At 48.2% G+C, this 125,067-nt stretch overlaps 1 protein-coding gene across 2 annotated transcripts; it reads left to right on the top strand.

Moving 5' to 3' along the window:
- The first annotated feature begins 3,738 nt into the window (after positions 1 to 3,738).
- SUGP1 (SURP and G-patch domain containing 1) lies at positions 3,739 to 103,329 on the top strand. 2 transcript variants are annotated; one of them, XM_075315392.1, is made up of 14 exons: positions 3,739 to 3,814; positions 19,924 to 20,089; positions 33,823 to 33,920; positions 35,884 to 36,105; positions 40,016 to 40,139; positions 51,467 to 51,561; positions 56,905 to 57,022; positions 57,170 to 57,492; positions 57,575 to 57,681; positions 60,080 to 60,257; positions 60,369 to 60,475; positions 77,690 to 77,835; positions 89,120 to 89,249; positions 103,075 to 103,329. In XM_075315392.1, the coding sequence occupies exons 1-14, from the start codon at positions 3,793 to 3,795 to the stop codon at positions 103,099 to 103,101; spliced, it is 1,863 nt and encodes a 620-aa protein (XP_075171507.1). In that variant the 5' UTR covers positions 3,739 to 3,792; the 3' UTR covers positions 103,102 to 103,329. The 2 variants fall into 2 exon arrangements, with proteins under 2 accessions (XP_075171507.1, XP_075171500.1); XM_075315385.1 differs by having other exon boundaries at positions 51,467 to 51,567.
- Positions 103,330 to 125,067: the final 21,738 nt, after the last annotated feature.

The raw sequence follows: 125,067 nt of genomic DNA, 5'->3' as shown, positions 1-125,067 counted from the left end.
GCATGCCCCAGTATCAGCCTCTGTTCCCCCAAGTCTCCCCCAGTATCAGCCTCTCTTCCACCAAGTCTCCCCCAGTATCAGCCTCTCTTTCCCCAAGTCTCCCCCAATATCAGCCTCTCTTCCCCTCAGCCTCCCCCAGCATCAGCCTCTCTCCTCCCAGCCTCCCCCAGCATCAGCCTCCCCCAGCATCTTGCCTCCCCCCTCCCAGCCTCCCCCAGCAGCAGCCTCTCTCCCCCAGCATCAGCCTCTCTCCCCCCAGTCTACCCCAGCAGCAGCCTCTCTTTCCCCAGCATCAGCCTCTCTCCGCCAGCTTCCCCCAGCATCAGCCTCTCTCCCCCAGCTTCCCCTAGTGTCAGCCTCTCAGCCCCCAGCATCAGCCTCCCCCTTCCAGCCTCCCCCAGCATCAGCCTCCCCCAGCATCAGCCTCTCTCCTCGCAACCTCTTCCAGCATCAGCCTCTCTCCTCCCAGCCTCCCCCAGCATCAGCCTCTCTCCTCCCAGCCTCTCCCAGCATCAGCCTCCCCCCTCCCAGCCTCCTTCAGCATCAACCTTTCTCTCCTCCCAGCATCAGCCTCCCCCAGCATCAGCCTCTCTCCTCGCAACCTCATCCAGCATCAGCCTCCCCCAGCATCAGCCTCTCTCCTCCCAGCCTCCCCCAGCATCAGCCTCTCTCCGCCAGCTTCCCCCAGCATCAGCCTCTCTCCCCCAGCTTCCCCTAGTGTCAGCCTCTCAGCCCCCAGCATCAGCCTCCCCCTTCCAGCCTCCCCCAGCATCAGCCTCCCCCAGCATCTTGCCTCCCCCCTCCCAGCCTCCCCCAGCATCAGCCTCCCCCCTCCCAGCCTCAGCCTCCCCCCCCAGCATCAGCCCCCCCAGCATCAGCCTCCCCCTTCCAGCCTCCCCCAGCATCAGCCTCCCCCAGCATCAGCCTCTCTCCTCGCAACCTCTTCCAGCATCAGCCTCTCTCCTCCCAGCCTCCCCCAGCATCAGCCTCTCTCCTCCCAGCCTCTCCCAGCATCAGCCTCCCCCCTCCCAGCCTCCTTCAGCATCAACCTTTCTCTCCTCCCAGCATCAGCCTCCCCCAGCATCAGCCTCTCTCCTCGCAACCTCTTCCAGCATCAGCCTCCCCCAGCATCAGCCTCTCTCCTCCCAGCCTCCCCCAGCATCAGCCTCTCTCCTCCCAGCCTCTCCCAGCATCAGCCTCCCCCCTCCCAGCCTCCTTCAGCATCAACCTTTCTCTCCTCCCAGCATCAGCCTCCCCCAGCATCAGCCTCTCTCCTCCCAGCCTCCCCCAGCATCATCAGCCTTCCCCAGCATCAGCCTCCCTCCTTCCAGCCTCCCCCAGTATCAGCCTCTCTCCCCCAGTATCAGCCTCCCTCCTTCCAGCCTCCCCCAGCATCAGCCTCCCTCCTCCCAGCCTCCCCCAGCATCAACCTCCCTCCTTCCAGCCTCCCCCAGCATCAGCCTCCCTCCTCCCAGCCTCCCCCAGCATCAGCCTCCCTTCTCCCAGCCTCCCCCAGCATCAGCCTCCCTCCTCCCAGCCTCCCCCAGCATCAGCCTCCCTCCTCCCAGCCTCCCCCAGAATCAGCCTCCCTCCTCCCAGCCTCCCCCAGCATCAGCCTCCCTCCTCCCAGCCTCCCCCAGCATCAGCCTTTCTCCTCCCAGCCTCCCCCAGCATCAGCCTCTCTCCTCCCAGCCTCCCCCAGCATCAGCCTCTCTCCTCCCAGCCTCCCCCGGCATCACCCTCTCTCCTCCCAGCCTCCCCCAGCATCAGCCTCTCTCCCCCAGCATCAGCCTCTCTCCTTCCAGCCTCCCCCAGCATCAGCCTCCCCCCTCCCAGCCTCAGCCTCCCCCCTCCCAGCCTCCCCCAGCATCGGCCTCCCCCAGCATCGGCCTCCCCCAGCATCAGCCTCCCTCAGCATCAGCCTCCTCCAGCATCAGCGTCTCTCCTCCCAGCATGCCCCAGTATCAGCCTCTGTTCCCCCAAGTCTCCCCCAGTATCAGCCTCTCTTCCACCAAGTCTCCCCCAGTATCAGCCTCTCTTCCCCCAAGTCTCCCCCAGTATCAGCCTCTCTTCCCCTCAGCCTCCCCCAGCATCAGCCTCTCTCCTCCCAGCCTCCCCCAGCATCAGCCTCCCCCAGCATCTTGCCTCCCCCCTCCCAGCCTCCCCCAGCATCAGCCTCCCCCCTCCCAGCCTCAGCCTCCCCCCCCAGCATCAGCCCCCCCAGCATCAGCCTCCCCCAGCATCAGCCTCTCTCCTCCCAGCCTCCCCCAGTATCAGCCTCTCTTCCCCAAGTCTCCCTCAGTATCAGCCTCTCTTCCCCCAAGTCTCCCCCAGTATCAGCCTCACTTCCCCCAAGTCTCCCCCAGTATCAGCCTCTTTTCCCCCAAGTCTCCCCCACTAGCAGCCTCTCTTCCCCCAAGTCCCCCTCCCCCCCATCAGCCTCTCTCCCCCCACCGCATGCGCAGATCTCTAGTCTGCATTAGAGACACCCAAACACTCCTATGAATATTCAGCTCTGCGAGCACTTACCTGCTCCAGTGCCCACCGCCACCTTCCTGGCTCACGTGAGTATCCTCTTCTGACACCGGCTTCCATCGCGGCGTCCTCCGTGGCATCCTGCTGTGAGCTCTGCATGTGATGTCCACACAGCATTAGACGCAGCACAGAGGAAGGAGCTGATTGGCACACGCCTGTGATCCTGGAAGTGCAGGCGCCAGCAGTTCCGGGGTCAATCAGCTCCCTGTGCCCGGCCACTGCTGTTTGTCTGCATTCGCGTCCTAATTGATGCGGATACAAATAAATGGAGGTGTGCCTCTCCCCCCCTCCCCCCTCCAAAAACACAGCGGATTTAATCGACTGTCTAACGGAGAGGATGTGTAAAAAAAATAATTTTTTTTTGCTGCCAGAAGGTGCCGCCCCCCGCAATTTGCCGCCCCAGGCACAGGACCACGGGTGCATAGTGGTAAATATGGCCCTGCATGCAATAAAGCTTGTTGATGGCTGCGCTGTAGTCTTTCAACACATTGTGTTAACATGTGAACAGTACCTGAACTTTGAGACAGACTTTTTTTAAAACTCCGTGTTTGGATCCACGCCCCTGACACCTGGTGTCCAGTAAGAACCCCGAACTTTCTAGCTCGGGTTCACTCATGCCTATTGAGAGTATAATAACTGATGCCATATAGATAAAAGTTTTCTTTTATTTTTCCAGATGAAAATCGTTCGACATCTTATTCACTAGTTTGAAGCCAGTGATAAGTCAGATTCTTATTGGTCAGAAAGTTATCTCCTATGCTCCATATAGCTATTTCACTGGACAACCCCTTTAAGCCACATTCACACATGCATGTGTGGTAGAGAATATGCATAAGCCATGGGGCTTCCATCCTAATAGGCACATAATGAGGCTGTGGATGTGTGAATATGGCTTTAGATGAGGTAGAAACGTTGGCAAGTGAGATACAGGGATGCGAATAAATGTGTTGTGGAGGCAGTGTGGCCTAAACGTCTCTGGTCTGCTCTATTGATTGCACTTTTGCCATTAGTTTTGTCACCCTCACTTCTGTAAGATTGTAGAAAGAAAGGCTGCTTTTTCATAGATTGCTACTGGCAACCACATTATTTTTGTGATACTGCAGTCCTGATGGTAGTCACGGACTGAGCTCAGCATAGCATGAATTACACCCACAGAGACTACAATTCCCGGCGTGCCATGCTCCGGAAAGGGCTTTTCTTGATGAAAGACTATGTGCTGCGGTAGGAGGAGCCGCCATTGGAGAGTGAGCGAGCAAGATGGAGAGTAGGAAGTCTGCAGGTATGCTGGGCTAGGAAGGGCAGCCGGAGCTAGCCGAGCACAGCCTGTGCCCTGTAATGGGGCAGTGCCGCCAGTGCCCGCCCTCACAGTGCCGTTACTGTACGGCTGCTGAGGTGGCTGGAAGCGGCTAGTCAGTACGGTTAGTGGCCAGTACATATAATATGGATTATTTGTACTCCGCACCCCCGGGTATTCCCTGATGTATCTGCTGCTTACTGGCGCCTCAGCGAAGGTCATGCAGCTATTATCGGGGACATTATCCTGCAGAGGAGACGATGATGGAGGCTTTGGCCACGGCATGATCTGTTATAGCAGTTTATTAGGTGTAATATTTACACATGTGGGGGAAGCAAACGATTAATATAGAGGGATATACACTAATATCCTTATATACCAAAATATTCCAATAATATTCCAATATATACTAATATATAGGGATCTACACTAACATATTCCAATATATACTAATATATAGGGACATATACTAATATATACTAATATACAGGGATATACACTAACATTCCAATATATACTAATATATAGGGACATATACTAATATATACTAATATATAGGGACATACACTAATATATACTAATATACAGGGATGTACACTAATATATTCCAATATATACTAATATATAGGGACATATACTAATATATACTAATATATAGGGATATACACTAACATATTCCAATATATACTAATATATAGGGACATATACTAATATACAGGGATATACACTAATATATTCCAATATATACTAATATATAGGAATATACACTAATATATTCAAATATATACTAATATACAGGGATATACATTAATATATTCCAATATACAGGGATATATACTAACATATTCCAATATATACTAATATACAGGGATATACACAAATATATTCCAATATATTCTACTATATAGGGATATATACTAATATGTCAATATATACTAATATATTCCAATATATATTAATATACAGGGATATATACTAATATACAGGTATATTTGATATGTACCAATATATACTAATATGCAGGCATATACACTAATATATTCCAATATATCCTTATGTACAGGGATATACACTAATATATTCCACTATGTCCTTATGTACAGGGATATATACTAATATATCCTAATATACAGGGATATACACTAATATTACAACATATCCTTATATACAGGGATATATACTAAAATATTCCAATATATGGGTATATTCTCTAATATATTCCAATACATCCTAATATAAAGGGATATACACTAATATATTGCACTGTATCCTAATATACAGGGATATACACCAATATTACAATATATACTTATATGCAGGGATATATACTAAAATATTCCAATATATACTAATCTATAGGTATATACACTAATATATACCAATAATTCTTAAACTTAAGTGAGAAGTGACTGCATCAGCCATGTATGTTCCCCCTTAAGATGGTGTTTTCGCAGTCCTGCATCCAAGCTTTCTCTGGTGTGAGGGGCAGGTACATCTAAAACACACATCACACAGGTATGGCATGGTTTAGCACTGCGCTCCCGACACGACCTAACCATTTCTGCTTCAGGAGGACCAGGATGACTGTCAGGCAAGCAACCTGAACAAGAAAATACAAATGTTTAGACATATTTCAGCTTGATGCTGTTAAAGGGCAGGAGATATACTGTGGACCAAAAAGCACAATCTTACCTGCAGGAGGAGCTGATCAGATTGATAGACATTTTTGTTGGAAAGATGTCTTGAATTGTATTCATTGAAAATCTTGGCGACTGTATGATTGAGTCCAGTAGGCGGTCCTATTCAGTGATCGATGGTCTTCCCTGTATGACTGACAGCTCTGTCTGCATGCACAGTCATACAGGGAAGACCGTCAATCACTGAATAGGACCGCCCACTGGACGGAAGTTATACTGAGTCTTTTCCAGTAAACCTTTATGTAATTCTGGGTTCAGTCACAGCTCTGTATGGAAAGAGGCCGCTGTAACAGTGCCCTCTCACTGACTGACAGCCGCTGAGCATTAGAACCTGCTGTCAGTCATACACAAAGGGGTGGCTGAACCTGTGCAGGCACCGCCTTTCAACATGACATTTTATCAATCAAACCCCATTACAGATGAAATATCTGGTATACCTTTCAGCAGTTGTGCCTGTTATTTCATGCCTTTGTGCATCAGTTCAGTGTTTAATTCCATAGACAAGAAGGTTGCTGCTAAATTGACACAAAACCAATCCTTTGGGTAAGAAGGATGAAAAGACTGTAGTGGGAAATGTATTGGAACTGGCCCTGTAATCTGGTAGGTTGGCCGGTGCTGCACTTCATTGTTACTAACTTATACTGTCATTTATGGGACACATAGCCAAGGTGTGCTGTCTGTTTGTAGCTGACTTCTAAAAAAAAAAAAAAAAAAAATCCTAAAGAAAAGATAGCATCAGGAAAATGTAACCCTTTCATGACTGGCCAATTTTTCGCTTTCCGTTTTTTTTTTTCTTTTTGCCATTCTTTTTCCGAGACACGTAACTTAAGCAGGCTTTACACACTGCGATATCGGTCCCGATATCGCTAGTGTGGGTACCCGCCCCCATCTGTTGCGTGACACGGGCAAATCGCTGCCCATGCCGCACAACATCGCCCAGACCCGTCACACATACTTACCTGCCCGGCGACGTCGCTGTGACCGGCGAACCGCCTCCTTTCTAAGGGTGCGGCGTCACAGCGACGTCACTGAGCGGCCGCCCAGTAGCAGCGGAGGGGCGGAGCTGAGCGGGACGTAACATCCCGCCCACCTCCTTCTTTCCGCATAGTGGCCGGGAGGCAGGTAAGGAGAGCTTCTTCGTTCCTGCGGTATCACACTGAGCGATGTGTACTGCTGCAGTAACGATTTTTGAGAATGGACCCCCATGTCACCGATGAGTGAGTTTGCACGTTTTTGCAACGATGCAAAATCGCTCATCGGTGTCACACGCAAAGACATCGCTAATGCGGCCGGATGTGCGTCACCAATTTTGTGACCCCAACGAGTTCGCATTAGCGATGTCGTAGCGTGTATAGCCCCCTTTATTTATTTTCCTGTCAATCTGGTCATGTGAGAGCTCGTTTTTTTGCGTAACAAGTTGTACTTTTAAATGGTCCCATTGGTTTTACCATATAGTTTACTGGAAAATAGGAAAAAAATTCCAAATGCGGAAAAAATGCAAAAAAGTGTGATTGCGCTATTTTTTTTAAGATTTTATTTACTGTGTTCATTATATGATAAAACTGATGTCAGTGTAATGCCTGAGGTGGATGCGAATTCCTAGACACCAAACATGAATAGGTTAACTTTTATCTAAGGGGTTAAAAAAAATCAGTTTCTCCGAAAAAAAAAGTGGTGTATTTTTTGTGCCATATTTCGCGACCCGTAGCGTTCTAATTTTTCGTGATCTGGGGCTCGGTGTCTGCTTATTTTTTGTATCTTGAGCTGATGTTTTTAATGGTCCCATTTTGCGCAAATGCTACATTTTTATCGCCTGTCATTGCATCTTGCGCAAAATTTGTGGCGACCAAAAAATGTAATTTTGGCATTTAGTATTTTTTTTTACCAATCAGGATAAGGCCAAATACATTAGTCATAATAGCGTAAAAAAAAACCTAGGCACACAACATGCTCTATATGAGGCAGATGTCACTTTGTACATTGGATTGCAAAAGACAAAAAGTAATGGAAATGCTGTTTTTTTTAGTTTAATTTTTTTTTTTATCTGTCTTTCTAATTTTAACTCCTATTGTGTCTGAGCAAGTGTAAAGGTGGTGTCACACATAGCGACGCAGCAGCGATCATGACCTTATCAGGATCGCTGCTGCGTCGTTACATGGTCGCTGGTGAGCTGTCAAACAGGCAGATCTCACCAGCGACCAGTGACCAGCCCCCAGCCAGCAGCGACGCGTGGAAGCGTAACTAAGGTAAATATCGGGTAACCGAGGAAAGCACTTCTCTTGGTTACCCGATATTTACCTTAGTTACTAGCACCGCTGCTCTCACGCTGCCAGTGCCGGCTCCCTGCACTCCTAGCATGAGTACACATCGGGTTAATTACCCGATGTGTACTCCAGCTACGTGTGCAGGGAGCCGGCACTGGCAGCGTGAGAGCGGCGGATGCTAGTAACTAAGGTAAATATCGGGTAACCAAGGAAAGGGCTTCTTGGTTACCCGATGTTTACCGTGTTTACAGCTTACCGCAGCTGCCAGACGCCGGCTCCCTGCTCGCTTCAGTTCGTCGCTCTCTCGCTGTCACACACAGCGATGTGTGCTTCACAGCGGGAGAGCAACAACTAAAAAATGAAGCAGAACATTCAGCAACGAGCGGCGACCTCACAGCAGGGGCCAGGTCGTTGCTGGATGTCACACACAGCGACAGCGATGGGACGTCGCTGCTACGTCACAGAAAATGGTGACTTAGCATTGACGTCGTTGTCGTTGTCGCTGTGTGTGACACCACCTTAAGATCTACAGAGAGGAATTGTAATTCTGCAGCCTATGACAGCTATAAAGATGAGATTACATGTCGTCGTCAGATTGCAGCAAAAGGGCCCAGTTTTGTATTGTAATGTGAATAACACATATACAGAGTGTACTACAGGGACTAATCCTACCTGGCTCTGGGTTGAAAGCCCCAAACTGATATGATTGGGATTTATGAAGCTGGAATTAAGGGTTATTAGACCAGTGGGCAGGCTGGTAATTGCATGTGTAATACAGGCACCAAAATGTGCCCATTAAAAATGAGTAAATCAGATCCCCCCCCTCCCCCCAGTTAGCGGCAATCTGAATATATATACAGTGGGGAAACTAAGTATTTGATACATTACCAATTTTGTAACTTTTCCTACCTACAAAGAATGGAGAAGTCTGTAATATTTATCATAAGTACACTTCAACTGTGAGAGACAAAGTAAAAAATCCAGAAAATCACATTGCATGATTTCTAACTAATTAATTTGCATTTTATTACATGAAATAAATATTTTATACAATAGAGAAACAGAACTTAATATTTGGTACAGAAATCTTTGTTTGCAATTACAGAGGTCAGACGCTTCCTGTAGTTCTTGACCAGGTTTGCACACACTGCAGCAGGGATTTTGGCCCACCCTTCCATTCAGATCTCCAGATCTTTCAGGTCACTCCTCCATACAGATCTCCAGATCTTTCAGGTCACTCCTCCGTACAGATCTCCAGATCTTTCAGGTCACTCCTCCGTACAGATCTCCAGATCTTTCAGTTCACTCCTCCATACGGATCTGCAGATCTTTCAGGTCACTCCTCCATACGGATCTCCAGATCTTTCAGGTCACTCCTCCATACGGATCTCCAGATCTTTCAGGTCTCTCCTCCATACGGATCTCCAGATCTTTCAGGTCTCTCCTCCATACGGATCTCCAGATCTTTCAGGTCACTCCTCCATACGGATCTCCAGATCTTTCAGGTCACTCCTCCATACGGATCTCCAAATCTTTCAGGTCACTCCTCCATACGGATCTGCAGATCTTTCAGGTCACTCCTCCATACGGATCTCCAGATCTTTCAGGTCACTCCTCCATACGGATCTCCAGATCTTTCAGGTCACTCCTCCATACAGATCTCCAGATCTTTCAGGTCACTCCTCCATACGGATCTCCAGATCTTTCAGGTCACTCCTCCGTACAGATCTCCAGATCTTTCAGGTCACTCCTCCCATACGGATCTCCAGATCTTTCAGGTCACTCCTCCCATACGGATCTCCAGATCTTTCAGGTCACTCCTCCATACGGATCTCCAGATCTTTCAGGTCACTCCTCCATACGGATCTCCAGATCTTTCAGGTCACTCCTCCATACGGATCTCCAGATCTTTCAGGTCACTCCTCCATACGGATCTCCAGATCTTTCAGGTCACTCCTCCATACGGATCTCCAGATCTTTCAGGTCACTCCTCCATACGGATCTCCAAATCTTTCAGGTCACTCCTCCATACGGATCTGCAGATCTTTCAGGTCACTCCTCCATACGGATCTCCAGATCTTTCAGGTCACTCCTCCATACGGATCTCCAGATCTTTCAGGTCACTCCTCCATACGGATCTGCAGATCTTTCAGGTCACTCCTCCATACGGATCTCCAGATCTTTCAGGTCACTCCTCCATACGGATCTCCAGATCTTTCAGGTCACTCCTCCATACGGATCTCCAGATCTTTCAGGTCACTCCTCCATACGGATCTCCAGATCTTTCAGGTCACTCCTCCATACGGATCTCCAGATCTTTCAGGTCACTCCTCCATACGGATCTCCAGATCTTTCAGGTCACTCCTCCATACGGATCTCCAGATCTTTCAGGTCACTCCTCCATACGGATCTCCAGATCTTTCAGGTCACTCCTCCATACCGATCACCAGATCTTTCAGGTCACTCCTCCATACCGATCTCCAGATCTTTCAGGTCACTCCTCCATACCGATCTCCAGATCTTTCAGGTCACTCCTCCATACCGATCTCCAGATCTTTCAGGTCACTCCTCCATACCGATCTCCAGATCTTTCACGTCACTTCTCCATACCGATCTCCAGATCTTTCAGATTTCGGGGCTGTCACTGGACAACATTGAGTTTCAACTCGCTCCAAAGATTTTCTATTGTGTTCAGGTCTGGAGACTAGTTAAGCCACTGCGGGACCTTGAAATGCTTCTTACGAAGCCACTCCTTAGTTTCCCTAGCTGTGTGTTTCTGGTCATTGTCATGCTGGAAGACCCAGCCACTACCCATCTTCAATGCTCTTACTAAGGGAAGGAGCTTGTTGGCCAAAATCTTGCGATACATAACCCCATCTATCATCCCTTCAGTACAGTGCAGTCGTCTTGACTTATTTGCAGAAAAGCTTCCCCCAAAGTATGATGTTTCCACCTCCATGCTTCATAGTTGGGACGGTGTTCTCGGAGTTGTACTCATCCTTCGTTCTCCAAACACGGCGAGTGGAGTTGATACCAAAAAGTTCTCTTTTGGTCTCCTCTGATCATGTGACCTTCTCCCATGCCTCTTCTGGATCATCAAGATGGTCATTGGTGAACTTCAAACTGGCCTGGACATGTGCTGGCATGAGCAGGGGGGGACTTTGTGTGCCCTGCAGGATTTTAGTGTGTTACTAACGGTAATCTGAGCCTGTGGTCCCAGCTTCATTCAGGTCATTGATCAAGGCCTTCTGTGCAGTTCTAGACTGATTCCGGATTCTAGACTAATTCCCGACCTTCTTCACAATCATCCTTACCTCATGAGGTGAGATATTGCATGGAGCCTCAGACCGAATAAGATTGACAGTCCTCTTGTGTTTCTTCCATCTTCTAATAAATGCACTAACCGTTACTGCCTTCTCTCCAAGCTGCTTGCCTATTGTCTTGTAGCAGATCCTAGCCTTGTACAGGTCTAGAATTCTGTTCCTGGTGTCCTTAGACAGCTCTTTGAGTCTTGTCCATCATGTACAGGTTGGGGTGTGATTGAGGCCTCTTTCTCACGTCCTTGCAAAACTCACATGTTTTGCAAGGTCCGTGGTGTAGGTGCATATGTGTGTGCTTGTGTCCGTGTGTGTGTGTTCAGCGTGTGCTGTCTGTTTGCTAGCCGTGTGACATCTGCGTAGCACACGGACAGCATGAATTTTCATACTTACCTGTCCATGGTGCTGATGTCTCCAGCGCTGCTGCTGCTTCCGGTCCTCAGTGCAGTGAATATGCAATGAGCATAATGAGCGAGGGTCAGAAGCAAGTGACAGCAGTGCTGGAGAAGGTGAGTGTAGAAATTCATTGTATTTCACAGAAACCTGTTTTTTTCCCGGTACATTTCATACTGATTTCACACTGATCACATCCATGCGGTCTGTGTGACACCCGTGCTGCCGGAGAAAAACGACCACACGTATGCTCCACACGGAGACACGGTCCATGGGAAAACGCACGTGTGCGCAAACCCATTAAGTTTAATGAGTCTACGTGTGCCCGTGTCTTCAGTACGTGTGAAAATTGACGTCACACGTACCGGACACACGGATGTGTGAGGGGGGCCTGATTGTGTGGACAGGTGTCTTTTATACAGGTAACGAGTTCACACAGGTGCAATTGATGCAGGTGATGAGTGCAGAATAGGAGGACTTCTTCAACAAAAAAATAACAGGTCTGCGAGAGCCAGAATTCCTGCTGGTTGGTAGGTGATCAGACACTTATTTCATGCCATGAAATGCAAATGAATTATTAAAAAATCATACAATGTGATTTTTTTTTTTTTTTAAATTTTTTTATGTAGTCTGTCACAGTTGAAGTCTACCTACAAAAAAATTACAGATTTCTCCATCCTTTGTAGGAGGGAACACTTTCAAAATCTGCAATGTATTAAATAAATAAATACATTTTCCCCACTGTAGATGCAATTTGAAAAATAAAGTTGGTGATGAATATAAGGCATGTTATCCAATAAGCAAATAGATGACATTTTGTGGAATGTGATGCCTAGTATTGTCAATGCCTCCTGATAGTATAAAATTGAACACATTTGATATTAATTTCCAATCCATATGATCATTGGTACCTAAAAATTAAGCTTTCTATATTGTCAGTCAGCATTCATTGTAGGGAATTTACCTAGACAAGTAATAAGACCCTTAATGCAAATTTCTACGAAGGAGAAATGTTACTATAAGGCAGGAGTGGGAAACCTTTTTTCTGTCGGGGGCCATTTGGAAATTTCTAACAACCTTCGGGGGCCGCAAAAAATATCAGCGTAAAAATTACCCTAATATATTTGGTCAAACTATTCACCCTTAATGTGGTGGCTGGAGCTTCTCTGTGGTGCAGCTGTGATGTTTGGGGATATTGATCATGTTGCTTCTCATAACTGCTTTACCATTTTGTCTTGGTCTGGGGCACAGTCAACTGATTGGTGAATCACATACATCACACAGGAGACGCTGGAGGCACTTACATCACAGGAGGGATTGGGGACATATGTATGTATGTGTGTGTGTGTATACATAAAGATAGATAGAGATATATATATATATATATATATATAGATATATATATAGATATATATATAGATATATATATATAGATATATATATATATATATATATATATATATATAACTAGAAGGTGGCCCGATTCTACGCATCGGGTATTCTAGAATTTACGTATTGTGTAGTTCATGTATGATTTTTGTTATATATATAGATGTTGTTGTGTGTAGTTACGAAGTGTTTGTGTAGGGGCTGTACATGTTCTGGGTGTTGTCTGGGTGTGGCGGGGGGTGAGAGCGGTGTTGTTTGTGTGTTGCGTTGTTTGTGGAGCGCTGTGTGTCTGTAGCATTGTGTGTGTGTGTTGCGTGGTTTGTGTGTGTTTTGGGGGGAGGTATGTTTTGTGCAGTGTGTGTGTGTTGCGCGGTATGTGTGTATATTTATGTATGCCGCGGTGTTTGTGTGTTGGGTGTTGTGTGTGTGCAGCGTTGTCTGTGTGTGTGGGTGTCTGTGTACGGCGGTGTTTGTGTTTCCCAGTGTGTGTGTTGTGCAGTGCGCGTGTGTGTGTGTTGGGGGGAGGTGTGCACCTCCCATCGTGCTCCATCCCCCATGCTGCGCACCCCCCATCGTGCTCAATCCCCCAAGCTGCGCACCTCCCATCGTGCTCAATCCCCCAAGCTGCGCACCCCCCATCGTGCTCCATCCCCTAAGCTGCGCACCCCCCATCGTGCTCCATCCCCTAAGCTGCGCACCCCCCATCGTGCTCCATCCCCCTAAGCTGCGCACTCCCCATCGTGCTCCATCCGCCATGCTGCGCACTCCCAAACGTGCTCCATCCGCCATGCTGCGCACTCCCAAACGTGCTCCATCCGCCATGCTGCGCACTCCCAAACGTGCTCCATCCGCCATGCTGCGCACTCCCAAACGTGCTCCATCCGCCATGCTGCGCACTCCCAAACGTGCTCCATCCGCCATGCTGCGCACTCCCAAACGTGCTCCATCCGCCATGCTGCGCACTCCCAAACGTGCTCCATCCGCCATGCTGCGCACTCCCAAACGTGCTCCATCCGCCATGCTGCGCACTCCCAAACGTGCTCCATCCGCCATGCTGCGCACTCCCAAACGTGCTCCATCCGCCATGCTGCGCACTCCCAAACGTGCTCCATCCGCCATGCTGCGCACTCCCAAACGTGCTCCATCCGCCATGCTGCGCACTCCCATACGTGCTCCATCCGCCATGCTGCGCACTCCCATACGTGCTCCATCCGCCATGCTGCGCACTCCCATACGTGCTCCATCCGCCATGCTGCGCACTCCCAAACGTGCTCCATCCGCCATGCTGCGCACTCCCAAACGTGCTCCATCCGCCATGCTGCGCACTCCCAAACGTGCTCCATCCGCCATGCTGCGCACTCCCAAACGTGCTCCATCCGCCATGCTGCGCACTCCCAAACGTGCTCCATCCGCCATGCTGCGCACTCCCAAACGTGCTCCATCCGCCATGCTGCGCACTCCCAAACGTGCTCCATCCGCCATGCTGCGCACTCCCAAACGTGCTCCATCCGCCATGCTGCGCACTCCCAAACGTGCTCCATCCGCCATGCTGCGCACTCCCAAACGTGCTCCATCCGCCATGCTGCGCACTCCCAAACGTGCTCCATCCGCCATGCTGCGCACTCCCAAACGTGCTCCATCCGCCATGCTGCGCACTCCCAAACGTGCTCCATCCGCCATGCTGCGCACTCCCAAACGTGCTCCATCCGCCATGCTGCGCACTCCCAAACGTGCTCCATCCGCCATGCTGCGCACTCCCAAACGTGCTCCATCCGCCATGCTGCGCACTCCCAAACGTGCTCCATCCGCCATGCTGCGCACTCCCAAACGTGCTCCATCCGCCATGCTGCGCACTCCCAAACGTGCTCCATCCGCCATGCTGCGCACTCCCAAACGTGCTCCATCCGCCATGCTGCGCACTCCCAAACGTGCTCCATCCGCCATGCTGCGCACTCCCAAACGTGCTCCATCCGCCATGCTGCGCACTCCCAAACGTGCTCCATCCGCCATGCTGCGCACTCCCAAACGTGCTCCATCCGCCATGCTGCGCACTCCCAAACGTACTCCATCAGCTTCTCTCCTCCCAGCATCAGCCACTCTCTCCCCAGCATCAGCCACTCTGTCCCCAGCATCAGCCTCTCTGTCTCCAGCATCAGCCTCTCTGTCTCCAGCATCAGCCTCTCTGTCTCCAGCATCAGCCTCTCTGTCTCCAGCATCAGCCTCTCTGTCTCCAGCATCAGCCTCTCTGTCTCCAGCATCAGCCTCTCTGTCTCCAGCATCAGCCTCTCTGTCTCCAGCATCAGCCTCTCTGTCTCCAGCATCAGCCTCTCTGTCTCCAGCATCAGCCTCTCTGTCTCCAGCATCAGCCTCTCTGTCCCCAGCATCAGCCTCTCTGTCCCCAGCATCAGCCTCTCTGTCCCCAGCATCAGCCTCTCTGTCCCCAGCATCAGCCTCTCTGTCCCCAGCATCAGCCTCTCTGTCCCCAGCATCAGCCTCTCTGTCCCCAGCATCAGCCTCTCTGTCCCCAGCATCAGCCTCTCTGTCCCCAGCATCAGCCTCTCTGTCCCCAGCATCAGCCTCTCTGTCCCCAGCATCAGCCTCTCTGTCCCCAGCATCAGCCTCTCTGTCCCCAGCATCAGCCTCTCTGTCCCCAGCATCAGCCTCTCTGTCCCCAGCATCAGCCTCTCTGTCCCCAGCATCAGCCTCTCTGTCCCCAGCATCAGCCTCTCTGTCCCCAGCATCAGCCTCTCTGTCCCCAGCATCAGCCTCTCTGTCCCCAGCATCAGCCTCTCTGTCCCCAGCATCAGCCTCTCTGTCCCCAGCATCAGCCTCTCTGTCCCCAGCATCAGCCTCTCTGTCCCCAGCATCAGCCTCTCTGTCCCCAGCATCAGCCTCTCTGTCCCCAGCATCAGCCTCTCTGTCCCCAGCATCAGCCTCTCTGTCCCCAGCATCAGCCTCTCTGTCCCCAGCATCAGCCTCTCTGTCCCCAGCATCAGCCTCTCTGTCCCCAGCATCAGCCTCTCTGTCCCCAGCATCAGCCTCTCTGTCCCCAGCATCAGCCTCTCTGTCCCCAGCATCAGCCTCTCTGTCCCCAGCATCAGCCTCTCTGTCCCCAGCATCAGCCTCTCTGTCCCCAGCATCAGCCTCTCTGTCCCCAGCATCAGCCTCTCTGTCCCCAGCATCAGCCTCTCTGTCCCCAGCATCAGCCTCTCTGTCCCCAGCATCAGCCTCTCTGTCCCCAGCATCAGCCTCTCTGTCCCCAGCATCAGCCTCTCTGTCCCCAGCATCAGCCTCTCTGTCCCCAGCATCAGCCTCTCTGTCCCCAGCATCAGCCTCTCTGTCCCCAGCATCAGCCTCTCTGTCCCCAGCATCAGCCTCTCTGTCCCCAGCATCAGCCTCTCTGTCCCCAGCATCAGCCTCTCTGTCCCCAGCATCAGCCTCTCTGTCCCCAGCATCAGCCTCTCTGTCCCCAGCATCAGCCTCTCTGTCCCCAGCATCAGCCTCTCTGTCCCCAGCATCAGCCTCTCTGTCCCCAGCATCAGCCTCTCTGTCCCCAGCATCAGCCTCTCTGTCCCCAGCATCAGCCTCTCTGTCCCCAGCATCAGCCTCTCCGTCCCAGCCTTCCCCTGGATCAGCCTCTCTCATCCCAGCATCAGCCTCTCTGTCCCCAGCATCAGCCTCTCTGTCCCCATCATCAGCCTCTCTGTCTCCAGCATCAGCCTCTCTGTCTCCAGCATCAGCCTCTCTGTCTCCAGCATCAGCCTCTCTGTCTCCAGCATCAGCCTCTCTGTCTCCAGCATCAGCCTCTCTGTCCCCAGCATCAGCCTCTCTGTCTCCAGCATCAGCCTCTCTGTCCCCAGCATCAGTCTCTCCATCCCAGCCTTCCCCAGGATCAGCCTCTCTCATCCCAGCATCAGCCTCTCTGTTCCCAGCATCAGCCTCCCCATCCCAGCCTTCCCCAGGATCAGCCTCTCTCCTCCCAGCCTCCTCCAGCACGCCATGATCCTCTGCCGACACTCACAGATCCGAACGCATACACTCACACACACCCGATCGCATACACTCACACACACACACAATGACGATATCGCACATACGCGCTTATACTCACAACATCCGGAGATACCACATGCTTCTGGCCATGTGATCCTCCGGCAGGTCCTGGAAGCTCACAGCACAGTATCGCCGCCGAGAAGCAAGCGATATCCCAGGATGTTGTGAGTATGTGGATGCGATGTGATGTGTGTGTGTGTGATGTGTGTGTGATGTGTGTGTGTGTGTGATGTGTGTGTGTGTGTGATGTGTGTGTGTGTGATGTGTGTGTGAGTGAGTGTGATCTGATGTGTGTGTATGTGTGTGTGTGTGTGTATGTTCCGCCGCTGCAGGACCTTGATGTGTGGATGCGATGTGAGGTGTGTGTGAGGTGTGTGTGAGGTGTGTGTGAGGTGTGTGTGAGGTGTGTGTGAGGTGTGTGTGAGGTGTGTGTGAGGTGTGTGTGAGGTGTGTGTGAGGTGTGTGTGAGGTGTGTGTGAGGTGTGTGTGAGGTGTGTGTGAGGTGTGTGTGAGGTGTGTGTGAGGTGTGTGTGAGGTGTGTGTGAGGTGTGTGTGAGGTGTGTGTGAGGTGTGTGTGAGGTGTGTGTGAGGTGTGTGTGAGGTGTGTGTGTGAGGTGTGTGTGTGAGGTGTGTGTGTGTGAGGTGTGTGTGTGAGGTGTGTGTGTGTGAGGTGTGTGTGTGTGAGGTGTGTGTGTGTGAGGTGTGTGTGTGTGAGGTGTGTGTGTGTGAGGTGTGTGTGTGTGAGGTGTGTGTGTGTGAGGTGTGTGTGTGAGGTGTGTGTGTGAGGTGTGTGTGTGAGGTGTGTGTGTGAGGTGTGTGTGTGAGGTGTGTGTGTGAGGTGTGTGTGTGAGGTGTGTGTGTGAGGTGTGTGTGTGAGGTGTGTGTGTGAGGTGTGTGTGTGAGGTGTGTGTGTGAGGTGTGTGTGTGAGGTGTGTGTGTGAGGTGTGTGTGTGAGGTGTGTGTGTGAGGTGTGTGTGTGAGGTGTGTGTGTGAGGTGTGTGTGTGAGGTGTGTGTGTGAGGTGTGTGTGTGAGGTGTGTGTGTGAGGTGTGTGTGTGAGGTGTGTGTGTGAGAGTGAGTGTGTGAGAGTGAGTGTGTGAGAGTGAGTGTGTGAGAGTGAGTGTGTGAGAGTGAGTGTGTGAGAGTGAGTGTGTGAGAGTGAGTGTGTGAGAGTGAGTGTGTGAGAGTGAGTGTGTGAGAGTGTGTGAGAGTGTGTGTGAGAGTGTGTGTGTGTGTGTGTGCGTGTGGATCTTCCGCCGCTGCAGGACCTTGATGTGCTGGTAACTATGCTACCATGGTTACCAGCGCATCACGTCCCCCACTCGCACGGGAGCCCACACCAGCATACGGCGGGGGTGGGGGTGGGGGCAGAGCTAACGTCCATTGCGTGAGGGGACGGGGCGTGGCGTGGCCGAGTTGCCAATGCCTGCAGGGTGCCGGGGCGAGAGGCCAATCTGTGGGGGGGCGGAGCATGGGCGAGTGTGGCTGGCCAATCCGTGTGGGGGCGCAGCCTGGGCGAGCGGCCAATCGGTGTGGGGGGGCGGGGCCATGGCGAGCCCAGCGGCCAATCAGCTTTGTGTCACCGTAAGGACACAATGTCACCGGAAGGACACAATTTTGAAGCATGACAGACAGACAGACACACAGACAGACACACAGACAGACACACAGACAGACACACAGACAGACACACAGACAGACACACAGACAGACACACAGACAGACACACAGACAGACACACAGACAGACACACAGACAGACACACAGACAGACACACAGACAGACACACAGACAGACACACAGACAGACACACAGACAGACACACAGACAGACACACAGACAGACACACAGACAGACACACAGACAGACACACAGACAGACACACAGACAGACACACAGACAGACACACAGACAGACACACAGAATAAGGCAATTATATATATAGATAATATATGTATGTACACATACATCACAGGAGGGGCTAGGGACATATACACATCACAGGAGGGACTGGGGCTCGGACATCACTGGGGGGCATGAACAGTACTGCTGGGCATGGACAGCACTGGCGGTGGCATAGACAACACTAGAAGGGCACGAACAGGACTGGGTGGCACACAGCACTGGGAGGCTGACACACAGCACTGGGAGGCATACAGAGCAACAGGAGGCTCATAGCAGTAGGAGTCTCACAGCAGTGGGAGGCAGGGAGACATGCACAGCAGGGAGGCCCGCGGCATGCACAGCAGGGAGGCCAGTAAACCTGCTGCTCCTCTTCTTCTGTGGGACGGGAACGCAGCACATCTCATGCGTACCCTGCCCACAAGGTAGGTCCTTAGCACGCTGGCACAGGCCACACATTGTGATTTAAAGGGCCGGCAGCCGACAATCGCAGCTCCCGACCCAGTACTGTGGTCTCTAGTAATGTGCCCAGGGGTCGCATAAAACGTCTTCGAGGGCCGCAGGTTCCCCACCCCTGCTATAAGGGAATATTCATAGATTGGCTCCAGAAATTTCTGAGCCAGTAATTCATACATTCATGTCCATAAGGTATGCAGAAAATATATACAGATTTTGCAGAAATAACCACTTTCACATGGATGGATCAGATTTATCATTCTTGGGGCAGGCAGCATTAGAACTCACTAACCAGTGTCAAGGAGCATACATATGCTTACACAATGGGCATAATTACTGATAAAAGAAAGCTTTGTTTCCTGCCTGGAACTGTAACCCTGGGTACGAGCCCTAAGTGGTGAATGTCACGAGGCCTGGAGTGGGCGGCAGAGAGAACAGATTATTCCATGTTCATCCATGGTTTGTTATGGATGTTCACTTGGATTACATATAATCCCAATCACTGAGAAAAAATTTGAATGGATTTTTTGTATAAATGTTTATGACTATCCAAGACCACATCTGGCATCCACAATGTCCCATTAATGCCAGTAAGACGTATTTTTACATTTCTTTTGACTTTAGGTATAGGAGGCAGGAGGTTTGCATCTGTTCCTCCAAAACCTGCAAAAACAAGTACATATATTCAGTACCAAGAGGAACTTATTGAAAAGAAGAAAAGAGAAATTGAGGCCAAAGCTCAGCAACAAGCCAAGCGTTCCCAGCAGAGCATCCCGGCTCAAGGCACAGAGTAAGTTGAATGCCACGCTATAAAGGTCTTTATTTGCAAGGACTTTTAATACTTACTCAATGTTCACACCTTCAACTTTATGTTCAATCTATTTTTATTGTAAACATGTCATATTATACATATAAAGCATATAAAACAGGATATCCAACATGTCAGTCATTATAAGTTGCATAGTAAAGAAGTAAAAATGTCTCAATTTAACCAAATAATGTGCACTGTTCAGCAATAATCATATCAGATTAGATTCCAACAGGAATCCAGGAAAAAGAAAAGAAAACAGAAAAAATCTAAAACACCCCTTTATTAAATCTGTAATACAATTGCAGTTATTTTATGGCACTGTCGGGTTATTAAATAACAAGAAAGGGATTCCAAAGACTACCAGTATATAGACATAAGTCAAATCCTACACATCATCTACCTCTATAGACTTCATGTACGAATTTGATCTAACGGACCATGCTATTTTTTGGAATCCAGAAATTTGAGACGTTGGCAAGCAATATGTACAGGATAATAAAAACAAAAAAATCATAGATAAGAGATCTAGAGAGAAAAAAGAAAAACAAAGAGGAAAAAAAGGGAGAGAGCAGAGAAGGAAAAAAAAAAAAAAAAGAGGGGGGAAGTAGGTAGCAGTGTGAGTTAGCTAGGGAGACGAAGGGAAAGGGGGGGAAGGTTTGGTTAGGTTGGGGGGGGCTCCCTCTGACGTCTGAGAATCAGGTAATGCTACATTCTGTCCAGTTCATCCCAGTCTATGCTTTACTCCACCAACCTAATAAGAAGTCATGGCTCCATCAAAACAGTTTATGAAAGTCTGAAGAATCTTTAAATAGGATCCACTCCTCCCAGGTCCTGCAAAATTTGTCGCTAGTACCAGCAATGTCGGCAGAGAGCTCCTCCATTCTGCATATGTTTGCCTTTTCAGAATACCACTCCCAGATAGGAGGTATCGTAGAGAACTTCCAGTACCTAGGTATGATGGAGCGCGCCACCGCCAGGCAGAAGCGGAGTATGTCTCTTTTATGATAAGCGATTGAGTGTGGTAACATGGAGAGGAGAACTATCTTGGGGCAGTTCTCCACTGTCTTTCCAGTTATAATCTGATAATTGGCAAGGACCTTTCCCCAAAACTGTTTTGTTCCAGCACACTCCCACCAGATATGCGTCATTGTTCCGACGTCTCGCCCGCATCTCCAACACAACACAGACACTGAATGGAATATGATATTTAATTTAGACGGAAACTGGTACCAACGTGACAAAATTTTAAAATTCTTCTCCCCTGCAGAGCACGCGACTGACAGTTTGAGTAAATAAGAAATATTTCTTCCACTCGTCGGGTGAGATATGCTGCTTCAGCTCCCTTTCCCAAGCCAATCGGTAGCCTCATTTGCCCGAGACCCCAACTCTGATAAGAATACCGTACAGAAGGGTGACTGTGTGTTCAGGCGGGACATTTTTAGTGAACAGTTCTTCAAAGGCACTACAGGTTCCCAGAATTCGGCCAGTGGGTTCCCCCGAAGAGACAAATGCCTGTAGTTGGAAGAACCCCAACCATTGTGAACCTCTAGACGGAAGTTGTGTCCGAAAAGTTTGGAATGAGGGTACTTACCATCAATCAGTATGTGCCCCAAGCGGATATCTTTCTCCAGCCGAAGTAGCATCTCTGCTTGTATCCAGGACGAAATGATGGAGTGTAGAATAAAGGAGCAAGGGGGCCAACGGGCTACGAAGGGGATATTTTTTTTGGATATTGTGTGACAATCTCTAAGCGTTTCTTTGGTAAATTCTGAAAGTAGCCCCACACTAGAAAGGTCTGAGGGAGATATCCAAGGAAGGTGTCTGAGAGGAATCTCCAATCCTTCTTGCTCTACCCGAATTCATTGCTTGGAGTCACTATTGAAATGCCAGTCTAATATGCGGGTCAAAGCCGCGGCCTGCATATAGACTCTGAAGTTAGGGAGGCCCGCTCCTCCACATTCCTTTGGGAGGGTAAGAGTGCGTAGGTTGATTCTAGGTTATACCTTACCCCATATGAATCGGACAATGGCAGATTAAAGGTTACGAAAAAAATTACTGGGAGGAGAAATGTGAATGGTTTGAAAGTAGTACAGAAAGCTTGGTAGGATATCCATTTTAAGGACTTTCATCCTGCCCATACAAGACAATTTCAGTCCCCCATAAGACTTGAGGTTTTTAATTGTACCTTCTAGTAGTGGTAAGTGGTTAAGTGCATATTGTTTAGAGAGATTCGCTGGAATTGAAATGCCCAAATATTTAATGGCCGAAGGTCTCCATTTGAATGGGAAGTTAGACATTGCCCGGGAAACTTCGGTTTGGGTCAAAGAAATGTTTAATGCTTCTGATTTTGATAGATTAACTTTAAAGTTACTAAGGAGGCCGAATCGTTCGAATTCCAACATTATAAATGGAATCGATATATGTGGTTGAGAGATCTGTATAACAGGAGATCATCTGCATACAATGCGATTTTGTGGTGAGCATCCCCGATCTTGAGTCCCTTGATGTTACTATTTCCCCTGAGAGCGTTAGTTAAGTGTTTCATGATTACTACATAGAAAAGAGGAGATAAGGGGCAGCCTTGTCTGGTCCCGTTTCTTCTAGCGAAGGAGGAGGATAAACCCCATTAACCCTAACCTTAGCAGTTGGGTTATCATATAAGGTGCCAATCTTCTGTATGAATCAGGGTCCCAGTCCCAATTGACCCAATGCTGCTCTCAAAAAGCCTCAATGGACTCTGTCAAAGGCCTTCTCAGCATCGATGGCTAGGAGGCCCAGCGGAATTGAATTCTTTTAGCTTTAGCAATATGAGACAGAGTTTTAATTGTATTGTCTCTTGCTTCACAGCCTTTGACAAAACCCACCTGGTCTGTGATAATGACGGAGGGCAGAAAAGGGGACAATCTATCGGTCAACATCTTAGGATAAAGTTTTAGATCAACATTTAATAATGAGATAGGGCGATAGCTTGCAGCTAATAATGGGTCTTTCCCCGGCACACCTTCAACTTTAGATAGTGTTGTTTTTATTTTCTCTTTTTAGGCTGAGGCCACACGGGGATTACTGCGAGTCCTCGCATGACACTCGGCTCACACTCGCAGCACAGTGGGAGTGGAGTGCCATGCGAGGGTCATGCGACACTGGTCCGATCGTGTGTTAAGACCACAGCTGCCGAAAAAGGGGTGGCGCTGCGGAGGGGAGGGAGGGATTTATCTCCCGGTTTCTTCCGTTGCCGACTGATGCGAGAATCACATTGCACTCATGGTACACCGGTGTAATGCGAGTGCAGTGCGATGTTTCTCTCGCCCCATAGACTGGAATGGGCGCGAGTGGAACAAGATCGCATTACACTCGCAGCATGTTGACTGTTTTCGGGCCCATAGGAGTAATATTGGGCCAAGTGGAATGCAAATTTTTTTTTTTTCTCATTCCACTGGCTCCGTATTACTCACCGTGTGTGCTAGGCCTTAAATTATTGATGGCTGCCATGTATCACCATGTACATATGTCATGGTTGCTGGAAGCAGAAGTGGTGTCTCCACCCTTGTGAATTCAGTAGACTAAAGGGGGTGTGAGGCAAATCCCGGGATATGAAGATGAATTATGACTCCAGTCATAGTCCCTCATCACTCCCTGGCAGTGCCCCCTCCCTTCTTGTTCTCAGTGTTCCACTTACACCTCCATGGCCATGTCCTGTGATATGGAGATGAGGTGGTGTGGGAACAATGGACACAGGATGACTCCCTGCCGTCACCCTGTAGTAGGGCTGCTAGCTAGTTAGCAAGGCTATGGAAATAGCCAGACAGAACGACTCCAGTAAAAAATGGTTCATATCTCGCAAGCCATATTTCCGATAAATATGGCAACCATAAAAATGGTGTCTCCGCATGCAGACGATGCCGGCACACCCTTTTTATGGGAGCAGGACATTGGGAAATGCCCCAGGCGTGATATCAGCCAATGGGGAACTGGCAGACAGGTCATGAGTCCCCTCGTTCTGTAGCTAAATTCATAACTGTCACAATGAGAGCATTGGCGTCCGCCTACGACGCTCCCAGGCAAAGTTATGGCCCATATTCCATGTTGGGATATTGTCCATAACTCAAGCCAGGGGTGGAGCAGTGTTCCCTGTGAGGTCACGAAGGTAGGAGGGGACCTGGATCTGCCCAGGTTGATAACCCTACTTCGGCCATTTTCCAGTGTTCTTCTGCTCGGGGGCCTGGTTGGGAAAGACCTGTGAGGGAGTTCCTGGAAACCTGGTCTACAGCGCCCCCCTGTGGCCAGACGCAACAAGGTAACTGCTGGAACTGTGTATGCCTGTTTGTAACCCATGCTTTGATTGTAACTGTACTCTGACATATGTATATTCTGTAGATTCCCTATTGTATATATTGTAGTTCTAGTGTGCTTTAGGCTGATTAAATTATATAATTAATCTTGGGCTGTTCTGTTATCTCGATCTTGAATCCCACGTCTGTGTGTTCGGCTAATAGTTACCGTGAAGCGGTTGGTGGCAGCGAGTTGTGCCAAGGATTATTGTGGGGAGGCCAGTGAGATTCGGGGAGATTTTATATATTCCGCCCGCGGAGGTCGGGGGAATATATACCCTACTCTCACCGGGGACCCTTCAATAATCGGCATAAGTAGTATAGCGGCCTCCTTGCTTATTGTCGGGCAATTCCATAATTGGCCTGACTATAAGAGGGGCGCTAGAGAGCGCATCACGTGCTCTGTCTGTCGGTCGGGAGGTATAAAGGAGGGGTGACCCCCACTTGTTACCCCCCGATTGTGACGTACTGATAGCCAGCGCGGGGGGATTTCCGAGTGACCCCCCCGGTGGTTTGTGACATATTGGTGGCATAGCGGTGGGATCGAGATAATAGTGTGTGTGAGTGTGAGACCCATACTCCCAGACACTAAAGACTGCCTGCAGCAGCTGTGGCTGCTGGGGTCTTCAGACTAGCTCAACACTAGAGTGTCAGAGTGCAGATACTGTAAGGTGTGTGGAGGCATCAGGTGTCAGTTCTGTGTCAGTGACCAAAAGTCTGCAAGAATGGCTGATGGCACCAGGAGCAGAGCTATGCAACTGGCCAATGCTAAGGCAGGAGCCGAAGAGAGGGAGGACGGTGCTGTGGACAGCAATGAGGAGGTTGCCCACGAGTCCTCCAGGAGCTCGACGCCAGAAAACCGTTCTGCCGAGGACATTGCGCAACCTGGCACTGCTGGACAAGATGAGGAGGAGCTCACCCAAGGTTCCTCAACGAGCCAGATGCCAGCCCTCCGCTCTGAAAGGGACAGTGAATCGCCTAGCTCTGCAGCGTGCCGCAGATCACCACGTGCCATTCCACCGAGCCTGGGAGGCTCGGATAGCCTTCTTCAAATGGCTATGGCCCTTCTCCAGGCTGGAGACCAGAAGGGCTACAAGGAACTCCTGGCAGAGCGCAGGGCAGAGCGGCAGGCAGCGCGTGACGCTGAGGCTGCGGAGCGGCACGCAGAGCGTGAGGCTGCGGAGCGAGAGCGGCAGGCAGCGCGTGAAGAGCGAGAGCGACAGGCAGACCGTGACTACCAGCTGCAGCTAGCTCAGCTCCGGCCCTCATCAGCCACATGTGACCTTCGAGACACCAAACTTCCAAAGGTCCGTGTTGAGGACTTCCCAGTGCTGGAGAAGGATGGAGACTTGGACTCTTTCTTGACTGCTTTTGAACGGACTTGCTTGCAGCACCATCTGGACAAGGACCAGTGGGCCAAATACCTGACCCCCCGTTTAAGGGGTAAGGCCCTGGATATCCTTGGGGACTTGCCTGCTGAGGCAGATCAGGGCTACGACACCATCAAGCGGGCCCTGATCCAACAGTACAACCTCACTCCGGAGTCCTACCGCAAGAAGTTCCGGAGCCTACAGAAGGGACCAAAGGACTCCTGGGCTGACCACCGGCGGGCACTTGCCCGAGCTGCCGACCACTGGACCCAAGGCCTGCAGCTTTCCACCGGACCGGAGATCCTGGACTTGTTCATCACGGAGCAACTCTTGTGGAACTGCCCTGAGGATCTCCGCCAGTTCATCCGAGACCAGAAGCCAAAGGGGTCCACGGCTACAGCTGCCCTTGCCGATGACTACACCAACAACCGGGCCCCTGAGGCCAGGAGAGCGGCCACCAGCAGCACCTGGAGAGGGGGTAAGATGAATTCTGCGACTGCCCCACCTGCCCCTAGACTGCAGGGGGTGTCCCCCTCAACTCCCCTCTCCAGGCCCGTGGCGGAACCAAGACGGTGCCACCAGTGCAACCTACCTGGACACTTCAAGGCCATGTGCCCTCAGCGTCCCAAGGCCCCGGCTCCGTCCCCGTCCCAAGGGCCGCCCAAGGTGTATTGTGTGGGTGGGGGTGGTGGTAGGTCCCTGGACAGCTTCCAACCTGTCACCGTCGGCCGGTCTGTGACCATAGGACTGCGAGACAGCGCCTCGGAGGTGACTCTGGTGCGGCCTGAGATGGTGTCCCCCCAAGACTTGATCCCTGGAAAAACCCTCGCTGTCTCCGGGATTGGAGGCACTGACCCGGCGCTGCCTGTTGCTGACATTTATGTGGACTGGGGCGCAGGGCGGGGGGTGAGGGAGGTGGGGGTAACTGATCGGATCCCTGCAAACGTGCTACTTGGGACAGATTTGGGGCAGATAACCTCCCAGTTTGGGCCCCCCCCAAGGGCTGAACCTTCAGCCAGTACTGACATGACTCCTGACAATGTTAATGTGTTATCTATGAATGATGTAAGGGAGGAGGGAGTGAACTCTGATATTTCTGCTTGCACAGACACCATAGACACACACGCAGCTGCAGCTGTGACAGGAGGGGAGGGGGTCAGAGAAAGGTGTGACAATGCCTCTACAAGTAACCAGCCTGTGAGCTGGGATCTGTTGCCCTCTGCAGGGATAAGCAGAGAGCAGGGTGCTGCAGGGGGAGGACCAGTGTGTGGGGTGGGGGCTACCACAGCAAATGTGGGGTCCCCAGAGATTTCACAGCGGGGTTCTGTTGCTGCAGGAGGGGAACAGGCAGGTGAGATTGGGGCCGGTCCAGGAGCGGAAGTGCTCCCAGGTAAGATCTCGGTGCATGGTTCCCCCACAACCGGGGTGTCAGGAAGCCAGGTAGGTCTGCCTGAACCGGCGACTTGGTCAGGAACGGAGGAGGAGCAGGCACGACCCACGGTCGCAGCGGCTGTGGCCGCTGTCACCCGCAGTGGGAGTGCTGGAAGCCAAGGGGCCTCCCGGAGGTCCGATAGCTCTTCCCCTTCTGACCAAGTGGCAGCCGAGTCAGGTGGAGGCCAGGACACAGGTCCCGGGGTACTGACTGAAGATGTGACAGTCTCGTCGATTCTGGCCACATCTAGTCAGGGGTTTCAGGCAGCGTTAGAAGCTGACGACAGCCTGAAAGCTCTTAAGGAGCAGGCGGCACAGCCTCCCTCGGACTCGGACCCGGAGCGAGTGGTCTGGGACCAAGGACGGCTGTACCGGGCCACGGTCCAGCAGGGTTCACCGGAGGCGTGGCCCAGGGACCGACAGTTGGTGGTACCCTATCCGTTCCGGACGGAGTTGTTGCGGATCGCACATGAGATTCCGATGGCCGGACACCTAGGGATCGCTAAGACCAAGGCCAGGTTAAACCAGCATTTCTACTGGCCAAAAATGGGGGCCGATGTGGCTGCCTACTGCCGTTCGTGTGAAACCTGTCAGAGAGTGGGGAAGGCGGGGCCACGCCCCAAAGCCCCACTGGTATCTCTGCCAATCATCGATGAGCCTTTCAGGAGGGTGGCTGTGGATCTGGTCGGCCCGCTGGCCATCCCCAGCAGCTCCGGGAAACGCTTCATACTGACGGTAGTGGACTATGCCACCCGGTACCCAGAAGCAGTGGCCTTGTCGTCCATTCGGGCTGACAAGGTGGCCACCGCATTGCTGGAGATTTTCTCCCGAGTGGGTTTTCCCCAGGAAATGCTCACTGACCGGGGGACCCAATTCATGTCCCAGCTGATGGAGGCCCTCTGTAAGCAAGTCCAGGTGCGACATCTGGTGGCCAGCCCGTACCATCCACAGACTAATGGCCTGTGCGAGCGGTTCAATGGCACCTTAAAGCAGATGCTTAAGATGTTGGTCGACTCCCATGGGCGTGACTGGGAGCGGTATCTCCCACACCTGTTATTTGCTTACCGGGAGGTTCCACAGGCCTCAACAGGATTCTCACCGTTTGAGCTCCTGTACGGGCGACGTGTGCGGGGCCCCCTGGCTCTGGTGAAAGAGGCTTGGGAAGGGGATTTGGCCACCCCTGGAGTGTCGGTTATCGAGTATGTCATGCGCTTCCGGGACAAAATGCAGGCCTTGACGCAACTGGTACACGACAATATGGCTCAAGCCCAGGCCGATCAGAAGCGTTGGTACGACCAGAACGCTTGTGAGAGGACCTACCAAGTGGGTCAAAAGGTGTGGGTACTGGTCCCCGTACCACAGGACAAGCTTCAGGCAGCCTGGGAAGGCCCATACCTCGTGTACCAGCAGCTCAACCCTGTGACGTACCTGGTCACCCTGGACCCTGCCCGTGGAAGGCGGAAGCCCTTCCATGTGAACATGATGAAGGCACATCATGAGCGGGAGGCATGTGCGCTCCCCGTGTGCAACCTGCCCGAGGAGGGAGAAGCGGAAACCCTCTTGGATATGCTAGCCCAGGTTAGGGCAGGCGGATCCATTGAGGATGTGGAGGTTGGCCACCAGCTCTTGGAGGACCAACGGTCCCAGCTGTGGGCCACCCTACACCCCTTCCGGGGGTTGTTTACCAACCAGCCCGGAAGGACTGACTTGGCTGTCCATCACGTGGACACTGGGGATCATCCCCCGATCCGGCGTTCAGCATATCGGGTCTCCCTGGAGGTGCAGCAACACATGCGCCAGGAGATTGACGAGATGCTGAAGCTGGGGGTGATCCAGGCATCCAACAGCGCTTGGGCCTCGCCTGTAGTCCTCGTCCCTAAGAAGGACCGAACCACGCGGTTCTGCGTGGACTACAGGGGGCTCAATGCGGTCACGGTCGCCGATGCGTACCCAATGCCACGCATCGATGACCTGCTCGATCAGTTGGCCGGGGCTCAGTACCTGACCATCATGGATCTGAGCCGGGGATATTGGCAGATCCCCCTGACTCGCAAGGCCAGGGAACGCTCTGCCTTTATTACCCCATTTGGACTGTACGAGTCCACGGTGATGCCATTCGGGATGAGGAATGCCCCTGCCACTTTCCAGCGGATGGTCAACACCCTGCTCAAGGGACTTGAAGGGTACGCGGCCGCGTACCTGGATGACATTGCCGTCTTCAGTCCCACCTGGGAGGACCACCTAGAGCATCTAGCACAGGTGCTCAGGCGGATCCACCGGGCAGGTTTGACCATCAAGCCGGGAAAGTGTCAGCTGGCCATGAGCGAGGTCCAGTACCTCGGTCACCGGGTAGGTGGGAGAACACTGAAGCCCGAGCCTGAGAAAGTGGAAGCCATCGCATCCTGGCCCACCCCCAGGACCAAGAAGCAGGTGATGTCCTTCTTGGGGACCGCTGGGTACTATAGGAGGTTTGTTCCATGCTATAGTAGCCTGGCAAAGCCCTTGACGGACCTCACCAAGAAGAAGCTGCCCTCTGCAGTCGATTGGACAATGGACTGCGAGACAGCCTTCCGGGCCCTAAAGGACGCCCTGTCCAGCCCGCCCGTGCTACAGGCAGCCGACTTCACGCGGCCGTTTGTAGTACAGACCGACGCCAGTGACTTCGGCCTCGGTGCGGTGCTCAGCCAGGTGGACTCTGCGAGCCAAGAGCACCCAGTCTTGTACCTGAGCAGGAAGCTGTTACCAAGGGAAGTTGCCTATTCCACGATGGAGAAGGAGTGCCTGGCCATAGTGTGGGCCCTGCAGCGTCTGCAACCCTATCTATACGGGCGCCACTTCATCGTGGAGACGGACCACAATCCCCTCAGCTGGTTGCACACCGTCTCTGGGACGAATGGGCGATTGTTGCGATGGAGCCTTGCGCTCCAGCAATACAACTTCACCATTCGCCACAAAAGGGGCCGTGACCACGGTAACGCAGACGGGCTGTCCCGACAAGGAGAGGTCGCGGACGGGCGCACGGGGGAACACCGGAGTGTGCTGCCCCCTAGCGCCCTCAAAAGGGGGGAGGTGTGAGGCAAATCCCGGGATATGAAGATGAATTATGACTCCAGTCATAGTCCCTCATCACTCCCTGGCAGTGCCCCCTCCCTTCTTGTTCTCAGTGTTCCACTTACACCTCCATGGCCATGTCCTGTGATATGGAGATGAGGTGGTGTGGGAACAATGGACACAGGATGACTCCCTGCCGTCACCCTGTAGTAGGGCTGCTAGCTAGTTAGCAAGGCTATGGAAATAGCCAGACAGAACGACTCCAGTAAAAAATGGTTCATATCTCGCAAGCCATATTTCCGATAAATATGGCAACCATAAAAATGGTGTCTCCGCATGCAGACGATGCCGGCACACCCTTTTTATGGGAGCAGGACATTGGGAAATGCCCCAGGCGTGATATCAGCCAATGGGGAACTGGCAGACAGGTCATGAGTCCCCTCGTTCTGTAGCTAAATTCATAACTGTCACAATGAGAGCATTGGCGTCCGCCTACGACGCTCCCAGGCAAAGTTATGGCCCATATTCCATGTTGGGATATTGTCCATAACTCAAGCCAGGGGTGGAGCAGTGTTCCCTGTGAGGTCACGAAGGTAGGAGGGGACCTGGATCTGCCCAGGTTGATAACCCTACTTCGGCCATTTTCCAGTGTTCTTCTGCTCGGGGGCCTGGTTGGGAAAGACCTGTGAGGGAGTTCCTGGAAACCTGGTCTACAGCGCCCCCCTGTGGCCAGACGCAACAAGGTAACTGCTGGAACTGTGTATGCCTGTTTGTAACCCATGCTTTGATTGTAACTGTACTCTGACATATGTATATTCTGTAGATTCCCTATTGTATATATTGTAGTTCTAGTGTGCTTTAGGCTGATTAAATTATATAATTAATCTTGGGCTGTTCTGTTATCTCGATCTTGAATCCCACGTCTGTGTGTTCGGCTAATAGTTACCGTGAAGCGGTTGGTGGCAGCGAGTTGTGCCAAGGATTATTGTGGGGAGGCCAGTGAGATTCGGGGAGATTTTATATATTCCGCCCGCGGAGGTCGGGGGAATATATACCCTACTCTCACCGGGGACCCTTCAATAATCGGCATAAGTAGTATAGCGGCCTCCTTGCTTATTGTCGGGCAATTCCATAATTGGCCTGACTATAAGAGGGGCGCTAGAGAGCGCATCACGTGCTCTGTCTGTCGGACGGGAGGTATAAAGGAGGGGTGACCCCCACTTGTTACCCCCCGATTGTGACGTACTGATAGCCAGCGCGGGGGGATTTCCGAGTGACCCCCCCGGTGGTTTGTGACAGGGGGCTTTACACGGTACGACCGATTGTGCAATTTCACAATCGATCGTACCCGCCCCTGTCCTTTTTGCGTCATGGGCAAATCGCTGCCCGTGTCGCACAAAGTCAGTAACCCCCGTCACACATACTTACCTCTCGTGCGACCACGCTGTGGGCGGCGAACGTCCACTTCCTGGAGTGGGAGGGACGTTCGGCGTCACTGCGACGTCACACGGCCGCCGGCCAATGGAAGCGGAGGGGCGGAGATGAGCGGGACGTAAACATCCCGCCCACCTCCTTCCTTCATATAGCCGGCAGCGGCCGCATGACGCAGGTGAGCTGCTGTTCATCGTTCCCGGGGTGTCACACGGAGTGACGTGTGCTACCCCGGAAACGATGAACAACTAAATTAAACGATATTATGGAACCTAACGAGCAGTACATGACTCACGATTTGTGAGCGATACTGCGTCGCTAGGAGGTGTCACACAGGCCGGCATCGCCAGCGATGCCGGATGTGCGTCACAAAAACCGTGACCCCTACGATCTATCGCACGATAGATTGTCTGGTGTAAAGCAGCCTTTAAGGCTATGTGCACACACTGCTTTTTTCGCTGCGTTTTTTGCTCGTTTTTCATGTGCATTTTTGGTCTTAAAATTGCATGACTTTGTTTCCCCAGCGAAGTCTGAGTTTTCATTTTTGCTGTCTGCACAGTGCAGTTTTGTTTTAGGTGTGTTTTTGTTGTGACCGACCACAAAGTTGCAACATGTCCATTATTTCTGCGCTTTTCTCTGTTTTTCACCCATGCAATGCATTGGAAAAAACACAGAAAGAAAAACACAACAAAAAACGCGCAAAAATGCATCAGTTTTTTTGCCACGGGTGCTTTTTTGTGTGCGTATTTTGCAGCCAAAAACTCAAACGCTGCATCTTTGTGGTCACAAAAAAGGCTATGTGCGCACGCTGTTGTTTTTGATGTGTTTTTTGATATATATTTTTTTTTATTTTTTTTTTTTTAAATCTGCATGCCTCTTCTGAAGCCAGCAAAGTCTATGGCATTTTAGGTTTGCTGTGCACACGGTGCGTTTTTGTTCTGTGCAGAAAAAAAATCTGCAGCATGTCAATTATTGGTCCGGTTTAGCAGTTTTTCACCCATTGACTTCAATTCATTGACATTCTTGATGGCCCAAAAAACTGCATCAAAAACTGCATAAAAAATAGCGTCAAAACCGCATCTGGTATTAACGTGTATTTTGCCACAGCGTGCAGAAAATTTTTGCACCAAATCTGCAGCATGTGCATAGAGTCTTATGGTTATAAGTCTTCTTTAATTTAATGGCTTTTACTAGGCAGTCGACACAATAATTTTTGTGCTCTTAAACGGCTGCATAGCATAAGGACAAATCTGTTGTAGCAAACTGAAGTATGCTGAATTCCAATGCCCAAGTCCTGTTCTAGCAGTAAGCATACTATATGTGCATATGTGGGAACAGCTTCAGATTTGTGTACATGAAACCTGCTGTGGATAAGTGAATAAGATTTCACAAATCTCATGTGCTGCAGCTTTTTTTCCATGTAAAAATGGACAATTAGTGCAAATTTCCAAATCTGCAGCATCTTAATTTCTGTTGCAGATTAATTATCATGGTGGTTTTCACCCCTTTCAATGTTGCAGTGGTAAAGAACAAACTGAACACACAGAATATCCACAGCATGTTTTTTTATATTCCAGACCATGTTGACTTTGCCTTAGGCCATGTGCCCACGGGACTATGTACTCGCGGACATATCCGCAAGTACGTCCGCAGGTTTCCCGCAGCTGCTCCCTGGAATCCGCAGATCTCCATAGCTGCGGGATTCCTGCAAAATATCTGCGGAAAACCTGTGGACATTCATACGACTTACCTGGGGAAGTCCCGGCCTCTATCTCCATAGTGGAGGGCCGGGAATACCGCAGATAATTCTGCAGGAATAATTGACATGCAGTTATGTGCGGCTGCGAGACATCCTCAGCATATTCCGCCGCCGCATATACTGCAGCATGGACAGAGCACTCCCCATGTCCCATAGGATAACATGGGGAGTGTCTGTACTTGCTAAAACCTGTGGATTTATCTAGAAAATCCAGATAAATCCGCAGGTTTTTCGCGACAAAATCCTTGGGTACAGAGACCCGTGGGCACATAGCTTAAATGTGATCAAATACCTGTAAATATTATCGTTCATCCTAATTCTGTGCTTTGTCTTGAATTGCAGCTCCGCAGTTGCGTCCTCCTCCACATCAAATAAATTTGCAAATGATGGCAGCTTCTTGCAACAGTTTCTAAAGTTACAGACAGAAAAGACAGGCCCAGGTACGTATCTGCTCAGTTATGAAACCGTGAATATATACAGTACAGACCAAAAGTTTAAACACATCTCATCTCTAGAACAGCTGTTAAGAGGAGACTTTGTGCGTCAGGCCTTTATGTTAAAATAGCTGCTAGGAAACCACTGCTAAGGACAGGCAACAAGCAGAAGAGACTTGTTTGGGCTAAAGAACACCAGGAATGGACATTAGACCAGTGGAAATCTGTGCTTTGGTCTGATGAGTCCAAATTTGAGATCTTTGGATCCAACCACCGTGTCTTTGTAGAAAAGGTGAACGGATGGACTCTGCATGGCTGGTTCCCACCGTGAAGCATGGAGGAGAACGTGTGATGGTGTGGGGGTGCTTTGCTGGTGACACTGTTGGGGATTTATTCAAAATTGAAGGCATACTGAACCAGCATGGCTACCGCAGCATCTTGCAGTGGCGTGCTATTCCATCCGGTTTGTGTTTAGTTGGACCATCATTTATTTTTCAACAGGACAATGACCCCAAACACACCTCCAGGCTGCTGTGTAAGGGCTATTTGACTATGAAGGAGAGTGATGGGGTGCTACGCCAGATGACCTGGCTTCCACAGTCACCAGACCTGAACCAAATCGAGATGGTTTGGGGTGAGCTGGAGCGCAGAGTGATGGCAAAAGAGCCAACAAGTGCTAAGCATCTCTGGGAACTCCTTCAAGACTGTTGGAAAACCATTTCCGGTGACTACCTCTTGAAGCTCATCAAGAGAATGCCAAGAGTGTGCAAAGTAGTAATGAAAGCAAAAGGTGGCTACTTTGAAGAACCTGGAATATAAGACATATTTTTAGTTGTTTCACACTTTTTTAAGTATTTCACTCCACATGTTTTAATTCATAGTTTTGATGCCTTCAATGTGAATCTACAATTTTCAGAGTCATGAAAATAAAGAAAACGCTTTGAATGAGAAGGTGTGTCCAAACTTTTGGTCTGTACTGTGTGTGTGTGTGTGTGTGTGTGTGTGTGTGTGTGTGTGTGTGTGTGTGTGTGTGTGTATGTATGTATATATATATATATATATATATATATATATATATATATATATATATATATATATATATATATATATATATATATATATATATATATATATATATATATATCTCTTCCATTCTCTGTCTCCCCCTCTGTATATATATCTCTATCTCTCTCTCTCTATCTCTTTTGTCTGTCTGCCTCTTTCCCTGTCTGTCCCTTTCCCTCTCGTTCCCTCTCTGTCCCTATCTGTCTTTTTCCCTCTCTGTCTCTTTTCCTCTTTCCCTCTGTCTCTTTCCCTGTGTCTGTCTTTGTCTCTCTTTACCTGTCTGTCTGTCTCTTACCCTGTCTGTCTCTTTCCCTCTCTTTCCCTGTCTGTTTCCCTGTCGCTGTCTTTGTCTGTGTCTGTCTCTTTACCTGTCTGTGTCTGTCTCTTAACCTGTCTCTCTTTCCCTGTCAGTCTGTCTCTTTGTCTGTGTCTGTCTCTTTGTGTCTGTCTCTTACCCTGTCTATGTCTGTTTCTTACTCTTTCCCTGTCTGTGTCTGTCTCTTTCCCTGGCTGCATTGTGACACGCCAACATTCCATATAAGGGCGTGACTGCGCATTCCTTTGAAATTCTGGCTGCACTGTGGCTCCCAGCGCCATTCGCTTTAATGGAGGCAGGTTTTTTGGCGAATAACTGTAAAGCGCGGGGTTAAAATTTCCCCTCAAAACATAGCCTATGACGCTCTCGGGGTCCAGAAGTGTGAGCGCGCAAAATTTTGTGGCTGTAGCTACGACGGTGCAGATGCCAATCCCGGACATACATACATACATATACACATTCAGCTTTATATATTGCATATAGTGTGTGTACTGCAGGGGATCTATTAGCATGTAGAATTTCTCTGCATCCCTTATAAAGCAGTTTACTACAGTGTTTTTGTATTGTTTTTTTTTCCCTTCATCATAGTAAATTCCAAAGCACTTTCTAGTGGCAGCTCATCGGCTACTCAGAAGAAGCCTGTTCTAATAGTAAAGCGTCATGGGCCCTCTGTTGAGAGCATGCTCAATCAAATGAAGTCGTGTACTCGTCCTAAGCAAACACCCAAGATGAATCGTAATACTGTCTTTAAGTCTCCTGAGGATGATGACGATGACGAAGACGACTACGAGCAGTGGTTAGAAATAAAAAGTAAGTGGCAAGTGATAGGAGAGTTTTTCCAGGAAGGGACACGTAACTTAGTGTGATGCAGTGTTAAAGGATTTTCTAATAATCATGAATGGGAAAAATTGTGCTTGTAAAAATATGCAGCTTTGCAATAATTCACCTCCTATTAAAGTGGCTGTGCAAGACTATTTTATTTTTCTACTAAGGACCTAATAACAAATATGCAGATGGTTGTGTGTGGTCCAGATTTGTGAGTGGAAAATTCACATCTTTTTGCAATTGCAGTAACGTGGATGACAAAATGTTACATTTTCATGCACATACTGTGGAGAAATTGACTTGTGGTGCAGATTCTCATCTGTAGTATGTCCATTTCTGTTGCAGATGAATTGTGGTTATAACGTCACCATTGAATTTAATTAGGAAGTCAAAATCCATAATAAAGCCCTTTTTTTCCAAATTCACTGCGGGTGCACAGCAGTCTAAAGGGTGCTTCACACGCTGCAACATCGCTAGCGATCTCGTTAGTGATGTGACACGCCAGATCGCAGGTAAGATTCGCTGAGATCGCACATAGGTCAATTTTTATAGCGCCGGTCACATGTGCGATCTCGACAAATCGTATGTGCGATCTGCCGTGTCACATAGCTAACGAGATTGCTAGCGGTGTCGCACCGTGTAGAGCACCCTTTAATTTATAAAAAATAAATGATTGCTGCTGATTTTATTAATTTTTTATTATTTTTTTTTTTTTTTTTTAAGGTTTCTTGGTGCATCTGTAGTGTTGTTTCGTCCCACAAGATCAATACAGCCATTTGGAGACTTAAGAGGTCTCATAATAAATCTTTATTTCTATAGTGCCAACATATTCCGCAGCACTTTCCAATTCGGGAGGTTCATATACAAACAAGTAACAGATATAGAGAATACAACAATTAGAGCAAGAAAGGCAACCCTGCTCGTGAGAGCTTACATCTACAATGAGGTGGGGTAGGGGGACAAGGTACAAGTGCTCATTTACAGTGACAATCCAGCCATCTCAAGGAAATGGGGGATAGATAATGGCTTCCTGGACCAGTCAGCCAATCATTGAGATGCTTTTGGGTGCAGTTGTTTAGGGAGCTGAGTAAGTTGTCGTTGCGTCCTGGTTTCTTGGGGTAGAGCATTCCAGAGGATTGGGGCAGCTCAGGAGAAGTCTTAAATCCGGGCGTGGATGGATTGCATTAGTGTGCATGTTAGTCCAACGTTGTTTGCAGAGCGTAGAGATCGGGTAGGGTGATAGACAGGGAAGAGGGTGGCGATGTAGGAGGTGCCGCACTGTGGAGAGCTTTGTGGGTGAGAAGCAATTTCTCGTGAAATTGTCTCAAGACAAACCACCACTATACTAGTAGGCTGGGATGCACCAAGACCAGCATGCAAATTCTGTGAGGAGCCAAAAAATCTGCAGCACATGTCAATATTCTGGCTTTTTATCCCTTTAAAGATGCTGGAGAATTATTTTTTGTTAATTTGTAGCTTTTGATTTATTGTTCTTTCTCTATAAAATAACTTTAAATTATTTTAGGGGGCAATGCTAGATTGCATAATGCGTATACACAAATTAGGGCAGATTGTGAAAATCGTTAAACAAAGAACGGTTTTTGCGTTTAATAACCAATTAGAGCCTAGCTTTCTTTTCTTACATTCTCTAGTAAAATGAAAGTCATGCGGTGATTGGTAGGTGTGTGATCGGTCAGTCTTTTAGTCAGTTTTGATCTCCTTAATGTGAGACGTTGTAGCAATAGTATAGAGAGATGTTGACCACAAGGGCTGAAAATTAGGAATGTGTTGCCCTCTTATTCTTGCTGTTTCTTTCCTTTCCTTTGGTACTCTTCCTAGCTGTTAGGCTATGTCCGCACGTTGCTTTTTACCTGCTTTTTTGCTGCTTTTTCAACTGCAGCGTTTAATGCCAAAATGGTTGTGTTCTGCTTTTCAAGCAAAGTCTATGGGAATTTGGGTTTCTTGTCCGCACTATGCAGTTCAAACTGCAGCCTTTTTGTTGCAGAACTTTGGTCAAAAACTCAGCTTTGCAGTGCAAAACCCAAATGGCAAAAACAATTGACATGTCAATTGTTTTTGCCATTTGGGTTTTGCACTGAAAAAGCTGAGTTTTTGACCAAAGTTCTGCAACAAAAAGGCTGCAGTTTGAACTGCATAGTGCGGACAAGAAACCCAAATTCCCATAGACTTTGCTTGAAAAGCAGAACACAACCATTTTGGCATTAAACGCTGCAGTTGAAAAAGCAGCAAAAAAGCAGGTAAAAAGCAGGTAAAAAGCAACGTGCGGACATAGCCTTACAGTGGATATAAAAAGTTTACACACCCCTGTTAAAATGCCCGGTTTTTGTCGTATTAAAGAAGTCCTATTAAGTGAATAATTTCAGAACTTTTCCACCTTAATCTGTACACATCCATTGAAAAATGAACTAAAATCTTTTTGGATGGACAAAGAAAATTAACAAAGTAAAATAAATTGGTTGCATAAATATGCACATCCTTTTTGGGTAGTAGTCTATCAGCACGTCTAGAACTGCCAGTCTTTGCCCCCTGTTGCTTGCAGTAGTGCTCTAAAATCTGTCACATTACAAGGGCATCTCCTGTGTTCAGCCCTCTGGAGGTCAACCCACAGATTTTCAATTGGATTCAGGTCTGGGCTCTGGCCGGGCCATTCCAAAACTTTGATCCTCTTCTGGCAAATCCATTCCTTTGATTATCTGGAGGTATGTTTGGGGCTGTGGTCATGTTAAAAGGTGACATTTTTCTTCAGCTGTGAACAGTAATATGAAGGTTTTGTTGATTGATTTAACTGATATTTTGAATCATTGATAAGTCTCTCCACCTTGAATGAAGCTGGGGTTCAGCTGCCAAAAATCAGCCCCAAAGTATAATGCTTTCTCTGCCATGCTTCACAGTGGGTATGGTGTTCTTTTGGTGATGTATAGTGTTTGCTTTGCGTCAAACATAGCTTTTGAATCGTGGCCAAAAAGTACAACCTTGGTCTTATCGGACCATAACACTTCTTCCCACATCCTTTTGGCAGACTTGATATAGGTTTTGACAAAACAGATATGCATGGGTATGTTTCTTTGTAAGAAAAGGCTTCCCTCTTACCGACGTACCGCACAGGACACACATATGAAGAATACGGAAGACTGTTATCACATGCAGTACACAACCAATAGTTGATAGAAAATCCTGCTCTCTTTTAATGTTGTTGTAGACCTGTGGGCAGCCTCCAGGAACAATTTTTCTGCTTGTCTTTTCATTAATTCTTGAGGGACGTCCAGTTATAACTAATGTCAGTGTTCTGCCAAACATAAGCAACTTCTTGATTTCCGTCTTTACGGTATTTTTCCACAGTATATGTAATGCCTTGGAAATGTTTTTGTTTCCTTTTCCTGATTGATAACTTTTCTGCAATGAGATCCCTTTGCTGTGTTGTAAGCTGTTTATGGACCATGGCTTTTGCTGTAAAATTCAACTAGGGAAGTGTCAGGAAAATCCTACTACAACAGCTAAACTTTTACATGAGGTTTATCAGAATCACTGTGAATGATGGAATTTGTGTACTGACTATTTAATTTGAGTTTAAATGCGATTGGCTGATTCAGAACACAACCACATGCCCAATTATAAGAGGGTGTTCACACTTATGCAACAACATTACATTAGTTTTGTTATTTTGGCTTCTCATTGGAATCCTTCAGATTATGGATGACCTTAAAGGTGGAAAAAATTCTGAACTTATTCTTCTTGGTATGATTTTTTTTTTACATAACAAAAACCTGACATTTTACCAGGGGTGTGTGGATTTTTTTTTTTTTATAACCACTGTAAATACCTGTTGACTGTTTGCTGTGTGAATTGAATCCCAGTACTGACAGCCTGCTTAAAGTTTCCCCCCCAGAGGACTCAGAAATACGCAAAGTGGTAGAACAGTTGGCTCGATTTGTAGCTGAAGGGGGCAGAGAACTGGAAAAAATGGCAATGGAAGATTACAAGGATAATCCATCTTTTGGGTGAGTGGTAAAACAGTGTTTGCACATTGTAATGTCACTAGTATTGGGCTTATAATTCTAGAAGCATTGTCAGATGTACTTCAACCCATAGCATCCGTCTATAAACATACAGTGGCATGTAAAAGTTTGTGCACCCCTGGTCAAAATTAGTGTTATTGTGAACAGTTAAGCAAGTTGAAGATGACATGATCTCTAAATGGCATAAAGTTAAAGATCACACATTTCCTTTGCATTTTAAGCAAAAAAAAAAAAGTATTTTCATCTTTTACATCTTAAAAATTACAAAAAGGAAAATGGGCCGATGCAAAAGTTTGGGCACCCTTGGAGATTTGTGTGCTCAGATAACTTTGACCAAGATTTCAGACCTTATTTAGCCTGTTAGGGTTATAGCTTGTTCACTATCATCATTAGGAAATGCCAGGTGATGCAAATTTCATAGCTTTATAAAAACCAAGCCTCCTTTTAACCTTGAGCCAAAAAAACATCAGCCATGGCTTCTTCTAAGCAGCTGCCTAGCACTCTGAAAATGAAAATGGTGGAGGCCCACAAAGCAGGAGAAAGCTATAAGAAGATAGCAAAGTGTTTTCAAGTTGCCCTTTCCTCAGTTTGAAATGTAATTAAGAAATGTCAGTTACGAAGAAGAGTAGAGGTCAAGATAAGGTCTGGAAAACCAAGCAAAATTTCTTTGAGAGCTGCTCGTAGGATTGCTAGAGAGGCAAATCAGAACCCCCTGATTGACTGCAAAAGACCTTCAGGAAGATTTAGCAGACTCTGGAGTTGTGGTACATTGTTCTACTATTCAGAGACATCTGCACAAATATGGCCTTCATGGAAGAGTCATCAGAAGAAAACCTCTCCTGCATTTTTACCATAAAATTCAGCTTCAGAAGTATGCAAAAGAACATCTAAAGAAGATGATGTATTTTGGAAACACGTCCTGTGAAGCGATGAGGTTAACAAAGAACTCTTTGGCCACAATGATTGATGTGGAGAAAAAAGGACACAGAATTTCAAGAAAAGGGTATCTTATCAACCATTAACCATGGGGGTGGATCAATCATGTGGTGGGGTTCTGCTGCAGCCAATGGCATGGAGAACATTTTGCGAGTAGAAGAAAGAATGGATTCAATTTCAACTAATTCTTGATGCAAACATAACACTATATATAAAAAAGCTGAAGTTGAAAAGAGGATGGCTTCCATAAATGGATATTATCCTAAACACATGTGAAAATCCATAATAGACCTCAAAAGGTGCAAGCTGAAGGTTTTACAATGGCCCCTGATCTGAACATCATTGAAAATCTGTGGCTAAACCTCAAAAGAGCAGTGCATGCAAGACGACTCCGGAATCTCACAGAACTGGAAGACTTTTCCAAGTAAGAATGGATGAAAATCTCTCAAATAAGAATTCAAACACTCTTGGTTGGCTACAAAAAGTGTTTATAAGCTATGATACTTGCCAAAGGGGGTGCTACTAGGTACTAACTGTGTTGAGTGCCCAAACTTTTGAATCGACCCATTTTCCATTTGTGTTCATTTAAAAATCCAAAACATGAATATATATATAATGATATATATATATATATATATATATATATATATATATATATATATATATATATATATATATATATATATATATATATATATATATATTCTGTATTCCCCTAAAATACAAAGGAAAGGTGTCATCATTAACGTCATGCCTTTCAGAGATCATTTCATCTTCAACTTGCTTAGCTGTTCACAATAGCAGTAATTTTGACTAGGGGTGCCTAAACCTTTTCATGCCACTGTAGGTTATGCTATAATTTGAGATTATTCTTTGCAGTACATTGTGTGAAACGGAGCAACTGTGGCTCTGGGTAGTGCTCATGTTTTCTCACTGATGTTAGTTTAATAAACGTGGGATAAATCAATAATACAAGCAATATTAGAAATTCTGTAACCTATCAGAGAAATCTGCTTCTTTGACCACCTGTGAGCCACTTCTTCTCTTGCCCCCCTCGCCATCTCTTGAACTGACTGATTGCTCATTGAATGCTATTACACCTGGGCAATTTTCTGTTTTCATTTTTTCCTTCCCAGAGCCATAATGTTTTTTTTCTTTTTCGCTCCTAATTGGGAGACCCAGACAATTGGGTGTATAGCTACTGCCTCCGGAGGCCGCACAAAGTACTACACTTAAAAGTGTAAGGCCCCTCCCCTTCTGGCTATACACCCTCCCGTAGGAGTACGGATTCCTCAGTTTTAGCTTTGTGCGAAGGAGGTCACACACGCACGCATAGCTCCATTGTTTTTAGTCAGCAGCAGCTGCTGACTATGTCGGATGGAAGAAAAGAGGGCCCATACAGGGCCCCCAGCATGCTCCCTTCTCACCCCACTGTATGTCGGAGGTGTTTGTAAGGTTGAGGTACCCATTGCGGGTACGGAGGCTGGAGCCCACATGCTGATTCCTTCCCCATCCCTTTTTACAGGGCTCTGGGTGAAGTGGGATTTACTGGTCTCCAGGCACTGAGACCGTGCTCCATCTACAGCCCCTGGAGAAGATGCTGGATTGGAGCGGAGTACATCAGGGACATGGCCCTGCTTCCTCAAGGTACTCTGTGTCCCCGTGCATTTCGCGCTCACACCGCAGCATGCTGGGTGTTGTAGTGCGCCGGGGACATCAGCGCTGCGGCGCTTGTGCCATGGCCTCATTTCAGCTTCGCTGAAGCGGGCACACTTTTGGGGAACGGTCGCGCCGGCCGCTGGGACTGCGGCGCGGCTGGCACTTGTGGTGCGCCGGGGACTTCAGCGCGGGCCGCGCTTTTACGGCGGCCGCGCTGATAACTCGAGTCCCCGGCTTTTGCGGCCTGGTTCCGTTCGTTCCCGCCCCCAGACCTGCCAGTCAGGAGAGGGGCGGGACGCTGGTCAGTGCATCAGCGCTGAGGGCTGGAGTCGTTTTTACATACTCCAGCCCTCACAATAGGCACAGAGGGGACACTGTTTCCCGCACTTTTGTTTGGGAACTCCCACGGGCCGCCCCTCTCCACAGACGCCGGCAGCCATTCCTGCTGACACGCTGAGCTGCAGAGGGGAGCCGGGGAGACCCAGACAAGGAATTCTGCGCCTCTTACCCGCTATTCAGCGGGCGGTAAGCAGCCCTCAGGGCTCACCCCCTCTTGTGCCAGTAGTAATCTTAGTATTTTGTTCCTGCAAATACTTTGTACTGCATAGCGCTGGTCGCCTTTTGGCTATAGACTCTCTCACATTGCAGAGAGCCAACAGCATGTCGTCCACAAAACGCAAGGGTGCCAAGGCACAGACATTATATGCTTCCTGTACCGCATGTGGGACTTTTCTACCGGCAGGCTCCAATGACCCCCATTGTGTGCAGTGCTCGGCCCCTGTGGCACTTGCACAGCCGGGACCTCTGCTGGACGTGTCCCAGGGTGTACCACCTGTGAATGCTGTCCAAGTGACAGGAACTGAGTTTACAGCTTTTGCTGACAGAATGTCTCTCACTATGTCACAAATTCTTGACACATTGCGGGCTAGGCCTGTACTTCAGGCCACGGACACTGTGCAATCATTGCCCCCTGGTCCCCCTCAGCTGAATTACTTCCAAGCTCCGGGACGGGCACATACACCTCAGGGTGAAGACTCTGACTCGGACGATGGTCCCAGGCAACCTAAGCGGGCTCGCTATGAGAGGCCTTCACATTCATCTCAATGGTCAGGATCCCAGCGAGATGAATCTATGGGTGATGAGGCGGACGTAACTGATCAGGATTCTGATCCTGGGACCGCTCTCAATCTAGATACACCAGATGGTGACGCCATAGTTAATGATCTTATAGCATCCATCAATAAGATGTTAAATATTTCTCCACCAGCTCCTCTTGTAGAGGAGTCAGCTTCGCAGCACGAGAGAATCCATTTCAGATATCCCAAGCGTACATTAAGCACTTTTCTGGACCACGCTGACTTTAGAGACGCAATCCAGAAACCCCACGCTTATCCGGAAAGGCGTTTTTCTAAACGGCTTAAAGATGCACGCTATCCTTTTCCCCCTGAGGTGGTCAAGGGTTGGACCCAGTGTCCAAAAGTGGATCCTCCAATTTCCAGGCTTGCAGCTAGATCCTTGGTTGCAGTTGAAGATGGAGCGGCACTTAAAGATGCCACTGACAGGCAGATGGAGCTCTGGCTGAAATCCATCTATGAAGCGATTGGAGCGTCGTTAGCGCCATCTTTTGCTGCCGTATGGGCACTCCAAGCTATCTCAGCCGGGCTTGTGCAAGTCGACTCAGTCACACGTGCATTTGCCCCGCAGGTAGCACCATTGACCTCGCAAATGGCGGCATTCGCGTCGTACGCGATTAATGCTGTTCTTGACGCTACAAGCCGTACGGCAGTGGCGTCAGCCAACTCCGTTGTTTTGCGTAGGGCCCTGTGGTTGAGACATTGGAAGGCAGATTCTCATTCCAAGAAGTGCTTAACCAATTTGCCTTTTTCTCGTGACCGATTGTTTGGAGAGCGTTTGGATGAAATCATCAAACACTCCAAGGGTAAGGACTCATCCTTACCGCAACACAGACAAAACAAACCCCAACAGAGGAGGGGTCAGTCTGGTTATCGGTCCTTTCGAGGACCGGGCAGGTCCCAATTTTCCTCGTCAAAAAAGACTCAAAAAGATCAGAGACGCTCAGATTCTTGGAGGTCTCAGTCACGCCCAAAAAAGACAGCCGGAGGAACCGTTGCCAAGACGGCGTCCTCATGACTTGCAGTCTCCGATTCCCACACCCTCGGTCGGTGGGAGGCTTTCCCACTTTGGCGACATTTGGCTGTCACGCGTCAAAGACCGTTGGGTGAGGGATATTCTGTCTCACGGGTACAGGATAGAGTTCAGTTCTCGTCCGCCAACTCGTTTCTTCAGAACTTCTCCACCACCAGACCGAGCCGATGCTCTGTTGCAGGCGGTGGCCGCTCTAAAGGCGGAAGGAGTGGTGACCTCCGTCCCTCTTCAGGAACAAGGTCACGGTTTTTACTCCAATCTGTTTGTGGTCCCAAAAAAGGACGGATCGTATCGACCCGTCCTGGATCTAAAGTTGCTCAACAGACACGTAAAAGTCAGTAGGTTCCGGATGGAATCCCTACGCTCCGTCATAGCCTCAATGTCTCAAGGAGATTTTCTAGCATCAATAGACATCAAAGATGCGTATCTCCACGTGCCGATTGCGCCAGAGCATCAGCGTTTCCTACGCTTCGTCATACACGACGAACACCTGCAGTTCGTAGCGTTACCTTTCGGTCTGGCAACAGCCCCCCGGGTCTTCACCAAGGTCATGGCAGCAGTAGTAGCTGTCCTGCACTCGCAAGGTCACTCGGTCATCCCGTATCTAGACGACCTGCTTATAAAGGCACCCTCTCAAGAGGCATGCCAACACAGTCTGAAAGTGGCACTAGACACTCTCCAGAGTTTCGGGTGGATTATCAACTTTCCAAAGTCTCATCTAACCCCGACCCAATCACTGACTTATCTTGGCATGGAGTTTCATACTCTCTCAGCGATAGTGAAGCTTCCACTGGACAAGCAGTGTTCGCTGCGGACAGGAGTGCAATCTCTCCTTCAGAGCCAGTCACACTCACTGAGGCGCCTCATGCATTTCCTAGGAAAGATGGTAGCAGCAATGGAGGCGGTCCCGTTCGCGCAGTTTCATCTGCGCCCTCTACAATGGGACATTCTACGCCAATGGGATGGGAAGTCGACGTCCCTCGACAGGACTGTCTCCCTCTCTCAGACTGCCAAGGACTCTCTGCGTTGGTGGCTTCTCCCCACCTCATTGTCACAGGGAAAGTCGTTCCTACCCCCATCCTGGGCAGTGGTCACGACGGATGCGAGCCTATCAGGGTGGGGAGCGGTGTTTCTCCACCACAGGGCTCAGGGGACGTGGACTCAGGAAGAGTCCATCCTGCAGATCAATGTTCTGGAAATCAGAGCAGTCTATCTTGCTCTGCGAGCCTTCCAACAATGGCTGGAACTAGGCAAGCAGATTCGGATTCAGTCGGACAATTCCACGGCGGTGGCGTACATCAACCACCAAGGGGGAACACGCAGTCGCCAAGCCTTTCAAGAAGTCCGGCGGATTTTGACGTGGGTGGAAAGCAAAGCGTCCACCATATCCGCAGTTCACATCCCAGGCGTGGAAAACTGGGAAGCAGACTTTCTCAGTCGCCAGGGCATGGACGCAGGGGAATGGTCCCTTCACCCGGACGTGTTTCAGCAGATCTGTTGCCGCTGGGGGACGCCGGACGTCGATCTGATGGCGTCACGGCACAACAACAAGGTCCCAGTTTTCATGGCACGGTCTCACGATCACCGAGCGCTGGCGGCAGACGCCTTGGTTCAGGATTGGTCGCAATTCCGACTACCCTATGTGTTCCCACCTCTAGCATTGTTGCCCAGAGTTCTCCGGAAAATCAGGTCCGACTGCCATCGAGCCATTCTCGTCGCTCCAGACTGGCCAAGAAGGGCGTGGTACCCGGATCTGTGGCATCTCACGGTAGGCCAACCATGGGCACTACCAGACCGTCCAGATTTGCTGTCTCAAGGGCCGTTTTTCCATCTGAATTCTGCGGCCCTGAACCTGACTGTGTGGCCATTGAGTCCTGGATCCTAGCGGCCTCAGGTTTATCTCATGAAGTAGTTGCCACAATGAGACAGGCTAGAAAACCATCCTCAGCTAAGATCTATCACAGGACGTGGAAGATATTCTTAGCTTGGTGCTCGGCTCAGAGTGTTTCTCCCTGGCCATTTGCATTGCCAATTTTTCTTTCCTTCCTGCAGTCTGGGTTGGAAAAAGGTTTGTCGCTTAGCTCTCTTAAGGGTCAAGTCTCCGCGCTATCCGTATTCTTTCAGAAGCGCTTGGCACGGCTTTCTAAAGTACGCACGTTTCTCCAAGGAGTTTGTCATATCGTTCCTCCTTACAGACGGCCATTGGAACCCTGGGATCTAAACAAGGTTCTCATTGCTCTCCAGACGCCGCCTTTCGAGCCTTTGAAAGAGGTTTCCCTTTCTCGGCTTTCACAAAAAGTGGTTTTTCTTGTGGCGGTCACGTCTCTTCGTAGAGTGTCCGAGCTAGCGGCGTTATCTTGCAAATCTCCCTTCCTGGTGTTTCACCAAGACAAGGTAGTACTGCGTCCAATTCCAGAGTTTTCTCCCAAGGTGGTTTCTTCCTTTCATCTCAATCAGGATATCACTTTGCCATCTTTGTGTCCGCATCCAGTTCACCAATTTGAAAAAGGTTTACATCTGTTGGACCTGGTGAGAGCACTCAGGATTTACATTTCTCGCACGGCGCCTATGCGCCGTTCTGATGCGCTCTTTGTCCTAGTCGCTGGTCAGCATAAGGGATCGCAAGCTTCCAAATCCACCCTGGCGCGGTGGATCAAGGAACCAATTCTTCACACATACCGTTCTGCTGGGCTTCCGATTCCATCTGGACTGAAGGCCCATTCTACCAGAGCCGTGGGTGCGTCCTGGGCATTGCGGCATCAGGCTACGGCTCAGCAAGTGTGCCAGGCGGCTACCTGGTCGAGTCTGCACACGTTTACCAAACACTATCAAGTGCATACCTACGCTTCGGCAGATGCCAGCCTAGGTAGACAGGTCCTTCAGGCGGCGGTGGCCCACCTGTAGGAAAGGGCTGCCTGACAGCCCGATCACGAGGTATTTTTTTACCCACCCAGGGACTGCTTTTGGACGTCCCAATTGTCTGGGTCTCCCAATTAGGAGCGAAAAAGAAGGGAATTTTGTTTACTTACCGTAAATTCCTTTTCTTCTAGCTCCAATTGGGAGACCCAGCACCCGCCCTATTGTTCTTAGGGTTTCGTTTTTCGGGTGCACATGTTGTTCATGTTGTTTCTTAAGTTCTCCGATCTTGTTATCGGATTGAATTTGTTTTTTGAAACTGTTATTGGCTTTCCTCCTTCTTGCTTTGGTACTAAAACTGAGGAATCCGTACTCCTACGGGAGGGTGTATAGCCAGAAGGGGAGGGGCCTTACACTTTTAAGTGTAGTACTTTGTGCGGCCTCCGGAGGCAGTAGCTATACACCCAATTGTCTGGGTCTCCCAATTGGAGCTAGAAGAAAAGGAATTTACGGTAAGTAAACAAAATTCCCTTCTTTTTCTGTTCCAATAGTCATATGAGAGCATTTTTGTACTTTTGAATGACCCCATTCATTCTGCTACCACATAGTGTACTTACTGGGTAAAAAAAAAATCCAAGTATAGTGAAATTGCAAAAAAAAGAAAAAAAATTGCAATTCCACCAATCTGTTGTTTTTTTTTTTTTTCTTGGTGACACAAGCACATTTTTTTTCCCCGCACAGATTTTGTTATACCACTTCAAAATTTGTATATTTATATCATTATATTACCTGATCATTCAGCAGTAAATGCTGAAAAATAAAACTCACAAAACCAACTGCAGAATTGTTTTTTGAGCAGTTTTGTCACACTTGAATTTTTTTCTGTTTTACATTGTGGCAAAATGTATGGACTTTTTTCAAAACTGCCACTTGTGTTAGGCTGCTTTCACACTTGCGTTGTTTTCCATCAGTCACAATCCGTCGCCTTGAGGAATTTACAGTATCCTGAAAAATATTTTGCAGGAATCCATTTTTTCCCCATAGACTACTATTAGTGATGGATTGTGACTGATGGCCCTGCGTTGCATCCACCGCGTGACGGATCAGTCGTTTACTGACTGATCGTCAGGCGGTAGGAACACTCTGTATTGTTTTTTGTGTGCAGTAGATCGTTTTTTTACTGTGAGCATGCGCACAGTAAAAAAACATGATGGACTGTAAATTCAGTTCCTTCAGCAGGAGCGATCAACTGATCGCCTGGCGGCCGGCTTTTCTGGGCCATCAGCTGATCGGCCGGGGGGGGGTGCCTTTTCTGCGTGATCAGCTGATCGGCCGGGGGGTGCCTTTTCCGCGTGATCAGCTGATCGGCCGGGGGGGTGCCTTTTCCGCGTGATCAGCTGATCGGCCGGGGGCCGCCTTTTGTGAACAATCAGCTGATCGGCCGGTGGCCGCCTTTTGTGAACGACGCCGGCCGATTAGCTGATCATTCACAAAAGGCAGCCCCCGGTAAAAAAGTAAAAAAAAATAAATTGTTTTTTTGCAGCATCAGTTACATCAGCTGTGCCACTACCATCCGTTGCAATCAGTCACACAACTGATTATGACGGATGCAAAACAACGCAAGTGTGAAAGCGGCCTTAACGCAAAAAAACAAACAAACAATCAAACCAATGTACACTGGAGATCAAAATTAAAGAACACACTATTTCCTAAATGTTGAGGTCATTGTGTAGTCCTATGTGATTATATCCTAACATGAGTAAACTAGCAGTATATTAAGCTTATTTGATGAATTGAATTTATTGTAAAGCACATAATAAAAAATGTAAATGAGATAAATGAAAAAGCACACGGATCAAAATTAGAGAACACTTTCAGATACCTGCAAGTTATTGGTGTTAATCTGTCATCTGGTGCTAATTTCCTTAATTATCTGGCAAACCCTATTTAACTGCAGCCTAACTTTCCAGTTTGCACTGACTATGCAAAAATGGTGTGCCGCTCCAAAGTGACTGAAACCCTCCAGCAGCAGGTTGTCCAGATTAAGGCGAAAGGGGTGACCCTATCAGCCATAGCAAGAGAAATTGGTCATTCCAAGTTTATTTCGAGAATATTTTATCTTTACAACATGAATGATACGGAAATGGATGCAGCTCCCAAACCAGGGTGTTAATAAATCTTTCTTTGAGCTTTATTTAGAAAAAAATCGTTTTCAAATAACTTAACAATAATTCTGATGTCTCAGATAACATTGCAAATATAAAGTAGGGGATGCTGTAAAGAGAGAACGATATGCGTTGTGAACGAAAAAGTTCTTTAACACTGGTCACTGATTTTTCATTTCTTGATCTTTACAACATCACAAACTCTTTCAAGTCCCTCAAGAAGGCAGGTTGCCCATGAAAAAGAAGACAGGATAATGCATAAAATCTTCATGGGTAATCATTTCAACACTGCAGCTGGAATTTCTTGCCAGTTCAGCACTGAACAGGTTAAGGATCTGTCTCGTCATAGAGTGTCACAATGTTTAAGAGCATTTGGACTGAAAACCCACTCAAGTGACCAAACCTCTCATTAGCAGAAAGAATCAAATGGCTAGACTCCCCTTTGGTGAGGAGCATATTGTGTGGACAGAGAAGTGGTCCACAGTTCATTTTAGTATTTTAGTGATGAAAGCAAGTTTAATTTATTTGGGTCTTATGGGGAAACATTATGTTCATTGATAAACTGGGGAAAGACTGAACCCAAAGTGTGTTAAGAAGTCAGTGATAGGTGGTGGAGGAAGTGTCATGGTTTGGGGAATGTTTTTTGCAGCAGGAGTTGGACCTCTCATACAGCTACATGGCATACAAGTGTATGTAGTGAATACAAGTGTGTATGACAACCTTCTACAACACGTGGTTTCTTACTTGCGTTTATCACTCTATCACCAGCAATTTTCATGCAGGACAAAGCCCCCTGTCACACAGCAAAACGGGTAAAGCAGTTCCTTGAAACAGAAAACATTAAAACAATGAAATGGCCAGCCCAGAATCCTGATCTAAACCCAATAGAAAACCTCTGGAAAATCCCTAGTGACAAAGTTATGGCCAAGAAACCCACAATAGTCAAAGAACTGTGGAAGAGACTGGAAGAAGAGTGGACCAAAATCACACCAGAGCAGTGTCAGAGACTAGTGCTGTCCTGTGGCTGAAGATGTGCTGAAGTATTTCTAAGCAAAGCCCTGCACACTTACTACTGATTGGTGACTGTTACCTTCAGAAAATGTACTTATCTTTCTCTGTGCTACAGTCATTGCTGTTCCTGAATTATGATCATCACTTTTTGGGGAAAAAAAAAAAAGGTTTTATGCAGATAAACTTTTAAATCTTTTATAAAACCCTGTTCTAGTGGCATGGTGCACCACTTAAAAAAAACCCTTCAAATGTTCATCAATGTAGATTACATTATTTCTGAAAAAAAGCAAGAGATCATACATTGTCATCTAATTTTGTTCTCCAGTGTATGTGTGGATGAAAAAATAAAAAAGTAATGGCTCTTAGAAGAAGGGGAGGGAAAAAATAGAAAACAGTCATGTTAGCAATGGTTTAATCATATATACTGTACATAAGAGGATGTCCAATAAAGGTGAATAAATAAATTTTATGTTGCAAAAGTAATTATAGCATTATTGTCCGGTTCTTTTCCCACAGATTTCTGCATGATCCCAACAGCCGGGAATTCTTGTATTACCGAAAGAAGATAGCCGAATATAAACAAGAAAGTCAGAGACAGAAAACTGCGCCAAGTAAAGGTTTTTCTGGATTTTACATTTAAAGGGGCTGATTCATTAAGACCGGCATTGTACATGCCAGTCTTCATGACTTGGCATGTTGTAGTAAGATGCGTAGAGTTCATTAACCCTTTCACCCTCAAGCCTGTTTTCACCTTTCTGACCAGCCAAATTTCCAGTTCTGACTAAAGATGAGTGAACTTTAAAAGCAACGTTTGATGTTTTGTAACAAAATACAAAAAACAGTGTCCGAGTTCGGGTGCCTTACGTATGGAAACCACTCAAACCAGCATCGTTCTGCTTTGGTACGCTCGGTGCTCAGCCACGTGCGAGCCACTTTCTGTATTGGATTGGGTCGCACTGGGGATAACGAGCATTATCAGATGTAGTGTGCAGCAAAATAAATCATGGAAAAAGCCCACCTAGACTCCCCCGGAAGTGTTCTGATAGTGGCTGCCTGTATGTGGGTGTAGACCCAAACTGCCCAATTAGTGACTTCCAATAAAGTTCAGGTCAAGTCCAGGTCCAGAACTAAACGTTATCTAAAGTCCGACTGAACCCACCAAACCGAATTTCAATAGGTCCGCTCATCTCTAAGGCTATGTGTCCACGGTAGAATGTATCTGCGGATTTTTCTGCATGAAAATCCGCGACTTTCGCGGCAAATCCGCACCTTATTTTTGCCGCGGATTTGCTGCGGATTACCGCGGATTTTGATGCGGATTTTTTTTTTTTTCCTTATTCTATACCCAAAATCCGCACCAAAATCCGCAACAATAATTGACATGCTGCAGATTTTTCCGGATCAAAATCCGCGGCAAATCCGCCGCGGAAAAATCCGCAGCATGGACACAGCATTTCCAAAATGCCATTGAAATGGCTTGGAAGTGCCGCTGCTGCAGATTTTCGGAAAATCCGCGGCAAAATCCGCGGTAAATCCGCAGCGTGGGCACATAGCCTAATTCTGACCAGTGTCACTTTGTGGTAATGACTCTGGAACGCTTCAATGCTTCAGAGTTATTTTGGGACTACTTTTTCGTAAAAGTACTTTGTTAGTGGTAAATTTAGGTTGATATTTTTACAAATAAACACACAAAATTTTGGAGTTTTGCTGAAAATATTAAAAATGTAGCAATTTTGAAACTTTGGATTTTTATGCCTTTAAAGCGCACCAATCACCAGAATTGTCCTATATAACCTAATGCCAGTGCTATACTGGCACTATCAGGCTAATTCTATATATATATATCTTTAGTGGTCAGCTCGGATGTTTAGGTTTTGAAACACAAGCAAGTAACGTTTGTAAACTGGGCAGCTTTTTGAATGACAGCAGCTGCCGATCAGCTAATAGAGGGGGGTGGGTTTTGCTGTAATAACTTACAGGTGCAATGTCCCATTGGCAGAATCCCTGAGGTGCCAGATGTGCATAACACTCTACAAGTGACCCGATTTATACAACTGCACCCCTCAATCAATACAGTTGAAAGCAGAAGTTTACATCCACTATCTAAAAAGACACACATGCATGTTTTTCTCAATGTCTGACATAAAATCAGAATTAACCTTTCCCATTTTAGGTCAATTAGGGACAAAAATTATTTATACTTGCTAAATGCCAGAATAATGAAAGAGAGAGAATGTTTTATGGCATTTTTATTACTTTCTGCAAAGTCAAAAATTTACATACACTTAGAGTACTATGCCGTTAAACAATGAGACAGCCCATATGATGATGATGTCATGTCTTTGGAGGCTTCTGATAGGATAATTGCCAACATCTGAGTTAATTAGAGACACCCCTGCGGATGTATTTGAACGCACACCTGAAACACACTGCTTCTTTGTGTAGCATCATGGGAAAATCAAAAGAAACCAGCCAAGATCTCAGGAAGAGAATTGTGGACTTGCACAAGTCTGGTTCTTCCTTGGGTGCAGTTTCCAGATTCCTGATGATGCCTTGTTCATCTGTACAAACAATTACCGTTTTTTTCGCTTTATAAGACGCACCTGATTATAAGACGCACCCCCAAATTTGGTGAAGGAAAAGAGATTTTTTTTTATTTTAATAAATAGGGTCCATCTTATAATGCCACTGTCCGTCTAACAAATCATATAGGGTATATGTCCCTCATAGCCCCCCCATCCTAAAATTAGCCCCCTCAATCTGGATATGGCTCCCTTATATTGAAAATAGCCCCCTGTGCCTGGCACACGGCCCCCTGTGGCTGGCACACTGCCCCTATTGCTGCCCATGGCCCCCTGTGGCTGGCACACTGCCCCTATTGCTGCCCATGGCCCCCTGTGGCTGGCACACGGCCCCTATTGCTGCCTATGGCCGCCTGTGGCTGGCACACAGCCCCTATTGCTGCCCATGGCCGCCTGTGGCTGGCACACGGCCCCTATTGCTGCCCATGGCCGCCTGTGGCTGGCACACGGCCCCTATTGCTGCCCATGGCCGCCTGTGGCTGGCACACGGCCCCTATTGCTGCCCATGGCCGCCTGTGGCTGGCACACGGCCCCTATTGCTGCCCATGGCCGCCTGTGGCTGGCACACGGCCCCTATTGCTGCCCATGGCCGCCTGTGGCTGGCACACGGCCCCTATTGCTGCCCATGGCCGCCTGTGGCTGGCACACGGCCCCTATTGCTGCCCATGGCCGCCTGTGGCTGGCACACGGCCCCTATTGCTGCCCATGGCCGCCTGTGGCTGGCACACGGCCCCTATTGCTGCCCATGGCCGCCTGTGGCTGGCACACGGCCCCTATTGCTGCCCATGGCCGCCTGTGGCTGGCACACGGCCCCTATTTGCTGCCCATGGCCGCCTGTGGCTGGCACACGGCCCCTATTTGCTGCCCATGGCCGCCTGTGGCTGGCACACGGCCCCTATTGCTGCCCATGGCCGCCTGTGGCTGGCACACGGCCCCTATTGCTGCCCATGGCCGCCTGTGGCTGGCACACGGCCCCTATTGCTGCCCATGGCCGCCTGTGGCTGGCACACGGCCCCTATTGCTGCCCATGGCCGCCTGTGGCTGGCACACGGCCCCTATTGCTGCCCATGGCCGCCTGTGGCTGGCACACGGCCCCTATTGCTGCCCATGGCCGCCTGTGGCTGGCACACATCACCCTGTGTTTGAAATGGCCCCCATGCTGCTGCTTATAGTAAAATAAACTATTTACTTATCGTCGCCAGCGCTGTCCTCTCTCGTGTGTCCCTTCGTGCTGCTGAGCTCCTGCACTTCCTGGTTCTCGATGCCAGTCATGTGATCGGCACAGCAGAGTGACATCTCTGCGTGCATGATCACAGCGGCAGGAGGGAGACACCGGGGAGACATGCTGGAGGAGGTAAGTAAAGAGTTTTTTATTTTACTATGGGCAGCAGCATGGGGGCCATATCTAACACGAGGGCATGTGCCATCAAAGGGGAGCACAGGCACATATAATATGCGCCGCTCCCCCAGCCCGTCACCACGGTGTGGTTTCAGCACCACGGTGATGGACAGCGGCAGTGCATGTTATATGAGCGGGAGCAGGAGATCTCCCACTGCAGCCTTCACCAGCCTCTACCACCCCGCGTCAGCCTCCAGCACCGCTCCAGAGCTGCCCCCACCTCCCCTGGACCCTGCAGTATATAATCCGTATATTTGGGTTATAAGACACACCCCCTACTTTCTCCCAAAATTTGGGGGAACAAAAGTGCGTCTTATAAAGCGAAAAATACGGTATACACAAGTACAAACAAGATGGGAATGTCCAGCCATCATACTGCTCAGGAAGGAGACAGGTTCTGTGTACCAGAGATTAACGTTCTTGTGGAAGGAGATTCAAAACACTTGACCCAAGTCATACAGTTTAAGGACAATGGTACCAAATACTAATGAAATGTATGGAAACTTTTGACTTTGCAGAAAGTAATAAAAATGCCTTAAAACATTCCCTCTCATGATTCTGGAATTTGGCAAACATAAATAATTTTGGTCCTAAAATGGGAAAGGTTTTTTCTGATTTCATGTCAGATAGTGAGAAAAACATGCAGATGTGTGTTTTTGGATAGTGTATGTAAACTTCTGGTTTCAACTGTATATGATGGGATGTGGACAAATGGTTGTTTGCTAAAAATGAGATCTCTTGTGTGAAAAATTCTACTCCTAATTTTAATTGTACGGTCAGTTAAATGTTATTAGTGGGAAAAGTGCTTTACCAGTCTTGTGGATAGAAAAACATTAAAGAGAATAAAGTAATTAGTAAATTGCACTTACTATTAGATAACCAATCTCATGGAAGGATTTTTTAGACCCGTGCTAGAGACATTAAATTTTATACTGGGATCACATTGGTTATACAGTATTTCTGCCAAGACTCGATCTTGAAATATCAGCGTGGTCCGCTTATCATAGGTACTGGACTGTTAGAGACGATAAACTGGAATAGTATTTGTTGGATCCCATTATTCTCCATGATGAGATCCAGATTTGACATATTGTTTGGGAAATTAGGGATTGATATCTGCTGGTGAATTAATTGTGGGTGAGACTGAATGGATGGCTGTGGTTGGTCTTTTTAAGTTTTTTGTTTAAGTGTTTACCGGCAGATAGTTGCTAACTACCTGCTTGTTTTGCCCTGCAATTTTGCGTTCTGGCTCAGGTGGCAATTCTCCAGTCTCACTTGACCTCACATCAAGAGTGAAGCCCTTTCTCTTTCGTCCGGCTCTATTGGGGTGTCATGGTTGACGTAATGCTGATTGACAGCTGGCACTGCATTTGGGCAGCAAGGTGTCAATCAGCTTGTCGTCAGCAGTGACACTTGGTTGACAGAGCAGAGCAACTAGTTGGCAGCTATCTGCCGGTAAGTTCTTCACCCCGTAGCCAAAACCCACCAAAGTCCAGAATAACCACTTTAAGCATCCCATACAACATAAATATTTGTCAGCTGATTTTTGGTTTTCCCAAAGGCTATCTCTCCCAAATCTCCCATACGCAAAAATGAGAGAGCCGCTGTCTTTCATATGTGTTGTCGACTTGTCTCCCAGAGAACAAATGGATCTCCAGCCAAAAGTTGGACATGCCAGATCATTATTTCGCCCAACTTCATCTTTTGAGTTTGGAGACCACCACAAATATTTTAAGACCAATTGATATTGAAGAGCCCAGATGACTTTTGGCACATTAAAGTCTCCCATACACATTACACTAGCATCGGCCGCCTAATATGAAAGGTTTTTTTTTCTGGTGCCAGTCGCATTAGAAACCATTAATCAGAGCAGCCCTTTAGAGAGGTTCTGCCCCAAATATTTTAAATACTTTGTGATAAAATAATTTTGGCTACCTGTTATAATTATACACTTGCCTTTTCTTACCGTTTAGTCCCCGAGGATGAAGAAACTAGGATGTTTGCAGAGAAGTTAGCTAGCTTTGTGGCAGATGGTGGTCCTGAGGTTGAAGCCATTGCTTTACAAAATAACAGAGAAAATCCTGCCTTCAGGTAATAACTGTATAATAAACATATAAAGCCTATCTAGATACCTTGTGCCAATGGACTAAAACTACAGAGTTGATAAATAGGATATTGCCTAGTGTTGTCTAGATTTGTGTTTTGTCAAACATAACACACAATCTTTTTCACTTGAAGATTTTTATATGACACAAATGGCAAAGGCTACCAGTATTATAAAATGAAGGTGGAGGAGTTCAGACGAGCCAAGCAGTCTTCAATGGACAGTCCTACCTTTTCAGATCTTAAGCGTAAGTTAACCCCAGCTCCCACACCTATGAAGTCTACTACTACTCCGCACCCTGCTTCCTCATCTACTAGCCCACCAACACAACCACAGTCCACAGAGCAAGCATCTGCAAAAAAGAAGAGGAAGAGTCGATGGGGCCCTGAAGAAGAGAAAGTTGAGTTGCCTCCGGTTACGGTGGTTGATGAGCCCCCCAATACCAGTCTCCTAACAGGTGAGATGGGAAACTTAAATGATTGCTACCCAGGTACTGGATTCAAAGCCTGGATTTCCAATTCCCGTTGTTTTATTTCTAGCCCACGATTTGAAAGGCTTAGGATATGAGAATAGAAAACCGGTGGGATTGGTTGGGGTCACGGAATTATCTGATGCCCAAAAGAAACAGATAAAAGAGCAGCAAGAGGTAGGAAAGTTTACTGTTCTGTATAGTGAACTATGAAGAAGAGAATCTCTGCTGACAAATAATGTTACTCACCTTTATCTGTACAACAGTACAGATATCCCTCCCATGGTGTGATTCTTCTGTAATGCAACCAGGTCCAGACAGTCACAGAAATTCACTGTCTTCAGTTGTGTCAAGTCATAAACGGTGGAAGTGTGAAAATAATAGACGAGATGCGTGTATTGTGCCATTGTATTTTATAATGGAAATGTCAGTTCACAGATCTTTGTATGCGGTTAAACTATAATACTCAATATGTCTCATTACTTTTTATCCTACATATAGTCTACTACTGATACTCTGCTACTGCATTCCTAATGCTCTCTATAGAGATAATATTAAGCTGAAACAAGTCTTTTTGTAATAATCTTATTAAAGGGGTTGTCCAGGTTTGGGATAAAAGTGTACAGTCAGTCTACACTCATCTGGAGTCTATCTATAGAAGTTAACTGAGAAGACATCGGGTCAGCACATGACCACAAGTATACAAATCATATGCATGCGGTCATATGACTGCACGCTTGCATCATTAGTACCACACATTGTCACAATTCGGCTGTCTGCAGTCCCAAACCTGGACAAACCCTTTAATGGATAGCTTTTCTTTCTGTATGTGTGTCAATAAAACAAATTTAAAAAATGATATCCTTCCCTTAAAGGGGTACTCCCATCTCCGAGATCCTATCCTAATATGTAGTAGGTGTAGTAATATATGCAAATACCTCCAATTACAAATGTAGTATATTTCTCATTTATATAATATATAAAGCTGAGTGTGTGTGTGTATATGTGTGTGTGTATGTATGTCCGCTAAAGGAATTCGCACCGTCGCATTTACAATCACGAAATTTTGTACAGACACCTCATGTGACCCAGGGAACGTCATAGACTATGTTTTGACAGAAAAATTTAACCCCATGCTTTTACAGTTAGTCTCCAAAATCCTGCCGCCATTAAACTGAATGGAGGTGGGAGCTATAGGTTATTAATAGCAACTGACAGTGGTTGCTATAGGAACAAAATAAACTGTTATTTGAAGCTTATGTGTGAGGTTATATGATGTCGATGGAGAGATGGATAGAGAGAGACAGAAAAAGACAGACAGACAGAGACACAGACAGACAAGGAAAGAGACTGACCGGGCAAAGAGACGGAATCACAGGGATAGTTACTATCCCAGGCAACACCCGGGTACTGCAACTAGTATGTGTGTGTATGTATATAGATAGATATAGAGATAGATATATAGCCTTGTATAGATATAGCCATGCCTCACCTCATGTTCAGACATTTTAGCTTAGGTATCCACCAATAACTGTCACTATTTGAGTGGATATTACCATGGATACCTGCGGCAATGCCCTGCACATGAGGTAAGAGACATAGCTAATCAGGAGAACTATACTACATTTCTAAGTGGAGGTATTTGCTAATATTATTATTACATTTGCTACACATTAGGATATGATCTTGGAGATGAAAATAACACTTTTAAAGCAGGGTTCCCTAATTCCATGCTTTAGCCTCCTTTAGTCTTTTCAGGATTTCCTTAGTATTGAGGTGTTGGAGTGATTACATTACCACCTGTGCAATAATTTGGAAATCCTTTAAACATGACCTGTTGGTGGTCCTTGAAGACGGGAGTTGGGGAACTCTGCTTTAAAGTATCACTCCAGCTTTTTTTTTTTCTTGTACATTTCATCGCTGGAGTGGCGCTTTAAATGTAAGTCTCCTGCCATTTGTGACCTACCAGCAGCTTCAGTGTTTCATGGAGTGTGTCTGAGATCACAACGCAATACATCTTTGAGAGCCTCGTTTTGGCTCTCATAGAAATGCATTGAAATCTTGTGCTGTAAGTTTTGACTTCCAAACAGTCCGATGTTACGGGCACAAGATGACACCGCGGGACTACTGGAATACCAAAAAATAATGAAGGCCTAGATTTAAATCTGGAGTGGTGCTTTTAAAGGCCTCTGTCATCGGGTTTTTGCCATCTAATCTGAGAGCATCATGATGAAGGAAAAGAGACCCTGATTCCAGTGGTGTGTCACTTACTGGACTGCTTAGTGTAGTTTTGATAATTTACTGCTGATTAATCAGTGATTTTATCATTAGAGGACTACTTGTCAAGCTGCCACGTAGTCCAACATATTCATGACCTCTGTATAACTGCTAGATCTACAGCAGAGAAAACCTTGATTGTATCAAAATGACAGCAAACAGCTCAGTAAGTGACACATCACTGGAATCAGGGTCTCTGTCTTTACATTATGCTGCTCTCAGATTGGGGAGCAAAAACCTGGTGACAGATTCCCTTTAAAGGTAGATATACTTACATATCTCCTCATTTTCTATTCAGATGCAGCAGATGTATGACCTGATCATGAAACACAAGCAGGCCATGCAGGATGTGCAGCTCTTGTGGGAGAATGCTATGAAACAACATCAGCATGACTATGATAGCGATGAAGAAGTGGATAATGAACTAGGGACCTGGGAACACCAGTTAAGAAGAATGGAAATGGGCAAGACAAGGGGTAAAGTACATTGCTAGGCGTCATCTGTACATATACACAGCAATACAAAAGGCTATGTAGTCACACTCATTGAAACACATTTGTGATAAAAAAAATGTTGTTTTCTGACAGAATGGGCAGAGCAGCTGACCGAAATGGGTCGTGGTAAGCACTTCATTGGGGATTTCTTACCTCCAGATGAACTAGAGAAATTTATGGAGACATTCAAGGCTCTTAAGGTAACATTGTAAAATAACTTTGTAGGACATTACTACAGCTTGCTGTTCAAACAGTATCATTTATTAATCATGCAAACCTTTAATGCAGGGGTCGGGAACCTATGGCTCGCAAACCAGATGTGGCTCTTTTGTTGGCTGCATCTGGCTCACAGACAAATTTTTAATAAAAAAATACCGTATTTTCTGGTTGGTAAGATGCATTTTTTTCCTCCAAAACTGGGGGAAAAATGGGGGTGCATCTTACAAATGGCATATGCCTTACCGGGGCGGCAGTGGTGGCGCAGGGTCAGTGACTCTGCGGGCCCGTGGGGTGTTGTGGCAGTGAGCCTGCAGTTGACGAGAACTACTTCAAGAAAATGGTCGCTAAGGCGGCACGTGTGCAGACAGGCCTCCACGGCCATTTTATTGAAGTTCATCGCATCGATCTGCGCATGCGCCATAGCCATTTTCTTTAAGTTGATCTCGTCAACTGTGGGCGATTCAAAGCAGCCCACTGTCAGATCAATGGCGCCCGCCACTGTGACACCCCACGAGCTCACAGCAGTATCCCCTCTGCACATTGACCCTCTTGAGCCACGACACCTTCTCCTCCGTGCCCACAGTATTGCCTGCCCTGCCTCCTGGGACCTTCTGAGACGCTTCCACCACTGCTGCTCCCCCTGGTGAGTATGGGTCTCACGGAATTACATTTTAAAATATGTGGCGTTCATGGCTCTCTCAGCCAAAAAGGTTCCCGACCCCTGCTTGAATATGTCCTTGAAAAGCCATGAAATGCGGAGTTATTTTTAGCAGTGTTTGCACAAAGCGAGTCAATTGTTTATAGTGCTGAGGATTAAAGATTGGTACAACGACATACAGTTATGGTCTTAGGAACGGAGCAAGCAGATCAGCAGCAGGTGACTGCTGGAATATACTATGGACATTTCTCTGCAATGGTTGAAGTGCACTTTCCACCACTTTTTGCATGCTATACTGGCTACATCATGAGAAAGGGGCTAAAGAGCTGAATAAAATGTTTCTAATTTTTTTTTTTTCTCCCCTTTGTTGCAGAGATATTGACTTGTAACATTTAGATGATTATTTCTTCTTAATTACATTGCCCAATCATAAGCAGGAAGGCTTAGGGTACCGTCACACTTAAGCGACGCTCCAACGATCCCACCAGCGATCTGACCTGGTCAGAATCGCTGGTGCGTCGCTACATGGTCGCTGGTGAGCTGTCAATCAGACAGATCTCACCAGCGACCAGTGACTAGCCCCTAGCCAGCAGCGACGCGTGGAAGCAATGCTGTGTTTGGTAACTAAGGTAAATATCGGGTAACCAAGCAAAGCACTTCCCTTGGTTACCCAATATTTACCTTGGTTACCAGCGCACACCACTTAGCGCTGGCTCCCTGCACTCCTACCCAGAGTACACATCGGGTTAATAAGCAAACCGCTTTGCTTATTTACCCGATGTGTACTCTGGCTACGTGTGCAGGGAGCAGGGAGCCGGCACTGGCAGCCTGAGAGCGGTGGACGCTAGTAACCAAGGTAAATATCAGGTAACCAAGCAAAGGGCTTCGCTTGGTTACCCGATATTTACCTTTGTTACAGCTTACCGCAGACTGCCAGACGCCGGCTCCCTGCACATTCAGATCGTTGCTCTCTCGCTGTCAAATACAGCAACGTGTGCTTCACAGCGGGAGAGCAACGTCCAAAAAATGAACCAGCACTGTGTGTAACGAGCAGCGATCTCACAGCAGGGGCCAGATCGCTGCTTAGTGTCACACACCGCGAGATCGCTAATGAGGTCACTGCTGCGTCACAAAAACCGTGACTCAGCAGCGATTTCGCTATGTGAGAAGTACCCCTTAGTAGCGGCTTTTTCAGTGTGATGTGGAAGCTTCTTATGTCTAACCTTATCACACTGAGAGCTCACTGCTGACAATCATTACAAGCGCAGGGGGAAGGAGGAGATCTCCACTGTATTATCATCAATTACAATACTCTACATCTATTCCAGGCATTGGGGAATAATACCAGAGCGGTTTATGTGACATGCTGATCACAAGCCTCGCTCTCCTCTCCCTGCCTTGTCATTACATTATCAATATTACAAAGGAGAGCTACAGTGTGTAACATACACCACTCCAAATCTATGCAAGCTATTCAGACATTATTCCGCAATGCGTGGGATAGATGCACAGCATTGTATGTAGTCACCATACAGCCCAGCTCCCTTTCTCTCCTGGTGCTTGTAATGACAGGAAGCACTGTGAGTGGAGATCTCCCTGTGACATGGTTAGACACGAGTCCTACCATATTACACTGAAAAAGCCGATCTGATCCTTTCTAGGGGAATTAGATTTTTTCTTTGTCGCTCCTAATTGGGAGACCCAGACAATTGGGTGTATAGCTACTGCCTCCGGAGGCCACACAAAGCATTACACGTAAAAGTGTAAGGCCCCTCCCCTTCTGCCTATACACCCCCCGTGGGATCACGGGTTCCTCAGTTTTCAAGCTTTGTGCGAAGGAGGCTGACATCCACGCATAGCTCCACTGTTTAGTCAGCAGCAGCTGCTGACTATGTCGGATGGAAGAAAAGAGGGCCCATACTAGGGCCCCCAGCATGCTCCCTTCTCACCCCACTCTTTGTCGGCGGTGTTTGTTAAGGTTGAGGTACCCATTGCGGGTACGGAGGCTGGAGCCCACATGCTGCATCCTTCCCCATCCCCCTTAGGGCTCTGGGTGAAGTGGGATTTTACCGGTCTCCAGGCACTGAGGCCGAGCTCCATCCACAGCCCCTGGGATCTGCTGGACATGGAGCTGAGTATCGTCAGGGACATGGCCCTGCTACATTAAGGTACTCTGTGTCCCCGTGCAAATCGCGCACACACACACCAGCATTGCTGGGTGTGTTAGTGCGCCCGGGACAATAGCGCTGCGCGCGTGTGCCACACTATCTTCAGCTAGCTGAAGGAGTTAATCGTTTGGAAACGGTCGCGCCGGCCGCTGCTGTCAGTTTTAACTGCGGCGCGGCTGGGACTTGTGGTTCGCCGGGGACTTCCGCGCTCGCCGTGCATATTTGACGGCCGCGCTTACTACTACAGTCCCCGGCTTTTTCCGGCCTAGTTCGTTTCGTTCCCGCCCCCAGGCCTGCCAGTCAGAGTGGGGGCGGGACGCTGTGCAGAACGTCAGCGCCGAGGGCTGGAGTTTACTATACATACTCCAGCCCTCACACTGAACACAGTGAGACGCTGGTTTCCCGCTCTTCGTCTGAGGCACGCCCACGGTCCGCCCCTCTTCACTGAACGCCGGCAGCCATTCCTGACGTGCTGTTTGAGCTGGAGAAGGGGAGACAAGTTATGGGAGACCCAGGCACGGGATTCTAGCGACCACACACCCGCTTTCAGCGGGCGGTAAGCGACACCTCTGGTGCCTACCCCACTTGTGCTGCTGTGTTCATTTGTATTTTTATGCTATACATTGCACTGTACTGGCGCTGGTAATTCTTCACTATATACCCTCTTGGATTGCTCTGAGACAACAGCATGTCGTCCGCAAAACCAAGGGTGCCAAGGCACAGGCTTTCTATGCTGCCTGTACCGCATGTGGGGCTACTCTACCGGCAGGTTCCACTGACCCCCATTGTGTGCAGTGCTCAGACCCTGTGGCACTTGTTCGGCCGGGGCCTCTGCTAGAGGTGACCCAGGGAGAACCACCTGTGAATACTGTCCAGGTGACGGGGACAGAGTTTGCAGCTTTGCTGATAGATTATCTGTGACTATGACTAAAATCCTAGTCTAGACCAGTAACGCAGACCATGGGCACGGTTGAATCACTGTCCCCTGGTCCCCCTCAGTTGGAACAGCTCCGGGCTCCGGAGGTGTCCCATGCATTCCAGGGTGACTGCTCTGACACGGACGACAGTCCCAGACAGCCTAAGAGAGCTCGCTATGAGCGGCCCCCTACATCATATCACTGGTCAGGCTCTCAGCAGGAGGATTCTCTGTGTGATGAGCGGGAAATAGCTGATCAGGATTCTGATCCCGAGATACTCCTGATGGTGACGCCATAGTGAACAATCTTATCGCGTCCATCAATAAAATGTTGGATATTTCTCCCCCAGCTCCTCAAGCGGAGGAGTCAGCTTCACAGGAGAAATTCCATTTCAGATTTCCCAAGCGGAAATTAAGTATTTTTCTGGACCATTCTGTCTTTAGAGAGTCAGTCCAGAAACACCACGCTTATCCAGATAAGCGTTTCTCCAAACGGCTTAAGGATACACGTTATCCCTTTCCTCCTGATGTGGTCAAGAGCTGGACCCAGTGTCCCAAGGTGGATCCCCCTATCTCCAGGCTTGCGGCTAGATCCATAGTTGCAGTGGAGGATGGGGCTGCACTTAAAGATGCCACTGACAGACAGATGGAGCTCTGGTTGAAATCCATCTATGAGGCTATCGGCGCGTCGTTTGCTCCTGCATTCGCAGCCGTATGGGCACTCCAAGCTATTTCAGCTGGTCTTGCACAGATTGACACGGTCACACGTACATCTGTTCCGCAGGTGGCATCCTTAACCTCTCAAATGTCTGCATTTGCGTCTTACGCGATTTATGCTGTCCTGGACTCTACGAGCCGTACGGCAGTGGCATCTGCTAACTCCGTGGTTTTACGCATAGCCTTGCGGTTAAGGGAATGGAAAGCAGATTCTGCTTCCAAAAAATGTTTAACCAGTTTGCCATTTTCTGGTGACCGGCTGTTTGGTGAGCGCTTGGATGAAATCATTAAACAGTCCAAGGGTAAGGATTCATCCTTACCTCAGCCCAGACAAGACAAACCCCAACAGAGGATGGGACAGTCGGGGTTTCGGTCCTTTCGAGGTTCGGGCAGGTCCCAATTATCCTCGTCCAAAAGGACTCAAAAGGATCAGAGGAGTTCAGATTCTTGGCGGGCTCAGTCACGCCCAAAAAAGACAGCCGGAAGACCCGCTACCAAGGCGGCTTCCTCATGACTTCCGGTCTCCTCCCTCCGCATCCTCGGTCGGTGGCAGGCTCTCCCGCTTTGGCGACATTTGGCTGCCACAGGTCCAAGACCGTTGGGTGCGAGACATTCTGTCTCACGGGTACAGGATAGAGTTCAGTTCTCGTCCTCCACCTCGATTCTTCAGAACGTCTCCGCCTCCCGACCGAGCCGATGCTCTCCTGCAGGCGGTGTGCACTCTAAAGGCGGAAGGAGTGGTGATCCCTGTTCCTCTTCAAGAGCAAGGTCACGGTTTTTACTCCAATTTGTTTGTGGTACCAAAAAAGGACGGGTCTTTCCGTCCCGTTCGGGACCTAATGCTTCTCAACAACCACGTGAGAACCAGACGGTTCCGGATGGAATCCCTCCGATCCGTCATCGCCGCAATGTCTCAAGGAGATTTCCTAGCATCGATAGACAGCAAGGATGCTTATCTCCACGTACCGATTGCTCCAGAGCATCAGCGTTTTCTACGCTTCGTTATAGGAGACTAACACCTTCAGTTCGTAGCCCTGCCTTTTGGTCTGGCGACAGCCCCACGGGTCTTCACCAAAGTCATGGCAGCTGTAGTTGCAGTCCTACACTCTCAGGGACACTCCGTGATCCCTTACTTAGACGATCTGCTGGTCGAGACGCCTTCTCAAGAGGCATGCCAACACAGCCTGAACGTGGCTCTGGAGACCCTCCAGGGTTTCGGGGGAATCATCAACTTTTCCAAGTCGAATCTAACCCCGACCCAGTCGATAACATATCTTGGCATGGAGTTTCATACTCTCTCAGCGGTAGTGAAGCTTCCGCTTGTCAAATAGCGTTCATTGCAGACAGGGGTGCAATCTCTCCTTTAAGGTCAGTCACACCCCTTGAGACGCCTCATGCACTTCCTAGGGAAGATGGTGGCAGCAATAGAGGCACTCCCTTTCGCGCAGTTTCATCTGCGTCCACTACAATGGGACATTCTCCGCCAATGGGACGGGAGGTCGAGGTCCCTCGACAGCAACGTCTCTCTCTCTCAGGCGGCCAAGGATTCTCTTCGATGGTGGCTGCTTCCCACCTCATTGTCGAAAGGGAAATCCTTCCTACCCCCCTCCTGGGCGGTAGTGACGACAGATGCGAATCTGTCAGGGTGGGGAGCAGTCTTTCTCCACCACAGGGCTCAAGGTATGTGGACTCAGCAAGAGTCCACTCTTCAGATCAACGTTCTGGAGATCAGAGCAGTGTATCTTGCTCTACAAGCCTTCCAGCAGTGGCTGGAAGGCAAGCAGATCCGTATTCAGTCGAACAACTCCACAGCGGTGGCATACATCAACCACCAAGGAGGAATTCGCAGTCGGCAAGCCTTCCAGGAAGTCCGGCGGATTCTGACGTGGGTGGAAGACACGGCTTCCACCATATCCGCAGTTCACATCCCAGGCGTGGATAACTGGGAAGCAGACTTCCTCAGTCGCCAGGGTATGGACGCAGGGGAATGGTCTCTTCACCCGGACGTGTTTCAAGAGATCTGTCGCCGCTGGGGGATGCCGGACGTCCACCTAATGGCGTCTCGGCACAACAACAAGGTCCCAGTTTTCATGGCACGGTCTCACGATCACCGAGCTCTGGCGGCAGACGCCTTAGTTCAAGATTGGTCGCAGTTCCGGCTTCCTTATGTGTTTCCACCTCTGGCTCTGTTGCCCAGAGTGCTGCGCAAGATCAGGTCCGACTGCCGCCGCGCCATCCTCGTCGCACCAGACTGGCCAAGGAGGTCGTGGTACCCGGATCTGTGGCACCTCGCGGTAGGCCAACCGTGGGCACTACCAGACCGACCAGACTTGCTGTCTCAAGGGCCATTTTTCCATCAGAATTCTGCGGCCCTGAACCTGACTGTGTGGCCATTGAGTCCTGGATCCTAGCGGGTTCAGGATTGTCTCAAGAGGTCATTGCCACCATGAGACAGGCCAGAAAACCTACCTCCACCAAGATATACCACAGGACGTGGAAAATATTCTTGTCTTGGTGCTCTGCTCAGGGAGTCTCTCCCTGGCCATTTAGTTTGCCTACTTTTCTTTCCTTCCTGCAATCCGGGTTGGAAAAAGGTTTGTCGCTCAGCTCCCTCAAGGGGCAAGTCTCAGCGCTATCTGTATTTTTTCAGAAGCGCCTAGCACGACTTCCTCAGGGACGCACGTTCCTGCAAGGGGTCTGTCATATCGTCCCTCCTTACAAGCGGCCGTTAGAGCCCTGGGATCGGAACAGGGTTCTAATTGTTCTCCAGAAGCCGCCTTTCGAGCCTATGAGGGATGTTTCCCTTTCTCGCCTTTCACAGAAAGTGGCCTTTCTAGTAGCGGTCACGTCTCTCCGGAGAGTGTCCGAGCTAGCAGCGCTGTCATGCAAATCTCCCTTCCTGGTGATTCACCAGGAGAAGGTGGTCTTGCGACCTATTCCGGAGTTTCTCCCTAAGGTGGTATCCCCGTTTCATCTTAATCAGGATATCTCCTTGCCTTCCTTGTGCCCTCATCCAGTTCATCAATGTGAAAAGGATTTGCATTGTTGGATCTCGTGAGAGCGCTCAGGATCTACATTTCCCGCACGGCGCCCCTGCGCCGCTCGGATGCACTCTTTGTCCTTGTCGCTGGTCAGCGCAAAGGGTCGCAAGCTTCCAAATCCACCCTAGCTCGGTGGATCACGGAACCAATTCTTGAAGCCTACCGTTCTGCTCGGCTTCCGGTTCCCTCAGGGCTGAAGGCCCATTCTACCAGAGCCGTGGGTGCGTCCTGGGCATTACGACACCAGGCTACGGCTCAGCAGGTGTGCCAGGCGACTACCTGGTCGAGTCTGCACACTTTTACCAAACACTATCAAGTGCATACCTACGCTTCGGCGGACGCCAGCCTAGGTAGACAAGTCCTTCAGGCGGCGACGGCCCACCTGTAGGGTAGGGCTGTTTTTACGGTCCTATCACGAGGGGTTATTATACCCACCCAGGGACTGCTTTTGGACGTCCCAATTGTCTGGGTCTCCCAATTAGGAGCGACAAAGAAGAAGGGAATTTTGTTTACTTACCGTAAATTCCTTTTCTTCTAGCTCCAATTGGGAGACCCAGCACCCGCCCTGTTTGCTTAGGGATTTTTGTTGGTTCGGGTACACATGTTGTTCATGTTGACTGGTTTCGGTTCTCCGATGTTCCTTCGGATTGAATTTGTTCTTAAACCGGTTATTGGCTTTCCTCCTTCTTGCTTTGGCACTAAAACTGAGGAACCCGTGATCCCACGGGGGGTGTATAGGCAGAAGGGGAGGGGCCTTACACTTTTAAGTGTAATGCTTTGTGTGGCCTCCGGAGGCAGTAGCTATACACCCAATTGTCTGGGTCTCCCAATTGGAGCTAGAAGAAAAGGAATTTACGGTAAGTAAACAAAATTCCCTTCTTTCCCATCAGGATAACACTGCTTCATATGATTGGGCAACATCATACAGAGAAACAAATGCATCCAGAGAAGAATCTCTGTCCAGGTCCCCTTATTGAAGATGACATTTAACATCTAAGCTTTACAAGCTAACCCCTTCACCCCCGGCCACTAAAACACCCTAATGACCGGGCCATTTTTTGCAATTCTGACCAGTGTCACTTTGACAGGTTATAACTCTGGAACGCTTCAACGGATCCTGGCGATTCTGAGATTGTTTTTTCGTGACATATTGTACTTCATGTCAGTGGTAAATTTAGGCCGATATGTTTTGCGTTTATTTGTGAAAATTTTGGAAATTTGGCGAAAATTTTGAAAATTTCGCAAATTTCAAACTTTGAAAATTTATGCCCATAAATCTGAGAGATATGTCACACAAAATAGTTACTAAATAACATTTCCCACTTGTCTACTTTACATCAGCGCAATTTTCGAAACAAATTTTTTTTCCGTTAGGAAGTTAGAAGGGGTCAAAGGTCATCAGTAATTTCTCATTTTTCCAACAAAATTTACAAAATAATTTTTTTTAGGGACCACATTACATTTGAGGTGACTTTGAGAGGCCTAGGTGACAGAAAATACCCAAAAGTGACCCCATTCTAAAAACTACACCCCTCACACTGCTCAAAACCACATCTAATAAGTTTATTAACCCTTTAGGTGCTTCACAGGAACCAAAGCAATGTGGAAGGAAAAAATGAAAATTTTACTTTTTAACACAAAAATGTTACTTTAGCCATACAATTTTCATTTTTACAAGGGAGAAAAGAGAAAGTACACAATACAATTTATTGTGCATGTTCTCCTGAGTACGCTGATACCCCATATGTGGTAAAAATCAATTGTTTGGGCGCACGGCAGAGCTCGGAAGGGAAAGAGCGCCATTTGAATTTTTGAACGCAAAATTAGCTGCACTCATTAGCGGACGCCATGTCGGGTTTGAAGACCCCCTGAGGTGCCTAAACAATGGAGCTCCCCCACAAGTGACCCCATTTTGGAAACTAGAGCCCTCAAATAATTGTTCTAGATGTTTGGTGAGCACTTTGAACACCTGGGGGCTTCACAGAAGTTTATAGCGTTGAGCCGTGAAAAGAAAAAAAAATTTTTTTACCACAAAACGGTTGCTTCAACTAGGTAGCTTTTTTTTTCACAAGGCTATCAGGAAAAAATGCACCATAAAATGTATTGTGCATTTTCTCCTGAGTACGCAGATACCTCATATGTGGTGGAAAGTAATTGTTTGGGCGCATGGCGGGGCTCAGAAGAGAAGGAGCGCCATTTGACAGCAAAATTGGTTGGAATCATTAGCGGACGCCATGTCACGTTTGGAGACCCCCTATGGTGCCTAAACAGTGGAGATCCCCCACAAGTGACACCATTTTGGAAACTAGAGCCCTCAAATAATTTTTCTAGATGTTTGGTGAGCACTTTGAACACCTGGGGGCTTCACAGAAGTTTATAGCGTTGAGCCGTGAAAAGAAATTTTTTTTTTTTTTACCACAAAACGGTTGCTTCAACTAGGTAGCTTTTTTTTTCACAAGGGTAACAGGAAAAAATGCACCATAAAACGTATTGTGCAATTTCTCCTGAGTACGCAGATACCTCATATGTGGTGGAAAGTAATTGTTTGAGCGCATGGCGGGGCTCAGAAGAGAAGGAGCGCCATTTGACTTTTCAAACGCACAGACGCGGTGCACTGATCGGCCGCTGCAGGATGCACGGTCGGATGCGATAAAAAAAAGCGTCGGGGATACGTAAAAAAAAAGTCACGCCAAAAATTGACCATGGATGCAGATACGTTATGTGCATCCCTGATCAGCGCTTGGCGGGATGCACGGACGGATGCGATACAAAAAGCGTCGCAAATACGGAAAAAAGTCACGCCAAAAATTGAGCAGGGATGCCGATCCGTTATCTGCATCCCTGATCAGCGCTCGGCGGGACGCACGGACGCGATACAAAAAGCGTCGTGAATACGGAAAAAAGTCACGCCAAAAATTGACCATGGATGCCGATCCATTATGTGCATCCCTGATCAGCGCTTGGCGGGACGCACGGACGGATGCGATACAAAAAGCGTCGTGAATACGGAAAAAAGTCACGCCAAAAATTGAGCAGGGATGCCGATCCATTATGTGCATCCCTGATCAGCGCTTGGCGGGACGCACGGACGGATGCGATACAAAAAGCGTCGTGAATACGGAAAAAAGTCACGCCAAAAACTGACCACGGATGCCGATCCGTTATCTGCATCCCTGATCAGCGCTTGGCGGGATGCACGGACGGATGCGATACAAAAAGCGTCGCAAATACGGAAAAAAGTCACGCCAAAAATTGAGCAGGGATGCCGATCCGTTATCTGCATCCCTGATCAGCGCTTGGCGGGACGCACGGACGGATGCGATACAAAAAGCGTCGTGAATACGGAAAAAAGTCACGCCAAAAACTGACCACGGATGCAGATCCGTTATCTGCATCCCTGATCAGCGCTCGGCGGGACGCACGGATGGATGCGATACAAAAAGCGTCGTGAATACGGAAAAAAGTCACGCCAAAAATTGACCATGGATGCCGATCCATTATGTGCATCCCTGATCAGCGCTTGGCGGGACGCACGGACGGATGCGATACAAAAAGCGTCGTGAATACGGAAAAAAGTCACGCCAAAAATTGACCATGGATGCCGATCCATTATGTGCATCCCTGATCAGCGCTTGGCGGGACGCACGGACGGATGCGATACAAAAAGCGTCGTGAATACGGAAAAAAGTCACGCCAAAAATTGAGCAGGGATGCCGATCCGTTATCTGCATCCCTAATCAGCGCTCGGCGGGACGCACGGACGGATGCGATACAAAAAGCGTCGTGAATATGGAAAAAAGTCACGCCAAAAACTGACCACGGATGCAGATCCGTTATCTGCATCCCTGATCAGCGCTCGGCGGGACGCACGGACGGATGCGATACAAAAAGCGTCGTGAATACGGAAAAAAGTCACGCCAAAAATTGACCATGGATGCCGATCCATTATGTGCATCCCTGATCAGCGCTTGGCGGGACGCACGGACGGATGCGATACAAAAAGCGTCGGGGATACGGAAAAAAGTCACGCCAAAAATTGACCATGGATGCCGATCCGTTATCTGCATCCCTGATCAGCGCTTGGCGGGACGCACGGACGGATGCGATACAAAAGGCGGCGGGGATACGGAAAAAAAAGTCACGCCAAAAATTGAGCAGGGATGCCGATCCGTTATCTGCATTCCTGATCAGCGCTTGGCGGGACGCACGGACGGATGAGGTGTAAAAATGGACAGGGGATACGGAAAAAAAAAAAAAAAAAGTTATACTCACAGTACCCAGAGGACTAGCAGGAGGATCACTGACCAGAAGAGCTGCAGAGGAACAGATGGCAGAGAGATGGACAGCTTTACAGGAGCAGCAGGCAGATCAGCAGAATGCCCAGGAAGGACCCAGCGATGGACGCAGATGTGATCAGGCCGGTGAAGACAGGTAAGAGGACGTCGGGGGAGAGCAGAGGGGGAGAGGGGGAGGGGGAGAGCAGAGGGGGAGACCGGAGAGGGAGCTGCAGAAGCAGAATAGAAATAATGGGGGAGGCAGTCAGATCGCGGGGGGAGCGGATCGGGATGTCGGGGGGGGGGGGGGGGTTGGTGTGGTTGGGGGGAGCAGATCGCGGGGGGGGGGGCACGGCAGGGGCTATCACGGCAGCGCGCAGGGGCACCACGGGAGCGCGCACGGGCTGCAAAGTGAGCACAGTACTTACTTTGCAGCAGCAGCGGTGACCTCAGCAGCAGCGGTGACCTCAGCAGCAGCGGTGGTAGCAGATCGGGATGCCGGGGGGCAGATCGGGGCGTAGGGGGGCAGATCGGGGGGGGCACGGGCAGGAGCCTTCACGGGAGCGCGCAGGGGCACCACGGGAGCGCGCACGGGCTGCAAAGTGAGCACAGTACTCACTTTGCAGCAGCAGCGGTGACCTCAGCAGCAGCGGTGGTAGCAGATCGGGATGCCGGGGGGCAGATCGGGGCGTAGGGGGGCAGATCGGGGGGGGCACGGGCAGGAGCCTTCACGGGAGCGCGCACGGGCTGCAAAGTGAGCACAGTACTCACTTTGCAGCAGCAGCGGTGACCTCAGCAGCAGCGGTGGTAGCAGATCGGGATGCCGGGGGGCAGATCGGGGCGTAGGGGGGCAGATCGGGGGGGGCACGGGCAGGAGCCTTCACGGGAGCGCGCAGGGGCCTTCACGGGAGCGCGCAGGGGGCGGAATACGTACCATTGGAGCAGGAGCGGCGGAGACATCAGAGGCGGCGGCGGCAGCAGCAGCGGTGGCGTGGTACCAAAAGTACCAGCCACTCCACGCTGCAGACATGTTGGGGGAGGGCTCACAGGCCAGCACAGGCCTGGGGAGGGCGGCCACCGGCAGATCAGACCGCCCCACTGCACACTGATTGGAGCGATTGCGCGTCATAGCACGATCGCTCCAATCAGTGCTGCAGGGGCTGGGGGCGGCATGTTTGAGGTCCACCTATGATATGCTGCAGCAGCTGCGGCATCTCATAGCTGGATCTCACAGGATCGCAGTAATTCGGGCATTATTTTTGCCGAAATTAGTGCGATCGATGTGGTTGGCGGTTCAGATTTGAACAGCCAATCACATCGATCGTCGATAGGGGGTGGCGATGCCGCCCCCCCTGGGGTCAAGCAAAGGTCCCCTGCTGTAAGAAACAGCAGGGGACATCATTTGAAAGCCGTTGCTATGGCCACGGCAATCAAATGAAGTTTAGGCCGTAAAATTACGTCCCTGGTCGTTAAGTCACGTTAAAATAGGACGTAATTTTACGGCCCGCGGTCGTGAAGGGGCTAATATCTCTGCAATAAAGATGAGAAATAAAGAAAACCAATATTTCATTCAGCTCTTCAGCCATTTTAGCATGATGTAGCCAGTTAAGGCTGCTTTCACACTACGTTTTTTTAGCATGCGTCATGAACGTTTTTTTGCTACAAAAGCAGATCCTGTTTTTGCAAAGAAAAACTCATGCAAACGCATGTGTTATTTTGAAGGATCCTGTCACTTTAAGTTTATGGGCGGGCTTTGGCGTCATGTGATCGAGAGTGAGGGGAACTGAACGTGAAAGACTGGGAGCCGACATCTGACAGCTGCGGAGGCTCGTAACCAAGGTAAACATCGGGTAACTTGCTTGGATACCCGATATTTACATTGTTTACGAGCGTCTGCAGCTGCTAGGAGCCAGCTCCCTGCACACGTAACCAAGGTAAACATTGGGTAACTTGCTTGGATACCTGATATTTACATTGGTGACTAGCGTCTGCAGCTGCTAGGAGCAGGGCTGCATGCTCCCTGCACACGTAACCAAGATAAACATTGGGTAACTAAGCCCACGGTTACCCGATATTTACCTTCGTTACGAGCGTCCTCAGCTCTCAGACGGGGGAGGGAGGAGAGAGAGGGAGGGGGAGAGAGGGACTGATCACGCCAGGCTGGTTTCTGGGCATGCTCAGTAGAGCAAGCATGATCCTGTGTATCAGCATGCCAGTGTTCACATACGTTTGCGTGCAGTATAGTCAGGATCCAGCAATTTGCAGTATTTGGACACAGCTCAAAAACGCTACAAGTAGCGTTTTTGGAAAAAGTTAAAAAACTGCAACTCGCTGGATCCTCACTGTAACGCACGCAAACGCAGGTGAACGCATGTTGACGCGAGTCCATTGCAAATGCATTGAAATGAAAACGCATTTGCACTGGATCCGTTTTTGCATTAAAAAAACGTTCATGATGGATGTTAAAAAAAAAACAAAAAAAAAACGTAGTGTGAAAGCAGCTTAAGCCTGAACAAATGGTGCAAGGTCCTGTTTCACCTTTTTAGATGCTGCAGAAAACCGCAATGAAGGCATTTAAGAGATTGGATAGGAGTTCCCGTTGTTCTCCCATTATTCTCTCATTGTAGCGTGATCATAGGGTGCCAATAGGTTGCTGTGGCAGGGGTTTAAAAGTGTCCCCAGGTCCTATCATGTTACTACATCTTTGGCCAAATATAATATGATGCCTGCCTGGTTTATAAGTTATATGGGTAATTGCGCTCTGACCTGTTTACATTCACTAGTGGAGCCAAAGAAATTGTGCAAAAATAAAAAAGTGCAAACCCCATTTTTCCCACTGAACTGTTTTTTTTTTTTACTTTTTTGGCTGGTATTTCTTAACAGGTGTTTGCATAGTTATTTGCACTTTTTAATTTTACTTTACTACATTGACTGCTTATGTTGGCACATGATATTTCTAGAGATGGGTGAGCACTAAAATGCTCGGGACCGCAAGTCAAGCAGGTCAGACACTCTAAAAGTGCTAGACTTGAGTAACGAGCATTATGGACCGTGAATTATTGGGCAGTTCATGTCAGTTTAACACACTATGTCCGAGAAAGTTGCTTTAACCCCTGTGAGAGCCATTCAGAGACTATGAATGGCTCTCCCTGGGGGGCCTGCATGCATCATGCTGCAAAGCAAGCCTGGGTGTTGTGGGCATTGTTTCACAGACAAAACATCTGACCACCCGCCATACTTGGCTGAACCGTGCGAGTGCCCGGACACCCCGATGCTTGATAGAGTGGCAAACAAACATGCGCACTCATCACTAGATATTACCTTTACTTTTTACATATTGATTTCACTTTTTCATGTTATACATATGTAACAGACTATCGATATGACTTAATTGTGGGAAATTGAGTGCTGTTTCAGGCCCTGTGTTTTGTTTTTACAGGCGGCACTTTTGTTCATTTTGTTTTTATTTCTCTAGGTGATTAAAAAAAAATTGATGAATGCCTGCGCTCTAAAAGGACTCACAAATCACCCACTGAATACAACCAATGCTGTAAAAAGTACTAAAGACCAAGAAGGGGAACATAAAGACCTAACCATATAATAACTTCATACATGTCATAAAAAGTTAATTCTAAGCTGATGCAAAAAGTGTATGTCAGATTGAAACAGCTAGAAATAGCCCGGAGGCTGGTGAGGTCCGTGCTTCCTTACACATTTTGAAACGCCCGAGTGCCTTCGTCTGAGAGACGGGCCCGCTGGTTGCTGTATTGCACGTGTATATGCTGCCTGTTTGGTCCTGTGGATTTCTGCTTATTTACATTATCTGGATACCTCATCTTCAATCTACAGTAAGAATACCTATGCACGCTCACGATCCCATCACTGGACGTTTTGTGGCGTGTGCTTGGTTCTTTCATGATTAATTATTACACCACATATGTGGACATAATAAATGGTACTATTTCTATTTGTTTCATCTTGACATACACTTTGTACCAGCCTAAAATTAACTTTTGTATGTATGGAGGTATTGTACTCTGCACACAAGAATTTGTCTTTAGTAGTTTTTACGTTATTGGTTGTATGCAGTAAATGAATATACAGTGTGTCCACCCATATCCTGTCGAACGCCACTAACTTGAGAACGGCGGTAGCTATAGGCATAGAAGTGGTGTCTGGGTATAGTAAAGTATCCATGCGCTACGCAATGAAACCACCTATAGCGCCACCTGGTGGAAAATAATGGAGTTAGGATTTTTATCTCGAAAACGGAACGAGATAGAGGAAAAAAAGGGAATTACGAAGTTGTAGGGCACAATCGATTCAATCCGAATCGACACATTGCATACAGAAATGCTATGATTTCAACGTGTAAAACTCACAAGGCTGCGGACGTGAAGCGATACCTCATGGAGACCTTCCTACAAGTCATTGGGTATGGTGGCTGCGTGGAGTGGCCTCCACACTCACCTGAACTGACCCCATTGGACTTCTTTCTGTGAGGTCACATTAAACAGAAGAAGGTGTATGCGACCCCTCCTCCAACATTGCAGGACCTACAACGACGTATCACAGATGCTTGTGTAAACGTGTCACCTACCATATTGCACAACGTGCAGCAAGATACAGTATGCTGTCCAGAGTCCAGATGTGCATTGCAGCTTACGGTGACCACTTTGAGCATCAAAGTTAAATGAGCGCCATATGCGTGACCAGCATTCAATGTTTTGGGGGGGGTCATGGGTTTCATATCATAGCATTTCTGTATGAAAGGTGTCAATTCTGTATTGAATTGATGAAGCCCTACAACTTTGTAATTCACTTTTTCTCTATCTCGTTCCGTTTTCGAGATAAAAATGCTAACTCCGTTGTTTTTCACCAGGTGGCGCTATAGGTGGTTTCATTGCGTAGTGCATGGATACTTTACTATACCTAGACACCACTTCTATGCCTATAGCTGCCGCCGTTCTCAAGTTAATGGCGGTGGACACACTGTATATGGGTCCTGTTAGCACAGAGGCATTCATCAATGCTGACGTGTGCTTGCTGCTTTGTTCTTCCACACATCTCCCCCATACATTTATTGATGATAGATGTGCATGTGTGTTCCTTTACTATATTTATTCCTCGGTCTTTCTGTGAATTAGATACGGTTTCTGAATGATACTTTAAGGTTGTATAGCTTTTACTTGATTGCAATAAGTGTGGCACTGCCCTTCTCACACACTACACTACCTTGGTTCTTGGCTATTATTGCAGAATTTGAAGGACCCCCTCATCAGTCCATAGGGTATGTCTAGTACTGTGGACATCAAACAGCTCCGTGGCTCCTGGACTAAATAAAAGGCACAATACAAATGTGGATAAAGCCGCAGTAAACGATATCAGTAAAGTTTTATTTTTGTGTGGCCTCTGTTATAGGAGGGACGTGAGCCTGACTACTCAGAATACAAAGAATTTAAACTGACAGTAGAGAACATTGGATACCAAATGCTAATGAAGATGGGCTGGAAAGAAGGAGACGGATTAGGTTCTGACAGCCAAGGAATTAAGAACCCTGTTAACAAGTAAGTTTCTAAAGACGTTTTACTGTTTTAGAACTTCTGGTCACTTAGTAGTGAAACAAGAGCTTTAGATCTGTTGTCATTGATACTTCATGAGATATTGTTCTAATATGTATGTCCTCCAGAAGACGGCGATTCTCTGTTTTGGTTTTGTTTTTGTTTTTTTCCTTTTATGAGACTTGGTCTAGAGTTGCTGTTTTGCGATTCTATATTGCTGGCCCCTGCACTAAAGACAGAAATTTGCGAGATGGCACAAACCACAACCGATCATTGCTGCTTTTGGAAAGGTCGATTATTGTGAAGGCTCCTGCACTATAAGCAGGCACAGTAAATAAAGAGAGACACACAAGGACTATAGAACTTACCATATTATATACATACTTCATTGTTTTTTTTGAATTACTGTATATCAACATAATGTTAATAAATAGTGATGAGCAATCACTACCATGCAAAGGGTGCTCAGTACTCGTAATGAGTAGTGATGAGCAAGCATTACCATGCTCAGGTGCTCGATATTCATAAAGAGTAGTGCTGAGTGATCACTACCATGCTCAGGTGCTCGATATTCATAACGAGTAGTGGTGAGTGATCACTACCATGCTCAGGTTCTTGGTAGTCGTAACGAGTAGTGATGAGAGAGCACTACCATGCTCAGGTGCTCGATATTCATAACGAGTAGTGATGAGAGAGCACTACCAGGCTCAGGTGCTCGGTAGTCATAACGAGTAGTGATGAGCGAGCACTACCATGCTTAGGTGCTCGATATTCATAGCGAGTAGTGGTGAGTGATCACTACCAGGCTCAGGTGCTTGATATTCATAAGAAGTAGTGATGAGAGAGCACTACCATGCTCAGGTGCTCGGTAGTCGTAACGAGTAGTGATGAGAGAGCACTACCAGGCTCAGGTGCTCGATATTCATAACGAGTAGTGATGAGCAAGCACTACCATGCTTGGGTGCTCGGTAGTCATAACGAGCAGTGATGAACGAGCACTACCATGCTCAGGTGCTCGGTAGCCATGATGAGTAGTGATGCACGAGCACTACCATGCTCGGGGGCTCGGTACTCGTAAAGAGCAGTGATGAGCGAGCACTACCATACTTGTAATGAGCAGTTGGATACTCAGATGGGCACAGGTCAAGAGACCAAGTATAATGGAAATCAAAGGGGAACTTGAGCATTTCTCTGGAAAAGTTCCTGGAAAATTGCTCTAGTTTCCCGATGACTTCCATACTACTCGGGTACTCGATTGGCGCATATTTGAGCATCAACTGCTCATTACTACTACCGAGCAGGGTAGTGCTTGCTCAGCATTACTAGTTACAAGTACCGAGGATGTTAGTGCTCACTCATCACTACTTGTTAGGAGTACCGAGGATGTTAGTGCTCACTCATCACTACTCACACAAGAGAAAAATGGATCACGTGATAGGAAATGCATCATCAACAGAGGGCAGGCTTCATTCATCTGTTATAACAGGACAGGGGTCTCAAGCAAGCAGCCCAAGTGGACTGAATGCAAACCCGGAGGCTGTCATCTGCAGTCCAAGTGGCACTGAAACTTTTGATAAAACCTCGGGATATCAAGAAGTGGGCTGAAGGATTGTGCTGGAACCGCTTGTGTGTTTAAAGTACATTATGTTGGAGCAGATTTTTCTTTCCCGCATTGCTTGTGTTAGGTAAATATAGAGGAGGATTTCTTTTATTTAACCCCATCTTGACACTGCTGCAATGGCCACAATGTGTATACAAAACTTCAGCCTAAGTTATAGAACAGAAAGGTAAAAATAAGTGGTCACTCAATGTGAGCCTGTAAACCACCACCCACTATTCTAAAATAACCATGGATAAGCTGATTATAACAAAATTAATTAAAATACGAGATGAGGTGCAATAACAGGGAAAGGGCACAATGTGGCGTACCAGAGCAGCAGGGAGAAAAGTGCTAGGTAAAAAAGATCCATTCAGATGTCAACCAAACGTTTTAACCTAATCACGGGTTAAATATAATAGTGTTTAGTCCACAATGTGGCTAATATATAGGAATCCCAGTGATAGGAAGATAAATTGTAATGGCAACAGTGGAACAAAATGTAAACAACCTAAAGACACTTTTTCACCGCTGGCATGGCGCCAGGTCCCGACCAACGCACGTTTCGGCGATAGCCTTCGTCAGGGGGGCGTGGTGTGATTAGGTTAAAACATTTGGTTTACATCTGAATGGATCTTTTTTACCTAGCACTTTCTCCCTGCTGCTCTGGTACGCCACCTTATGCACTTACCCTGTTATTGCACCTCATCTTGTATTTTAATTAATTTTGTTATAATAAAGATGATCTTTCTTTATCGTTCCTATGTGAGACCCAGACATTGGGTGTATAGCTTCTGCCTCCGGAGGACACACAAAGTACTACACTAAAAAGTGTAGCTCCTCCCTCTGAGCATATACACCCCTTGGATAACCAAATCTAGCCAGTTCATTGCTTTGTGTTCAGGAGGCACACATCCACACATGCATTCTCATCTGATTTTTCATTTTGGAAAGTTTTTGAAGAAAAGCGGGTCCAAGCCTGGACTCCCGGCATGTCCCTTCTCACCCCACTGTGTCGGCGGTGTTGTTAAGGTTGATTCCAGGGCTGGAGCCTTACATGCCGCGCTCCTTCACCATCCCTCGGGCTCTGGCTTGAAGTGGGAGCCAGCACGGTTCTCCCTGCTTTGCAGGAGGCCGGTCTCCATCCGCAGCCCTTCAGGATCCTGCTGGACGGAGCACTCATCCCCAGGGACTTGAAACCCTGCGTCTCACAAGCTAAGTACTGAGACGTTTATGTTCGGGGGGTCCCTTGTATTTTATTGTTGGGGAGAGTGTGCTGTGTAACTGTTCTGACATTTCCGGCCGGTTCTCTGGTTGTCACCTGAGAACCGCGCCGATGGAGCCTGTGCGCCGGCCGCATCGCTTAAATTTAGGCCCCGGCTTCGCCTGAGGCCTAGTTTCGATTTCACTGCCCTTGCATGTCAGTCATGCAGAGGGACAGTGTGGCTCTGCCCAGCGGCCGTTCGGCACAGGGGAGGGACACTCCTCTCTGAGTAAATGTCCCCTCCCCTGTAAATCTCCTTGGCCCTCCAGATCCCGCTCTCAGAGTAGGTCCCGCCCCCTCTCCTCGCTCCGGCGCCATTTTATCAGCGTTCTCACAGCGATCGGCGCTGGCTGCAGCATCTCTGCTAATCTGTCTGGGGGTCCGGGCTGTGGGATCTGGAGGGCACACAACCTCCGGTTGTGGACCTGCTTATATACTCTCTGGGGGTCATCCTGGCTCAGAGCCCCCACTTCAGCAGCATGTCTCACACAAGGAGCAAGGCTGCAAGGCTGTACGCAATATGCACTGCATGTAAGCTCGTGCTGCCTGAACCGAGCACATATCCACATTGTGATGCCTGCTCTAACCTGACAATGCCTCAGCCTGGAATCGCACCCACAGTGGTCCCTCCGGCTGCTCCGGCTCCGGTGGCTGAACCCCCGGCTTGGGTAGAATCCTTCTCTAGGTCAATCTCCCAGTCTTTTGCCGACTCCATGGGACAGCTGTCCCGGACTTTGCTGAACATGCATCAGCCCCCTTCTCAGGGGGCCACTGCTGCTAGGGCTCTCTCAGCGGAGCTCACAGAGGATTCTTCATCTGGTCCCAGACCCCGTCCTCCTAAGAGGAGACGCAGGGCTCCCTCTCCTTCTTCGTCCCGCGGCTCTGATTCAAGAGCTGACTCGCAGGACGAGGAGGATGCCGTTACTGGGGGCTCGGAGGCTGCCTCAATGTGCCCCATTGATCTGTCCGAAAGTGACTCAGATGTTAGTGATTTGATTGCGTCCATTAATTCTGTACTGGACCTCAATCCGCCAGTATCAGAGGAGCAACCCTCTCTGGCAGAAAAGCACCAGTTTACCTTGCCTAAGAGGACAAGGAGTGTGTTCTTTAACCACTCCAGTTTTCAGGCCACTGTGACCAAGCCTAGGGCCTGTCCTGACAAACGCTTCCCAAAGCGTGGTTCTGATGACCGTTTTCCCTTTCCACCAGAGGTGGTCAAGGAGTGGGCTCATTCACCAAAGGTAGACCCTCCGGTGTCTAGACTCTCAGCCCGGACAGTTGTATCAGTGGCTGATGGCACCTCACTTAAGGATTCCACTGACCGCCAGGTTGACCTTCTGGCCAAATCTGTATATGAGGCGGCAGGGGCCTTGTTCTCCCCATCTTTTGCAGCAGTGTGGGCTCTAAAAGCCATCTCTGCTTCTCTAGAGGAGATGCATTCCCTCACCAGGGACTCTATGCCCGAAATGGTTGCCTTAACTTCCCAGGCTTCAGCCTTTTCATCCTATGCCATGTCTGCCATGCTGGAGGCTTCTCACCGCACTGCGGTGGCTTCGGCTAATTCCCTCGCTATCCACAGGATCTTGTGGCTTCGAGAGTGGAAGGCAGACGCTTCTTCAAAGAAGTACCTTGCTGGGCTCCCATTTGCTGGGTCCAGGCTGTTCGGTGAACAACTGGATGAAATTATTAAGGAAGCTACTGGCGGGAAGAGTACTTCCATGCCACAAACTAAAACCAGGAAACCTGTCCGGGGCAGGAACCAGTCGAGGTTTCGTTCCTTTCGTTCCTCCAACTGGTCGTCCTCTAAGCCCTCGGCCTCGTCCACTAACTCAGCCAAGGACCAAAAACCCAACTGGCGCACGAAGCCGCGTCCTCAGAAGACCGCAGGAGCTGCTGCCACTAAGGCAGCCTCCTCTTGACTATCTGGCCGCGCCAGCAACGTCCTTGGTCGGTGGCAGGCTCTCCCACTTTGGCGACGTGTGGTTTCAACACGTCTCCGATCAGTGGGTGCGGGATATCATCTCCCACGGCTACAGGATAGAATTCTCTTCCAGCCCGCCAAACAGATTTTTTCTGTCAACTCCCCCCTGCTCCAAGGCCGCCGCCTTCTCTCAGGCCGTGGCATCCTTGCAGGCCAACGGAGTAATTGTACCGGTTCCCGCCCGGGAAAGGTTCAGAGGTTTCTACTCAAATCTCTTCCTAGTCCCCAAAAAGGACGGTTCCTTCCGGCCCATCCTGGATCTCAAGCTTCTCAACAGGCATGTTCAGGTGCGGCACTTTCGCATGGAGTCTCTGCGATCAGTCATTGCTTCAATGACCCAAGGAGATTTCCTGGCATCCATCGACATCAGAGATGCCTATCTGCATGTGCCAATTGCAGTTTCACACCAGCGTTGGCTACGTTTTGCAATCGGAGAGGAACATTTCCAATTCATGGCTCTCCCCTTCGGGTTAGCCACGTCCCCTCGAGTATTCACCAAGGTCATGGCAGCAGTGGTTGCGGTTCTGCACCTCCAGGGGTTGGCAGTGATTCCTTACCTGGACGACCTTCTAGTCAAGGCTTCATCCAGTGCAGACTGTCAGCGGAGTGTCTCGCTCACTCTCGCCACTCTAGTCCAATTCGGGTGGCTTGTCAATCTGCCCAAATCCACTCTGACTTCGACCCAGAAGCTCTAGGTATGCAATTCGAGACTAGGGATGCAATTCGAGACTCTGCCGGCACTTGTGAAGCTGCCCTTAGTCAAACAGCAGTCCCTCCATCTGGCGGTGCGCTCTTTACTGAGGCCCCGCCGTCATTCCATCAGGCACCTAATGCAGGTGCTGGGTCAGATGGTGGCGTCAATGGAAGCGGTTCCCTTTGCCCAGTTCCATCTGCGTCCTCTGCAGCTGGACATTCTCCGCTGTTGGGACAATCGGACTTCCTCCTTGCACAGGTTAGTGGCTCTGTCGCCACAGACCAGGGGCTCCCTTCAGTGGTGGCTTCGGCCCCTCTCTCTGTCTCAGGGACGCTCCTTCCTGGCCCCGTCCTGGGTGATCCTCACCACGGATGCCAGTCTATCCGGCTGGAGAGCAGTATATCTCCACCACAGAGCGCAGGGCACTTGGACTCCATCCGAATCAGCCCTCTCGATCAATTTGCTGGAAATCACAGCTGTGCTTCTAGCTCTCTTAGCCTTTCACCACCTGTTGGCGGGCAAGCACATTCGAGTCCAGTCAGACAACGCGACAGCGGTTGCCTACATCAATCACCAAGGCGGGACACGCAGCCGCCTGGCAATGTTGGAGGTTCAACGCATCCTTCAGTGGACGGAGGACTCCAAGTCCACCATATCCGCAGTCCACATCGCAGGCGTGGAAAACTGGGAGGCAGATTATCTCAGCCGTCAAGCCGTGGACAGTGGCGAGTGGTCTCTGCATCCGGCAGTGTTTCGGTCAATCTGCCGCAAGTGGGGCACTCCGGAAGTGGATCTAATGGCATCCCAGCACAACAACAAGGTTCCGGTTTACGTGGCTCGCTCCCACGATCCTCAGGCCTTTGCAGCGGACACTCTGGTTCAAGATTGGTACCAGTTTCGTCTGTCCTACGTGTTTCCCCCTCTAGCTCTCTTGCCCAGAGTCCTGCGCAAGATCAGAATGGAGGGCCGTCGGGTCATCCTCATTGCTCCGGACTGGCCCAGGCGAGCTTGGTACCCAGACCTGCTCCATCTGTCCGTAGAGGTGCCGTGGCATCTCCCGGACCGTCCAGACCTTCTCTCACAAGGTCCGTTTTTCCGCCAGAATTCTGCGGCTCTCAGATTGACGGCGTGGCTCTTGAGTCCTGGATCTTGACTGCTTCTGGTATTCCTCCTGAAGTCATTTCCACTATGACTCGGGCTCGGAAGTCTTCCTCGGCCAAAATCTATCACAGGACCTGGAGAATTCTCCTGTCCTGGTGTCGCTCTTATGGCCATGCTCCTTGGCCTTTTTCCTTGGCGACCCTCCTGTCCTTTCTACAGTCCGGTCTGCAGCTAGGACTATCCCTCAATTCACTCAAGGGACAGGTCTCGGCTCTGTCAGTGTTGTTCCAGCGGCGTATCGCCCGGCTTGCTCAGGTGCGCACCTTCATGCAGGGCGCGTCTCACATCATTCCGCCTTACCGGCGGCCCTTGGATCCCTGGGACCTCAATCTGGTCCTCACGGCCTTGCAGAAACCCCCTTTGAGCCTCTTAGGGAGGTTTCTTTGTCTCGTCTTTCACAGAAAGTGGTCTTTCTAGTGGCCATAACTTCCCTCAGGAGAATCTCTGATTTGGCTGCGCTCTCTTCGGAGTCACCTTTTTTGGTTTTTCATCAAGACAAGGTGGTTCTCCGTCCGACTCCGGACTTTCTCCCTAAGGTGGTTTCGCCTTTCCACCTTAACCAGGACATTTCCCTGCCTTCCTTTTGTCCGGCTCCTGTTCATCGCTTTGAAAAAGCATTGCATACTCTGGATCTGGTGCGGGCGCTCCGGATCTATGTGTCTCGCACCGCTGTTCTTAGGCGGTGCACCTCTCTTTTTGTGCTAACCACAGGTTGGCGTAAGGGCCTCTCGGCTTCTAAGCCAACCTTGGCTCGTTGGATTAGGTCGGCCATTTCCGATACCTACCAGTGTACTCAGGTGCCTCCCCCGCCGGGGATCAAGGCACACTCGACCAGAGCTGTCGGTGCCTCTTGGGCTTTCAGGCACCAGGCTACGGCTCAGCAGGTCTGTCAGGCTGCCACTTGGACTAGTCTGCATACCTTTTCCAAGCACTACCAAGTGCATGCTCATGCTTTGGCAGATGCGAGCTTGGGCAGACGCATCCTTCTTCAGGCGGCTGTCGCCCATTTGTGAAGTTAGGTTTCGCCTACTTCTCAGTTTTCTGTTTATTCCCACCCATGGACTGCTTTGAGACGTCCCAATGTCTGGGTCTCCCATAGGAACGATAAAGAAAAAGAGAATTTTGTTTACTTACCGTAAATTCTTTTTCTTATAGTTCCGTATTGGGAGACCCAGCACCCTCCCTGTTGGCAGTTTCTTGTTCCGCGTGTTATCACCGGCTGTTGTTGTAGACAGAGGCTCCGGTTGTTCCGGTTCTTGCTCTATATCTACTTGTGGGTGGCTATTCTCCTTCAGCTTTTGCACTAAACTGGCTAGATCTGGTTATCCAGGGGGTGTATATGCTCAGAGGGAGGAGCTACACTTTTTAGTGTAGTACTTTGTGTGTCCTCCGGAGGCAGAAGCTATACACCCAATGTCTAGGTCTCCCAATACGGAACTATAAGAAAAAGAATTTACGGTAAGTAAACAAAATTCTCTTTATTTTATGATTTTGTTTCTGATTCTTTTTTGTATAATGGCCACAATGTGTTTTGGCACCAATTTCGGCTGTTTAACACCTTTATACATCTCTAACATTAGTGATGGCAGTATTTAGATGGTCATTTGAGGAAGAGAGCTCCCTTCTTTAAAGGGGTATTCCTGTTGCCAAGATCCTATCTTAATATGTAGTAGGTGTAGTAGTAATAATAATAATAATAATAATATTCGCAAATACCTCCAATTAGAAATGTAGTATAGCTGTTTTGATCTAGCCATGTCTCTACTCACGTGCAGGGCATTGCAGCTTGGGTATCCATGATTATGGACTACTAACAACTAACTATTTGAGATGTTGTAACCATGGATACCTGCTGCAATGCCCTGCACATGAGGTAAGTGACATAGCTAATCAGGAGAACTATACTACATTTCTAATTGGAGGTATTTGCTAATATTATTATTACACATTTGAATAGGATCTTGGAGATATAGATACCCTTTTAAGTCTATTGGCACTGTGCAATGGCAACTCAGTTATGTATTTGCCTGTGGGTCAGCCAGCTATGGGGTTCTATAAGGCGAAATATCAGTGTAAAGCTGACAGATTTGATATCATGCAATACTTCTGTACTACAGGATATTAGATCAGCGATCAAACCAGCAAAAGGTAAAGTCCCTTATAGGGACTAAGTAAAAAGGGGAAAGTATTTTTAAAAATAAAAAACAAAATATGAAAAAAAAATAAATGGAAAAATAAATTCTAGCAACACATATATCTAATAAAAACCAGGCGCATAGAAGCCTACAATTATTATTTTTAGAGCACCATTAACTCCATGGTGCTGTACATGAGAAGGGGTTACATACAGAATACATAAAGTTACAATAGACCCTTGTGGGCTTACATTCTATTGGATAATTTGGAGAAGGCAGGGTCATTGGAGACTAGGTAAGCTTTCAAGTGTACCAGATGATCTGATGTTTTGAGGCAGCGAATTCCAGAGGACAAGGGATACTTGGGCTTCCGTTACTGCACAACAGATAGGCACAAAGGTTAAGTGTCCCATAAAGGTGCCTAGTGGAAGGTCAGAAAAAACAGTCTCCACATAGGTTTTGTAGCTGTTTTATTATAAACGATACCTCTTCTTGCCACTAGAAGGCAGTGTAGAATAACATCACAAATATGTCAGTGGCCCAAATCTAAGAAAAATAGCATAATTTGTGCCCAAATTAGTGCATTCACTTTAACTGCACCACTCCATATTTATCAGATATCGCACTTTAATCAGCGCTATTTTATAAGCAGAGTAGCACACTTTCCAGTGTTGTGAGCACTAGACCAATGTGCCAGATATCTCATGATATAGAATTTTTTTCAAAAACTTATTTCAATACAGTACTTGTTAAGACCGCTATGAAGTATCTAGAATATGCAACCTGTTTTGGACTTTTATATAGAATAGAAATCCTAAAAATGTTGTACTTTAAGGCCCTGTGCGCACTGGAAAACGGAATTTTCTTAAGAAAATGCCGCAGGGTCTGAAAGATTACCGCACCCGCAGTAAAAAACCGCGGCAATCCGCACCCGAAAACCGCATGGTTTGTTGCGGTTTTACCGCAGTATTGTTCGCGGTCTTGCCGCATGTGGGTTGGTACATGTGCTTTAATGCATTCAATGCAATAAAGCACATTTTAAAAAACAAAAAGTAATTTCCTTCTGAGATAGTAGACAGATAAATAGACAGAAGAATAGATAGAAGGATAGATAGAGGGATAGAGTCCCTGTGAGCACACGCTGCATTTCTCCCGAGCGGTAATGTGGTGTTCACATTACCGGCCGTGGGAAATTACCTGTAATTACCTCTCTGCAGTCTGTCTCGTTGTGAGGCTGCATTCAGCAGTGCGTCAGTCGCGGCTGGATGCAAGCATCGCAGGACGTGGATTACGCCGGAGCTCTGTGTTTCAGGGGAGTTAATAAGCGGGTGAACCCAGGGGCTTTTTTGTGTTTTATTTAAAATAAAGGATTTTTCGGTGTGTGTTTTTTCACTTTACTTACGGGTTAATCATGTAAGCTGTCTCATAGACACTGCCATGATCAAGCCTGGACTTAGTGGTGGCGATCCGCCGCCATTAACTCCTTTATATTACCATGATTGCCACCTCATCGCGGCGACAGGAAGAGTCGGGGACACTCCGGGACTGCCGCATAATGGATGCAACAGTCCCGGGGCAGCTGCGGGCTGATATTCTCGGCTGCGGGGGGGGGAGGGGCTTTAACCCTGCCCCTCGTCCTCCCCAGCCTGAGAATACCGGGCCACCGCTGTGTGCTTACCTCGGCTGTACGGTAAAAATATGGCGGAGCCCACGTTTTTTTTTTTATATATATATGTCCGTTTCTATGTGTCTGTGAGTGTGATCTGTGTGTATTCTATGTCTGTTATGTGTGTGTGTGTTTACTCTGCTTCGCTTCCTCTTCCTGTCATAATGACATCACTTCCCTGCAAACCGCAGGGCAGCGATGAGCATTACCGCAGGTAAACCGCGAAATACCGGAGGGAATAATGCAGGAAAACGCAATGAACCGCACAGAATTTGCTGCCTACGTTATTCCCTGCGGGATTTCACAATTACATTGCAGTCAATGGAGTGAAATCCCGCATTGACGTGCGGAAAAGAATTGACATGCAATTGTTTTTGCTTCGGGAATCTGTCAAAATCCGCATAGTGCGCACAGCATTTTTTTTTTCCCATGGGTTTTGCTGGTGAATCACTGCAGAGATGTTATGAACATAACATGCAGCGAAACATGCAGCAAAACCGCAGGAAATCCGCGGCAAAAAACGGCAAGTGCGCAGCCTTAGCCAAAAATGTTAACCATGCCGCTTTATTTTGTGATTTGTGGGTTTTGGCACAGGTACTACAAATGATGTAATGGTTCCAGACGAGTTTTCAGTCTTGACATTTTGTAACTGTAATTCGGCAGAAATCATAGATACTTTTCATTACAAAATGTATAACAACCCTGTGGATTCATAGGCCATCACTGTTATTTCTCAGGAAAGTATTCCCATATTTATGATCTATGAACCCTCACTTATCCTTAATATTGCAGGGGATCAACAGTAGTTGACGGGGCAGGATTTGGCATTGATCGTCCGGCAGAGTTATCGAAAAGTGATGATGAATTTGAAGCTTTTCGGAAAAGAATGATGCTGGCATACCGCTTCCGGCCGAATCCACTGGTAGGTTGCAGTTGTGTGTTATTGATATTGCAAATACCAGGCTTTACTACAATCTCCTGATTACAACTTTAGAAAATAATAAATCGAAGTTGAACAGTGGCAAGAAATTATCGGGAAACCCACAGTGGTCAGTGGAACGCCTGCTGTTCATGTGCATGCATGTCTGGACTATCCTTTATGTAACTGCTGTAAAACACATTAGATCTGTTGTCTGAGATTGGAATGTTTCTGGAATGAATGGGGGTGATTGAACTGGTCAACGCTATGTACTTTCTTTACAAAAATAAGTCCCCTTACGTATATATATCTTTGGAGAATCTGCCCACTACAAAGCCCCAAATGTTGGCAGTGGTCAGGATCCACATGGCCAGAAAATGTATTGCCCAAAATGGTTTAGTTCCTGTCGACACTACCAGAGTTAAATGACCATGTAAATTGGCTTCTATCTGAGTGTAAGAGTATTTACATACGGAATGGAGAGGCTCCAAAAAGCTTAACTGTTTATGAGCTACATGATTAGATATTAGGGATGATCGAATACCTCAAATATTCGGTTTTGCGAATATTTTCCGAATAGGTCGCCGCTATGCGAATATTCGATGTGCAATGTAAGTCTATGGGAAGCCTGAATAGTTGTTGTTCGGGTTTCTCATAGACTTGCATTGCGCATCGAATATTTGCATAGTGGCGATCTATTCAGAAAATATTCGCAAAACCGAATATTTGAGGTATTCAGTCATCCCTATTAGATATGTTTGGCACTAATTAACCCCTTCACGACCGGCCGATTTTTCGCTTTCCATTTTTTTTCGCCATTCTTTTTCTGAGAGACGTAACTTTTTTATTTTTCAGTCAATATGGTCATGTGAGGGCTCATTTTTTGCGGAACGAGCTGTACTTTTAAATGCAACCATAAGTTTTACCATATAGTATACTGGAAAACGGCAAAAAAATTCCAAGTGCAGAAAAATTGCAAAAAATGTGCGATTGCACTATTGATTTTGAGATTTTATTCACTGTGTTCACTGTATGGTAAAACTGATGTGTGGGTGTGATTCCTCAGGTCAGTGCGAGTTCGTAGACACCAAACATGTATAGGTTTACTTTTATATAAGGGGTTAAAAAAATAAAAATCGTAAGTTTGTCTGAAAAAAGTGGCGCACGTTTTACGCCATATTCCGTGACCCGTAGCGTTCTCATTTTTCGGGATCTATGGCTCAGTGATGGCTTATTTTTTGTCTCGAGCTGACGTTTTTAACGGTACCATTTTTGCGCAGATGCTACGTTTTGATCGCCTCTTATTGCATTTTGCGCAAAAGTTGTGGCGACAAAAAAACGTCGTTTTGGCGTTTGGAATTTTTTTGCCGCTACGCCGTATACTGATCAGATTCATTGTTTATTTTGATAGATCGGGCGTTTCTGAATGCGGTGATGCCAAATGTGTGTATTTTTTATTTTTTTAACCCTTTCATTTTCAATGGGGCGAATGGGGGGTGATTTGAACTTTTAGGTTTTTTTTTTTAAATTTTTTAAAACTTTTTTTATTTTTTTTTATTTTACTAGTCCCCCTAGGGGGCTATTGCGATCAGCAATCCGATCGCTCGTATCTGCTGATCACAGCTACACAGCTGTAAACAGCAGATACGCTCACTTTCTTTTTCACTGGGCCGCGGGCACAGTGAAAGTGAAAGCAATTCATATGTAGTACAGGAGTCATTACATGACCCTGTGCTACCATGACAACTACCAGAAGTCACGTGATCGCGTCACGTGACTTCCGGTATCGGGCGGTAAGTAAAAGTTTACCGCGATTGCGCTTATAATGGCGCTGTCACATATTGACAGCGCCATTTAAGGGGTTAAACGGCACGAGTAGATAACGATTCTGCTCGTGCCTAGCAGGCACACATCTCAGCTGTGAAAATCAGCTGAGATGTGCGCCGATCGCGGCAAGCTACAGCTGGCAGACCGCGGGCAGTAACGTTATGACCGCTAGGACATATTACTGCCCGCGGTCGTTAAGGGGTTAAGTTAACTAGAGACAGGATACTTTTTGAGAGAGTAGAAAGGGTGAAACTTAAAGGTTAATATAAACTGTATGGAGGGAAATCATTCTTCATCTATTCTTTCTGACCATATCTTGCTGCATAAAATGGCAGACAGTCTGCAAAAAAATTAAGGAGTAATAAATAATCCTATGTAAAACGGTAGAAATTCTTTTAGTGTAACAAACTATTAAAAAGATTTGTACATAAATTAATGGTAAGGACACAAGAAAAGGGAGGGACCAACACTGGGAACAAAATCATGTTAGTGTGTAGGCAAGTGTCCAGTTATCCAATCAAATAGCACAACAACTAAGGCTACTTTCACACTTGCATTAGTCGCAATCCGCCGCGTTGGAAAACCGCGCAATCCGTTAACGGCTTGCGCTGTTTCCCATAGACTAATGTGTGTTTGTTACATCCGCTGCATGACGGATCAGTCGTGAAACGACTGACCGTCGGGCAGCAGGAACACAGCATGTAGCATTTTCTTTGTCGCTCCATTGGGAGACCCAGACAATTGGGTGTATAGGCTATGCCTCCGGAGGCCGCACAAAGTATTACACTAAAAGTGTAAAGCCCCTCCCCTTCTGCCTATACACCCCCCGTGCTCCCACGGGCTCCTCAGTTTTTATGCTTTGTGCGAAGGAGGCAGACATGCACGCACAGCTCCACAGATTGGTCAGCAGCAGCTGCTGACTATGTCGGATGGAAGAAAAGTGGGCCCATATAGGGCCCCCAGCATGCTCCCTTCTCACCCCACTCTTGTCGGCGGTGTTGTTAAGGTTGAGGTATCCATTGCGGGTACGGAGGCTGGAGCCCACATGCTGTTTTCCTTCCCCATCCCCCTTAGGGCTCTGGGTGAAGTGGGATCCTATCGGTCTCCAGGCACTGAGACTGTGCTTCATCCACAACTCCTGTGGAGCCTGCTGGATAGGAGCCGGGTATCGTTCAGGGACATGGCCCTGCTACTTGGAGGTACTCTGTGTCCCCGTGGGGACCGCGCACAGCAACACTCCAGCATTGCTGGGTGTGCTAGTGCACCGGGGATCGCGGCGCTGACCGGGTTAAATGTGCCATTACACACTCAGCGTCGCTGAGTGTGTTTGTGTATGGGGACTACCGCGCTGACCGCCGCTGCCATGGTTAACACTGCGGCGCGGCTGGGACTTGTAGTGCGCCGGGGACTTCCGCGCCGGCCGCGCTTATACGGCGGCCGCGCTTATTACTCGAGTCCCCGGCTTTTGCGGCCTAGTCTTTTTTCCTCCCACCCCCAGCCCTGACAGGCAGGGGAAGGGCGGGACGCTGTACAGGACGAGCAGCAATGAGGGCTGGAGCATGCTTTGCATACTCCACCCCCCTCACTGTGCACAGTGGGGCCCCAGTTCCCGCACTTTCTGGGTCACGCCCACGGCTCCCTCCTCTCCTCAGGACGCCGGCAGCCATTCCTGTCAGCTCCTCGGACGCTGCAGAGGGGGACAAATTCTGGGAGACCCAGGCAGGAACTCTGGTGGCCTCACAACCGCTTTAAGCGGGTGGTAAGCAGCACCTGTGGTGCTAGCCCCATTGTGCAGAAGTGTAATTATAAATTATATGTTTATGGTATATACTTTACACTGTATGGTGCACAGTTGATTTCTGGCTATATACCCTATTGTGTTGCTCAGGGAAGACAATAGCATGGCGCCCACAAAAGGCAGGGGTGCCAAAACACAGGCTTATTATGCTGCCTGCGCCGCATGTACGACGCCGCTACCGGCAGGTTCCACTGACCCTCATTGTGTGCACTGCTCGGCCCCTGCGGCACTTACTCAGCCGGAGCCTCTGCTAAGAGGGGCCCAGGGGGAGCCACCTGCTGACACTGTCCAGGTGACGGGGACGGAGTTTGCAGTCTTTACGGATAAACTCTCTGAGACTATGGCTAAGATACTAGAAGCCTTGCAGTCCAGACCGGTATCTCAGCACAGGGACTCTGTTGAATCATTGTTCCCTGGCCCCCCTCAGTTGGACCAACAATGTCCCCCCGGGGTGTCTCATAGATCCCAGGCTGAGGGCTCTGACACAGACCCCAGCCCCAGACCGACTAAGCGAGCTCGCTGGGAAATTCCCTCGACATCATCATATTGTTCAGGGTCTCAGCGGGGGGAATCTCGGGTTGATGACGCGGAGACAGCTGATCAGGATTCTGATCCTGAGGCCGCTCTCAATCTTGATACTCCAGACGGGGACGCCATAGTGAACGATCTCATTGCGTCCATCAATCAAATGTTGAATATTTCTCCCTCAGCTCCTCCGGTGGAGGAGTCAGCTTCTCAGCAGGAGAAATTCCGTTTCAGGTTTCCCAAGCGTACACCGAGTATGTTTCTGGACCACTCTGATTTCAGAGAGGCAGTCCAGAATCACCATGATTGTCCAGATAAGCGTTTTTCTAAGCGCCTTAAGGATACACGTTATCCCTTTCCCCCTGACGTGGTCAAAGGTTGGACTCAGTGTCCCAAGGTGGATCCTCCAATCTCCAGACTGGCGGCTAGAGCCATACTTGCAGTGGAAGATGGGGCTTCACTCAAAGATGCCACTGACAGGCAGATGGAGCTCTGGTTGAAATCCATCTATGAAGCTATCGGCGCTTCTTTTGCCCCAGCATTCGCAGCCGTATGGGCGCTACAAGCTATCTCAGCAGGTCAAGCGCAAATTGACGCAGCCACATGCACGTCCGCGCCGCAGGTGGCGTCCATAACCTCTCAGACGTCGGCATTTGCGTCTTACGCTATTAATGCTGTCCTGGACTCTGCGAGCCGTACGGCGGTTGCATCCGCCAATTCGGTGGTACTCCGCAGGGCCTTGTGGCTACGGGAATGGAAGGCAGATTCTGCTTCCAAAAAGCGCTTAACCAGTTTGCCAATTTCTGGCGACCGATTGTTTGGCGAGCGTTTGGATGAAATCATCAAACAATCCAAGGGAAAGGATACATCCTTACCCCAGCCCAAACCGAACATACCCCAACAGAGGAGGGGGTAGTCGAGGTTTCGGTCCTTTCGGGGCGCGGGCAGGTCCCAATTCTCCTCGTCCAAAAGGCCTCAGAAAGATCAAAGGAACTCTGATTCATGGCGGTCTAAGTCACGTCCTAAAAAGACCACCGGAGGTGCCGCTACCAAAGCGGCTTCCTCATGACTTTCGGCCTCCTCAATCCGCATCCTCGGTCGGTGGCAGGCTCTCCCGCTTTTGCGACACCTGGCTGCCACGGGTAAAAGACCGTTGGGTGAGAGACATTCTGTCTCACGGTTACAAGATAGAGTTCACCTCTCGTCCCCCGACTCGATTCTTCAGGTCATCCCCGCCTCCCGAGCGAGCCGAGGCTCTTATGCAGGCGCTGGGCACTCTGAAGGCAGAAGGAGTGGTGGTCCCTGTGCCCCTTCAGCAACAGGGTCACGGTTTTTACTCCAACCTGTTTGTGGTCCCAAAGAAGGACGGGTCTTTCCGTCCTGTCCTGGACCTGAAACTGCTCAACAAACACGTAAAGACCAGGCGGTTCCGGATGGAATCCCTCCGCTCCGTCATCGCCTCAATGTCCCAAGGAGATTTCCTTGCATCGATCGATATCAAAGATGCTTATCTCCACGTACCGATTGCTCCAGAGCACCAGCGCTTCTTGCGCTTCGCCATAGGAGACGAACACCTGCAGTTCGTGGCACTGCCGTTCGGCCTGGCAACAGCCCCACGGGTTTTCACCAAGGTTATGGCTACTGTAGTAGCGGTCCTCCACTCTCAGGGTCACTCGGTGATCCCTTACTTGGACGATCTGCTGATCAAGGCACCCTCTCAAGAGGCATGCCAGCACAGCCTCACCGCTACTCTGGAGACTCTCCAGAGTTTCGGGTGGATCATCAATTTTCCAAAGTCAAATCTGACACCGGCCCAATCGCTGACATATCTTGGCATGGAGTTTCATACCCTCTCAGCGATAGTGAAGCTTCCGCTGAACAAGCAGCGTTCACTATAGACGGGAGTGCAATCTCTCCTTCAGGGTCAGTCACACCCCTTGAGGCGCCTCATGCACTTCCTGGGGAAGATGGTGGCAGCAATGGAGGCAGTCCCTTTTGCGCAGTTTCACCTGCGTCCTCTTCAATGGGACATCCTACGCAAATGGGACAGGAAACCGACGTCCCTCGACAGGAACGTCTCCCTCTCTCAGGCAACCAAAGCTTCCCTTCGGTGGTGGCTTCTTCCCACTTCATTATCGAAGGGGAAATCCTTCCTACCCCCATCCTGGGCGGTGGTCACGACGGACGCGAGTCTGTCAGGGTGGGGAGCAGTTTTTCTCCACCACAGGGCTCAGGGTACGTGGACTCAGCAAGAGTCCTCGCTTCAGATCAATGTTCTGGAGATAAGGGCAGTGTATCTGGCCCTAAAAGCGTTCCAGCAGTGGCTGGAAGGCAAGCAGATCCGAATTCAGTCGGACAACTCCACAGCGGTGGCTTACATCAACCACCAAGGCGGCACACGCAGTCGGCAAGCCTTCCAGGAAGTCCGGCGGATTTTGATGTGGGTGGAAGCCACGGCCTCCACCATCTCTGCAGTTCACATCCCAGGCGTGGAAAACTGGGAAGCAGATTATCTCAGTCGCCAGGGCATGGACGCAGGGGAATGGTCCCTTCACCCGGACGTGTTTCAGGAGATCTGTTGCCACTGGGGGGTGCCGGACGTCGACCTCATGGCGTCCCGGCACAACAACAAGGTACCGACGTTCATGGCACGGTTTCAAGATCCCAGAGCTATGGCGGCAGACGCCTTAGTTCAGGATTGGTCGCAGTTTCAGCTCCCTTATGTGTTTCCTCCGCTGGCGCTGTTGCCCAGAGTGTTACGCAAGATCAGGGCCGACTGCCGCCGCGTCATCCTCGTCGCTCCAGACTGGCCGAGGAGGTCGTGGTACCCGGATTTGTGGCATCTCACGGTCGGCCAACCGTGGGCACTACCAGACCGACCAGACTTGCTGTCTCAAGGGCCGTTTTTCCATCTGAATTCTGCGGCCCTCAACCTGACTGTGTGGCCATTGAGTCCTGGATCCTAGCGTCTTCAGGATTATCTCAAGAGGTCATTGCCACTATGAGACAGGCTAGGAAACCAACGTCCGCCAAGATCTACCACAGGACGTGGAAAATTTTCCTGTCGTGGTGCTCTGCTCAGGGTTTTTCTCCCTGGCCTTTTGCCTTGCCCACTTTTCTGTCCTTCCTTCAATCTGGACTGGAAAAGGGTTTGTCGCTCGGCTCCCTTAAGGGACAAGTCTCAGCACTCTCTGTGTTTTTCCAGAAGCGCCTAGCCAGACTTCCACAGGTACGCACGTTCCTGCAGGGGGTTTGTCACATCGTTCCTCCTTACAAGCGGCCGTTAGAACCCTGGGATCTGAACAGGGTGCTGATGGTTCTTCAGAAACCACCATTCGAGCCAATGAGGGATATTTCTCTCTCACGCCTTTCGCAGAAAGTGGTTTTCCTAGTAGCAGTCACTTCTCTTCGGAGAGTGTGGCCCCTTTCCTGGTGTTTCACCAGGACAAGGTGGTTCTGCGTCCGGTTCCGGAATTTCTCCCTAAGGTGGTATCCCCCTTTCATCTCAATCAGGATATCTCCTTACCCTCTTTTTGTCCTCATCCAGTTCACCAATGTGAAAAGGATTTGCACTTGTTAGATCTGGTGAGAGCACTCAGACTCTACATTTCTCGTACGGCGCCCCTGCGCCGCTCGGAGGCACTCTTTGTCCTTGTCGCTGGCCAGCGTAAAGGGTCACAGGCTTCCAAATCAACCCTGGCTCGGTGGATCAAGGAGCCAATTCTCGAAGCTTGCCGTTCTGCTGGGCTTCCGGTTCCCTCAGGGCTGAAGGCCCATTCTACCAGAGCCGTGGGCGCGTCCTGGGCTTTGAGGCACCAGGCTACGGCTCAGAAGGTGTGTCAGGCGGCTACCTGGTCGAGCCTGCACACTTTCACGAAACACTATCAGGTGCATACCTATGCTTCGGCGGATGCCAGCCTAGGTAGACGAGTCCTTCAGGCGGCGGTTGCCCACCTGTAGGAAGGGGCCGTTTTACGGCTCTATTACGAGGTATTATTTTACCCACCCAGGGACTGCTTTTGGACGTCCCAATTGTCTGGGTCTCCCAATGGAGCGACAAAGAAGAAGGGAATTTTGTTTACTTACCGTAAATTCCTTTTCTTCTAGCTCCAATTGGGAGACCCAGCACCCGCCCCTGTTTTTTTGTGTACACATGTTCTTCATGTTGAATGGTTTCAGTTCTCCGATATTCCTTCGGATTGAATTTACTTTAAACCAGTTTATAATTTTTTTTCCTCCTTCTTGCTTTTGCACCAAAACTGAGGAGCCCGTGGGAGCACGGGGGGTGTATAGGCAGAAGGGGAGGGGCTTTACACTTTTAGTGTAATACTTTGTGCGGCCTCCGGAGGCATAGCCTATACACCCAATTGTCTGGGTCTCCCAATTGGAGCTAGAAGAAAAGGAATTTACGGTAAGTAAACAAAATTCCCTTCTTTTGAGCGGCGGAAACCTTTTTTTTTTTCACTGAGCATGCTCAGCTCTTATGTTTAATCATTGAAATCAATGTTTCTCTCTCGGCAGAAAAACGATCGGCTGGCTTTTGTGAGTGATCAGCCGGCTTTTGTGAACAATCAGCCGGCCGCCGGGTGATCAGCTGATCGTTCACAATAGCCTGCCGCCGGTAAAACAGTAAAAAAAAAAACCACACAAAAAAAACCCAACAGATCGTTGTTTTGCAGCATCAGTCACATCAGTTGTGCCACTATATGCAACACATCTGTTGCATCAGTCACACAACTGATTGTGACGGATGCAAAACAACGCAAGTGTGAAAGTAGCCTTACATAGTCAAAAGTACAAAATGAATCGCCTGTAATAATGTGGTATAGCCACAAGATGGCACTAAAGCATATTGGAAGTCAAAATTATATTAAGTGTTGAAAATAGCGTGAATGGAAAATCCCATACACATGAAAATTTTATATATATATATATATGTATACACTGTGTGCAGCATTATTAGGCAAGTTGTATTTTAGAGGATTTTTTTTATTATTGATCAACAACTACTGTATGTTGTCAAGCAACGCAAAAGACTCATAAATATTAAAGCTTAATATTTTTGGAAGTTGGAGTGTTTTTTTAGATTTGGCTATCTTAGGCTGCTTTCACACATCCGTCTTGAGCTGTGCGGCTCAATCCGGCTGTGCAAGCTATGCAACGGATGCGGTGAAAACACCGCATCCTTTGCATAAGTTTTTCCCATGCGGCCCGTCCGTTTTTTGCCGCTTGCGGCATGCTACTGAGCATGCGCAGTGGCAAAAACCGCATGCGGTGGCCGGATGCGGTTTTTGCCGCACCGCGCCGCATCCGGCCACCATAGGTATGCATTGAAAAATGCGCCGCATCGGTCGAATGCGGCGCGATGCGGTTTTTTTTGCCGCCCGAAAAAACGTGCCGGGCAACGTTCCATCCGGCCGCCGCATCGGCTAAATCTGCCGCATGCGACAAAAACCGGACCGAACGCGAGCCCATGCGGCACAATGCGGCACTAATTAAAGTCTATGCAGAAAAAACGCAACCGGCAGCAAAAAAAAAAAAAAACGGTTGCGATTTTCCTGCAAAGTGCCGTATTGTGCCGCATTGCAGAAACCGGAGGTGTGAAAGCAGCCTTAGGAGGATATCTACTTGAGCAGGTAACTATTACTGTGCAGAATTATTAGGCAACTTAATAAAAACCAAATATATTCCCATCTCACTTGTTTATTTTCACTAGGTAAACCAATATAACTGCACAACATTTCGAAATAAACATTTCTGGCATGCAAAAATAAAATCTCAAAAAATGAGTGACCAATATAGCCACCTTTCTTTATGATGACACTCAGCAGCCTACATCCATAGAGTCTGTCAGTTGCTTGATCTGTTTCCGATCAACATTGCATGCAGCAGCCACCACAGCCTCCCAGACACTGTTCCGAGAGGTGTACTGTTTTCCCTGTCTGTAGATCTCACATTTTATGAGGGACCACAGGATCTCTATGGGGTTCAGATCAGGTGAACAAGGGGACCATGTCATTATTTTTTCATCTTTTAGACCTTTACTGGCCAGCCACGCTGTGGAGAAGTTGGCTGCATGTGATGGAGCATTGTCCTGCATGAAAATCATGTTTTAATTGAACGATACCGACGACTTCTTGTACCACTGCTTGAAGTTGTCTTGCAGAAACTGGCAGTAGCTCTGGGAGCTGAGCTTCACTCCATCCTCTACCCAAAAAGGTCCCACAAGTTCATCTTTGATGATACCAGCCCATACCAGTACCCCACCTCCACCTTGCTGGCATCTGAGTTGGAGAGGAGCTCTCTGCCCTTTATTGATCCAGCCTCTGGCCCATCCATCTGGCCCATCAAGAGTCACTCACATTTCATCAGTCCATAAAACCTTTGAAAAATCAGTCTTAAGATATTTCTTGGCCCAGTCTTGACATTTTATCTTATGTTTCTTGTTCAAAGGTGGTCGTTTTTCAGCCTTCCTTACCTTGGCCATGTCCCTGAGTATGGCATACCTTGTGCTTTTTGATACTCCAGTAACGTTGCAGCTCTAAAATATGGCCAAACTGGTGGAAAATAGCAGCTTGGCAGCTTCACACTTGATTTTCCTCAATTCATGGACAGTTATTTTGCGCTTTTTTTGCCCAACACGCTTCTTGCGACCCTGTTGGCTATTTGCCATGAAACGCTTGATTGTTCGGTGATCACGCTTCAAAAGTTTGGCAATTTCAAGACTGCTGCTTCCCTCTGCAAGACATCTCACAATTTTGGACTTTTCAGAGCCCGTCAAATCTCTCTTCTGACCCATTTTGCCAAAGGAAACGAAGTTGCCTAATAATTAAGCACGCCTTATATAGGGTGTTGATGTCATTACACCACACCCCTCCTCATTACAGAGATGCACATCACCTGATTTACTTAATTGGTAGTTGGCTCTCAAGCCTATACAGCTTGAAGTAGGACAACATGTATAAAAATTATCGTGATCAAAATACTCATTTGCCTAATAATTCTGCACACAGTGTATATGTATGTATGTGTGTGTATACTGTATATGTGTATATATAATCTCAAACAATGTATAAAACATGCAGCCAGCTCACTATAAAGGAGTTCCTCTTATTGCAACAGTCGGTGTTCACCTTGTATTCTGCAGGGATCCAGGCAGGGATTGTGCCCAAACAAATAGAAAATTTGGAGAGATGGTATCCAGCAAAAGGATGAATTTTCACCAAATAATTGAAATCTTTTTCTTTATTAATCCATTTAAAATGTTATGACAAATATGTGAGGAACTCCAAACAAACCATATGCAATCCAGCAATGGACTACATGTTTCAGCACTATGCGCCTTCTTCACGGTCCCACTTAAACTGAGCTCTCACACTGACAATATATCCCCCTAGTGTGGAAGATATTCAAATGACCCTTAATTAAAAGCAGTGAAAAAACCTAATTAAAAACATAAGAGTACATGGTTACAACTCAGTTCAAGAGATATTGCTGGATAAACCTATATTGAACATGATTTACACATACACGTCTTCACATATTTGTTATTTCATTTTAAATGGACTGATAAAGAAGATTTTTTTTTTTAATTACTTGGTGAAAATTCATTCTTTCGCTGGATCCCATCTCTCAAAAAAAATAAACTAAAAAAATAAATTGATAGATAAAAGGGCTGGGGGAGCAAGAAAGCAATTGAAAAGGTACAAAACAGACAAAGTAGTAAAAATTAAATGAGCATTTCGCATGAGTAGCTGTGTCTCTGTATAGGTCAGTGCACCCCAATGCACGTTTCACAGGTACTTTTTCAGGGGGAACCCTTGTGTGGCCAGGTTGTGTCAGAAGGATGTATATATACAGATATAGGAGGTGTAGCCAATACCCAGCTGATCACCGCATGTGGCAGCTGAAGAGTCACCTCTGGCAATCCCGGTCGCAACGCAGGTGAGGAAAACACTTCCTGTGACCTTAGAGACCTGCGCTGCCTCATGTGGATGCCTTAGAAAACGCCAGCATACGGGACCCAAAGTGCACACGCTCCATACATCGGCCATCATAGAGCTGGGCGCTGTGTGAAAAGGCCTCAAGTATAACTAAAGATGAAAAAACAGTGGTGAACAAGACAAAAGGGGGATAAATGAATAAGATTAGAAAGTTGAGGAAAGAGTGAAAACAAAGTGAGTGAATGCATAATGAATGATAGGAAAAATTGGCACAAATCATACGTGAGCCACATAAGAAATGTGATGTTATAAATGACTGATGAATCTGTGCAGAGCAGATCAAACAAACCAGGGTGAAATAAAATGACACTACATATACAGAAACAGTGCACATATGTATTTACATCAAAACTAGTACCAACCACGGGAAGGCTTGTACATGGGTGAATACAGCAAAACCACAATATGCCATATTGCACGTGGATTATAATCCAATACAAAACTATTAAAATATTCATATGTGAAAAAAGAGTGAAAAGGGGAAAAACCCCTCAAAACATCCAGAAAGTGCAAGAATTTTGTTTTATCACCGTACTGGCTCTCCCTGGAGGGCCTGCACAAATCATACAGTGAAGCAAACCTGTGCGTTGTGGTCATTGTTTCACGGACGAAACATCCGAGCACCTGCAATTGTTGGCAGATCATACTAAAGCTTGATCAGGTAACGAGCAGTGCAGCGCATGTTCACCCATCACTAATTAAGAGGTATGCAACCTCTTAATGAATCTGAACCGTCTGATGCTAACAGTTGTGAAAAATGCTGATCTTGATGAATTGGGTCTCTGTGTTTGTAAGCCAATCAGAGCCAGCTTCGTACTCTCTTTGAAAGTGGGCAGAGCCTTGCGTTTAACCCTTTTATTTTCCTTCAGATCAGTGGGGCTCTCTGAGACTCCCTCCAATCAGTCAAGCATCTAACGAGCAGTGCACAGCTCAGTAGTCAGGAGCACCTGCATGTCTATTGAATCTGTTTCTTTCTACCAAATCCGCTCCTGCCTCCTGAGGCTACTTTCACACTTGCGTTGAACGGCATCCGTTGCATTGCGTTGTGTGACGGATGCAATGGATGCGTTGCATATAATGACGCAACAGATGCAACGGATCGTACAAAACAACGGAAAGCTTTTTTTTATTTTATTTTTTTTCTTCTTTACAGTTTTACCGGCAGCAGACTATTGTGAACGATCAGCTGATCACCCGGCGGCCGGGCGCTCAGTTGATCGCTCTCAATCGCCGCCGCCGGGCGCTCAGCTGAGCGCTCACATGCCGGCGGTCGGGCGCTCAGCTGAACGTTCGGCCACCGAAAAACAAAATAAAGTTTCTGTGATTTAAAAAAAAAAAAAAAAAAAAAGAGCATGTGCAGTGAAAAATAAAGGTTTCCGCCGCTCAAAAAAAAGTTACATGCTGCGTTCCTTCCGCCCGACGCAGCGTCAAAATAACGACGCTGCGTCGTCCAGCGGATGCAACGCAGACACTTGCGTTTACAGTGCGTCGTCCATACAAGTCTATGGAGAATAGCGCAGTGCGTTAACTGACTGCGCTATTCTCCATAGTGACGGACTGCGCTGAACGCAAGTGTAACAGTACCCTGAGCTGCACAGTTTGTGGCAGTCTTTTTGCAAAAGTTTAGTTACTTTTTAATGCTGCTTGCTAACTTTATTTAATTTTCTGTTTGTAGAATAACCCAAGACGCCCCTACTACTAGTGGGTTGATGACCTCCGTTCACGCTGTGAGAATGTCTTGCAAGAGCAATTTGATTCATCAGATATATAAAATACGTTCATGTTGTCTCCGATGGCAATCACTTATTTGTCGCGCCGTATACAACCATCATCAATTTGGCTTGTAACTTGCACCCACTTTTACCTTAGTTTATCGTTTATGGAAGGCTCCTAAGTGAAAACCTATATTTAATAAATTTGTTTGTCATTCCATGTGTCTTCATTTTATGCTGTGTCTGAAGTATATGTAGATTGATATTGTAGAGGACCTCTCACTAATTTTTATTATGTTGAGCTTGCTACACAATCTAAGGCCTCTTTCACACGTCAGTATTTTGCATCAGTGTTTCGTCAGTGTCTCATCAGTGTTTGGATGCCAAAGCCAGGAATGAAACTTACTGAGAAGAACTATAAGGCTGGGGCCACACGGGCACTACTGCGATCCACTTGCATGACACTCGGCTCGTGCTGGCAGTACAGCAGAGCCGAGTGTCATGCCTGTGTCCTTGCAACTGAGGTCCGTTCGTGCGAGCAGACCTCAGCTGCGGGGGGCGGGCCGGCACTCAGGAGGGGAGGGAGGGATTTCTCTCCCTCTCTACTGTGTAGCCGGCTATTGCCATTCTCGCACTGCACCAGCAGTACACCGGTGTACCGCGAGTGCAGTGCGATTTTTCTCTCGCCCCATTCACTTGAATGGGTGCGAGAGAAAGAGACTCAGCTTACAATCGCAGCATGCTGCGATTGTTTTCTCAGTCCGATTAGGGCTGAGAAAATAATCGCCCATGTGTAATGACACACAGGCTAGAATTGGTCCGAGGGGAATGCGATGTTTTATCGCACTCCACTCGCACTGTTTTTCTCGCCGTGTGGCTTAGCCCTAATTGAAAGACTGACAACTGTTCTGTGTTTTGAAGACACTCCTGGTTTTGGCATCCAAATACTGATGACGCACTGATGAAACACTGACGTGTGAAACAGGCCTAATAGGTATAAGCGGTCAAAGTATTTTGCACTAAAACAGACGATTTTTTAAGTCCATTTGAGCATTACCAGAGATTTCACTGGAATTATATACTTCTCTTTCCTGACTATTTATAAACAGGCAGCAACACATTGGGGAAAGGAGCACATCCCAACTCCCTCATCCTTTAACGCATGCATTACTGGTCATGAAAGCAGTTTTGTGCCATGCAGAATAGATCCAGTATGACAGTGGTATACACAATCAGCAAGACTACTGTATAATTGGGGGGAAATAAACCTCTGGATGCTCAACCTGGATGGCAGGCTACTCCTCCTTTCATATCCTCATGTTCTTTTGACATTCTATTTCATATGACAAAAGAAATACAGATGTATTTAGTTCTACCAGCTCACAATTATGTGTCCCCAAAAAATAAGCTATTCACACTAAAATGGTTTGTTCATTCTCACCACCCAGTCTGAGATCTGGTGTGGAGAAATACTTATGCATGCTGGGTGGAACAGTTGCCAAGGCCACTGTCCGGCAAGTATTATGCATGCTACGTATTCTATGTTTAGTGCTATTTTTTCCAGCACCCATGACAGCACCCTTACATTCGTGGTGCTGTCATGGGTTCAGAAAAAACACATTACCGGTAAGTAATTACGTATTTTTAAAGGGTTTATCCCATCAGGATTTACTTTAGTAAATTGGTTTTCCCTCCTTTAAAGGTTTTTCTGTATGGGTCCAGGGTAGAGTATTAACAATAAATAAAATATAGATTAAAAATAAATGCTGTACTCTCCTCTGCCAGTCTTGGGCACCCTGAGACTGCTGCAGCCTTCATATTCTGTTTGAGTCTGCTTCTTTCACTTACTACAAATATCCAAAAAACTGATCCGCACATCCAACAAATGTGAACAGGTGCTAGCCGAAAAAACATAGTAACTATAAAATGCATACAGCTGCACGCTGAAAAGCCAAAAATGTACAAGGGAAAATATGGCACTGCATTACTGCAAAAGAGATATTTAGTTTATGTATTGGCCAATGCATGTAAGCCCGGAAACCAACTTTTGTAGTCCAAATAGTGGCATTTTGTCCAGACACTGATGTTTTTAACCTAGATAGTGGCATTTAAGTTAGGTTCCCGGATTACAGAGATATCCCTTGCCGTTAGTTTCCAGGCTTACATGCATTGGCCAATACATAAACTAAATCTCTCTCTTTTGCAGTAATGCAGTGCCATATTTTCCCTTGTACATTTTTGGCTTTTCAGTGTGCAGCTGTATGCATTTTATAATTGCTTCTTTCACTTAGGCCTCTTTCACACGTCAGTAATTCTGATATGTGCTAGTTTTTATACGTACCAGAATCACGGACATTCGTAGACCCATTAAAATGAATGGGTCTGCGTGCACATCAGTGATTTTTCACTGACCGTGTCTCCGTGAGGCGTACACGTGTGTCCTTGTGCTCCGCACGGAGACATATCCGTTTTTTTTTCTGGCATCACTGATGTCCCACAGACCACACTATGGTGTGATCCGTGAAACACGTACCAGAAAAACAAACATTGAAAGTAAAATGATTTTTATACTCTCCTCCTCCAGCGACACTCTCTCTAGCTTCTGCTGGCTGCTGCTTTCAGGCAGGGCTAATTACTGTCCTGAATATTTATTTATGCACGGCACATCCGACCCGGAAGTAGCTGCAGAGGTGACCGCAGCAGCTGGACACCGCATCCAGGAGAGTTCAGCAGCTGGGACAGGTGAGTTTATTTCCATGTGCAATCACTGAACACATGGACAACCCACGTGTGCCGTAAATCATGGCACACGGAGGGATATATGCGTTTACTTGTAAGTGAAAAACGTTTGTTTTTCACTGACGTGTGAAACAGGCCTTAGATGGATTATGAAGGCTGCAGTGGTCCTGTGCCTTACTTGCTGGGTGTTGTTGCCCTAACAGTGATGGGGAAACCCAGTAGCCTAGTGGAAAAGAGTATACTATTTTTTTTTTTTCTTCATTATGCTAAATTCTTTATAATGTACAGTATATAAACTTAGAGAAAGTAGTGTCCCTTGCTTTGCCATGGATGTCAATCTATAGAGATGTTAGGACCATAGTGATCAGCTAATATCCAAGGCAGATCCTTTCTAAGGCCTCTTTCACACGTATGTACCTCCGGTACGTGTTTGGCAGTTTTCTCACGTACCGGAGACACGTACACACGTAAATCAATGTTACCCTTTGGTAACAGGCACATTAACGTAAATCCACACGGAACGTGTGTCTGTGTGAATTGTACGTGGATGTCCACATTTCCTCCGGCATCACGAGTGTCACACTGCCCGCACCCGTACCACACGGATGTAGTATGGATGCTGTCCCGTGTGACACGCGCCCGAGAAACACGTGTCATTATTTTAAAATAAAAAAAACACATACCTCCACCAGCCCTGCAGAATCTTCCGCTGCAAACAGTTGCTGCTGACCGCCGCACATTGAGCATGTTGAGGTGGGCATGATGTCACTGCCGCTGATCTCCGCCCCTCCACTCGGCCGGAAGCAGCATCAGCGGGGAGTGGGTGGGGCTGGAGTGGAAGATCAGTACCCTGGACAGCAGCAAGAACTACGTAAATATGTAAATTACCGGTTCTCTGTGTGTTATCGCGGATAGCACACGTGGCCTGCACGTACCGGAGACACGTACTTTACAAACGCAACACGCAAGGAAAATACGTGTTTCTCAGCACGTGCGTGAGTGTGAGAGGCCTAAGAAGGATTTGTCCAGTTTGAAGAGCACCTTTTTAAAAGGGTTTTCTGGATCTAAAAAAAACTATTCTGACAAATTTGGATTTTAAGTCTTTATTTACCTTTTAGAATCCTTCATTGCCACTCCCTTGTCACAATTATTCTTGTTTTATGCTACAAGTTGCTTAGCGCAGAATGGAGGACTTAAGGCCCTGTCACACACAGAGATAAATCTTTGACAGATCTGTGGTTGCAGTGAAATTGTGGACAATCAGTGCCAGGTTTGTGGCTGTGTACAAATGGAACAATATGTCCATGATTTCACTGCAACCACAGATCTGCCAAAGATTTATCTCTGTGTGTGACGGGGCCTTTAGGCCCTGTGCGCACTAGTGCGTTTTACCCGCGGATTTGCCGCGGAAATTTCTTGAGAAATGTCTGCAATCTTTGTGCAGACATTTCCCAGCAAATCCTATGTGGAAAAAAAAATAGCTGTGCGCACACTGCGGATTTTTCTCAAGAAATTTCCTTGAGAAGAATTTCTTGACAAAATTTCTTGAGAAAATGAGCATGCCCATTATTTTCCGTAGGTACCTGCGGAATATCCCCGGAATTTCACTCCATTCACTGTAATGTAATCGCGAAATTCCGGGGGTATACTGCAGGTAGCAAATGATGTGCGGTATACCCTCGGTATAGCCTCGATTTACCTGCGGTAATGCTCATCGCTGCCTGCGGTTTTGCAGGAAGCGATGTCATTATGCCAGGAAGTGGAAGCGGAGCAGAGTAAACACAGACGTCACACTGCCTGGACGCCGCACAGAAGCACTTCCGTGCGACCTCCAGGTGCCCGTGCAGTCTGTGTCCCGCTCCAGCCTCGCGGCTGCCTGCACTGCAGCGTGTCAGTGTGTGCCCGCAGTGTCAGCAGCTTGTCACCCTGCAGCGCAGGCAGACACTGACACAGGCAGACACTGACACTGCACTGCAGGGTGTCAGTGTCTGCCCGCAGTGTCAGCAGCCTGTCACGCGGCAGCGCAGGCAGACACTGACACCCTGCAGTGCTGGCAGCCGCGGGGATGACGATCGCTGCTGTCAGGAGGTGAGATGAGATCATTACCTGCTGTGACGATCTCCTGTCTCCTGACGTCACCGCGGTCACTGCTGTCTATGCCCGTCTCGCGAGCGGCCCGAGACTGTCACTAGCGGTGACGGCACGGGCTCTCGCGATACTTCTGACAACGCGGCGGGCATAGAAGTCAGTGACAGCGCTGACGTCAGCAGTACAGGAAATGATCACAGCAGTTAATGATCTCATCTATCCTCCTGGCAGCGCTCGGCATCCCATGCAGTGACCTGGGCTATTGATGTTAGCTCAGGTCACTGCATTGCTCTCCCAGCCAATGGGGAACATTCTGTTCTTCATTGACTGGGACAGCGACTATGGTATGGATCGCCGTGGGACCCCCCCCCCTTATTGGATTACGCCGGACGTGGAATTGATTATTCTTTTCAATAAATTGGTGAAAGAGGGAATGTTTTGGGGAGTGTTTTTTCAAATAAAACTTTTGTTGTCTATTTTTTATTTCTTACTGACTAGGTTGGTGATGTCGGGTATCTGATAGACGCCTGACCTCACCAATCCAAGGGCTTGATGCCAGGTGACATTACACATCTGGCATCAACCCCATATATTACCTCGTTTGCCAACGCCCCAGGGCAACGGGATGAGTTGGGGCGAAGCGCCAGGATTGGCACGTCTAATGGATGCACCACTTCTGGGTCGGCTGCGGCCTGCTATTTTTAGGCTGGGGAGTGTCCAATAACAGTGGACCTCCCTAGTCTGAGAATACCAGACCACAGCTGTCTGCTTTACCTCGGCTGGTGATGCAATTTGGGGGGGACCCCACGGTTTTTGTTTTAAATTATTTATTTAATGTGAAATAACAGCGTGGGGTGCCCTCTGTTTTGGATTGCCAGCTGTGGTTTGCAAGCTGCAGCTGTCTGCTTTACCCTAGCTGGCTACAAAAGATGGGGGGGACCTCATGTCGTTTTTTTTTTAATTAATTATTTATTTATTTTATGGCTAAATACAAGGCTAAGCACCCTTTAGTGCTACATGAAAGTCACTAAAGGGTGCCAGCTTAGAAAATACAGGGAGGTGGGACATTATATAGGTCTTTCTCATCTATCTATCTATCTATCTATTCATCTATCCATCTTTCCCTCTATCCATTATCTGTCTATCGACTATCTATATTATTTTTCTTTATCGTTCCTATGGGAGACCCAGACAATGGGTGTTTAGCTTCTGCCTCCGGAGGACACACAAAGTACTACACTTAAAAGTGTAGCTTCTCCCTCTGAGCTTATACACCCCCTGGAGAACCAGATCTAGCCAGTTTATCGCTTTGTGTTCAGGAGGCATACATCCACACATGCATTCTCATCTGATTTTTGATTTTTGGAAAGAGTTTGAAGAAAAGCGGGTCCAAGTCTGGACCCCCGGCATGTCCCTTCTCACCCCACTGTGTCTGCGGTGTTGTTAAGGTTGATTCCAAGGCTGGAGCCTTACATGCCGCGCTCCTTCACCATCCCTCCTGGGCTCTGGCTTGAAGTGGGAGCCAGCACGGTTCTCCATGCTTGGCAGGAGACCGGTCTCCATCCGCAGCCCTTCAGGATCCTGCTGGACCGGAGCACTCATCCCCAGGGACTTGGAACCCTGCGTCTCAGCAAGCTAAGTACCTGAGACGTTTATATATTGGGGGTCCCTGTACTTTATTGTTGTGGGAGAGTGTGCTGATTGTGTTTTATGACATTTCCGGCGGGTTCTCTGCCTGTCGCCTGAGAACCGCGCCGATGGTGCCTGCGCGCCGGCCGCACCGTTCAAATTTAGGCCCCGGCTTCGCCGGAGGCCTAGTTTCGGTTTCTCTGCCCTCGCATGTCATTCATGCAGAGGGACAGGCTCGGCTCCGCCCGGCGGCCGTTCTGCACAGGGGAGGGACACTCCTCACTGCAGTGTATGTCCCCTCCCCTGTAGGTCTCTATGGCCCTGCAGATCCCGCTCCTTAAGCAAGTCCCACCCCCTCTCTTCGCTCCGGCGGCCATTTTCTCAGCGTTCCCCCTGCGATCAGTCATTGCAAGCGCTGGTCTGCAGCATCCCTGCTGAGGTGCTTGGGGCCCGGGCTTCGGGATCTGGAGGGCACACAACACCGCTCCAGCGGTCTGGTAAGCCACAACCTCTGGTTGTGGACCTCTGTATATACTCTCTGGGGGTCATTCTCTGGCAGAGCCCCCACTCTAGCAGCATGTCTCACACGAGGAGCAAGGCATCAAAGCTGTATTCAGTATGCACTGCATGTAAGCTCCTTCTGCCTGAACCGAGCACCTATCCACATTGTGATGCCTGCTCTAACCTGACGGTGCCTCAGCCTGGAGTCTCACTCCCAGTGGTCTCTCAAGCTGCTCCTGCTCCTGTGGCTGAAACCCCGGCTTGGGTAGAATCCTATTCTAGGTCTATCTCCCAGTCCTTTGCTGAGTCCATCGGACTTCTGTCCAAGACTTTGCTGAATATGCATCAGCCCCTTTCACAGGGTGCCTCTGCTGCTAGGGGTCTCTCAGGACCGGAGCTCACAGAGGATTCATCATCTGGTCCCAGACCCCGTCCTTCTAAGAAGAGACACAGGGTTCCCTCTCCTTCCTCGTCCCGCGGCTCTGATTCAGGAGCTGACTCGCAGGACGAGGAGGATGCCTTTACTGGGGGCTCGGAGGCTAACTCCATATACCCCATTGATCTGTCCGAAAGTGACTCAGATGTTAGTGATTTGATTGCGTCCATTAATTCTGTACTGGATCTCAATCCTCCAGTATCAGAGGAACAACCCTCTCTGGCAGAAAAGCACCAGTTTACCTCGCCTAAAAGGGCAAAGAGTGTGTTCTTTAACCACTCCAGTTTTCAGGCCGCTGTGACCAAGCCCAGGGCCTGTCCTGACAAACGCTTCCCAAAGCGTGGTTCTGATGACCGTTTTCCCTTTCCACCTGAGGTGGTCAAGGAGTGGGCTCACTCCCCAAAGGTAGACCCTCCGGTGTCTAGGCTCGCAGCCCGGACCGTTGTGTCGGTGGCTGATGGCACCTCTCTTAAGGATTCCACTGACCGCCAGATTGACCTTCTGGCCAAATCTGTATATGAAGCGGCAGGGGCCTCGTTCTCCCCGACTTTTGCAGCAGTGTGGGCTCTCAAAGCCATATCTGCTTCTCTAGAGGAGATGCATTCCCTCTCCAGGGAATCTATGCCCGAAATGGTTTCCTTGACTTCCCAAGCTTCAGCTTTTTCATCCTATGCCATGTCTGCCATGCTGGAGGCTTCTCACCGCACTGCGGTGGCTTCGGCTAATTCCCTCGCTATCCGCAGGATCTTGTGGCTTCGAGAGTGGAAGGCAGATGCTTCTTCAAAGAAGTACCTTGCTGGACTCCCTTTTGCTGGGTCCCGGCTGTTCAGTGAACAGCTGGATGAAATTATTAAGGAAGCTACTGGCGGGAAGAGTACTTCCATGCCACAAACCAAAACCAGGAAACCTGTCCAGGGCAGGAATCAGTCGAGGTTTCGTTCCTTTCGTTCCTCCAACTGGTCGTCCTCTAAGCCCTCGGCCTCGTCTACTAACTCAGCCAAGGACCAGAAATCCAACCGGCGCCCAAAAGCGCGTCCACAAAAGACCACAGGAGGTGCTGCCGCCAAGGCAGCGTCCTCGTGACTATCTGCCCGCTCTAGCAACATCCTTAGTCGGTGGCAGGCTCTCCCACTTTGGCGACGCGTGGTTTCAACACGTCTCCGATCAGTGGGTGCGGGATATCATCTCCCACGGCTACAGGATAGAATTCTCTTCCAGCCCGCCAAACAGATTTTTTCTGTCAACTCCCCCCTGTTCCAGGGCCGCCGCCTTCTCTCAGGCCGTGGTATCCTTGCAGGCCAACGGAGTAATTGTGCCGGTTCCCGCCGGGGAACGGTTCAGAGGTTTCTACTCAAATCTCTTCCTAGTCCCCAAAAAGGACGGTTCCTTCCGGCCCATCCTGGATCTCAAGCTTCTCAACAAGCATGTTCAGGTGCGGCATTTTCGCATGGAGTCTCTGCGATCATTCATTGCCTCAATGACCCAAGGGGATTTCCTGGCATCCATCGACATCAGAGATGCCTATCTGCATGTGCCAATTGCAGTTTCACACCAGCGTTGGCTACGTTTTGCAATCGGAGAGGAACATTTCCAATTCGTGGCTCTCCCCTTCGGGTTAGCCACGGCCGCTCGTGTATTCACCAAGGTCATGGCAGCAGTGATTGCGGTTCTGCACCTCCAGGGGTTGGCAGTGATTCCTTACCTGGACGACCTTCTAGTCAAGGCTTCATCCAGCGCAGACTGTCAGCGGAGTGTCTCGCTCACTCTTGCCACTCTAGCCCAATTCGGGTGGCTTGTCAATCTTCCCAAATCCACTCTGACTCCGACCCAGAGTCTCCCGTACCTAGGGATGCAGTTCAAGACTCTGCCGGCACTTGTGAAGTTGCCCTTAGTCAAACAGCAGTCCCTTCAACTGGCGGAGCGCTCTCTGCTGAGGCCCCGCCGTTATACCCTCAGGCGCCTGATGCAGGTGCTGGGTCAGATGGTGGCCTCCATGGAGGCGGTTCCCTTTGCCCAGTTCCATCTGCGTCCTCTGCAGCTGGACATTCTCCGCTGTTGGGACAAGCGGCCTTCCTCTTTACACAGGTTAGTGGCTCTGTCGCCACAGACCAGGAGCTCTCTTCAGTGGTGGCTTCGGCCCCTCTCCCTGTCCGAGGGGCGCTCCTTCCTGGCTCCGTCCTGGGTGATTCTCACCACGGATGCCAGCCTATCCGGCTGGGGAGCGGTATGTCTCCACCACCGAGCGCAAGGCACTTGGACTCCGTCCGAGTCAGCCCTTTCGATCAATGTGCTGGAAACCAGAGCCGTGCTTCTGGCTCTCCTAGCTTTTCACCACCTGTTGGCGGGCAAGCACATCCGAGTACAGTCAGACAACGCGACAGCGGTTGCCTACATCAATCACCAAGGCGGGACACGCAGCCGCCTGGCAATGTTGGAGTTACAACGCATCCTTCAATAGGCGGAGGACTCAAAGTCCACCATATCCGCAGTCCACATTCCAGGCGTGGAAAACTGGGAGGCAGATTATCTCAGCCGTCAAACCGTGGACAGTGGCGAGTGGTCCCTGCATCCGGCAGTGTTTCAGTCAATCTGCCGCAAGTGGGGCACTCCGGACGTGGACCTAATGGCATCTCGTCACAACAACAAAGTTCCCGTTTACGTGGCTCGCTCCCACGATCCTCAGGCATTCGCCGTGGACGCTCTGGTTCAAGACTGGTCCCAGTTTCGTCTGTCCTACGTGTTTCCCCCTCTAGCTCTCTTGCCCAGAGTCCTGCGCAAGATCAGAATGGAGGGCCGTCGAGTCATCCTCATTGCTCCGGACTGGCCCAGGCGAGCTTGGTACCCAGACCTGCTCCATCTGTCCGTAGAGGTGCCTTGGCATCTTCCGGACCGTCCAGACCTTCTCTCACAAGGTCCGTTTTTCCGCCAGAATTCTGCGGCTCTCAGATTGACAGCATGGCTCTTGAGTCCTGGATCTTGACGGCTTCTGGTATCCCTCCTGAAGTCATCTCCACTATGACTCGGGCCCGTAAGTCTTCCTCCGCCAAGATCTATCACAGGACTTGGAAAATTTTCCTGTCCTGGTGTCGCTCTTCCGGCCATCCTCCTTGGCCTTTTTCCTTGCCGATCCTTCTGTCCTTTCTACAGTCCGGTCTGCAGCTGGGACTGTCCCTCAACTCTCTCAAGGGACAAGTCTCGGCTCTGTCAGTACTGTTCCAGCGGCGTATCGCCCGGCTGGCTCAGGTCCGCACCTTCATGCAGGGCGCGTCTCACATCATTCCACCTTACCGGCGGCCCTTGGATCCCTGGGACCTCAATTTGGTTCTCACGGTTTTGCAGAAACCCCCCTTTGAGCCTCTTAGGGAGGTTTCCTTGTTTCGTCTTTCACAGAAAGTGGTCTTTCTAGTGGCCATAACTTCCCTCAGGAGAGTCTTTGATTTGGCTGCCCTCTCTTCGGAGTCACCTGTTTTGGTTTTTCATCAAGATAAGGTGGTTCTCCGTCCGACTCCGGACTTTCTTCCTAAGGTGGTTTCTCCTTTCCACCTTAACCAGGACATTACCCTACCTTCCTTTTGTCTGGCTCCTGTTCATCGCTTTGAAAAAGGCATACTCAAGGCACACTCGACCAGAGCTGTCGGTGCCTCTTGGGCTTTCAGGCACCAGGCTACGGCTCAGCAAGTCTTTCAGGCTGCCACCTGGACTAGCCTGCATACCTTTTCAAAGCACTACCAAGTGCATGCTCATGCTTCGGCAGATGCGAGCTTGGGCAGACGCATCCTTCAGGCGGCTGTCGCCCATTTGTGAAGTTAGGCTCCGCCTACTTCTTAGTTTTTCTGTTTCTTCCCACCCATGGACTGCTTTGAGACGTCCCATTGTCTGGGTCTCCCATAGGAACGATAAAGAAAAAGAGAATTTTGTTTACTTACCGTAAATTCTTTTTCTTATAGTTCCGTATTGGGAGACCCAGCTCCCTCCCTGTTGCTTGTTGGCAATTTCTTGTTCCGCGTGTTATCACCGGCTGTTGTCGTGGACAGAGTCTCCGGTTGTTCCGGTTCTTGCTCTGTTTTTACTTGTGGGTGGCTATTCTCCTTCAGCTTTTGCACTAAACTGGCTAGATCTGGTTCTCCAGGGGGTGTATAAGCTCAGAGGGAGGAGCTACACTTTTAAGTGTAGTACTTTGTGTGTCCTCCGGAGGCAGAAGCTAAACACCCATTGTCTGGGTCTCCCAATACGGAACTATAAGAAAAAGAATTTACGGTAAGTAAACAAAATTCTCTTTATTGCAAAACCGCAGGGACCAACCTGCGGTAAATCCGCGGCAAATCCACATACGTTTTTCCCGCAGATTGTGCCCCAGGTGCGGAAATCTTCAACTCCCAGAAGTTTCTCAAGAAATTTTCTTGAGAAAAATCACTTTTCTAGTGCGCACATAGCCTAAATGTGCCTAAGCACCAAGAGGCAGTTGCTACCTACCTGCCAGTTGTGCCCAACAACGTTCGTCACCAGCACACAGCAGTTACTGACCGCTCCTGTCAATGATAGAGTGGCTTCATCAATAGAGCGGATGCTTCTCATCCACTCCTCTCTGTAGACAATGCATGACAGCTCGCTCCCTGCTGCCTACCTGGGGGAGACAACTGTTAATCAGTGTGACGTCTGTTGTCCTGCCCCGTGAGCATACTGGATGAGAAGCCGCCGTTCTGTTTACACAAATGTCAGCGGAAATCGCTGAATCGCCAGCATACGCGGTCTGTGCTGATGAACGGCGCCAAGTCCAACAAGCAGGGAGGTAGCAGCTACGTTTCTGTTAGTACAAACTATGTGCAAGAACACATGTAGTGCTAGCTTCATTTAAAATTGCAAAAACTTTATTAACCCCTTAGTGACGGACAAGTTTTTAAAGTCAGACACGTCACTATGTCGTAATAACGCTGGGATACTTCATCACATCCCAGTGATTCTTAAGGGTACTTTATATGCGACATCGCTAGCTATAGCTAGTGATGTCGTGCGCGATAGCACCCGCCCCCGTCGTAAGTGCGATATGTGGTGATCGCTGCCATAGCGAACATTATCGCTACGGCAGCGTCACACGCACATACCTGTTCTGCGACGTTGCTATGCCCGCCGAACAATCCCTCCTTCAAGGGGAGGGGCGTTCGGCATCATAGCGACGTCACAAAATGGCCGTCCAATAGCAGAGGAGGGTCAGAGATGAGCGACCGGAACATGCCACCCACCTCCTTCCTTCCTCATTGCCGGTGGACGCAGGTAAGGAGATGTTCGGCGCTCCTGCGGTGTCACACATAGCGATGTGTGATGCCGCAGGAACGACGAACAACATCGCTAATAAGCAGACGATATTTGGTGTTTGGACGACCTCTCCAACACGAACGATTTTTACCACCTTTTGCGATCATTGAAGGTCGCTTGTACGGGTCATACACTGCGATGTCGCTAACGACGCCGAATGTGCGTCACAAACACCATGACCCCGACGATAAATCGTTAGCGATGTCGCAGCGTGTAAAGCACCCTTTAGACTGTTTTTTCGTGATACATTGTACTTTATGGTAATGGTAAATTTAAGTAGATATGTTTTGTATTTAATTATAAAAATATCAGAAATTACTAAAATATTTGTAAAAATTTGCAATTTTTAACCTTTGGTTATCACTTTAATGCAGAATGTCACACCACACAAATAGTTAATAAGTTACATTTCCCTTATGTCTACCTTACATAAATACCATTTGTCACAGGTCCTTTATTTTTCTTAGGATGTTAGAAGGTTTAAAAATGCAGCAACAATTTTTTTATATTTTCAAGTAAATTTACAGAACTTATTTCTTTAAAGACTTATTTGGTTGTGAAGTGACTTCAAGGGACCTATAGCTTGGAAAACCCCAAAACTGATATTTTAAAAACAGCACCCCTTAGCATATGCACAACTGCTGTCAGGTAGTTTATTAACTCTTCCTGTGCACTTAAAGGGTACCTGTCACCAGTTTTATGGCCTATAAGCTGTGGCCACCACCAGTGGGCTCTTATATACAGCGTGTTAGAATGCTGTATTTAAGAGCGCAGGCCGCTGTGAGAACATAAAAAACACTTTATAATACTCAGCTAAACCGGTCGCTGTGGTGCTGGTTGGCCCCGTAGGCAGCGCTGTTCTCCGGGACCGGCGCATCCTCTCTTAGCCATCTTGCTCCTCCGTCTTCTGAGGCCTGTGTGCATGATACGTACTACATCATCCACACTCGCCGGCACTGAGGGTTTTCACTAAAGACCCCCCTTTCTGCAAACTACTGTAATTGTACATCCCAGTTATGGTGCACAATATAGATGTGCAGGAGCCGCCTGTGTATACAGTCAAAGCAACACAATGATGGGGATAACGCTAATGGGTGCTTATATTTAACTGTAGGGAGGGTCCCTGGAGTCAATTCCCCTGGTGGGCCCCAGACAGCCCAGTCCGACCCTGGTTCCAATTCACAGAATCATACAATACCACCACAATATCGCTTTGCAACAGAGGCCTGAAGTGTCCCAGCTGCAAAAATGGAGTGGGCATCGACATAGATATCACATTGAAAGAGAAATACCCTGACATGCAGTATCAGGTACTTCCACACTAGTATGTAAAGTGTTCTACCTGTGTAAACAATGAAGCTGTAACAATCCCTGAAGCGCTGCAGCCATAGAGATGCAGTGGGACTCCTGTCTATGCCTCGTATTTAATATGGATGTCCTTTCTATTGGATTGCATGTGGCACAGTAAAAAGAAAATGGTGGCATGCACCATCAGATTCCAGATGTACTGGGCTTTTCTTCCATTCAAGAATTGCTCTGTACATCCCGCTACTAAACATTCTAGAATAGCACACACTGCTGTATGCCATACAGTACCTTAGAGTCCATCAATCTAGAAGCTTGGGTCCTTGAGCATTGACCCCTAGTTAAAGGGACTGTCACAGAATGACTGTGCAAACCAAGTACAGGTGCTCTGTGCATCATGGCGGGGTTAATCATTTAAGTAAGGTAGAGAAAAAAAGGTATTCAGCTCACCCATGTAAGGTCCTCCAGTCTGCGGTTGATGCACGTAGTCCTGCGGACAGGCAGGTCCGGCTTCAGAGTAAACGGTAATAGAAAATGAGTGGAACTCAGCACCAATATGGATGAATAAAAATCTTCGTGCTTTATTTGAGAAGTTTTAAAATAAAGAAAAGGGTCACAAATCAAAGCCCGGCTTATGATTAAGGACTGTTTTTAAATTCCCCCTTTTGTGTCCGAAACGCGTCAAGCCGCACGGCAAGTCGCATGGCGATTTTGGATGATTTGTGACCCTTTTCTTTATTTTTAAACTTCTCAAATAAAGCATGAAGATTTTTATTCATCCATATTGGTGCTGAGTCCCACTCATTTTCTATTACCGTTTAATCATTTAAGTGCATCTTCCCACTTGCTTGATTTCCTTCACTCTCCACACTTCTCTTTCTGAAGCCAGAGCCGTCAATCAAAGAAAAGAATGGGGTGGAAATGGATAGAAAACAAGTAGGTGGGAAGGTGTATTAAAGTGATACATCAAACGTCTGTACAGTACTTGGTTTGAACAGTCTTTCTGTGCTGTCAAGAGTCCCTTTAAATTCACTTTCCCACCTGCTTGTTTTCCCTCTATGATTGACAGCTCTGGTTTCATAGGTCTACAGAAGGGCGGAGATAAAAGGGAAAACAAGAAGGTGAAAAGGTGTACTTAAAATGATTCTCCCCGCCATGATGCACCGAGTGTCTGTACTTAGTTTGTACAGTCATTCTGTGCTGAATTCCTGTTTCTCAGATGACACATTTGCAATCAGCTGATGATTTTCCTTGGCATTTTCTGCTTCTGGGGAAATGTAGAATTTGATGACAACCAGTCACTGGAATGGCAGCCCATATGACACAAGGACTACATGCGTATACCAGAATCAGAGCAGCTCTCCCCTCGGTGACGTTTATATGCCTTTAGATCAAAAGGACAAGGGTTACCTTTACGAAACAATCCTTTTAAGTGGTTTCAGGCACTTTTGTTTTCCCATAACTTGCATTAAATGGTTTGTCAAAAATGCATTACAAGTTTAAGAAATATAGATATTCCTTTTATGACCAATAAGAACAATTCTTTATATACATGTTCTGTTATTCAGCTTGTATTTTGGACAAAAATGAAACTTCCTGGGCTCCTGGCAGAATGTGGGTCAGGTCAAGAGTCCTGTGTATGTCTGCAGGATAGGAGATAAGAAAGAGCAGAGTCCAGGCACAGCTCATCACATAGGCTTTGGATTTCCTCAGCATTGTGACACTTCAATTCAGTAGCCCCAGGGCTAAAGTCCTAGACAAGGAAAGCTTTCCACAAAGAATTTGACGTGGCATTTTATTACTATTCTTATCCAGGAAAAGGGATGACATCATCCATAACAAGTTACTAAGCCGAAGATAAAACCTTGATTTTAGCTATGTAATGGTAATATTTTGTTTGCGTCAGTAAATGGGCAAGAGTCAAAATTTGGTTTCCTCCTACAGATTCACAAACTGCAGTAACAGCAGATCATCATGAAATAGTTACAATCCTACATTCTTAAGGTGTCCATATATGACTACCTGGACTAGCCAGGTAGTCACAGATAGACCCCCGCATTACACCAGTCTCCTAACAAGGTGTCATCAGCCAAACTTTAAACCCTCGTCACCCCCCTCAGGACTTGATGGACACACCAGGGGGCAGAGCCAGCTGGTTGGCCAAGCCCACCGAGGAGTTCAGAGAGCCTGAGGCGGGAGAAACGTCAGTGAGTGAGCGGTTCAGTCTGTAGGCAGTAGAGAGTGGAAGCAGGGCTGTGCCCAGGTCTGCGGCAGTCTGACAGGTGCCGGGGTCGGAGCCCTGGTACTTCGGCTAGGAGGCATACGGTGGCCTTAGCATGCAGGAGCCGGGAAGACGGCTCGGTGGAACCGTGGTGGACCGGGACAGGGTAGTGGCCCGCCGGTACCTACCCGGGGAACTGACTCGGAAACAGGAGCACAAAGGGGGGTACTCAGACCCTGAAACGAGGTCCAGAACCTACTGGACTGAGTTAATTAACTGATTGCGGTCTGGACTATAGGTCCTTTCCCACCCAAGTCCAACTGAAGACAACAGCTCAACGAGGGGGATAGAAAGCCACCGCACAGGCAGAGAGATCCCACGGGCCAGAGTCTGCGGGCAAAATGGCTCTCCCTACATCTACCAAGCCGGGGAGCGGACTCCTGATGCTGAAGCGCAGGCAGCCCAAGTACACAACACGGTGCAGGAGAAAGGCATAGACCACCGAACCGGGTGGGGGACCATACGCAGCCAGCTGCGGGCACCGACCACCATCAACTTGGTTTACCAGAGACTTGTGTGTGTCAATAACTGAGTACAACAGTGCCATCCGGCCACGCATCACCCTGCACCACCCAGCTATCCCCAACGGGTCCCGGGGCCATCATCCCTGCCCACGGAGGGGTTAACATCTTACTGCACTACCATCTCCCCCGAGTGCCCAGCAATCGCAGCGGTGGTGTCCAACTTCACCACAACCCGTGGGTGGTGTCACGAACTCAAACACGGCTCCGGCCGTGCACCTACCTACCCCCCTCCAAAAGCGCCAGCACCCTTTTCAGAGCTACGTGACCCTGGGTCCGGAGTCGCTCGAGCCACCCACCAACGAGCCCGGATCCGAGCGGCTCGGCTGCAGCCGAGCTTGGGGCGGTACACACATACATTTGACCAAAGCTGGTGGGATTGTCAGACTTTCCTCACCCCCCTCAGATGTCATGGGAAAGGGGAATCCGGCATCCTTTTGCACTCGGAAAAAAACTGAGGTGTCCTTAGGATATATGATTCCCTGGAGATCAGAAGACAACGGCATAATCCATTCGATATCCAAAACGTGCTTTATTTGATCCAAGAAGTGAAGTAAAAAGCGGGGAGAGAGCCGGGTGCAGGCCCCCAGGGGACGACGTCCGTTTTGCACCTCCTAGTGCTTCCACGGGTCCACTTGAGTGTCTTCTGATCTCCTGGGACTCATACTGGAATTCTTTTTCCCTCTTCAATGTGCACCCATGACCAGTGTGCTATTGGATAAAGACCCAAGCATTACCTACTCCTTCCCTACACCATTTCAAGGTATAACGCGGTGGTGCAGAACCGCATTTGTTTTTGTATAGTCCTTAGGATATATGCACACAGTGGCTGTGCACTTAGCCTCCTGTATAAGTTGAGTTTTTCCCCAACGTATACTGTAACTTTCCCATGGGCAACTATTCATCAGGCCAAAACTGTATTTTTTCAGGCATCATGTGCGGACTTTTTTTGCTTTTCCCATTTGAGTGTGTGACAACTGCTGAAAGAATTGACATGCTGCAAATATGAAACTGCTTCAAGAAAAAAGTAATCAGTATGTGCATTCGATTTCAAAAATCTCATCCTTGAGGGTATGTGCGCACGTTGCTTTTTACCTGCTTTTTACCTGCTTTTTTGCTGCTTTTTCTTCTGCGCTGTTTAATGCCAAAATGGATGTGTTCTTCTATTCAAGCAAAGTCTATGGGAATTTGGGTTTCTTGTTCACACTATGTTGTTCAAAATGCTGCCTTTTTGTGGCAGAACTTTGGTCAAAAACTCAGCTTTTCAAAGAAGAAACATGTCAATTGTTTTTGCCATTTGGGTTTTGCACTGCAAAGCTGAGTTTTTGACCAAAGTTCTGCAACAAAAAGGCAGCATTTTGAACAAAATAGTGTGAACAAGAAACCCATATTCCCATAGACTTTGCTTGAATAGAAGAACACATCCATTTTGGCATTAAACAGCGCAGAAGAAAAAGCAGCAAAAAAGCAGGTAAAAAGCAGGTAAAAAGCAACGTGCGCACATACCCTTACTGTTACTTTCATGCTGCGTTTTATTGTGGCAATGCGTTGTGTGAATATAACTGTATAGGAAAGCGCAGCAGTCTACATTTTCTCATACAGAGTGCTACTGGAAACAAGCACGATGCAGGTATACATTTCTTTACAATGGTTCCTTTGGTGGACTGATACCTGGTGTGGGGGTGGCACTAAGCTATAGCTTGTTTGTTCAAACGTAATAAGAATATCTGTATATATAAATAATCAAAATGTAGATGCATAATTATCTGTCTATGTAGCCATCACATGGACCCATAGTATAATTCTTTCTAAGCTGTATATTGAAAAAAGTTAGCCAAAGTATAAATGAACAAAGGAGATATTCATTAAGTTAATTGGGAGCCTTATAAGTAAAATTCACAGGAGAAGGAATGTAGTATTTGTAGGATGAGGCGGGTGATCCCATACTCCCATGTATTTCTACAGAATCTCATTGTCGCTTACTGTCTTCAAAGTGTATTATTTGGGATGATGTATCATCTCATGCATTCTCCCAATGCTGCCCATACGCACTCCCCCCTAATTATTCTTTATCAGTATGTGTGAGCAAATGGAAAAGTTTTTTAAATATTTTTCAGGCTGAAGTGATGTGTTTAATACTTGAACAATAGAATACAACGAGCTCAGTTGGTGATGCTAGGTCAAGGAGAGCATGTCTGTGTGTTCATTGTCTGATACATGGATATTTCGGCACTGGTATACAGCTAATACGGCACCGTCTGTGGATATCCCAAACGAGGACTCCATTAGCAGTCTTCAACCCAAATTCCTCCCTTGACACTGGGCATCCATCCTGTCTGCCAGTTCCTGAGCATATGTGCCTGACAAAGGGTTACAGATGTAGTGTGGGCCTAGCCCTACACCCTTCTTCCAGAGCATGAATTATAGGTAGGTGAGGCGGTATGAATATTTGGCGGAGAGCTGCTGAAGCTGTATGGACCGCTGTACTTCTCGAAACAGACCAAAGCGGAGTAAGGCTGGGCTGTAGACATGCTGTCACTTCAAGCTCCTTCAGACGTCCACCATTCTCATACTAGTTCTCTGTGATTCCCATAGAGCGAACGCTTACCCATTAGCCTTTGAACATGTTCGCATGTTGATTTTTTTTTTTGTGAACCAATTGAATGATCAGATTACTTTCATAGAAAATCCCAATTAAAGCATCCTTTTCTTCCACATACAAGAAAATTAAACCGTTTTTCAGAGCACTGAGTCTATTTTTGGTCCTGTAGTTGGTTTTTGGTCTGTCATCCATTTGTTTTTTTTATTCAAATGGAAAAAAAAAAAAAAAAAAAAAAGTTTACAGACGTTTTTCAAAGCTTCTGTCAAGCTCAGAAAACCAGGCATCATTATAATGTAATCCAAATACTGTTGTCACGCTTGCCGGGTGTAGCAAGCATGGCGGGAGCATTCAGACCTAGGTGCGTCTGATGCACACCAAAAAATACAACAAAAGCGGGCATCGGGGACACAATAACAGCAGGAGGCCCTGAACTAGTGAGAGGGGTTGGTGGGACACCTCCTCTCCTAGCCAGTCCTTATACAGTCTCCGCAACTGTCGCCGCGCAGGAACCTGAGACCCTATAGATGCCCTGACTAGTTAAGGGCAGGTGGGGTTCACTAGACCTCACCGCTGCACTAACAAGACACAAGGTAAGTAATGACAAACGGGGAGGGGGGGGGGGTTAGCCCAAAAGGATAAAGCCTGAGAATGGGAAACGTCCACAGCAGAACCTTCCTCCAAGGCGGCCAGAGAACAAATTACACGGGGTGGACCCGTGGAAGCCTAATTTGCAGGCGAAACGGCCGTCGTCCTCTGTGAGGGACCCGCATCCAGGTCTCCTCTCGCCTATTTTATTCTGCACCTTTTCATGGAATAAAACTTCATCGGCACAGCATTTGGAGTGCGGTCTGTTTTTCCTTACCTTGGATATTCCTGACCTGATTTTTCTCTGACATGCACCCTGCAGCCGAGGAACAGCAGTCTGGCGCTACACCTCCTGTATTCGTGAGTTAGCACATGGTAATAACAGCGAACTTGTGGTGCAGGACTTATTCCTTCTCTTTGTGCATTAATAACCAATAGAAATGCACTAACCCCTTTAAATGTCACTTACAGTGTTTCATTAAACATCCACCTGATGAAGATATTTCACATATCGAAACGCATTGTGGTACGAGAGGATATAAAGTTATACTTTTAAAGCAACCAACTAATCTGGCCTCCTTAGCGCTCCCTCAGACCGTGATATCATTTCTCTACATATATATATTCCCCTTGTGGGACTCACGGCAGGAGCTGCTTTGCGGTGGAGGCTGGAATCTTAAATCGGGACCAACGGTACGCAGGATTCTATGTGATCGGTAATATGACCGTTCCACAAAGACAGCCCCCTTTGGACGGACACATCAAGAGCAGCGTCTGGGCGGTGCACCCAGCTCAAATATTTACGCTTAAACTTAAGTTGTGCAGGGTTGCACAACCCCTACAGATGAGCGGCTATAATCGGTCCACAACGACCGGCTCCCCGAAATCCTTCACATGCGCTCCTCTATTTTTTACTTCGGATGCTAGTAATAAGTAGTGATAAACGAGCACTACAATGCTCAGTACTCGTACCTAATGATGAGCGAGCACTACCATGCTCTCTTACTCGTAACTAGTAGTATGAGCGAGGACTACCATGCTCGGTACTCGCAATAGGTAGTGTTGAACGAGCACTACCATGCTCTATAGTTGTAAGAAGTAGTGATGAACGAGCACTACCATGCTCGGTACTCGTACCCAATGATGAGCGAGTACTACCATGCTCGGATGCTCATAATGAGTATTGATGAGCAAGCACTAAAATGCTCGGATGCTCGAAATAAGTAGTGATGAATGCTTACTACAATGCTTGGTACTTGTACCTAATGATGAGCGAGCACTACCATGCTTGGTACTCGTAACGAGTAATGATGAGCGCGTACTACCATGCTCGGTACTCATAATGATAATGATGAGCGCGTACTACCATGCACAGGTGCTCATAATGATAATGATGAGCGCGTACTACCATGCTCAGGTGCTCGGTACTCATAACGAGTAGTGATAAGCGAGCACTATCATGCTTGATAGCTGTAACGAGTTATGATGAGCGAGTACTACCATGCACAGGTACTTTGTATTCGTAACGAGAAGTGATGAGCGAGCACTACCATACTCTGTGTTCATAAAGAGTAGTGATGATCGAATACGACACCATGCTCGGTACTTATAATGAGTAATGATGGACAAGTACCGAGTAGTGATGAGTGAGCACTACCATGCTCGGGTGCTCATAACAAGTAGTGATGAACGAGCACTACCATGCTCTGTACTCGCAACGAGCAGTTGGATGCTCACAACTTGAGTATTATGGAAGTCAATGGGGACTTCCAGAAAAATGCTAAAGTTCCACATTGGTACGAGTCCTTATGAGTACCGAGCACCCGAACATGGTAGTACCCACTCATCACTACTCGTTATGTGTACCGAGCACCCGCTCATCTCTAATAAGAATCTGTTTGTGATCCAAAAGAGTTGGCTTTTTATTGAGTGGAGCCAAATGATCCAGCTCACCAA

The sequence above is a fragment of the Anomaloglossus baeobatrachus genome, chromosome 1 (genome assembly GCF_048569485.1).
Source record: "Anomaloglossus baeobatrachus isolate aAnoBae1 chromosome 1, aAnoBae1.hap1, whole genome shotgun sequence".
Lineage (NCBI taxonomy): Eukaryota > Metazoa > Chordata > Amphibia > Anura > Aromobatidae > Anomaloglossus > Anomaloglossus baeobatrachus.
This window is presented reverse-complemented; position numbering and strand designations above follow the sequence as displayed.

Excerpts from the sequence above, each read along its gene's own strand:
- SUGP1 (XM_075315385.1), top strand. The coding sequence starts at position 3,793 with ATGGAGAGTAGGAAGTCTGCAG. Across the intron at positions 40,140-51,466 it reads AAGGATAATCCATCTTTTGG|ATTTCTGCATGATCCCAACA; the intron begins GTGAGTGGTAAA and ends CTTTTCCCACAG. Across the intron at positions 60,258-60,368 it reads GGAAATGGGCAAGACAAGGG|AATGGGCAGAGCAGCTGACC; the intron begins GTAAAGTACATT and ends GTTTTCTGACAG.